Genomic DNA, 111,384 nt, shown 5'->3' with positions numbered 1-111,384 from the left:
TCGGCTGCCTCCTGTACTCCTTCTACTGAGGATCAAGCCCCACAACCTGGGCACGTGTCCTGATCAGAAATGGAACCAGAGACCTCTGGGTACATGGTACAATGCTCAACCAACTGAGCTACACTGGCCAGGACAGTGTATGTTTAACTTTTGAAGAAACTGCCAAATTCCTTTCTGAGGTGGTTGTATCATTACGCATTCCCACCAGCAGTGTATGAGAGTTCCAGTTGTTTCACATTCTTGTCACACTTGGTATGGTCACTCTTTTTAGCTTCAGCCATTCTAATAGGTGCGGAGTATTGTCTCATTGTAGTTTTCATTTGCATTTCTATAAGGACTAATTTTCATGTGCTTATTTACCACGGTATATCTTCATTCAAACCTTTAAAAAAATTTTAAAAATATTTTATTATTTAGCCCGGCCGATGTGACTCAGTGGTTGAGCATTGACCTAATAAACTAGGAAGTCATGGTTCAGTTCTTGATCAGGGCACATGCCTGGGATGCAGACTCTATCCCCAGTAGGGGGTATGCAGGAGGCAGGCAGCCAATCAATGATTCTCTCTCATCATTGATGTTCATTGATGTTTCTCTCTCTCTCTCTCTCTCTCTCTCTCTCTCTCTCTCTCTCTCTCCCCCCCCCCCCTCTGAAATGAATAAAATATATATATATATTTTAAAATGAAAGCTGAGGTCATTTGAGACCTTTTTTTCTTTTATAATATAGATATAGGCACTGTTTTAAGTGCTTCCCACAAATTTTTATTTTCATTAAGTTCAAAATACTTTGCAGTTTTACTTTTAGTTTCTTCTTTGGCCTGTAGGTGGTTTAGAAGTATGTTGTTTAGCTTCCAAATATTTGGGTGATTTTCACGACATTTTTCTGTTATGGATTTCTAATTTAAACCATTTTGGTCAGAGAATATACTTTGTATGATTTGAATCGTTGTAAATTTACTGAGCCCAGAATGTGAGCTATCCTGTAAATGCTTACTGTGTACTCAAAAAGAATGTGTATCCAGTGGTTCTCAACCTGTGGGTCGCGACACCTTGGGGGGTCAAATGACCCTTTCACAGGGGTCGCCTAAGACCATCGGAAAACACATATATAAATACATATTGTTTTTGTGATTAATCACTATGCTTTAATTATGTTCAATTTGTAACAATGAAATTGGGGGTCACCACAACATGAGGAACTGTATTAAAGGGTCGCGGCATTAGGAAGGTTGAGAACCACTGGCTGTATTCTGTTGTTTTGGGTAGAGTGTTCTATAAATATTAGTTAGGTGAAGTTGTTTGATAGTATTGTTCAATCTTCTATGTCCTTACTGACTTTCTATTGTTCTATCAATGATTGAAAGGGAGGTGATGACCTAATTGTGGGTTTTTCTATTTGCCTTTAGTTTCACATATTTTTGAAGTTCTTTTTTATGTACATAAACATTTAGGGTTATGTCCTCTTAATGAATTGACCTCTTTACCATGAAGCAGCCCCCTTTATTCCTTGTAGGATACTTTGTTTTGAAATCTACAAGGAGGTCTGATATTAATATAGCCACTTCATTTTTCTTTGATTAGTGGTAGCATCCTATAGCTTCTTCAATTGTTTTATTTTTAACCTGTATGTCTTTTTTTAAAATATACCTGTATTAATTTTTAGAGGGAGGTGAAGGGAGAGAGAAAAGCATCAATGTGAGGATGACACATCGGAGGGTTGCCTCCTGCACGGCCCTTACCAGGGATTGAGTCTGCAACCCAGGTATGTGTCATGTATCCTGACCAGGAATCAAACCAACAACCTTCTGTTGCACAGGATGACACCCAACCAACTGAGCCACACTGGCCAGGGTTATCTATATAATAAAAGCCTAGCCGAAACCGGTTTGGCTCAGTGGATAGAGTGTCGGCCTGCGGACTGAAGGGTCCCAGGTTTGATTCTGGTCAAGGGCATGTACCTGGGTTGCGGGCACATCCCCAATAGATGTGCAGGAGGCAGCTGATCTATGTTTCTAACTCTCTCTCTCCCTTCCTCTCTGTAAAAAATCAATAAAATATATTTAAAAAAAAAAAAAGCCTAAGTGACCATTATGGTGGAATGACTGGTTGATATGATACGCACTGACCACCAGGGGGCAGACGCTCAATGAAGGAGCTGCCCCCTGGTGGTCAGTGCACTCCCACAGGGGGAGCATCACTCAGCCAGAAGCCAGACTCACGGCTGGTGAGCGCAGCGGTGAAGGCGGGAGCCTCCCCCACCTCCACAGCAGTGCTAAGGAGCAGCAAGCTGAGCATAAGGAGCAGCGAGCAGGTGGGCAGTAAGGAGCAAGGGGTCCTGGATCATGAAAGGGCGCAGGCCAGGCTGAGGGACCTGCCCCCAATGCAAGAATTTTGTGCACCAGGCCTCTAGTGTCTTTATATATATAAACTAGAGACCCAGTGCATGAAATTTGTGCAGGGGCGGGGGGAGTCCCTCCGCCGGCCTGCACCCTCTCACAATCTGGGACCCCTCAGGGGATGTCCGACTGCGGCGCAGAGGTGGGTCCCGCGGCTCTGCATGGCAAGGTTGGGGGTCCCGTGACTCCGGCCTACCCCTTTGGGGCAATCCATCAAGGAGCCCTGGATGGGTGGGCAGGGCCTACCTCTTTGGGGCAATTGATTGCTCCTGCACTGTGAGAGGGCACAGGCCAGGCTGGGGAACCACCCCCCCCCCCAGTGCATGAATTTTGTGCACCGGGCCTCTAGTCCTTTATATTTTCAAATATCTTTCTTTTGCACTGACAGGCAAATGCTGCCTCAACTGGGTGTGAGATTCCTGGGTAGCCATTCTTCTCTCTCAGTGCTCCCACTTTTAGCTTTCAGTGCTGCAGATGAAAAGTCCTGTGCCAACTTGATTCTTTTCCCTTTTAGATAACTTGTTCTTTCTATGAATTTGAATTTTTTTTCTTTAATCTGGAACTCAGGAGTTTTATGCTTAGGTATATATATTTTCTTTTTGTATCTTCCTGTGGCCTTTCATTCTGCAAACTGAGATCCTTCTTCAGGTCGGCAACATATTCTTCTATTTTTAAATTACCGCCTCTCCTCCATCGAAGCCTTTTCTTTTCTTTGGAACTAATATATTTGACTGTTAGGAATACTGGATCTATTCTCCAAGTCTCATATTTTCCTCACTATTTCCATCTCTCATATTATTTTCTCTGTGCTTTGAAATATTTTTTCCACGTGTTCTTCCAAGCCACTAATTTGAGTCTCGGCAGTAACCAGACCTCTCTTTCAATACGTATATTGATTTTGTTGTTGAAAACAATGACTTAGTTCCAGAAAATATTTTTTGATATATGACTTGAATTTCTTTAAGTGTTCCTAATATTTTTTTAAGTTGCCATATACCTCTTTAGTGTTTCTATTCCTGTGGTGTCTGGTAGGCAGGGAAATCTATAATGACCTCATGCCTGTAGAGCCAAGGCTCTCTGAGTCATACTCTTCCAGGATCCCCATGGTCCTGACCTCTGCTCAGGAGCTCTCCAAAGCTGGTCTCCAAGCTCCTATGTGGTGAGAATGAGGAAGCTCCCTACCAGGTCTCCACACCAGGCCTTCCCCTTACTCACCCCCAGTTTGTGCCTTTACTTGCACATCCTGACTCCTGAACTCAGCAGCAATATGGCTAAGGAGAGGCCGATGTGTGAAGATGGAGTGGAAATTCCTTTAGAACAGTGGTTCTCACCCAGCCAGTGTGGCCCACTGGTTGAGCATCAACCTATGAACCAGGAGGTCATAGTTCGATTCCCAGTGAACAGCCCAGGTTGTGGCTCGAACCCCAGTAAGGAGCACGCAGGAGATGGCCATTCAATGATTCTCACCCATCACTGATGTTTATATGTCTCTCCCTCTCCCTTCCTATCTGAAATCAACAAAAATATATTTAAAATGAAATAAAATAAAAAAGAACAGTGGTTCTCAAACTTGAGTGTTCATGAGAATCACATGCAGGCCAGGTTCATATAGATGGTTGAACCCCACCCCAGGAGTTTCTGACTCATTAGGTCCAGGGTGGGGCCTGAGAATTGCATTGCTAACAGTTCCCAAGGAATGCTGATGCTGTGATCTAGGAACCAGACATTGGAATACACCTAATCAAGCCCTCCTCCTTTAAAAGTATACCTTTCTCAAGTTAAGGAAATTAATCTCGTCAGGAAGCTATCGTCTCCTCATTTTACATTGGATTTTTCAACTTGTTCATTGCACTGAGGCTTCTACAGAACTGGGCTCCATCCAGGCCCCTCTTCCACCAAAGCCCTCATGCGCTTTGCTTCCCTGACTCCTGGTCTGAGAAGAGGGTGCTGGCAGAGGCCAAAGGTGCCCAGAGCAGGATGCTCTTAGGTGGAGCTAGAGTAGAAATCAGTCAGACTAGACTCCTTTGCACATGCTCAAGACCCCTTTCACCTTGTGGTCCCCTGGTTTTACCCTTGTACCCACAGGGCAGCAGAGGGACTGCCCAGCCTTCCCTCTAGGACCCGCTGGGATCAGTGGGGATGGGAGGTGGAAAGTGCCTGGAATGGGGTGTGCATGCAAGGCAGGGACTGCTCTGGGGCTGCCCTCTTCACAGCTGGGCTCTCCTTGGCCAAGAACCACCTTGTCTTCCTGTGGGGTTTCTTCATTGCTGCCTCTCCTGTGGCCCCCAAACTCTGCACCCACGCTCCTGCTTCAAACACCTTCCTTTCACCCCTTTGATTTTGTCCAGTTTTCTCTACAAAACTCTTGCCTGTCCTGGGACTCCTCCACCCCATATAATACCCACTCCCCTTCCTTGTTGTTTTTTTGTTTTGTGTGTGTGTGTGTTTTAATTTTTATTTTTATGAGTTTATTTGAGTCAAACTAACGACAATTTGTGGGAAGCAAAATCTCAATGGACTGAGAAAACGCTCCCCGGGGGACCCTTCCTAATCTGCATGGCCAATGGTCTGTGATGTCCATAGCATTTCCTACTCCACTATTTGGAGCTCTGCCCTTCCATATCGCTCCTCCCTTGCTCTACTCTTTGGAGGTCCCCTGCCATACATAACACACACTCCACTGTTCTGGAACACAGACCTCAAATGGGCATTTCAGCCGTGTCCCATGATCCTGCTACTCTCCTGTCCCACTCTCCAAAAAACTATTTCATTTCTCTGTTCTCCTCCCATCATCCATCTCCAAGTCTACAAATCACCCCCTAACACACATCCCCTCAGTTGTCCTCTACTACCATTTCCTCTTGTCAACTGGAAGAATTAGTTAGACCTCTTCACACCAAAGGCCACTTTCTGTCCTCTCTCCTTCTTAAATGCTTAGCCCCTTCAATAGCCACCACCCCTCCTAGTGCCTCCCTACCAAGTCGCTCCCATCAGCATTCGGTATGCTTCTCTAGTGTCGCCCCCTTTAACTCTCCCTCTCTTCACCCCACATCTTCCTCAAGCTGTCCCACTTCTCAGCTTCCCATCATAGCCAAACTTCTGGAAAGAGGTCTGTCCTGCCCTGGCCGGATGAGTCAGTTGATTGGAGTGTTGTCCCTTACACCAAAAGATTTCTGGTTAGCCCGCCAGCGTGGCCAGTGGTTGAGTGTCCTGGTGTATTTTTGTTGTGCCAGGAAGAAAGGCAGTACTTAAATTTTTTTTTTTTTTATCCCAGTGATTGACCCGTGAACCAGGAAGTCACGGTTCGATCCTGGTCAGGGCACATGCCCGGATTGCAGGCTTGATCCCACATAGGGGACATGCAGGAGGCAGCCAATCAATGATTCTCTCTCATCATTGATGTTTCTTTTTTTTTTTTTTTTAAATACATATATTTTATTGATTTTTCACAGAGAGGAAGGGAGAGGGATAGAGAGTTAGAAACATTGATGAGAGAGAAACATCAACCAGTTGCCTCCTGCACACCCCCTACTGGAGATGTGCCGCAACCAAGGTACATGCCCTTGACCGGAATCGAACCTGGGACCCCTCAGTCCACAGGCCAACGCTCTATCCACTGAGCCAAACCGGTTAGGGCTCATCATTGATGTTTCTCTCTCTCCCTCTCCCTTCTTCTCTGAAATTAATAAAAATAAATTTTTTTTAAAATTCTTTTTAAAGTCATGTCAAAAGGACATGGATGGAAGCCAGATTAAAGGGGCTTCTTATGGTCAAAACTGGAACAATTTGAGCATTAATATAAGTAAAGATAGAAATGTATGATAACTTTTTGAATAAAACGTATCGATAATCAATGGAGGAATGAATGAATAAGGAGAAGGGAGGGCTCTTCTTTATAGCCAAATGCCAAATAATAAAAGTGGAGGGATCAGTGGAGTTAGCAATTGCCACTTAGGAACCATTATGATAAAAGTTGGCTGGGCCAGAATCATGAGTGGATACTAAATCTAGGTGGGGATAGTATGAAGAGGAGCAGGATATTTGCATAATCTCGAAATGTCTCCTCACAGATTGTTTATTAGTTGCAAAGGGCGAAATAGTAACTATATTGAGGAGAAACCAGACATCTTGACCAATGTTGACCTTCATCAAAATTACATCACCAATAAGGAGCAGATGGACACCGTGGACCTTCGATGTGCTTCTCTGAAAAGGGCAAACATGATTCATGTCAGATTACAGCTCAGAATGGACCCCTTGAATCTAGTCATGAGGAAACATCAGGAAAAAGCAAATTGAAGAACATTCTATGAAATAACTGACCTGTATTTTTTCTAAGTGTCAATACCACTAATGACAAAGAATAGCTGAGAAATTATTTTAATTAAAGGAGACAACAAGACATGGCAACAAAATGCAATACATGATCCTGAGCTGGGATCTGGAACTGAAGGGGGAAATGCCACAAAGGGCATTATTGAGACAATTGACCAATTTTAGGGTATGGAATTTAAAGTGTAGTGTCTAGCCCTGGCCGGTTTGGCTCGGTGGATGGAGCATCAGCCTGCGGACTCAGGGGTCCCAGGTTCAATTCTGGTCCAGGGCATGTATCTTGGTTGCAGGCACATACCCAGTAGAGAGTGTGCAGGAGGTGACTGATCAATGTTTCTCTCATCAATGTTTCTAACTCTCTATCCTACTCCCTTCCTCTCTGTAAAAAAATCAATAAAATATATTTTTAAAAAAGTATAGTGTCTATGTTAATTTCCTGAATTTGGCCATTGTGCTGTTGTTATTTAAGATAATATTCTGGTTCTTAGGTAATACACACTAGAACATTAAGAAATAAAGGGGCATAATGTATGCAATCGACTCAAATGGTTCAGAAAAAAATAAATTATAGCACAAATATCATGATAAAGTTTGTCAAAATGTGAAAAACCTATCAACTTACATAAAGAGTATGGAAGTTCTCTGCAACTATTCTTGCAACTTTTTATAAGTTTCTAAATAAAAAGATTTTTTAAAGGTACATAAACAGAAGAGAAGTAGCCAAATGAGGACCTAGGGTACACAAGAGCAAGTATCCAGTCAAATTCGGACTTTGCTGTTGCTTGCTCCCTTTCATCCACTTTCTGAGAGCTGCCCCGCACAGGCGCCCCACCCAGCTTTTAACTTCCTACCTGCTGGCCTACTTCCCTACGAAGGCACCGTCTTTCTTGTCAGACAGGCGGGGAGGCTAGCCTCTTGAACACTTTGACCGCTTTAAAAAAAACCAAAAAACAAAACACAACAACAACACTCCAACATTGCACCCAGCCCAGGTGTTCCCAATGGCCCTGTTTCCTGTGTGATGGAGATAGTTTCCCCCGGCCGAGGGCAAGATGGGTGGGTAAAGCCGCTTCATCCTTCCCATAAGCAGTAAATCCACAGCATATGATTAGTAAAATGACCCTAACACTCACACCAATGAATTAGATACACCTGTCAAAGAAGCAGGCGAGGTCATGGGTAAGAGCCAGAGGAAGACAGTCTGAGCTCGGCTTTGACCCCACCACTTTAAGGTTGTGTGACTGAGAGCAAGTCAACAGTACCTGCATTCATTAAGCGTTCACTCAACTTTACCTGCCAATTAAGTACTAGACTCTATTTTAGGAGGCAGTGATACAAAGTCTCTGCTCCCAGAGCTTACATTTTAGTTGGGTGAGACAGAAAATAACTGAAATATAGAGAATGCCAGATGCTTATCCATGCCATGGAGAAAAAACAGACAGGTAAGGGAATTGGTAAGTGCAAAAATAGAGGGTGAAATGTAATTTTAAGTAGAATATTCGGGGGAGGTTTCATTAAGGATGTGATGTCAGAACAAAAACCTAAAGGCAATGAGGGAGCAAGCCACGCAGATGAGTGAACGCCGAGGCAAAGGAGGATGGACGACAGGCGCAAGGCCCTCGAGCAGGGATGGGCCCCGGTTGAGGGATGAGGCAGAGGACAGAACTACACAGAGCAGGAGCTCAGTAAATACCCGCGGGAGACAGGACGCAAAGAGGGACTAACATCGCAGCAAAAATTCTGAGGTTGAGTTTTGGGAAGAGAAAAAGAAGCATCAGTTTTATAAAGCTGGAGAAAAATAGGTGACTAGCTGATTTTATGTCCTGTCTTTCCAGTCTTCCTTCTCTTAAAAATATTTCTCAAATGGAGATGATTCAAGAAATTTGAAGATTTTGTTTTTATTTTTGCTTTCTGGCTTTGCTTTGAGTTGAAAATAATGAAATAATGATTTCTTTACTTTTTTAGTTTTTTTAAAAAACTATATTTAAGATATTTTGTAGATAGACCATTTTTTTTTAATCCTCACCCAAGAATATTTTTCCATTGATATTAGAGAGAGTGGAAGAGAGAGGGAAAGACAGAAACATCGATGTGAGAGAAACACATCGATTGGTTGCCTCCTGTACTGACCAGGGCCCAGGCCGGGAGAAGCCTGCAACCAAGGTACATGTCCTTGACCAGAATCGAACCCGGGACCCTTTGGTCCACAGGCCAACTCTCTATCCACTGAGCCAAACCGGCTAGGACTACAGACCTCTAAGATTAGAGCTTGGAGTTCAAATTATTAATACTCCCAAAATGATTTTATTACTTGGAAGGTATTAAAATACCATTTGTAACAATAACAAGTTTATAGGGGAATTATTAATTTATTAATAGAAATGTTCTCCTACCCCCCCAAAATGGTCAAGAGAATTGGGCCTGCGATTCAGATGTTCTTTTGCTATGGTTTGGACAGTTTCTATTTGCCTTTGAAAATAACTTTGGATGCCTTTTACATGACCATGTTATTGTTTTCATAAAAGGTATTTTTAGGAATTGGAAATAACAGAAAGTTCTGGTAGACTTGCCACTTGTCCTTAGTAACTTGTGTAACTGAACGCCTTTCCCAAAAAGTGACTGAGCAACACCAGCCCGGAACTGTAAGTGTAAAATGAGTGTTTTTACGTAAGACAGTAGCAATAACAGGAGACGTAACCGTGGTTTGGTTGCTGTCTTTTAACTTGGTTTTCTGGGGTGTGTTTTTCTTTTTAATTTCTGTTTAAATTACAGAAGAAAATTTTTTCTTTTTTTGTTAGCAAGGATTTTTAAAAAATATATTATTATTGATTTCAGAGATAAAAACATCAATGATGAGAATCATGGACTGGCTGCCTGGGGATCAAACCCACAACCCAGGCATGTGCCCTGACCGGGAATCCAATCATGACCTCCTGGTTCATAGGTCGATGCTCAACCACTGAGCCACCCCAGCCAAGCTGGTGAGAATTTTTAAGTGTAAGTGGATAAGGCTCTGGTCTCAAGACACCGTCAGTGCCCATTTTGTTTCGATGTCACTAAAGTACAATTAATTTTAGAGTGCCTCCACTTTTGGCCTTTCCCCTCCCACTAAAGATTTTTGGGATCTTTCACTGCCTTAAAAAAAATTTAATTTGTATTCTCCATTACTTGCTTGAAAGGTAACAAACTCCTAATCATACCAAAATAATATAGTTGAAATTTTAACTTTATCATTTTTCTATTGTAAGAGTAATGCATATTCATTTTATGATAAAAGGAGGGAGCACAAAAGGCATGAAAAGTTAAATTTATTTTTACTTTTTAGAGAGGGAGAGAGAGAGAAACATTCATGTGAGAGCATAACATCAATTGGCTGCCTCCTGCACACCCCCTACCAGGAATCAAACCTGCAACCTTTTGGTACATGGGACAATGCCCAACCAACTCATACCGGCCAGAATAAGAAGTTAATTTCTAAAGTGCCTGTAATACCATTTGAGGTAAAACTATTAACGTTTTGGCATATTTCATCAGTCTTTTTCTATGTATGTTTTAATATAGCTCAGATATTATAATATATAAAGTACTATATCCAGATTTTTCAACATTATATTAAAATTATTTTTCTCATATCAATAAACACCCTTTTTGTAAACATAATTCTAAAGGCAGCCTAACATTCTATCATAAGAATATACTGTAGTTTATTAAACATTCTCCTAATATCACATATTTAAGAGGAGAGTTAGTAGGTCAAAGGATATAAACGTTATTACAGCCACTCTGTTTCCTAAAAAGACTGGTCTGGGAGCACGGGGAGGGGGATACGCAGAGCCAGAGGGGAGGAAGGAGGGGCCAAGGCCAGCAGGGAAAGGAGGACTCAGAGGTCCTGGCCTAGCCGTTCCAGCTCGTTGAGGAGGAAGTCCATGTCGGCCTGGGTCAGCGCGGGGTTGGCCACGATCAAGCGGAAAAAATTGCCCCGGGTCCCATGGGGCTGGTAGCCGATCATCATGGAGCCCTCCTTCACCATGCGCTCCTTGAGTACTGGGGCCACCTGTGAAGGATACAGAGAGTGTCTCGCTGCAGCCTGGGGTCAGGTGAGGGCTGGGCCAGGTAACTTCCTGGCCAGTGAGTTACCCAAGGTGCATTTCCCTCCGCCCCAGACACCTTCCGGAGGCAGCTCATTGCTGTGATCCTGACCTCGGCCCCAGTTTACCTTTTCCACCATGTCCAACCTGCTTGTCCTTCTCTACCATCTGCTTTATTCCTTACCTCACTTATCTCCAGGTTGTCACATTTTCTGTCAAATCCTAACTTTTCCCTGACTCCCAACACTGCTTTAGTCTAACTTCAAGCCTCTGTCATCCTTAACACCTTCTCCCCTCTCTGAATTCCTGTAATATTTTTGCTCTGTACTCTGTGACCTAACATGCATATTTACAGGATTTCCGTGAACATACTGGTTTCAAATAGGTAACTCTTATTTTCCTAATATTATTCCTTAAGGGCAAGAACAATCTTGTCCTTTCAGGTCATCTGCAGCACCTACCACCAACCTATCAGAGGGATGTAGGACATATCTTCTCAGCTCCAGGAGGCAGGTCTGGACTGGCCTTACTGGTTGTTTTTCCCCAGTGTCAGTGAGTAAAGCTCTCTGTCCCAGACCTGAGCTCCCAGTACAACTCCCAGCACAGGGGTCTATGCACTGGCAACTTATCTGTAATGCCCTCTCTATCTTCTGCTTACTTTCCAGAAACAGTCCCGATTCTCCATCCATATCCCTGAGAAATGAGGACAAGTTGGTGTTTTCCAGTTCAGTCCCCAGCTCAGGAGCAAGAAACCAGCCAAAGGACCTGCCATGCCACCCACAGCCAGCAGGGGGCAGAAACACATCAGCTGCATCCATTTGCTCAACTAGGTTAACCAGAGCCCCAGGGAGGAGAAAGCCTACCTTAGACAGCCTTTCACTGTAATCCAGACTCTCCTGCTTGCCCCGCAGGCTGGGAGGCACAAACCAGAAACACACATTGACAAACTCTGGCTGGAAGGAATGAGGAAGAGAAAGGTGTGAGCTGAGAAAGTGTCCCCTCTCACTGCTCCTCTGCGTCCAGCAGGGCTTTGCTTGGAGGAGGACAGACTACGAGGACATAGGAACAAAGAGAACAGGGTAGGTCAGTGACGGCGAACCTTTTGAGCTCGGCGTGTCAGCATTCTGAAAAACCCTAACTCTGGTGCCGTGTCACATATAGAAATGTTTTGATCTTTGCAACCATAGTAAAACAAAGATTTATATTTTTGATATTTATTTTATATATTTAAATGCCATTTAACAAAGAAAAATCAACCAAAAAATGAGTTCGCGTGTCACCTCTGACACGCGTGTCACAGGTTCGCCATCACTGGGGGAGGCCATACCTCCATGACCAACTCAAATCCTTCCCGCTTCTTCATCTCCTCCGCCAGGTATCTTCAAACGGAGAGTGAGCAATCACAGGAGGAGGGGGAAGAAAACAAAAGACCCAGAAAATGACTGGAGAGGCACTGACAGCAGCAAAAGGCTTTGGGGAAGGGACCTGGGGAGGAGAACTGGAACCACCCTTCACTCCTACCGGGCAAGGGCAAAGGCCTGGTTGACACGCCGCTCCAGCCCTTGCCCGCCCTGTGCCTTCCACATGAGCCACAACTTCAGACAGTCCACCCGGCGGCCACACTGCACCACCTTGTCTCCCGTGTCCAGGGCCACGTCGTAGAACTTGTCCTGCTGGAAGAGGTAGCTGGCCTGGGACCCGTGGCAGCGCTTGAGCAGATTCTATGGGTGGGGTGAGAGACTGTCAGACCCCACGCTCCCCACCCAGGTTTCCTCTAGCGCTTTCTTAGCTCAGTCTACCCATTCCTTTCCCTGGACCGGGCAGTACTGATGGGATAGCTGCCCGCTGACTCAGACCCCTTTCTCTGGGTTTTCTCCTAACACCCAGAGTTCTTCCCAAACTCAACCCAGGATCCCTTCAATTGCAACCAACTTCAAGCTGGAAACTTTTCCTTTGCCTGAAGATAGGCCACGGGGGAGTGAGAATCCACTACAGGGAGTTAGGGTGGCCACAGATTTGCAGCTTCAGATGGGATGGTAAGTAGAACACAGCAAGTCCAGGACCCCTCTAAGGTTGGATAGAAAAGAAGACAAGGTCTAAGGTGAGAGCAGGGACCAGGCCAGGGCTGGGGAAGGCTCACCGTAGTGTCACGGAGAAGGAGAGCTGAGCACTGCAGGCCTGCTGTGAGGAGCTTGTGGGGGTTCCAGGCCACGGAGTCAGCCCTGGGGTGGGCACAGCAAAGCTGGGTGAGCTGGCTCTTCCTCAAGCTGCCCAGCCAAGCTGCCTTCCCTTTCCAGACCTCAGTAAAAGGAGCTTCAGCCTCACCCCCGCCCAGCAGCCAGGGAGAATTGCTATGTCTGCCCCCTGAACTCCAGCCCCAGTCAGCCATCTTGCCAAACCCCTCCCACCAGCCTCCTTGCCCAATGCCATTGAAAGCTCCCTGACCATGACTATTCTCTGGATCAAGCATTTGAAAAGTGGGATGCAGGGAACAGGGGCTGTAGGCACCTCTGGATCCCATCCAGGAGATGTCTGTGTGTCTGTGACAGCAGGACGCTTCCACCCCAGGCGGCCTGTGTAGCAGAAGGAACAGCACGGGTTTGGCCTCAGCTCAGCCCACCCCACCCTCAGGCCCAAGTCCTACTCACGTCCACGTGCAGCCACAGTCCACGACGCTGGCACACGTCAGCAATTGCTTCCAGGGGATCAAAGGCCCCCAGAACAGTAGTCCCAGAGGTGGCACTGACCAGGAACGGCACAGCACCCTAATGCAAAAATGCAGAGAGAGAAAGAGGCTGTGCATCCAAAAAGCAACCCAGAGCCTGGTTGCTAGCGCCCAGCTCTGAATTCTCCACATGCCTGACCTGGGTCCTTTCAACCTAACAAAGTACTGCCGTCGCCTTTCATTTGCAGGTGAGGACACTGAGATTCAGAGATGTGAAGAAACCTGCCCCCAAGCTGAAGCTCCAGAGATGGAACCCAAACCTAGATCTGTCTGGTGGTCGACCTCCAAAACTCATACTCTTTCAAAAAATTTTAATGCCTTACTGGAAAATCAAATGATATTTTATAATTTCTAGTAGTACAAAAGTTTATAAAGAAATTGAACCCAGCAGGTGTGGCTCAGTGGTTGAGCGTCTACCTATGAACCAGGAGGTCACAGTTTGATTCCCAGTCAGGTCACATGGCCGAGTTGTGGGGCAATCCCCAGTGTGGGGCATGCAGGAGGCAGCTGGTCTATGATTCTCTCTCATCACTGATGTTTCTATCTCTCTTTCCCTCTCCCTTCCTCTCTGAAATCAATAAAAATATCTTTTTTTAAAAAATAAATTGAGTTAATAGTTTAAAAAAAAATGTCACAAAGAAAAACCCAGGCCCAAATGGCCTCACTTGTCAATTCTACCAAACATTTAAAAAAGAAGCGATATCAGTTCTTCACTGACTTCTAAAAAAAAAGAGAGGAGGAAACACTCCTGAATTCATCCTATGAGGCAAGTATTAACCTGCTACTTCAACCAGACAAAACATCACAAGAAAACTACAGATAACATCTTCTATGAATACAGATATAAAATCTGAAAGACACTAGCAAACTGAAGTAACAACATAAAGAGAACAAGACACCATGGCAAAATGGGATTTGTTCCAGGAGTGCAAGCTGGGGTTAATACCCAAAATTCAATTAGAATAATACACCCAAATATACCCTATCAATAGGAAAAGGGAGGAAAACACATCCCAATGTGGTCTATCGATCATCTCAATAGAAACAGAAAAACATCTGAGAAAATTCCAACACTCCTTTATGATAAAAATACTCAACAATCTAGAAATTGAAGGGAACCTTCTCACCCTGATAAAGAGCAACGACAGAAACCACAGCTAGCCCAGCTGGCTCACTTGTTGGAGTGTTATCCGTATACCAAAATGATGTGGGTTCGATTCCAGGTCAGGCACATACCTAGGTTGTGGGTTCGATCCCTAGTTGGGGTGCATACAGGAGGCAACTGGTCAATGCTTCTCTCACATCGATGTTTCTCTCTCTCTCCCTTCCTCTGTCTCTAAAATAAAAAACACAAAACATACAAAAAAAGAAAAATACAAACCACAGCTAACATTATACTCAATGGTGAAAGACTAAAAGCCTTCACCCTAAGATCAGAAACAAGACAAGGATACCCACTCTCCTCACTTTTATTCAACATGGTACTGAGGTTCTGGCAGGGCCACTAGGTAAGAAAATAAAATAAGAGGCATCCAGATTGAAAAGGAAAAAAAAAGATCTCTGTTTACAGATAACATGATATTGTATCTATAAAATCCTAAGGAATCCGCTAAAACAACTATTGGAATTAGCCTTAGCCAGTGTGGCTTGGTGGTGAGAACATAGGGCCATGCACGGAAAGGGTTGCCTGTTTGATTCCCGGTCAAGTCTCTCTGTCTCTCCCCTCCTTCCCTCCATCCCTTCCACTCTCTAAAAATCAATGGAAAAAATATCCTCAGGTGAGGATCAACAACAACAAACACATTAGAATTAATAAATGAGTTCAGCAAGTTTGCAGGGTGTAAGAGCATATTAAAAGTTCAATTAGAGCCCAGCTGCAGCGGCTCACTGGTTGAGTGTTGACCTACGACCTATGAACCAGGAGGTCACGGTTCGATTCCCAGTCAGGGCACGTGCCCGGGTTGCAGGCTTGATTCCCAATTGAGCAGAAGGCAGCTGATCAGTGATTCTCTCTCATCATTGATGTTTCTCTCTCTCTCTCTCCCTCTCCTTTCCTCTCTGAAATCAATTTAAAAAACAACACAAGCAACCAAAGAAAAAATAAATTGGACCTCATCAAATATAAAACTTTCGTGCGTCAAAGGACACCTTCAAGAATGTGAATAAACAATGTAGACACTGGAAGAAGATATTTGCAAATCATGTATCTGATAAGAGATTTATATCTAGAATGGAAAAGAATAAGCACATGACAGGATGCTCAACATCATTAGTCATAAGGGAAATACTAATCAAAACCACAGCAAGACACCACTTCACACCCACTGAGATAGCTATAATCAGAAAGAGAAGTAACAGGTGCCAATGAGGATGTGGAGAAATTGGAACCCTTCTATACAGTGCTGGTGGGATTATACACTGGAGCAGTCACTCTGAAAAACAGTCTGGTGGTTCCTCAAAGGTTAAATATAGCAGTGGGACTCTGAATCAGTGGACAGATACATTTACAATTTATAGATGGTGCCAAAATGCCCTCCAAGATGGGTGCAGCCGTCCAACAGCCCCCGCGTGGAGGCCTCCACCCTTCCCACTTCGCACAGCCTGCACTCCTCACACCGGCCCACACATCCTCCCAAGGCTCTCTGCACCGACCCTCAGCTCACAGGAACCTTCCCCCTACACCTCAGGCTGCCAGCACCCTCTCTGTGGTGCCGCCTTGGAGTTCCACTCAGTAACGCGATCCTGCTCCTGCCTGTGGGTCTCGGCAGGTTCCCGAGAGGACCGCAGAGTGTCCTTGGCCCTCAGGCTCTCTCAGTGCAGGCAGGCACCGAGATCAAGGAGAGGGATGAGGGTGCCTTGATCAGGGAGAGCCCAAAGAATCCTCCAAGAAAAAAACACGCCCAGCTCCACCTCCACCACACCCCGGTAGCCCTCACTCACTCACCTCAGCTTCGGCCAGACTGATCTGCCTCTCCAGATCCTCAGGGATCATCTTCCCTCTGGAAAAGAAAACCGAGTGGGTAAAGGAGTGATTGCTCTCTAGGCTAGGAAGTGTTGAGAGCAGGGTACTGTGGGGTTCGCAATACAGAGGCCACCGTGTTGATCTTTTCCCTAAGACATCTCAGGGCACAGGGCAGGAGACTCTAGCACTGAGAGACAGAAGCAACTATTGTGTAGAAACAGAGTGAAGAGAAGTCCACCAGAGGCGTGGGCCTGCGGCCAGAGCTTCTCACAGCAGGAAGGCATGCTGCACCAAGCCGGTCAGGGCCACAAGGACAGGACCGTCACCTCTCATCTGCCTTGACCACTCGGACACTGTCGGTGCCAAGTCCCAGGAAAGCAGCTCCTTTGTTGATGGAGTAGTGACACTGTGGAGAAAGGCAGAGAGCATGTCAGGCTAGGGCAGCCGTGGGCAAACTACGGCCCGCGGGCCGGATCCGGCCCGTTTGAAATGAATAAAACTAAAAAAAAAAAAAAAAAAAAAAAGACCGTACCCTTTTATGTAATGATGTTTACTTTGAATTTATATTAGTTCACACAAACACTCCATCCATGCTTTTGTTCCGGCCCTCCGGTCCAGTTTAAGAACCCATTGTGGCCCTCGAGTCAAAAAGTTTGCCCACCCCTGGGCTAGAGTGGGAGGCAGAGAGGATGGGGAGGAGAGAGAGACTAATAGAAGTCAAGTGTAAGATGTAATAGGTGAGATCCTGTAGACCTGGGCTTCTCAAGCATTCATGAGCCTTCAAATTGCCAGGGTCTTTGATTAAACGCAGAGTCAGATACTCTGGGGTGAGTCCTGAGATTCTGCATTTCTAACAAACGCCCCGTGATACTGATGCTGCTGGTCCAAGGACCACCCTGTAGGTAGAAAGGGTGTGGACTGTGTCCACCTCACTAGCTGCCCCTTCCCATTCCCTCCCCTACAACTGAAGGCAAGGTGGATGGGAGCCCCTGACTCGAAGGAAGCACATACATTGGGGGCAGGCTGACCTTGGAAGAGAGGGGACTGGGCAGCAGAGACCCTGACAGATCTTGGACTCACTGGCTAGAGGTTAGAATCAGGAGCCCAGGGGAGGCCTGTGCCTCTTCCCCACCTCCTTCGTTGTGAAGAGGGCCAGGGGTGGCAGTGCCCGGAGGCCCTTCTGCTTGCAATCGGGAAAGCGCTGATAGCGGGCCAGGTTCACCGCATACATGTTGGAGATAGAGCCACCTGTCATAGGGAGGGGATGGCGGCAAGAGGGACAGACAGTGGGTCAAAACTGGAGCTTGCCCCTCTTGACCTCTCTACCCAGAAGAACTGATAAAAAACACACACGAAGGATTGGCTCCCAGGTCTCTACAAATGCCACGATAGCCCAGAACAGCCCAGGGATCTAGATCCCCTGACTACCCCCTACACATCCTGGGCTGTCCCCAAGACAGCCCCCACCCGGAGAGAGCAGGCACTGGAGCACTGATCCCATGGACTGTTTGGCAAACAGGGGGAGGCAGGGTATTGGGCAGCCTCTTTCTGGTGTGGCCAGAGCTTAGCTGGAGGGGAAACAAAGAGCTCTAAGCCCTGCCAGCTTAGAGCAAGAGAATGGTGAGAAAGGAAGAACCCTTTAAAAGGCCAAAGAAAGACATCCCCTCCAACTCACATACCAGGGCAGAAGACCCCATCCCCAGAGCTCCAGCCCACCAACGCCCGGAGTTTTTTCAGCACCTCTTCTTCCATGAGTACAAACACGGGGGCGATTTCATAAGTGTACCTGCCAGGAGAAGGGACAATGAGAAAGGGGAGCGGACAGGGAAGGAGGCCAGGTGAGACTCTCAGAGGAGTCAGAGAGAGCAGGGGGTGAAAAGGAGTGAGGGAAGGGCCCAAAGAGAGGAAGGAGTTGGTGACAAAGAACCAAGGAAGCAAGAATGAGAACAGGCCCTGGTTGGGTAGCTCAGCTGATTAGAGCGTCATCCAACACACCAAGGTTGCAAATTTGATACTCAGTTAGGCACATACAAGAATCACCAATGGCCCTGGCCAATGTTTCTCAGTGGTTAGAGCATTGGGGGGGTTCAATTCCCAGTCAAGAGCACGTACTGGTCAGGGTGGGTACAGGAGGGAGTCAATCAATGTGTCTCCCTCACATCGATGTGTCTCTCTCTCTCCCCCTTCCTTCCACTCTCTTGAAAAAAATCAATGAAAAAATATCCTCAGGTGAGGATTGACAATAACAACAAAAAAATCAACCAATGAATACAGGAATGGAACAAATCAATGTTTCTCTCTCTCACTTTCTCCTTCTCTAAAAACCAATTAATAGATTTTTTTTTTTTTTAAAGAATGAGAACAAACTAGGGTGAGGCAGGAGAAAGCTTAGAGAAAGGGAGCCTGAAGGGCACAAAGGGGAAGACTCTGCCAGCAGAGACTTCCAGAAAACAGGGACGGGGAAAAATCATTTTCCTCCCCTCGCCCCAGGCATGTGCAAACCCATGTCCTCCGAGGGGTGGTGGGAGGGGCCCTGGGCATGTCTCACTGGCTGGTGTTGAGGCTCTCGGTGACAATACGCCCGGCCAGGGCGTGGGGGTCCAACCCTGAGAAGAGCTGGTTGAAGAAGCGAGGGTGACCTGGAGGAGGGGACGGGGCTCAGAGTCGAGCTGGGTGCCAACTCCAGGCACTCTCCCCACCAGAACCCGGGACCCACAGGTCTTCACGCTGTAGCGGATCACAGCCTGGCACCGCTCCAGGATTTGCTCCTTTGACTCCCCCTGGCTCCGCAGCTCCAAATCCAGCAGCTGCTTCAGCTCCTCCGGCTCCTTCCACTCGCAGACCTAGGGGGAGAAGTGGGAAATTCTGGGGGCCCTTAGACACTCTACTGACTGCTGCCCAAACCATATCTCAGTATACACAAGACACCACCGACATGCACTTAAAGCAACAAGTCAGGAATATTTTTAAAGCAACACACGAACAAGGGTAAATAAACACAGTAAGACCCAGTATATAATCCCTGAGGCACACAGTGGGAGAAGCCTGCGGAAAAGTCTTGTTGGGGGAGCAAAGTTCTGAGCCGCATTGATGGGCATAAAGAACAGGGAGAAAGGACCCACCTTCTCGGAAGCACTGGTCCCTTTCCAAATGACTTCATCCACAACAACCCCAAACACGTCCCGAAGCAAGGCTTCTGCAGCCACGGGGTCCCAGCCAAGGGAGGGGAGTGGTTTAGAGTCAGCCATCAGGATGAAATCTGTGAGCAGAGCAGGAGTTATTCCCTGCTCAGCCTGCATACCCCACCTGGACCTAACCAAGAACCCCAACCCCTTAAGGAGCCTAAGGCCCCAGTCCTGCAGCTCAGTCCTGGCCTTCACTGTATAGATAAGGGCAGATGAGAGCATCCAGGGAGAAAGCCAGTAGAAACAGGGGAGAGGGAAAAAGGCAGTTAGCACAGATCAGGTGAAATCTAGTGGCCACTGCCCACCTAACGCAGCAACAAGAGGCTTACGTTTCTGCTCAGGTCTCTGTTCCGGTGAGCTGGAGGCAGGTTACACAATTTGCTTTTCGGAATGTTAGTACCAGGGAAGCAGAGGGAATGAGTACAGGCAGCAGTCACATGACCATGACATCACTCCCATGACCTTGCCCTAAAGAAAATGGACACCGATTTGGGATAGGGACACTAGGTTAAGTCCTCTGAATAATCATTAGCTGACATGAAGGGGGAGACGAGATAAAAGGCACAAACACGTGCCACATTAACATCAGGGTTAAGAGGAGCAGAGAGCCAGCAGAAGGAGTGGCTTTCCACCTGAACCAAAGGGCCCTGGATAGGGTTCCTGGAACATGTTTGGCAGGGAGACAAGAGCAAGGGGAGGGGAGAGACTGAGGTGGGGGGAGCCTGACGGAGACCAGTGGTTCAGGCAGGTCTCAGAGGCCAATCTCTGCATCCCGCCACCCACAGTCTTTTCAGAACTGTCCCGATTTCTAAAGCCCTCTCCCAGAGCAGGAAGGAAAGGAGGTTACATGGAGGAAGCACTTTGTTAAACACGTGTAACCCTGTGCCATGCAGCCTGAGAGTGCTCAATAAACAGGGAGTGGCTGTTTGAAGCGAACACCAGCTGTGTTCATGACAGGGTGCTGGGGACTGAGAAAGCCTTTCTGTCCCAGTGGGAAGACACAGATGCACACGCAACAGTTGTACCCGGGGCATGGCTGGGTGCTGACCCCAAGCATTATTCAGGAAAAGAGAAGGCTGAAGACTGGGGAAGATCCGAGTAGGACTGGAGCTGAATCTTGAAAGTGGGGAGGAGAAATGAAATTGGCAAAAAGGAGGAAGAGAGGCATGCAGGAATGCCAGGAGCTTACATCAGGAAGGAGTATGGCTTGTTCTAAGGTCAGCGAAAGGGCCCAACTGGCTGGAGGAAGGGTCTGCAAGAGTGATACAGGAGCACAGCTGCACAAGATTATGGGGAGCCTGGAATGCCAGCCAGGCCAAAGAATCTAAATTTTTTCCTGCAGAAAATGGGAAGTCACTGAAAGATTCCGTGTCAAGAAAAATGTGATGAAATTGATGTTCTCCAAAGACCAGTGTTAAGCAGCAGGATGCAGAAGTAATAGGCTGTTGCCATAAGCCAGACAAGAGGTGGTCCACACTGGAATAGGATGGTGTCCGTGGGAAAGGACAGATACAGGAAGCTGCAGGCGTGGCCACTCACTAGATTACACTGAATTCAACACATACGGAATCTACGTTGGAGAAGGAAGAGTCAAAGATAACCTTGGGGTTTCAAGCCTGGGTGACTGGAAAAATAATCATCCCCCGAAAGAAATTAGGGTGCAGAAAGGGGAAGCTGGAGGGAAAGTAAATGCCTATTTCTTGGAAACACTCATCCACGTGGAGGTGTCCTGGGGCTACAGATACTCATACGGGAGGTGGTCAGGCCGAGCTCTGATGAGATGCTAGAATAGAAAGCAAATTTGAGAGTCAGGGTGCAGCTAAAGCCTTGTGACCAGCTCCTTCAGATTACCACTTGTTCTGATCGATGGCACACGCACTTTCTGAGCAGCACTTCAAAACATACGAAGAAGTGGAAAATTGGGTCTCTGAATGGTTTGCCTCAAAACAAGAAAAGTTCTATTGGGACGGTATCCACAAATTACCTAAAAGATGGGGCAAATTTGTAGCTAGCGATGGACATTACTTTGAATAAAGCACTTTTGATGTTTCTCTTGAAATTATCATGTTTTCTTTGATTACAAAATCTGCATTTTTAACCGGTATCGACATTTTTAACCGGTTAAGAGCCAATCCGCATTTGGGAACATTGGTGCAATTTCATGTGGTTGTGGATTTCAGTGTGACTCACCTTATGAATTCGGATTTTGTAATCACAACCAAGGCATGTGCCCTGACCTGGAATCAAACCAGCAACCTTTTGGTGCATGGGACGACACCCAACCAACTGAGCTACACGGGCCAGGGCTAAAAGAACATTCTTTTGTTTGTTTGTTTGTTTGTTTGTTAATCCTCACCCAAAGATATTTTTCCATTGATTTTTAGAAAGAGTAGAAAGGAGGGGGAGAGACAGAGAGACACATCGATTGGTTGCCTCCCACATGCGCTCTGACCAGGGTCAGGATGAAGCCTGCAACTTGACAGGAATCAAACCGGAGACCCTTCCTCTGCAGGCCAATGCTCTATCCACTGAGTCAAACCAGCTAGGCTAAGAGAACATTCTTATTCTTAGAAAACATGCTGAAACACACAGCAATAAAGGAGCAAAAATACTGTAAATTTCAGTTCAGAAAAAGACAATACTGTGTGCATGTATCTACAAACATTTTTAGAAAAATAAAAGCTCATAAAGTTCACCCTTTTAAAGAATACAACTCATTCCCAATAAACAATGTTTGTTAACAATGAAAACAAAAAAAAGAATACAACTCAGTGGTTTTGAAAAATTTATTCACAAGTTGTGCACTGATTACGTTATTTAATTCCAGACCATTTTCATCATCCCCAAAAGAAACCCCATAGCTACTAGCAGTCACTCTCTATATAAAAAGACTGAAAAAGATGGGGAAAGTCTTCAAAATATTAACTGTGGTTATTTTGGGGTATTGGAATTATAATTTTTATTTTCTTATTAATATGCCTCTATATTTTTATAATTTTATATGATAATTTCAATTACTTATATAATTAGAATAAAGGTTATTTTTAAACAACAAAAAAAAGATTAAGAAGGAATTAAGGGGCAACAAGAATTCCAAAATAGCCGAAGCCAGTTTGGCTCAGTGGATGGAGCGTCGGCCTGCGGACTGAGGGGTCCCAGGTTCGATTCCGGTCAAGGGCATGTACCTGGGTTGCGGGCACATCCCCAGTGGGAGATGTGCAGGAGGCAGCTGATCGATGTTTCTCTCTCATCAATGTTTCTAACTCTCTATCTCTCTCCCTTCCTCTCTGTAAAAAATCAATAAAATATATTAAAAAAAAAAGAATTCCAAAATGCACAAAGCTCCAGGCTCAAGGAATGACCCTAGTACAGTGGTCGGCAAAATGCAGCTCGTGAGCCAAATGCGGCTCTTTGGTCCCTTGAGTGTGGCTCTTCCTAAGCCATAGGAGTACCCTAATTAAATTAATAACAATGTACCTATCTATACAGTTTAAGTTAAAAAAATTTGGCTCTCAAAAGAAATTTCAATCGTTGTACTGTTGGCATTTGGCTCTGTTGACTAATGAGTTTGCCGACCACTGCCCTAGTACATCATGTGCTTTCCCAATTCCTCAACCCACTATCATCCCAAAGATTTGAGTGACAAAGGTAGCCATATACTGCTCATTTCTATCACAGAGACCAGCTGGCTCTCAGAGAAAGGACTGGGTTTAGCTAGTTCAGCAAACATGGCTGAGTATTTACTAGTTGTCAGCTAAAAGGCCAGAAGGAAGGCTGGCAGGTAAAATGAAGGCATGCTCACCACAATAGATTTGAAGTTTATGATGGATAGGCAGGGCTAACGAACTCTGTTCAACTGGCCCAGAGTAGCCTTCAGAAAGGAAAAAACACTTGGGCTCTCCTTAAAGCTATAGAGCTGGTGCAGGAAAACACTAATTGGTATTCATTACAATACCATTTGAATAAATGATGGAGTGGTCCTGAGAGAAGTGTGTACCAAGGAAGTCTGGGAAGGTCACACAGGAGGGGGCCTGCCTGTGGGCAAATGGATTAGGGAAGGAGCCTCTTAAAGCCCTTTCAGCCAGGCTTGTTAGAAAATGAAAACACTGCTTCTATGGTATCTACTGACTCAACACCCACATTCATAGAGAGGCACCTATTCTCTTTAAGTACCCATTGTGAGGGAGAGGACTAATTCTTAGCCTTCTTTAAGAAAAGCACCAAAACCGTAGATGGTTTGGCTCAGTGGATAGAGTGTCAGCCTGCAGGCTGAAGGGTTTCGGATTAAATTCCAGGCAAGGGCACATGCCTGGTTGTGGTCTTGATCCTCAGGGGGGGTCATGCAGGAGACAGCCGATCAATGACTCTCTCTCAGCATTGATGTTTCTATCTCTCTCTCCCCCTTCCTTCTTCTCTGAAATCAATAAAAAATATATATTCTTTTTTTAAAAAAGAAAAGCACTAAATACAGCCAGGCCAGAGGTCACAGGTCAATTCCTAGTCAGGGCGCATGTCCAGGTTGCAGGCTAGATCCCAAGTGGGGGACATGCAAAAGGCAGTCAATCAATGATTCTCTCTCATCACTGATGTTTCTCTCTTCTCCTCCCCTCCCCTCCCCTCCCCTCCCCTCCCCTCCCCTCCCCTCCCCTCCCCTCTTCTCTCTCTCTCTCTCTCTCTTTCTCCCTTCCTCTCTGAAATAAATTTTAAAAGGCACCAAATACAAAATAGGCACTCAAAAAAAAAAAGTTAAGTTTTCATCTTCCCCACTCTCCCCTCCCTTCCCCCAGGTCTTGCACAAAGGCACTCAATAAACACTTGGTGAATCAATAATTTTCAAGTACAGAAAAATAATACTGCATTCCACTAACATTTGATTTGCATAAACCAAAAAAATTTATACTAATAACTTAGAAGATTTGCAAAATATTTTTTTCTTCTCAAAGCCTTCTCATCTATAATCTCATTATTTCCTCACATTAGTGCTAGAAATTAGTCTGGAAAGGTATTTATTTATTTACTTATTTATCTTCATTTTCAAGATGAGGTCTCTTGGGCCAGATAGAATTAACTTGTCTAAGATTACAAAGGTAATATGGGAGCAAGCCTAGATTGCTGATTTCTGACTTCTAGGCTAGTACCTATTGGTCCCTTTTAAGTATGGTATTTCTAACTACCTCTCACCATACACAAAAATAAACTGCAGCTGAAACAAAGATATAAACTAAAAATATACAAGTATAAGAATACCAAAAGGAAATATTTTTATAATCTTGAAGCAGCATGTCATAAAAACCCAAAAGCCACAGGCAGATGTGACTAGGTAAAATTTTTTTAAGAGTCTGTGTAAAGACAAACACCATTAAATTGGTTAAAGATCACTGATGGCTTTATTTTCCCCCAACTCAGTGTATTCCAAAATGGTTTTTCCTCGCCTTACAATTATTGCTTTCCATGTAAATTTTAAAATAAGTTTAGCCCTGGCCAGTTTTCTCAGTGGTTAGAGCGTTGGCCTGCAGACCTAAGGGTCTTAAGTTCACTTGACTAGGTTGCAGGTTTGATCCCCAGTTTGGGAGGCAACCAGTTAAATCTCTCTCTTTCTCTTTCACACCCCTCCTCCCTCCCTTCCTCTCTCTCTAAAGATCAATGGAAAAAAATATCCTCAGATGAGGATTAAGAAAAACACAAAACAAAATAAGTTGCCCTAATCGGTTTGGCTCAATGGATAGAGCCTGCAGACTCAAGGGTCCCAGGTTCGATTCCGGTCAAGGGCATGTACCTTGGTTGCAGGCACATCCCCAGTAGGGAGTGTGCAGGAGGCAGCTGATCGATGTTTCTCTCTCTCATCGGTGTTTCTAACTCTTTATCCCTCTCCCCTCCTCTCTGTAGAAAATCAATAAAATATATATTTTTTTAAAAAGTAAGTTTAAGTTCCTTGAAAAGTCCTGTTTTAATTATAATTTAACTTAACATATAACAAAAACCTAGGTCTCTATGATATTAAGTCTTCCTACTAATGGACATGGTAAAACTCTTCATTTAATCAAGCCCTTGGCCCTTTTTGTCTTTCTCTAAAATAGTATGATTTTTTAAAATACTATATGACTTGAAGTTTCCTGTTAAATTTATTTCTAGAAATGTCAAAACTTTTATTGTGAATGAGATTATGACATTTTTATGGTTGGTTATTGTTGTTATATTATATAATTTGTTAATCTTACATCTGGCCATGCTACTAAACTCATTAGTTTTACTATTTTGTCAATTAAGTCTCTTTGTAGATGAATATATGAAAATGACGAGATTTTTTTGAGTAGTATAATCATTTTGATAGTAAACATTCTTGTTTTGTGCCTATATAGGAATGTTACAAGTGTTTTCCATAAAGCATAACTTTTGCTCTGGAAAAAAAAGTTGAAAGATAAATGAAAATCCAAGAGAAAATATTTTAAATGCATCTGATAAATAAAAAGTTAATATAACATAGAGAAGATTTCTACCAGTCAATAGGAAATAGAGAAATGACTACTTTTCTTAAGGGGTAAAAGATGAACGGGCAGTGAAACAATGAAATGGTAAAAAACAAAACAAAAACAAAAAACAAGAGATGCTCTTATGCTAAGCAAAATAAGCCAGTCAGAGAAAGATAAATATCACGTGATCTCACTCATTTATGGAATATAATGAACAACATAAACTGATGAACAAAAATAGAACCAGAGACATCGAAGCATCAAACAGATGGTCCAACCTATGAGGGAAGGCAGGCGGTAAGAGGTTAAGAGATCAACAAAAGGACTTGTATGCATGCATATGATCATAACCAATGGACAAAGACAGTAGGGGGATAAGGGTATGTGCTGGGGGGTGGGAGCAGCCAGGGAGAGGTCAATGGGGGTAAAAGGAGACTCATGTAATACTTTAAACAATAAAGAATTTAAATTAAGGAGAAACCAAGATGGTAGCATAGGTAAACAACTGAAATTGCTGACTCGCACAACCACTTTAAAAATACAAATAAAAGACAAAACGGACATTATCCAGAACCACAGGAAGGCTGGCTGAGTGGAAATTCTACAACCAGAAGGAAAGAGAAAAGCACACTGAGACCCAGAGGAGGTGTGGAAGTAAAGTGCAGAGGTACGGAGGCGCATGCGGAAAGGGCTGGCAACTGAGGACGCGGTTGTCTTTTTCAATCGGGAGGGAGTCACAAGTTCCCGACAGCCCTGAACTCCAGTTCCGGGCGAGTCTCTGGGGACCCAGACTCATATGGGGAGAAACTGGACTGTCTGGCATCGGGTGGTACTCGAGGGCAGCTTGAAAGATAAATGAAAATCCAAGAGAAAATATTTTAAAATATTTAAAAAATCATACTATTCTCAGAGGTGCTTGCAGTGATTACCGTGGGACACTGAGACCCGGGGCCTCTTAGGGCAGGGCTGAGGATCAGCCATAGCTGTTTGCTCCACCCTATTGATTCCCTGAGACCCCGCCCCACCAAAGCTGTGAGCAGAGGCTTTTGCATATGAATGGGCTGGCCCTTTGAGATCTAAAATTACCTAACAAATTGCAGCTGGGTCAGAGAGACCCAGAACATCCAAAAGAAGGCCCAAGGCCCCAGAGCAGCTTGCATTGCTTCACAGCTGGGCCTCATCTGGGCACCTCCAAACCCCAAACAAAGAAGAGGAATCTGCAGATCTCTCCATAGCTCCTGCTGGGTAGCCTCAGGAAGAGGCTAAATTAGCACCTCCTTAGAGATCCAAGTGCCAGTGTACCCAGTGGTCAGAGTGGGACCATCCAGATTACAACTCCTCAGATCCAGAAGAGACACACTCAGGGAGCAGACTCAGTGAGCACCAGAGCCCCACTGAAGAAAGTCTTGCCCCACAAGGGTGTCTCCAGCACAGAAGTTTTCCCACCGTAGACACAGCTGATTCTCACAGCTAACTGGCCTGGAGGTCAATTCCTCCCAGTGATACCAACAACAATCAAGGCATAACTACAACAAGACTGTGCACACAGCCCACAAAGGGGTGCACCAAGAGTGTCCACCTCAGGTAATTGGGGAGGCTGAGCCACTGGGCCCTATAGGACACCTAGCACAGAAAGCCACTCTATCAACACAGGGAAGCATAAAAAATGCGGAGACAAAGAAACAGGTCACAAATGACAGAAATGGAGGAAAGCAAACTACTGGATATAGAGTTCAAAACCACGGTTATAAGGTTTTTCAAGAATTTTCTAGAAACCGCCAATAAATTTAGTGAGACCCTCCATAAATCTAGTGAGGCCCTCGAGGATATGAAAAAGGACCAACTAGAAATTAAGCATACACTGACTGAAATAAAGAATATTATGGAGAGTTCCAACAGCAGACTAGAGGATCGCAAGAATCATGTCAAAGATTTGAAATACGAAGAAGCAAAAAACACCCAACCGGAAAAGCAAAATGAAAAAAGAATCCAAAAATATGAAGATAGTGTAAGGAGCCTCTGGGACAACTTCAAGCGTACCAACATCCAAATTATGAGGGTGTCAGAAGAAGAAGAGAGAGCAAGATATTGAAAACCTATTTGAAGAAATAATGACTGAAAACTTCCCCTTCCTGGTGAAAGAAATAGACTTACAAGTCCAGGAAGCACAGAGAATCCCAAACAAGAGGAATCCAAAGAGGACCACACCAAGACACATCATAATTAAAATGCCAAGAGCAAAAGACAAAGAGAGAATCTTAAAAGCAGCAAAAGAAAAAAAGAAGAAAAAAAGCAGCAAAAGAAAAACAGTTAGTTACCTACAAGGGAGTACCCATACGACTGTCAGCTGATTTCTCAACAGAAACTATGTAGGCCAGAAGGGAGTGGCAAGAAATATTCAAAGTGATGAATAGCAAGAACCTACAACCAAGATTACTCTACCCAGCAAAGCTATCATTCAGAATTGAAGGCCAGATAAGAAAAAGCTAAAGGAATTCATCACCACCAAACCAGTATTATATGAAATGCTGAAAGGTATTCTTAAGAAGAAGAAGAAGAAAAAGGTAAAGATAAAAATTATGGCCCTAGCTGGTTTGGCTCAGCGGATAGAGCGTCGGCCTGCAGACTCAATGGTCCCAGGTTCGATTCCAGTCAAGGGCATGTACCTGGGTTGCGGGCACATCCCCAGTAGGGGGCGTGCAAGAGGCAGCTGAATCGATGTTTCTCTCTCATTAATGTTTCTAACTTGCTATCCCTCTCCCTCTCCCTTCCTCTCTGTAAAAAAATCAATAAAATATATTTTTTAAAAAATTATGAACAACAAATACATATCTATCAAGTGATTCTAAAAATCAAGTGAATAAAAAATCTGATGAACAGAATAAACTGGTAAATATAATAGAATCAGGGGCATAGAAAGGGAGTGGACTGACAATTCTCGGAGGGAAAAGGGTGTGGGGGATGCAGGAAGAGACTGGACAAAAATCGTACACCTATGGATGAGGACAGTGGCGGGGGTAAGGGCAGAGGGTGGGGTGGGAACCAGGTGGAGGGGAGCTATGGGGGAAAAAAGAGGAACAACTGTAATAATCTGAACAATAAAGATTTAATAATTTTTAAAAAAAGAATTTAAATTTAAAAATAAAATAAAATGGGGATAAAAATAGGGGGGTAGCCTGGCCGGTATGGTTCAGTGGTTGAACATACATTTATGAACCAGGTCACAGTTCAATTCCCAGTCAGGGCACATGTCAGGCTGTGGGCTCAATCCCCAGTGGTGTTGTGCAGGAGGCAGCTGATCGATGATTCCATCCTATCACTGATATTTCTGTCTCTCTCTCACTCTCCCTTTCCCTCTGAAATCAATAAAAATTAAAAAAACAACAAGAGATGCTCAATTCCACTATTAATGCCAAACGAAACAATGAAATTACTATTTTTCACCTATCGAATTACCAACCGTATAAAAAATTCATAGCATCCAGTATAGCCAAGGTTGTACGAAATGGAGATACTCACACATGGTTCTGAGTAAATGCACAAATTCTTACAAACTTTTGAAATGCAATTTCACAGAATTTGTTAAAATTTATAATGCACATATCCTTTCTACAAATCTATCTAATGGAAAAGGCTAACTATATAAGGATGTTCATTATGGCATTGTTTATAAAACAGACAAAAATTGGAACTAAGCTAAATGTTCATCAGGATGGGTCTGGAAAACTAAAGTACAGACATAAGTTGGAATACTATGCAACAATTCTAAACTGAGCCTGGCTGGTGTGGTTCAGTAGTTGAGCATTGACTGGAACACAAGGTCACAGCTCATTTCTAGTTGGGTTGTGGGCTCAATTCCCAATGGGGTGTGCAGGAGGCAGCCAATTAATGATTCTCTCTCATCATTGATGTTTCTCTTTTGCTCTTTCTCCCTTCCTCTCTGAAATCAACTATATATATATATATATATATATATATATATAGATATATATATATATATAGATATATAGATATATATATATATAGATATATATATATATATATATATTTTAATGTGAACTCACTTAGATGTCTAAAATACACCGAATGGCATACTGTACGTGCCCAAAAAATGTTCTAAATGGAAAAAAAATTTTTTTGTATGAATAGAAAAAGCCTGGGAATATATGTACCAAATTGACAAAAATGACTACCTTCAGGAGCATGGGGCAGTAAGAGAGGGAAACTAAACATTTTTTACCTTTTATCCTTTTGTTGCATAAATTGTTAAAATAAATGAGCTAATTTGTAAAAACTTATTGCTGACAGTTTCACTCAATTTTATCTCAATTTTATGATGATCCTAAGAGCGAAAAAACTCAACTAATGGACTGCCCAAGGAAATGAAACCTGTGTGCAAAAAGTGGCTGGGAGCCCTGACTGGTTTGGCTCAGTGGATAGAGCATTGGCCTGCGGACTCAACGGTCCCAGGTTCGATTCCAGTCAAGGGCATGTACCTTGGATGTGGGCACATCCTCAGTGGGGAGTGTGCAGGAGGCAGCTGATCCATGTTTCTCTCTCATCGATGTTTCTAACTCTATCCCTCTCCCTTCCTCTCTGTAAAAGATCAATAAAATATATATTTTTTTAAAAAAGTGGCTGGGAATTATCTTCTTTCATAAGTAAAGTTTTTTTTCTTTTTTTTTTCTTTAAATATATTTTATTGATTTTTTTTTTTTAGAGAGAGGAAGGGAGAGGGATAGAGTTAGAAACATCGATGAGAGAGAAACCTCCTGCACACCCCCTACTGGGGACGTGCCCAAAACCAAGGTACATGCCCTTGACCGGAATCGAACCTGGGACCCTTCAGTCTGCAGGCCAACGCTCTATCCACTGAGCCAAACCAGTTAGGGCGTTTTTTTTCTTTTACTATCTCTACTGATTCTTCAAAACTCACAACCTGACAGTACCTACCACAGAAGCTGGGGCCTAAATGGAATGGATATTGCCTTCCATCAAGTGCACTTCGAATAGTCCACCTTAAGCAGGACCACTTCCTAATAGCTAAAATTGGGAGAATTTGAAGAAAGGATCGTTTCCTTTTTCCTAATGCGGCCAGGCCCAAGCACCATCCTGCATCGCCTTCTCCAATGAAAGGAGTTTCCTACTGAGGGAAGTCCTAAAGTTTTTCCCAAGTGAGCCCAATGTCAGACGCTGGAGGGTCTGGAATAAAGGGGGAAGCGGTATAAGGTGACCAGCCTGGCCGGGGATGCACCGCGGGGCACCCATTTTCAGATTGGAGTTGAGTGTACACATCAGGCGCGTGCACAGAAAGCTGACTCGCCCTGGCAGGGTGGCTCAATTGGTTGAAGCGTCATCCTGTACACAAAAGGTGGCGAGTTCTAATCCCTATTTGGGCACATAGTTAGGTTGCGGTTGGATCCCGGTGGGGGCATGTGATGTTTCTCTCTCTCCCTTACTTTATCTAAAATATGTAAACTTAACCCTGACCAGTTTGGCTCAGTGGATAGAGCATTGGCCTGCGGCCTGAAGGGTCCCAGGTTCCATTCCGGTCAAGGGCATGTACCTTGGTTGCGGGCACATCCCCAGTGGGGAGTGTGCAGGAGGCAGCTGATCGATGTTTCTCTCTCATCCATGTTTCTAACTCTCTATCCCTCTCCCTTCCTCTCTGTAAAAAATCAATAAAATATAGTTTTAAAAAAATTTATAAAACTTAATTCCTCTCCCAGCTGACTGGGCCTGATGGAAACCTCAAGTAATGACAACCTCGGCCGAGTTACGTGAAATGGTGGGGTTACGAACTATTCTGGCTCTGTTTGGGGCACCAGGTTCAAAAGCGACCGAGAGAACGTCCACGAAGAACGTAGGTAGAGTGATGGCGCTTTTTTGAGGAGTCTCTGGCAAAACCTTTAAAAAGCACCCAGCCGTTCCGTCATTTCTGGGCCTCCGTTCCTGCCCTCAGTCAAGATGGCCGCGTGGGACTCGCCCGCACCACGGCGCATGCGCCGTACCACCAGCCTCCTTTCTGTGCGAAGGCACCGCCCATTCACGCACCAGCTACACCCCATTCCCTGCGTCCTCGGCAGCACCCCTTTGCTAGCTGTCCCCGCCCGGCCAGGCTCCCCAGCCCGGAAGTGGATGTAGCTGTGTAGCGGAGAGGACGAGGGGGAGGGGAAAGTGCTTCCGGGGAAGCAGGCCCGGGGTTGGTGTTTGTAAACTTGCCTCGGTCCCGGCGGGGGCAGCGGCGGCCACGGGGTTGGCACAGGGTACTGGGCCTGGAGGAGGCGTCGCGCAGTGGGTGAGCCCGCTGGAGGCCGCGCCTGGCAGGTAGGAGCACGCCCCGGGGAGCGCAGCGTCGTCCGAGCAGACGGCAGCGCTTCAGCAGCTCGCAGGCCGTGGGGCGCTGCGCGGGCAGGGGGAGGGGAAGGGAGGAGGGGCGCGTGGAGAAGGGAGGGGGCTCCCCGGGGAGTGGAAGAGGCCGCGCGCGCGCACCGCCCCCCGCCCACGCTCCCGCCCGCCGCCCGCCGCGTGACCGACCCAAGAAAGGGGGGCTCGCTTGGAGGGAACGCGGGCGCGAGCACGCACCTTGCACGCACCTTCCTCGGCGCTCTGCGTCTCTGTCCCGTCGCTAGGCTCCCCGGCTCGCTGGCTGGAGGGAGGGAGGGAGGGGGAAAGCGCAGCGCGAGTCCTCGCATGCCTGCCTTCCACCTCCGCAGTGAGTTTCTGCACCTTCGGGCGGATTCGGAGAAGGCGCGCGCGTGGCCCGGCCGGGGTGCACGCTGCCAGTCTGGTTTCTGCCTCCTGCACCCAAGTGCCCAGTGGTAGCCCCTGAGTTTCTCTCCACCGCAGTTCTGGCCACCTTAACAGAGCTTCGCGGATGGCCCACTCCGCACGAAAGCCCCTTCAGGGCCTCCGCTCCCTTCTTCCGTTCCTCAGGTCGCAAATGCAAGCGTTTGGCCAGTTGCGGTTCCTCCACAAGGGACCCCGGTTACTTTTGCTCGTCTTGGCTGTCCCCTCCCCCCTTCCCCAAGAGACCAGTTTCTTCTCGGCCTAGAAAGGTAACTCTGGCACACACACACACACACACACACACAGTTCAGGTCACTACAGGTTGGATAGCCTGAGGATGTTGCACCTAACAGCCCCATCTCCCTTTCTAGTTTCAGGTTTCTGAAACAGATCGCGAACTTCGTCGAGAAAATTCAGTTGGAACGTCAAGACGGGCACACTCTTTTTCCTCAGACAGTAGGCAGGAGCCAGGCAGAGCCCAGGAATTCTTGAAACACCTCTCTTCCATTTGGAGGACACTAAGTTTTATTTGACGACAAAGGCAGTTCAATATGGCAGCAGGACTGAAGGGACACGAAGGAGTTGTTACAGTGATTTGGTGACAGTTCTTCCAACAACAGTGTCTTAAGGGAAGGTGGATCAAGAAAACCCAGAACTTTGGGGTTGCATTGAGAACTCGGCATGGCTCAGGTAAAAAGCTCTAGAGTCCTCCTCCTTCAAGATAACTGGGAAGCGTGTTTGCAGTTTCACTCTTAAATGCTGCCTTAGTCAACATACTGACCAACCCAGTGAGCCAAGCTCTGTATTAAGCACCAGGGGGAGATCTAGAGGAAGGAAAGGAGACAGGCCACAGCCCCTGCCTTCAGGGAGTTTCCAGTCAAATGAAGGAGGTAGGCTATACTGCATCACAGGCACTGATGGGACCTTTGCAAAGCAACAGGTACTCAGTTTACACTTGGTACATTAAGTGCTGAGGGGCGCGAGGGAGTAAACAGTCTTGTGAATGCTTCCTTTGTGTGTTGTTTGTGTGTTTTTTTTCAACAGGAATTTTATTGAGCTCTTGTTATATGCAAGGCATTGTGCTGGGGATACAAAAATGAATAAGCCGTCCCAGTCCCCAGCAAGCTTCTAGGCTAGGTGTGCTTGGGGGGTGGCGGGTGGGGGGTGAGATGGAGAGACAGTCTGTTACCAATCTTTATGTTCACACTACCTTGCATAGTGGCTAACTGTAGAGATTCAGTGAATCTGCTGATTGAAGGAATGTGCAATAATTGAGATATGTGTACTGCAGAAGAGAGAATGATACCTCTGCCTGGATGGAAACAGAAGATGAATCTTGAAGGATGCATAGGATTTTGCTAAATAATCAGAACAGGGCATTCAGACAAGGAGAACTTCATGGGCAGGGACTTAGAGGTCTGGGATGATGTGATGAGGTTGGGGGTATGGAGATAGCTTGCTGCGTTGAGGAAAGGATTCAAATGGGGGGGGGGTGGTTGGGGGTTAGGCTAGAGAGAAATGGGAAAATTGGGGTAAGGGAGTTGTTTCCTGGAGAATTAAGCAGAGTGTAACCCAAGGGTCTTTTATGCCTTGCTAAGGAATTAGACTTTATAAAGAGTGGGAACTCTGAAGAATGTTAACTAGAGTGACATCAGTGTATTTAGAAGGTAATTGCCATTGTGGGGATACAGGGCGGATTGGAGAGAGAGGATGACCTGATAGGCTATTGTTGGTATATTTTCATCATCTGGGTAGGAAAGTGATGTGCAGGGATCTCTAGAGCCTCTCTCAGCTTTCTTCCAGGGACCCTCCCCTACCAGTCTCACCAGGATGACAGCCTGATTGCAGTGTAATTGGCTTTCCTCCAGCTGCAGGCACAGCTTCCTCCTCTCCATGCAGAATAGGAGCCCTTTAGTTTCCTCCTTTGTCTGTTTGCAGCCCCTTTCACGGCGTCGTGTTCACTCTTGTTCTGAGAAGACTGCCGTTCACTAACTTTCTACGGGGCACAGCTGAGCATTTTACATCCTAGTTTAATTCTTAACCCTGTGAAGGTAGATACTATGATAAATATTTTCCATTTAAGGAAACTTAGGCTTAAAGAGGTGGAGTAATTTGCCCAAGATTATATAATGCAAACAGCAAGGCTAAGTTGTTGCTTTTTTTTTTTTTTTTTAACCTCCAGATCCTTTAGTCCAAAGTCTTTGAAGGTGAAGGAAGGGGTTCCAGGATATACTGACCATCTAAAAGGAATTTCTTTATAAATCACTTGTGGAAGTTTGCTGACCAACTACTACTTAAAAGTTCCTTCAGTAAGAAAAGTATAGTCTCTAGTGCTGGCTAAACAGTCAATTTAAAGAATGTAACAGTGGAAAGAGGACATTTTCTTAAACATTCCTTATGTAATTTTAAACTATATGTCGAGCAAGGAATGTGAGAAAATACAGGTATGCACACATATAAATGGCCAGGTAATGTGTGAACAGAAATTGTATATTCAGCTCCCAGATCCTTCCAAGTTGTTTAATTTTTATGTCTGTTATAATTGATACACTTAGAGGATTTAAAATCTAAAGAGAGCCGAACCGGTTTGGCTCAGTGGATAGAGCGTCGGCCTGCGGACTGAAGGGTCCCAGGTTCGATTCCGGTCAAGGGCATGTACCTTCGTTGCGGGCACATCCCCAGTAGGGGGCGTGCAGGAGGCAGCTGATCGATCTCATTGATGTTTCTAACTCTATCCCTCTCCCTTCTTCTCTGTAAAAAAAATCAATAAAATATATATAAAAATGAGCAAACTGTACTTTCTAAAAAAAAAAATAAAATCTAAAGAGAGAAATAACCTAATTTTACCGATAAACATTTGTGGAACCTGATAGAATATATACTTGGCGCTAGTGGGGTCTGTAAAGCTGAGTGCTATTGAGAGAAGGAGGAAGTTCCTCTAGAAATCTCCCATTTCAGTGGGTCAGCAGGACAGACTCATGCCCACTCCCAAGACCTAGAAACACTTCAAAGTAACATGTAGACCCACACTGTACCTAGCACAGCGCTAATGATAAAAGTGTCAATAATACTTGATTATTATAGCTAAATGATGGATGACAAAATAAGTAATTCCTGGTGAGATGAGTTAGGGAGGACTCTTGAAGGAAGCAGAGTTTTGTCTGTAGAGCGGTTTGTTCATAGGCAGGAGTAAAAGGTAGTTCTGTGGAGGATGGCAGCCTGTTTCTGCCCTGCCAGGTGACCTGATACCTCATCTCCTTTCAACTTAGGCAAGTCTCCTGGCTTGTGAAGGCCTAGCAGGTGTGAGTTTGGTTCCCACTGCAGCCAGCAAGAAGATGATGCTGAGCCAGATTGCCAGCAAGCAGGCCGAGAACGGAGAGCGGGCAGGTAGCCCTGATGTGCTGAGGTGCTCCAGTCAGGTACAGAGCTGGACTCCATTGTGGCACCTGGGGGTCGGGTGGCCCAAGCTCTCTGCCAGGAGATGCCAAGCTTTGATTCCTCAGTGCTTCTGTTTAAGGAAGTGGGGTAAGGGGATCCAATTGGGGAATGAATGAATATGGGTTTTTTAGAGAACAAAGAAGGGTCTTTTCTATACCTACATCCCCTTAAAACCAGAGTACTTGGGGAAGAAATGGATGAGTACTTTCTCTTAACCTTTGGGCAGGTGGTTTACTCTTATTTACAAGTTGCCTAAAAGTAGCATTTGGTCTTCTGTCTTGGGTTCTGAGATGGACTTTGAGTTTAGATTTGATTTGTATTCTAAGGGCCACCGAAAAGACAGCGATAAGTCCCGGAGCCGCAAAGATGAAGACAGCTTGGCTGAGGCCTCTCATTCAAAAAAGACTGTTAAAAAGGCAGGTAATGGGGTTACCCACAAACTGGTAGTTTGGTAATGGGGTAATCTTTCTTCTATGGCTCAAGCTGGAGCTTTCCCTAGGTGTTTTGGTCCCTCATAGCCAATGATTGTGTCACCCTAATTTCATCCAGAGACCACTTTGGTAGTTCATCTCTACCTTCTGCAGAACATCCTTGGTAAGGGAAGGAAGGTTAGAGAAGCATGAGATCCTGTGTCAGAGGACAGGCAGACTACGCCTCAGGTCCCATTAAAAATACTGAGTTTGCCTAGCTGGTTTGGCTCAGCAGATAGAGCGACCAGGTTCGATTCCAGTCAAGGGCACATACCTCAGTTGCAGGCTCCTCCCCAGCCTGGGCCCTGGTCAGGGCTCGTGCAGGAGGCAACCAATCGATGTATTTCTTTCACGTCGATATTTCTCTCTCTCTTCCACTCTCTCTAAAAATCAGTGGAGCCCTAGCTGGTTTGGCTCAGTGAATAGAGTGTTGACGTGCGGACTGAGGGGTCCCGGGTTCAATTCTGGTTGGGAGCGCATGCCCGAGTTGTGGGCTCAATCCCCAGCAGGGGGTGTGCAGGAGACAGCCGATCAATGACTCTCTCTCATAATTGATGTTTCTATTTCTCTTTCCCTCTCCCTTCCTCTCTGAAATCAATAAAGATATATTTTTTTTAAAAAAAATCAATGGAAAGCCCTAACTGGTTTGGCTCAGTGGATAGAGTGTCAGCCTGCGGACTGAAAGGTCCCAGGTTCGATTCCGGTCAAGGGCGTGTACCTGGGTTGCGGGCACATCCCCAGTGGCGGGTATGCAGAAGGCAGCTGATCGATGTTTCTCTCTCATCGATGTTTCTAACTCTCTATCCCTCTCTCTTCCTCTCTGTAAAAAACCAATAAAATATATTTTTTTAAAAATCAATGGAAAAATATCCTCAGGTGAGGATTTAAAAATATATATATATTGAGTTTGACAAGGCAGGCAGCTTAGCCACCCCCCTCCTTTCTTGGAGGATCTCTGAACTCTAGGGCAGTGGTCGGCAAACTCATTAGTCAACAGAGCCAAGTATCAACAGTACAACGATTGAAATTTCTTTTGAGAGCCAAATTTTTTAAACTTAAACTACATAGGTAGGTAATTGTTATTAACTTAATTAGGGCACTCCTAAGGCTTAGGAAGAGCCACACTCAAGGGGCCAAAGAGCCGCATGTGGCTTGCGAGCCACAGTTTGCCAACCACGGCTCTAGGCAATACGGGAGATGGTAGCATCGGAGGGTTTGCTTTGTCCATCTGCTGGAAATAGACCCTGAGTAGAATGGGGGCAAGAAGGGGACAGAGAGAGAGCCTCATGACGTGCCTGATTGTTGCCCACAGGTTGTAGTAGTGGAACAAAATGGTTCTTTTCAAGTAAAGATTCCCAAAAATTTTGTTTGTGAACACTGCTTTGGAGCCTTTCGGAGCAGTTACCACCTCAAGAGGCACATCCTTATTCATACCGGTAAGTCTTTTGCTCAAATTCAAGGAGGGGAGAATAGTCGATGGTTTGGGGTGTGTGTGTGTGTGTGTGTGTGTGTGTGTGTGTGTGTGTGTTAGGTTTATTTTATGTTATTTTTTTTGTTGGGTTTACTTTAAAGGGTATTAGAAGTAACGGAAGAAGGTAAATGAATGAGATAGAGATTGCATGGCTCTGTATCAAGTGTCACTGAGACCAACAGCTTTGTCGACCCTTCCCCGTTAGGTGTCTGCACATTGCTAAAAGTTAAAATTTCTGGGAAAATAACCTAGAACGAGGTCCCTGCCATGCATACCTCCTGATATTAACTTCTCTCTCCATCTGGGCCAGGTGAGAAGCCATTTGAGTGTGATGTATGTGATATGCGCTTCATTCAGAAGTACCACTTGGAGCGTCACAAGCGTGTGCACAGTGGTGAAAAGCCCTACCAGTGTGAACGGTGTCATCAGGTAAGCTCACATGTCATCCATCCACCCTCCACAGAAACTTTTCCTTCCCAAAGAACGGGGGCCCGCCCCACTCCCAGCCCGACAAAGGGCCATGATCAAGTCAGTACCTCAGGGTGAGGTGTATTTCTCTGGCCTTACGTAACTGCTCATGGGGAGGGGCCATTAGAATAATTGTAATAAAAATTTATAATAATAGTAACATTTCTTAAGGTCTTAATCTCTGCCAGGCACTATGAGAGCATCCTTCACATAGATTATTCTTAACATTCATTCCGTAATGTGTTGTCCTCATTTCACATGGGGGAAAATGGAGACTGAAAGAGGTTAAGCTTCCCAAGGACACAGCAGGTCAAGGGCAGAGTCAGAATTCAGTCAAACTTCAGAGCTGGAAGAAGAAAGGTAATCTCCGCTCTGAGAGTCAGTATCTGATCTGATGAGAATGTAAGAGCCAGGATCAAAACAAAGGACAAGAGATAAGAAATGATGACAACACCTCCTGGATGCTTCACTATGTCTCAAGCTTTGCTCCGTGCTCTTACATTGAGTCTTCAGAACACTAGAAGAAAGCTCCATGAGGCTGAGATTTTGTCCCTCTGGTTCTCCACTCGATTCTGCAGCCCCAAGAACTGTACCTGCCTTGAGATTGAGACTCAATAAAACTTTGATGAATGAAGGAGCCACAGTCTGAGTAGGTACATTTAGCCCCATTTTTCAGATAGATGTGCAGATGGAAAACTGTTAGGTAACGTGCCACACAGCTACTTGGTGGCAGAGCCAAGATTCAGACGTCTCAGTTTATTTGTTCTTAACCACTATGCATTCATGCCATCTGTGTACGTTCTGAGGCAACATAAAATTGGTTATATGCCTCCTGTGTGGGGAAGACAGGTCTAGCCAACAGGTATCTGAGTTCCTCCTCTCAGGCACTTAACCCTCCCTTTCTTCTCAGTGTTTTTCTCGGACAGATCGATTACTCAGACACAAACGGATGTGCCAAGGGTGCCAGTCCAAGACTTCCGACGGGCAGTTTTCTCTATAGGCGCAAGGGGCCCTGGGTGGTGGGAGTGATGAGAAGACTCTACCGAAGAACGCACCCTCCTCTGGTCTGACGGTCCCACCACCACCCCGTGTGTACCTGTCCCCTCCTGGAGGAGTGGACCTAGGAGACCAGAAGAGTGCATCAGGGGACAACAGCCCCAGAGCCTCAGCTCTGTAAATAATCTGAGACTATGAGTATCTCGGGGAAGTTCCTACAGCATTCCTGGGCAGGAAAGCTAGTCCCTGGACCCTTGGCTGAGTTCATAGGTGGGGGACTCAAGGTACAGGACCAAGACTGAAATGTGGCTCCCACAACCTTGGACTCCAACTGGCAGCTGAAATGAAAAAGGTTGGGAGAGGGATTTGTTTATTTGTTTGTCCTGTTCTTATTTTTGTTTATCCAAAAGCAATTTCAGCAGGTACACTGTGGATACAGGTAATCTGGAGGCATAGAACCATAGCCCCAGGGACGATGGGTGGTCCAGCCCTCCAGAATTGAGTTTTTAGTTGCAATTGATCCTCAGTGTCCCACAGCCCTGCCCCTTACCTCCTGCTTGAAGGAGAATAGGCCCAGGGATGGCAGCTGAGCTTACTTTGGCTTCCTTATACACTAGGGACAAAAGGAAGAACAGTAGGAGGAGCAGACGAGGGCTGGATCCAAGAAGAGTGGACAGGTACCTGTTATTTCCTCTGGGGAAGAGTAAGAGTTGTGCCCATGGATGTTGTCATGAACCATGCCACACTGGTACCTGACGGGGTCAGCCTAAGTGCCTTTTGGGGGAAACTTGGGTGACAGTGGCTCATGAAGCCCTTTCCTTCTCTCTTAGGGCAGTTGACCTTGGAAATAGTTTGTGGCTACCTCGCTGCCATTGATTCCTAAGCCAAACGGGGGTGTTGAGCAGGGAGTCATAGATATCAAAGTAGTTCTTCCTCCTTGTGCCCTCTTTGGAACCACCCAAGACTAGTCCTAAGTTGAGTAACAGCTGTTCGGGAAACAGGAATTAGGTGTCCCTTGACATGACAGCTGAGCGGTGTGAGCTGTTCTCTCTGCCCAAGTCCTATCACTGTATTCAGGTAGAGGAGATAGGGGTCTGGCCTTTGGTCCCAAAGAACAAGATCTTGGCTTCCTTCTTGACGGCCATCCCTACCCAACAAAGAACTGGGGGGAGTAGAAGAGCTGCAGAGAAAGGACTGAGGATGAAACCTAATGTAGGATTTATTCTTAACCATACTCTTTGCTTCTCTCTGCTCCCAACACCATCATCCTATCCACCCTCAAAAAAATGATCTGGGGTGTGTGTGTGAGTGTCCGTGTTTGCGTGCTTGGAGACGGCATATTATTGAGCCAAGCTCCTCTGTGGCCTCTGCGCAGGGGAGGGCGAGCATGAAACAGCCTCCCCCGCCCCAAACCTGAGGGTGTGTAAGGTCCCAGCAGGACCTGAGAAACTCAATTTAGGCCAGGGGAGGGCTTTGTTTTGGAGGTGTTTTTGTTTTTGTTTTTAGACTGATTCAACAGAGTGGGGGTTAGATGTTTCTAACTTATGCCAGGGGCTTGTGAACATTATTTTCTAAAGTGAAATGAAAAGCCCTCTTCCTGCTAAGGAAAGGATCCTTATGGAAGGCCTGGGGTTTGTGGCCTGCGTTCTGTGGCCTGCCCTGACCTGTGGAATGAGGAGTAATCATGGAGACTTGATGAACCTGACCAAGCTGTCTGTGGGGATCCTATGGCCTCTAGGAAATGTGAGTTCTTTCCCAGAAAGTGTAGGGAACAGCAGCAACATACTCCTGGTGTTCCCTATTCTGGAAGAGAGCATGGGGGAATGGGGCAGTCCTCTGTGCCTCTGAGGTGTGAGGCTCTCAGGGAAAGAGGAAAGGGGCATGACACCCTTTAGGTTTTTCCTGAGAGCATCTGAGATCCTTTGGGGAGACCTTGGGGATGTGTGTGCCGCCCTGTGCTTTAGGCTGGCACTCCCAGGGGTTGTGTCAGAATCGCTCTGTGGCCCCTGTTAGGGCATTTTTCTGCATGTGAGCCAGCCCCTTCCTGGGAGAGTGCTCTGCTCAGGCTGGAATTTGTCTGTTGTTCACCTCTGGGAATATCTTCTGAGAAGAAGGATACATTTAGAAAATTGTCCTCCCAAGAGCGCTTTTGAAAATGGGAGGCTCACTCCCTGCCTCTGGGTTGTGGGTTGGGGTGGGTGGGTGTGGAGAGAAGCACGCGAGTGATCAATGCCCCTATGTGTGTGAATGTGTGTTTAGGTCAGGATGTGCCCTGGCCCCAGCAGGCCTCAGCTTCCTGCCTGAGGGGTGGGAGAGGGGAAATTAAGTGGATATGTAGAGCCATACCAGAACCACCCCTGCCAACGCCTGGGTGTGGGGGAGACCCAGGAGCAGGGGATTAGTTTGGTTGTCCAGGTGCTGATGTTCTGGGGTCATGGATATATAAGGAGAGGGAAGCAAAGAGGTGAAAGGAGTGATTTAGCGTCCATGGGGGGGGGGGGGGCAGGAGCCCCACTTATACCCCAGGGAAACCATAGACTAAGACTGCAGCAAAGGCTCCTGGGCCCAACACCCCACCCTTTATTTGCTGGGATGGGGTCTAGCACTGGAAAGATGCCTCAGGTGTGTTTGGAGTGAAGGGAAAGGGAGATAGGGCAGGCTCTCAGAGACCAGGCTGTGGAATTGGACCCGGGAAAGAGTAGCCCCAGTTCCTGGGTGAACTGCTATACCAGGCCCTACCAGCCCTGCCCTTCCCAGCACCCCAAGTCTTTTCCGTCCACCCCCAACAGCCTCTTGTCATCACTTAGCTACTGACTGTGCCCCACGGCTTGACATCGGAGGGTTAAGAGACACAGAGTCCTGCCACGACTTTTACTATAACCCTCTCCTCAGACTCTCTGCCTCTGCTGTAGCTCTGGGGCTTTTATCTTAATCCCTCCTACCTGCCTCTCCACCCACCCTCTCTCTCTTTTTTTTTTTTTTTAATATACTTATTTTGCTATGGGGGGTGGGGAATATCAAATGAACAAGATCACTTTTAAATGGTAGTTTTTATAAGATGTTATAAACTTGTATCTTTTTACCATTAAAGTGCAGTGTATGTTCCTTCGTGATATATTTAGGATATTTAAATAAAAAGAAAATGGGGCTTTTTTACATACTATCTCATCTTTGAAAAGAATATCTTGTGGGGAATTTTTTTCACTGGGGCCAACATGATCTCCCTTTTCCCCCCAAATATCACCATCCTGCAATTTCTAGTACCCTCTAAACTGCCACTTTAAAACGCCCCTTCTCACAGGCAGGCAACAAGCAGAACTGAAACCGAGGCATCTAAAATACATATATGTGTATTAATTCTGATGAAGAGAAAAAAACCCTGCTGGACAAGACAGAATGAGGTTGGATACCAGCATACACAGTGTTTGTTAAAGTGATCTGTAATCTGAAGATTCTTTATTGTATTTGTGGATGGGGCAACCCCCACTTCTTGAGGGGTGGGGAAGCAAGGGTGCGGCAGGAGGCCGGCCCTCTGGGGTGTCCAAGTACCGTAGGTGGTGATTAGTCCCCCAGCAGGCTGCTGCCTGATAGACCCAGAGCCCTAATTCCCACCATCCCCCCAGGAAGAAGAACCCTGGAGTGAGTAGCCCTACCCTCTTCAGAGAGGACTTTCTGGAGCTTGAAAGCGGGGGTTAATAATGGTCGTGACGGCGCTTTTGTAGAGAGGATTTCTGTCCTGGGGGAAGAAGTTGGAAATGATGAGGAAAAGTCCCAGGACTTCTCCTTTAGCTAATCCTAAGGGCCAACCTAGAACTTGAGCCAGACCCTAAAAGCCTGTGGACAGGCCACAAACACCTAGGTGACGGCGGCTGGGGCGGGGGGGGGGGGGGGGGAGGTGTTGGGGGTCAGGGCTGAGGGTGGGATGAGACAGCTGGGGCAGAGGACCTAACCCAGGAAAGCAAGTGAAAACCAGCCCAGCGGGCTAGGAGGCAGTCTCACCTGCTTCCAGTTGGGCTGCTGCCGCTCCTTCTCAAAGCGCTTGTATTCTCGGCGGTCATAGATTTCCACGGAGAGCCGATAAGCCAGGACCAGCCCCAGTCCCACTGCCACAATGCCCCCCACACAGCCTAGCACAATGGCCTGGGTGTGGTCTGCTCCCTCTATGGGGGTGAAACAGAAAGACTTCTGGGCGGGTGGGACACAGAGATTGAGCACCAGTTGCCCAATGTGTGTGCAACCCCATCCAACCTCCCCGGCAGCCCCTGTCATTGAAAACAAAGGGACTCAGCAGGTTTATGTTCAGTGCCCAGTTTTTTAGCCTCCGCTGGATCCATTACCGCCACTTTTGCCTGGATTCTCAGCTCTGCTTCAATCCCTAGTCTGGGTCCTCTGTCTTTACCTCCCCAATCTGAGTTCTGAGGCCCCACCCATCAACCTTCATGGCTCCATTTGGCATGTCCAAGGCATCCCTGTCCACTTACTCTCTTGGGGTCGCACTCTCAGCGTGACCCTGCCTCCGGCTTCCTCCTCCACCAGGAAGAAGAACAGCTGGTTATCCAGGGTCCTCTCTTTGCACCAGCCGTCATCCAGCATAGGGGCCAGAGCCAGAGTCACGTTGGTATGGGCACACGCCATGCTGCAGTTGGTGGCCAGGACACCAGTCCCAAAGGCCCCACACTCTGCACAGTCCCTGTCCAATAGACACCAGTAAGTTACTGCCTGGGCAGTTGTCACCCACACCACATGGAGGAAAGCAGGCAGGGGCCCCAAATGCCAGGCCTGAGGCCTCACCTGTGTCTCTCGCATGGCGTCTTGCAGCCTGGGCACTGATCACATAGGGCACCGTAGTAGCCGTCCAAGCACTGGCAGCGGTTGCATTTGCAATGTCCATGCCCACTGCAGAGCCTTCCCTCAGGACCGACGCAGCCATCCACGTCCCCACTGCACTCACACGCTCTGCCCGTGCGGTTGGTGTGACAGTGACACACTCCACATTGGCAGAGGCCAAAGCCTGGAGCAGAGTCACGCACAGGGTGACAAACATGTTCCACACACGCAATGGACAGCACAGCCTAGAGCTGACCTGTTCCCGTGCATCCAGTCCCCGCTCAGGATGCCACTTGTGTGCCCCAGCTCCTACACCAGAATCTCCGTACTTGCCCTTAGTGCCTTAAAGGTCCCAGACCCTAAATACCCTTCAGAGCCACTCTGAACCCTTCCTTCTCCCACAGGCCCCCAGGTACCTCCACAGAGGATGCCCTCGTGTCGCTCACAGCTGGCATCGTCACACTCGCACAGGCGCCCAGAGCTCTGTCCGCTGCAGCTGCAGCGTCCACACTGACATCGTCCCTTCCCGCTGCACAGGGGCCCTGTCCCATTGGGGCCCCGGCACCCAGATTCCAGATCTGGGGAGGACATCTCAGACTCAGAGCACTCACAGAGTCGACCCAGGCGGCCTGGGTCACAGCTGGGAGGGGAAAGAAAGGGAGAGAGGTGGGTCCGAGAGTTGGGTCATTCCTTTACCTGTCTTTCCCAGGATACTCTAAACCCAAGGTCTCACAAGAGTTTAGATGGTGGCTGAAGGGATGTGGAATATAGTAAAGTACCAAGGAGTGGAGGAGCAGAGTGAGTCCTGGTGGAGGGGCGGGTCTCAGCATTCTGGGAAGCTTCAGGAGATAAAAATCAGGGTGCAGTGTAGGGATGTGTAGGAAAAACTTGTCTAGAGATGCCAGTGGAAGAATAGAAGGCAAGGGAGGAGGAATACAGGGGCTGTATTTGTGGGGGGCTGCATAGGTGGAGGAAAGCTAGCGGCCCTCACCTGCACACCCCGCATTGTAGGTGCCCGTGGTCACTGCAGTGGGGCGCTGGGAGCTGGGTGTCATGGCAGTTGCAATCGCAGAGTGTGTGCAACTCCACAGTCAGCTCCTCTGAGAAGCCAAGAGCTCGGAACTTCAGAAAATGGGGCCCTGGGAGGCAGCGGGTAGCTTGGAAAGTAACCAAAAAATTCACCTGAGGGCAGAATGGGCAGAAATCAGACTAAACTCATACATGCACCCCTGTGCACAGGGCTCACACCCCAAACCTATGGGTCATCCAGAACCCTACTCCTTAGTAAATTAAGGGACAGTCAATGCTAACACCCATCTCCTAGCAACATGCTGGAAGCTAATCATTAAACCCCTTCAGAAAGGGTGGATGGGGAACTACCTCAAATTCTTGCATTGTTCTCTGTGCCTGCCCCCATCTTTTCCTTCCTGCCTCAATATCCCACCCCCACCCCCACTTCCTTCATTCTGCCTATTTTTTTAAGTTGATTTTAGAGAAACATTGGTTTGTTCCACTTATTTATGCATTCACTGGTTGATTCTTGTATGAGCCCTGACCAGGGATCAAACCCGCAACCTTGGCATATTGGGGACGATGCTGTAACCAACTGAGCTACCTGGCCAGGGCCCCTTCTGCCTATTGCAACTGGCTCTCACCGTCTGGTTGATTCGGACATGGTTGCACTGGCCCCGGTCCCCAGGCTCACCAGCCCTCTTCTCATGACCCCCACACTGAGATTCGTAAGAGATGTGGACCCCCGGAGGGAGTGGAGAGTGCTCGAGGGTCACAGTGGATGACAGGCTCTGTGGGAAGAGAATGAGTGACCACATGAAGGTGGACTCTGATCCCACCTCATGCCCTCTCCAACCATTCCAGATTCTGCCAGAACCCTGCCCTCAGCCCACCTCAAGGCTCCTTCCATTCTGCCTAGTCTGGAGGCATCTCTGGAGGAGGGACCTGCGAGAACCTCGAGGGGAGTACAGGGGGATCCAGGGCCTCTACTAGCACTTCACTGCAGCTGCAGCCAGCGAGCCAGGGCTTGCTGGGGCTCAGGGGCTGGCCAGGCACCATAAACATGCAGCAGCTGTGTTCTCAAATCCCAAATCGGGACATACAACCTGTGTACATACAAGGTCTAAAGGGCAATTCTCCCAGACTTTGTCCTGGAAAATTTGATACCGGCTCAGGTTTTCTCACTGTGGTTTTAGGAAATGGTTCCTGTCATCAAGAAGCCTACAGTCTAGTTACAAAAATAAGACCTAAACCAAGAAACACTTAAGAATTTTTATGGTTCCTCCTACCTGTAAAACTCTGTTTCCTGTGAAGAATATCTGGATTGTTTATAAGATTAATGAAAGCAGGTTCTGGATATTACATCATTTATGTACAGACTGACTAGAGGACAAATCCCAGCCCTTCTCTCTTTTATCTGAGTGACCTTGGGTAAGTCACTGAGCTTCCTTGTGTCTGTACCCCATCTATAAAATAGGGATGGTAATAGTTACCCAGCAGCAGGTTTTGTGAGGTTAAATGGGATAGCAATCGAAGTATGTGCACTTGGCATATAATAAAAGCTCAATGAATATTACTTTCCTTCCTTGCTCAGAGCTGGGCTCCATTCTCTACACAAATCAGACGCTTAAGATTTGTGAATGTAAGACTGATTGAGTGAATGAACTATTAAGACAACCCTATGCAAGCTGCAGGTAGGAGCTGTGGTGGGTTACCCAAAAAGCAATTATCCCCTCTTAGTTCTGCCACCCCTCTTGAGGGCCCTTTCTCACTTTGCCCCAGTGTCTGCCCTCACCATCCCCCCCCCGCCCCCTACCCTCCCCCCCTCCCCGTCTCCGTCCCCTTCAGCTCCTCACATTATACGCGTCCATGATGAGCTGTACCACATTGCTGGAGTTCTCACTCAGCTCCCCCACTGCGGACTTAGGGATCAGTTTACTCAGCTCCTGAATTATGAGGAGTTGAGGGAAAGGGTGGGTCACAACTCCAGAGAAATGGGCTTCAGGGGGTTTGGAAGGAGGGCATATGGGGGAGAGAAGAATGGGACTTTGAGAGACTTAAGGAAGGTTCAGGGTGGGAGGGCTCTCACCTGGTAGACAGGCAGTGTGGCACTGGTGACAGCAAAAATGGGCTGGATGTTTGCTGCAGAGAGAGCCTGGGCTACCTGACCCACAGAGGGGTAGTCCTGGAGCAGGGAATGGGGACAAGGTGAGCACCGCAGGTCCTTCAAGCACTCCAGGTACCCTCAGCCCAGGAAATCCAGGAACTGGGGTTCCACCAGCTACAGGAGCCCTGGGGACTTGGCAAGGGAGGGAGGGGCTAGGGAGTCTGAGCAGCGGGGGTGGAGCTGCTGGGGAAAACAGCTGGGTGGTTACCAGCGAGGAGAATGAAGCTGGGGGGATGGGGGTCCTGGGAAGAGAGAAGGTGGGGCTCAGACGGGGAGGGACATGGGACTAAGATGGACTCACAAACTCTGGGCTGCGACTATAGAGGCCATTGCTGTCCAAGTGGCAATGCCCATCACTGGGCATGAAAATGCCACCCAACTTTCCATCCCCAGCTGTGTGGAACGTGTCATCTGAAGTGAACACCAGCAGCCGAGACACATTTCTCCAGCCAATCTGCTCCTAGGGTCGGGTAGGGGGTAGGCTGTGCACCTGGGCAGGGCCTGTGAGCCACCCCAGCCAGCAATGTGAGCCAGGGATTTGGCCAGCTTCATTCTGAGTCAGTTTGTCTGTACCCCCGCCCCCAGCTCCCTGCTTCTTTTCCCTAGACCCTAAGGCAGGGTTGCTGCTAGTGGAAGCATTCTTGTGAGTTAGAAAACGTGCCTCTTCCTCAAGATATTTTACTTCAGTTTACTAGGAAATTGTCAAAATAAATATGCAAACTACGGTGAGGATACAAATGCTACCCTGTGGAACTGTGTCCTGCACAACTGTAGGTGGCAGTCTTGGCCCCCAACAGCCCTTCAGATTCAGACCCCTGCCCCACCTTCTTACCTGGCAGAGTGCAGCCTGTAGAATGGCATCGAAGCCACCTTCAGGTGAGTCCAGGTTGCCAGACACACTCTGGCGCCCCACCTCCCGCTCGAAGGCCTTGGCATCCCCCGTCAGGGATAGCACGTGGTGAAAGCTGAAGGGGGGCTGGCAGCGCTCCAGTCGGGTGGGGCAGGGATGGCGAAGCTTGGAGGGCACTGTGCTCACGAAGGGCAGTACCGTCTTGTCCACGAAGGAGCCAAAGCCTAGGGGAGGGAGGAGGGATGAAAGCTGTGCCCGAAGTCTCTGGGCCGCGGCAGCAGGATGGGAGGGCCCCTGCTGAGGACTAGGAAGGGAGGAGTCCGTGGGGGTGGGGGGCCCTCGAGGAGCCAGGTGTTCCAAAAGGGCAGGGACCCGGTACCTGGCCGGGTAAAAGGCTGAATCCACCAGCTCAGGGAAGTGGGGGGAGGGAGGAGATGAAGAGGACACAATGGGGGTTCAGGCAAGGGTTTCCGAAAGCTGAGCAAGAAGGTGGAGTGTAAGGTGTAGCAGCAGCATGAGGCAAAGGAGACTGCGAACGGAGAAGAGGTGAGCACAGATGTGCAACCAGGGACAGTGGCATTTAGAGACACGGCTGAGACGGAGGCATCAGGGCAGTAGCTGAGTTGGTAGGTCCAGGGCACTGCCTGAGCCCTGGGAGCTGCCTGCACACACATCTCTCCAGACTCGGGGCCTCAGTTACACTCCCTGTAAAATCATTGGTTCCACTGGGCAGTCACTTAAGTCCCCTCCAGCTCAGACCTAGAAGATGCGTGTCTTTGGGGGAAGATGTCAGCCTGTTAACCCTGGGAGAGGGCAGGTGGGGTCCTTGTGTGTCCAGGACGTTGGCAGAGGCTAAGGCAGCGGTTGAAGTTCGAGGCAGAGGCTGGCAGGTGGTGGGGCTGCGCTGCGCTCACCAATGCGCACGGACTGGGTGACCTCCTGCAGCCGCACAAGCAGGGCGTGCCCGAGCTGGCGCACGAACTCCAGGTCGTCCTTCATGGAGTAGCTCAGGTCCATAAGGTAGTACAGGTCCACAGGGTACCCCTCGGCACGGAGGAAGCGGACCTGCAGCTGCTGGGGCTCCCCTGGGGACAGGGCAGTGGGGGTCAGCGGGGCACGTTCAGATCCACACCCAGACTTCTGCCCCAGCACTGCCCCAGCTCACTCACCGGGGCGCAGCGTGACCCGCACCCGCTGCGGTGCCAGCTGAGTGGCCCCCTCACCGCCCCGGGAGCCCTGGCTGAGCGGCTGGTCCTGCAGCACCTCCTGCTGGCCGTGGGGCTCTTCCAGCTCCCCTGGGGGGCAACCCCGAGCCAGCAGCTCCTCACGCGAGGCGCAGCGCCGCTCCTCCGCCTCCCCTGACGCTGTGAAGTTCTGTACCGCAAGGGTAGATGGGTCAGGACCCTAATCCTCTCCGCCACTCCCCCATCACCCCCAGTCCTGCTCCCAGCCCGAAATACTGCCACTTCTAACCCCTCCTCTCTCAGTCAACTCCTTGAGCCCCTCTGATTCCCTCCCCTCCCCTCCCCTCCCTTCCACAGCTGTCCTTGAACCCTGGGCCTTTCTTCCTTGTCAGAGCCCACTTCCTCCCTTATCTCGACTCCCCCCTTCCCCAGCCAACTACCCTTCCCCTCCCCCTAGGGCCGCAGACTTCCTGTTGAGAATCTCTGGGGCCTCACTTCCACAAGAAAAGGAGGAGCCCTGCCTGCTAATCCTGCCTCCCCTGCTTGCTCAGGCGGAAATGGGAAGGGGATCAGGCTAAGACTCACAGTTCCTGGGAAGGGGAAAGGATAGGGGCAGAAGAGGAGGCCCCGTCGCCCCAATATGTCTGGTACCCCTGGGACTGGCTGGGAAGCCACAGAGGAAGGAAATGGTTAAAGTGGCTTCTCAGCTGGCCTGGGTGCCAGTCTCTGATCTGGGGATTGGAGGAGGCAGGCATACACAGCTGTCCCAAGAGCCGCCACCTGGCACCTCTGCTCTGCCACCTGCAGACTGAGTCTTCCGGTCATCTCGTTTTCACTGTGTGCCTTTCTCCTGGGCCTGCGCAGCCTCTTGTAGCTCTGTCTCCTAGTGAGTTTGCCTTCAATTCTCATCTTTCTGAAAAATTCCATTTTTCTGTGAGTGTTCTGCCTCACCCCTGTCTCAGGCACTGCTACTCCATGGGCCCTGCCTCTTTAAGGCGTAAACAAAGAACAGCCTAGCCCAGCCAGCGTGGCTCATGGTTGAGTGTAGTCCTGTGAACCAGGAGGTCACAGTTCAGTTCCCAGTCAGGGCACATAACCGGGTTGTGGGCTTGATCCCCAGTGTGTGGGGCATGCAGGAGGCAGCGGATCAATGATTCTTTCTCATCATTGACGTTTCCATCTCTCTTTCACCCTTCCTCTCCGAAATCAATAAAAAAATAGATATTTTAAAAAAACAAAGAACAGCCTTGTTTTTGACCAGCCAGAGAGACACCCACTCCTCGGCATCCTTCTTGGCCACTGAGGTAATTCACTGAAACCCACAGGTTTCCAACTCCTTCCCTCTACTTCCCCAGTCACAGGCTAATGCATACCTAGGAACACACCCCTGGCACCCCCAACACCAACTCAGGGACCTAATCATACACTTTCTGCCATGGATTGCCCCCCATTGTGATAGTATTAGAGATAGGGTCTCTGGGAAGAAATCAGGGTTAGGTGAGGTTATGAGGGTAGAACACTCATGATGGGATTAGTGCCCTTATAAGAAGAATCATAAGAGCTTGATCTGCGGCCCATCTGAAAGCCAGGAAGGGAGCTCTCACCAGGAACCAAAGCTGCTGGCACCTAGGCCTTGGACTTCCCAGCCTCCAGAACTGAGAAATAAATTCCTGTGTTTAAGCCAACCAGTCAATGATACTTTGTTATGGCGGCCTGAGCTGACACTTCTCACGTGTGTACATGCACAATAGGTCCCTCTACCTATACACAAGCATGAGTCCCAACAGAATATACTTCCTCCAGATTCACAGTCACAAGTCTTGTCCATACACACACACACACACACACACACACACACACACAATAGATATAAACTTGCATGCACAGGAATCTTGCATGTGTGATTGTGCACACACAAACACAATCACACACAAAAGTCCTATGTGCACAGACTCAGTCACACACAGGACTGCAGAGTGCACCCAGAAAAATCACACATGTGCCCACACATTCATGCACACATATCCAGACTGCATATACACCTATACATGGCTCAAAGGCCACAGGCCCATTTTTACCAGTTGCTTGCACCATGCACAGCTTGGATGTGAGAGGATGCACTTCTTGCAGGATGGGGCTGGCTTGCAGGATCCCAGCAGGGACAGATCAGGATCACCCCATTCTGTGGCCTCCCCTGGGGATGAGATCTTGGCGTCCAGTTCACTCTCACTTCTGCTCAGAACCAGCAGGAAAACAAGAACCATTGACAAAGCCACCATGGCCTGAAATTGGATATGAAGGGAGACATGTCGATCATTAGGGAGGACCCATCTAAGTTCTCAGTCCTCTAAACTTAACCTGTGGTTGTCACTCTCAAAGCTCTACCCCAGCTCTTTATCTCCCCTCATAGTTTCACTTCCCTGTGTGGATTCAGCAGCTTCTTCAAAATGGCAAGAAGGGGCAAGTACTGGGTCATGACCCATCTCTCCTATGTGCAGACTTGAAGAGCCCAAGGTGGGCCCTAGCCAGTTTGGCTCAGTGGATAGAGCGTCACCCTGCAGACTGAAGGGTCCCAGGTTTGACTCCGGTCAAGGGCATATGCCCGGGCTCGATACCCAATAGAGGGCATGCAGGAGACAGCCAATCAATGATTCTCTCTCATCACTGATGTTTCTCTCTCTCTCTCTCTCTCTCTCTCTCTCTCTCTCTCTCTCTCTCTCTTCCTCTCTCCCTCTCCTTTCCTCTCTGAAATCAATAAAAAATATATTTAAAAAAAGAAAAAAGAGGCCAGGGTGAGCAAAATGGCCTAGCCAAGAGTCTGGGGACGGCCTGGAGGCACCATGGTCTACACACAGGTAGATTGGAATCAACAAGATTCCAAGTCATAGTGGAAATAGAACCACAAGGGAAACAGACCAGATTCTGGTCCTGCCTCAGTCACTCATTGGCTGTGTGGCAGGTCAGACTTTCTCTCTGGGCCTCATTCCACATCTGTAAAGTGAGGGTATTGAATAATCTGACAGCTCTTATAGCTTTTATAATCTTGGATTTTATATAAGGGAAGAGTGTTAGAGGCTGTAAATAAGGGGGCGGGAGTCTGAGTAGAATGATAAGAAATAAAGCTGGAGCAGATGAGGGACTGCGTGAAAGGCACGAAGATTAGCTGTATTTGTTTAACGTGGTAGCAAGAGAAATAAAGATTAGATCATAAGAACTTTCTGAAGGTCTGGAATAGCACAGGAAGGAAGGGCAAGGGGTGATAAAATTTTTTCTGTGCTTTGCACAAAGGGAATCTAGAGTGGAGAAAAAGCCTGAAGGCCTGGCCAGCATGGCTCAGTGGTTGAGCATTGACCTATGAACCAGGAAGTCAGGGTACATGCCTGGGTAGAGGGCTCAATCCCCAATTGGGGGTATGCAGGAGGGGGTATGCAATGATTCTTTCTCATCATTGATGTTTCTAGCTCTCTCTCCCTCTCCCTTCTCCGATTTAATAAAGATATTTAAGAGAGAGAGGGGGGGGGAGGGAGGGAGAGAGAGAGAAATATCAATATGAGAGAGCCTGAAGGCAGGGTAATTCCTGGAATGACCTCTAGGGACTACCAGGTAAATTTCTGATTTTAAAAAACATATTAATGAAAATTTTGAATGGGCAACCCATTACCATGCTTCAAAAATAAAATTTAAAAAAGCCTTAGCTGGTTTGGCTCAGTGGATAGAGCATCAGCCTGCGGACTGAAGGGTCCGGGGTTTGATTCCGGCAATGGCACATGCCCAGGTTGCTGGCTCAATCCCCAGTAGGGGGCATGCAGGAGGCAGCCAATCAATGCTTCTTTCTCATCATTGATGTTTCTATCTCTCCCTCTCCCTCTCTGAAATTAATAAAAATATATTTAAATAAAGATTTAAAAATCCTATTGGCCTTCTTTTTTTTTACGTAAACGGAAAAGCTGATTCTAAAATTCATATGGAATTGCATGAATAGCCAGAACAATCTTGAAAAAGAACCAAGTAGGAGGTCTCACACTTCCCAACTTGTCACAGGTCAGTGTGGTGCTGACATAAGGACAGGCATATAGATTCATGGAGTAGAATTGAGAGTCCAGAAGTAAATCTATCCACTTATGGCCAATTGATTTTCAACAAAGGTGCCAAACCATTCAATAAAGAGAAAATAATATTCAACAAATGGTGCTGGGATGACTGGATATCCACATGTAAAATAATGAAGTTGGGTAAGAGATCAACTGAAGGACTTGTATGCATGCATATAAGCATAACCAATGGGCACAAGACACTGGGGGGTAGGGGAGGCTCGGGGAATGTCAAGGGGAGGGGGGAAGAGGAGTCATATGTAATACTCTTTGTAATACTTTAAGCAATAAAACAAAATTAAAAACAAACAAACAAAAATAATGAAGTTGGGTTCCTACCTCACAACATACACAAAAATTAACTGAAAATGAATCAAAGGCCTTTTAAAAAGTGCTTCAACTATAAATCCTTAGGAAAAACATAGGGGTAAATCTTCATGATTTTGGACTTGACAATTGACTCTTAGCTGTAACATCAAAAGCACAAGCTACAATTTTTTTTTAAAAAGCACAAGCAACACAAGAAAAAAGATAAATTGCACTTCATCAAAATTTAAAACTTGTGCATCAAAGGACACTTTCAAGAGAGTAAAATGATGGGTCTCAGAATGGGAGGAAATATTTACAAACTATATGTCTGATTAATATCCAGAATATATAAAGAACTCTTACAGCTCAACAACAAAAAGACAACTCTATTTTAAAATGAGCAAAGGATCTGTAATACTTTCAACAATAAAGATAAATTTTTAAAAATAGCAAGCAGGCCAAAACCGGTTTGGCTCACTGGATAGAGCATCAGCCTGCGGACTCAAGGGTCCCAGGTTCGATTCCGGTCAAGGGCATGTACCTGGGTTGCGGGCACATCCCCAGTGGGAGATGTGCAGGAGGCACCTGATCGATGTTTCTCTCTCATCGATGTTTCTAACTCTCTATCTCTCTCCCTTCTTCTCTGTAAAAAAATCAATAAAATATATTTAAAAAAAAAAAAATAGCAAGCAGGACCATGGAAGAGGGTATCCTGATAACTTTGAAAGAAAAGAAAAGAAAAAAATGGGCAAAGGATTTAAATAGTTGTTTCGATAAAGGAGATAGACAAATGGCCAACAAGCACATAAAATGATGCTCAACACCAGTTGTCCGGAAAATTCAAACCAAAACCACAATGAGGCATCGCTTCATACTCTCTAGAATGGCTATCATTAAAAAATGGAAAATAAGTGTTGATGAGGATGTAGAGAAAATGGGACTCTCATTGTTAGTGGTGAGAACACTGTGGGAAACAGTTTGGTGATTCTTCGATAAGTTAAAACATAGAATTACCCTATGACAGTGGTTCTCAACCTTCTGGCCCTTTAAATACAGTTCCTCATGTTGTGACCCAACCATAAAATTATTTTTGTTGCTACTTCATAACTGTAATGTTGCTACTGTTATGAATCGTAATGTAAATATCTGATATGCAGGATGGTCTTAGGCGACCCCTGTGAAAGGGTCATTCCACCGCCAAAGGGGTTGCGACCCACAAGTTGAGAACCGCTGCCCTATGACCTGACAATTTCACTCTTGGTGTATTCCTAAAGAATTGAAAACAGGCGTTCAAACAAAAACTTGTACACACACACACACACACACAAAAAAGATGGAGAAAAAAAACTTGTACACGAATATTCATAGCAGTACTACTCACAATAGCTGAAAGGTAGAAACAACCCAATGTCCATCAACTGATGAATAGGTAAACAAAATAGGTATATCCATACAATGAAATATTTGGCCATAAAAAGGAATGAAGTACTGACCATGCTGCAACACCAATGAACCTTGAAAACATTATGCTGAGTGAACAAAACCAGTCACAAAAAAACCACATAGTGTGTGACTCCACTTATGTGAGACAGCCTGAGTATGCCCAGTTGGCATGGCTCAGCGATTGAGCATCGACCTATGAACCAGGAGGTCATGGTTCGATGCCCAGTCAGGGCACGTGCTGCGTTGTGGGCTCAATCTCCAGTGTAGTGTGTGCAAGAGGCAGCTGATCAATGGCTCTCTCTCATCATTGACATTTCTAGCTCTCTCTCCCTCTCCCTTCTTCTCTGAAATCAATAAAAAATATTTTAAAAAGAAAAAGTAGATTAGAGGTTCCCAGGTGTTGGGGAGGAGGGAAGAATGGAGAGTGACTGCTGAATAGACAGTTTCCCTTTGAGGTGAAGAAAAAGTTCTGGAAGTAGATAGTGTTCATGGTTGCACATCATTGTGAATGTCATTAATGCCATTGAGTCATATACACTTAAAAACTGTTAAAATGATAGATTTGATGTGTATTTTACCACCATAAAAAAAAGATCAGAGTTAAATAAGATACTGGGAAATCCCCCATCCACCCACTTCCACACCCACTTTAAATAAATAACCATCATTTATTATCATTTGTTGCTTGTAGTCTTTCTAGAGATTGTTTTATGCATATACAAACTAATGTAAACATATGTAGGGTGTCCCTAAAAATGTATACACACTGAATAATTATAAAGGCAATGTTTATTAAAATACATTTCATTTTCGTAATTCAGCTATCAGCTGATAAAGTATGTATACATTCTTTGGGGACATTCTGTATATATATTCTTCAAATGGTAGAATCAAATGATAGAATTCTAAAAATGATAGAATACACAGTTTGGCATCTTACTTTTTTTTCTCCTTTACTTTTCTTAGAGATCCTGCTACCCAAGAAAATAAAGAACTTCCTTGTTTATTTTTACAGGCATATAGTTTTTTATTGCATAGATTTATCATATTGTAGTTAGTCTCTTGTGGTGGGGTTTTTAAATTGCTTCTAATTGTTCACTATTGTAAATAATATTGCAGTGAAAATTCATATATTTTCATTTCACATGTGTGCAAGGGAATCTGTAGGATAAATCCCTGGAAGAGAATTTGTGAGGTCAGTAAATAGGCACCATTTGTAATATTGCTGAGTATTGCCAACATAACTGCCTTAAAGAATGTGCCAGTTTACATCCCCATCAGTGGTCTATGAGGAAGGCCAGCTAACTCTTTGTCATGAAGCATCTGCCTCCTCCTCAGCCTGGACCTAGACTCAAATCCTGATGCTCTGCAGAGTGTGGGAAAGGGTGGGGTGCCAAGTCTTTGACCACCGTGTCCTGCTCCCCTCCACCTGTGACCTCAGGCGTAGAATCTATGTGTAATGGAGGCTCCACCCTCCGAGACAGACCAGCCCAGTGTAACCTCAGCCTTGTTTGCTCTGCACGCCTGTGGTCGGGGGAGACTGGAGATGCTGCAGTACAAAGCCCACTTTTGAATCATCTCTCATAGGTGGGGCCCCCATGGTACACTGGTTCCCCGGATAGGACAACCCCAGAAACCTCAAGCCCCACTCATCTCCCCTAAAGGGGGCCCAGGGACTCCCTGGACAGCCCACTCCAATCCCCTTCTCTTAATTCCCCCTCCACCTGGTTCTCCCCTCCTTATGAATACATGACCTGCCACTTCTCTTGATCTGCCTCACTCTCCCATTTCTATTCAAAAATTTTATTACATTTCTGCTGCTTTTCTCTTCTCCACTTCTTCACAGTTCTTTGTTTTGCTTCTTTTTCTCTCTGATCCTAACCATAGGATGGCAGAAGCTTCTAGTTCAACCCCCCTCTTTATACAAATGGAAACCTGAATCCCAGAGTGGTGAGCGACTCACCCAAGGTCACACAGCGCACCAGAGGCAGAACGGGGACTGAGACAGGTGCTTTCTTTCCCTCCAACCCAGGCACCATCCGTGTGGAAGTGAGTGCCCTCTCCCCAAGTAGCCCCAATGGACTCTACCTAATCCCCTTTCTCTTTCCACGGGGGAGGGGGACCTCTTTAGTCTTCCCTTCTCTCCCTCCGTGGTTGTCTCATTTTCCTGGACTCAATTCTGACTCCAGTACACACCCTACTGTTCCCTGAGCAGCTGAGAACCAGCGGCTTCCCAATCCATCCAGATCTTCCCAAGTCAGGCAGAACCCTGTGCTGTCCACTCGGGAGTCACCTGGAGGAAAGAGAACTGAGCCCCTGGGTACAGTCGCCCAGGAGTGGGGGATCTGTGGCCAAGGTGCCACCGAGGGGGCCTGAGCTGAGCACCCCCTTACCCCCTCCCACCCCCTCCCACCCCCACTGCGAGCTCATAAAGCAGCAGGGATGGCAGCTGGGGAGTAATATTGGGAGAACCTACCTTGGCATAATCCTTGGCACATGGCAGGCATTCAAATTTATAGCACCTACACATTCCCTCACCTCCTTTTCCTCCCTCCAGCCCCATTCTTGGGAAACTGATGCAAGAGAGAGAGGTGGGGAGAAGGAGGGCTTGTGAAATGGGAGGAAGGAACAAGACAGGGGATCTTAGGAATGCAGAAGGGTTCAGAGCCTTGCTCAAGTTTCAGTGAATCCTGGGAGTCTTCAGGTCAGAACCCCTTCCAGGGAGGTTGGAACCAGGTGGGGCCTGGACCAGTACAGAGGCAGGAGGGCTGATGCCCTGGTACTCACAGGTGCGAACAGGGCAGCCTTTCCTTCAGCGGCAGCGGCAGTCTTTGTGTACTGATCTGGGAGGCTACAGAGGAGGAAGTGACACGCCCGGGGTGGGGAAGACTTGGGGGTGGTGGGGGTGACTGATCTAGAAAGTGGAGCAGATAGGGTGGAACTGGGCCAAGAGAGTTGATGATACAGGGATCTGGAAGATCATCTATTGAGCACCTAGTCGTGCTGGGTGTATTCTGATGTTATAACTAATCCTCACAGGAGCCTCATGACATCAGTGTTAATGTCCCCCCAGCCCCCCTAGTTTCACAGATGTAGAGGCTTAGAGGTAAAAAGTAAAAGCTACCCAAGATCACGTCGCTAGTAACTGGATGATCTAGGATTGCCTCCAGAGTTGATGATGTCTTCACTTCCTTGTATATATAGGAACATGATAGGAAGAAATATGGAGGCAGTAAGTACTGGGGGAAATTGGTGACTATTACTCAGTTTGAAAACCCCGTGTCCACTGTATCCTTGCGGGTGCTTGACTATACCAGCTCTGGAGCCAAACTGCCCCACCTCAGATCCTGGGTCTGCTTCCCTTACTAGTCTTGGGACCTTAGGTAAGTTATTGACTCTTCCTGTGGCTATTTTCTCATCTGTCAAGTGGAACTCATAGGGTTGGTGGTTGAGAATTAAATGAGATTAATTCATATCAGTTGTTTAGAAGAGAACCTGGCACATACTAAGGGCTTGATGAGAGAATCAGTGAATGAGAAGTAATGGGGTGAAAAGTGGAGAGGCTTTGAGAAATTCAAGGTCCAGACAGCTGGGAAGTTGCGAGAGAGGCACAGGGCCAGGCTTAGAAAATGAGACTGGGCCAAGGAGCCCAGACAGTAGTGGAGCCTGGAAAGGGGTGGAAGGGCCACCTAGGAGAAGCATACCAAGCAGGAATGGCAGCTGCAGCGAGGGCAAGGATGAAGCCTACAGTCTGGCCAGTGTGGCCCTGTGGTTGAGCATCGACCTGTGAACCAGTTTCAATTCCTGGTTGACTCTGGGTTGCTGGCTCGAACCCCTGTGGGGGGCATGTAGAAGGCAGCCGCGCCGATCAGTGATTCTCTCTCATTACTGATGTTTCTCTCTCTCTCTCCCTCTCCCTTCCTCTCTGAAATCAATTTTAAAAAATTGTTTTTAAGAATGAAGCCTATAGAAAGACAGGGTTGTGGAAATACTCGCCCTGGCCCACACTTGACCAGAGGGAGCTTTGAGAAGGAACTGATGCGAGGTCTGTGTTCACAGGTCTGTCTCCTGTGTCAGGCGCACTCCTTTGGGACAGGACTAACCGAAGACACACACCTAGCAAAGTGCCCATCTCATAGCAGGTGCTCAGTAAATGGCAGCTGGATTGTAGGCGCATAGCTGCTGGGAAGAGCAACTGGGGGGAAGGGGTTTCTCCTTTGGGTGGCCTCAGGCTATGGGACCTTTTACCCTTCCCCCACAACCAGAGGTTACCATGGCAACCACCTCCCCTACCCCACAGGCCCTGTGGTTTCCTCTAGAGCTTCTTTCACTTTCTTCTTCTGCTTTTCCCCAGCGTTCTCTCTTCCCCTACTCCCATATCCTCAACCTCTCTCCATATGCACAGGTCATTGGTGAAGAAAGCCAGGAAAACCAGGTGGGCGAGGCAGGGTCCCAGGGAAGAAGGCGGCCCTTGGGGGTGCAGAGAGGTGATGCTGAGGGAGGGCAGGGTGCAGTGGAAGGGGCCAGAGGCAGGGGGCAGGTGGGGCAAGGAGAGAGATTAGGACAGAAGAGAGCAGTGCGGCCATGGAAGCCGCGTGGAGGCCATGGGGTGGGGAATGGGGTCAGAAGGGACAGAGAGTGGTCATAAAGGGTGGGAGAGCTCATGGAGTGAGAGGCTGGTACAAACAAACACTTCACTTAGATACAGGCTGTGGGTCTTTTCTTCTGAGGCCAGAGACCCTCATGAGAACCAAATGAAAGGTCAGTGAACCCCCTCCCCAGAGAAGAGCAGAGATACACATATATATGACCATGGGTGGGGACAGCTTAAAGACCTCTGAGGCCCATTCCTGCCTTCCCAGAGGTCCCTAGGGTCTGATCTCAGAATCCCCCCGGGTGGTTGTGGGAGGCCCAGAAACTCAGGGTGGACCCTGAAGGCTGCCTTTCTCCCCCTCCCCACCCCTCCCCTCCCCTCCCCTCCAGGCACATTACATTCCATTTCCTTGGTTCCCCTGAGAGAGCCGCAAAACCCAGTAGATTAGGAGCGCTCCCTCTTCACCCAATCCCCCTTCAGGTCAGCTGGTCCTTTCCCCCACCGACACCTCCTCGAGGGAGCCACATCCCATGAGTTTCTATCACTTTATTTTGCAAAAATAGAAAACTCAGCAATATGCGATACAGCGGGGTGGAGGGGAGATGTAAACAGAGGGGAAGGGACAGCACCCTGACCCCCCAGGAAAAAGGGGAGCCAGTGGGAATCTTATTTGGCAGCTAAATACAAACTGGGGATTGGAGGAAGAAGGGGAGAGTCACAGGGGCCCTGGGCTCCCCCTCCCAAGACCCCTAGAGGAAGGGGTCAATTCCAGGGTGTAAACAAAAGCTAATAAATAAATAGAGGCTTCCTCTGGGTCAGGGCAGGATCAGCTAAGCAGCACCCACCCCCCCTCTCCCTGGGCCAAGCTGCTCTGGGGGTCAGGGAGGAAGGCACTAGGGGCAGAGGGGTCCCCTGGCCCCTCTGTAGTGTAGGAGGGTCCCTGCCCCATGGCTGAGATGGGGGGCAGAGAGAGCCCAAGGCACATGACAGGACTGGGGAGGGGCTTATAACAGAGGGCACAAAGGTAAACTCTGGGCCCAAGCAAAGAGGTGCAGAATGGGCCTGCATCTGTAGCTTTCACCCTCTGGACCCCCACAGAAATGCAGGGCCTGGCATGAGGATGGGGCATAGAGGGTAGCATGCACCCAGTGGGTGCATTTACGCAGCATTAGGCACCAAGGGCAAGAGGGTGGGCTCAGCCCTCCCCCTTCACCCCTCTTTTGGTCTCTAGTGTTCCTGTTTGCTCCCAGAGGCCTAAGCACCGGGCAGAGGAAGGGACTGTGGAATGGCAGGGTCTTCCTCCTGCCCTGGGGAGATTGGGACCCTGGTGTCCTAGGGCAGTGTTGAGATTTTAGAGTCCAAACCCAGGCTCAGCCCTCTGCCCTCTTTCCTGGAGGGAGCAGGGCAGGCTCCCAAGACTGGAAAGGGAGCCGGTTAGAGCAGGAAGGGAATGAACACACAGGTACCCCCCTGGAAACTTTGGCAAAAACAAGGAGCTCATTGGAAGGGGTGGGGAGAGGGCAGAGCAGGTCCTCCCCCAGGCACTGGTGGTGTCTGGGAGATGGTCAGTCTGCTGCCTGGAGCCCCAGCCCCCATGGCAGGGGAAGTCAGGGGCCCTGGTCAGGCTGAGGGCTTCGGCCCCCTTTGCCCTGGCCCCCCGGAACCTCATCCTTGCTAGAGGCCTTGGGTTGGGGACCGGTCTGCGAGGAATCGTCCTCAAACATTTCAGGGTTCTCCAGCATCTCTCGAATCAGGGGAGGCATCGGACCTGGAATCTCCATCTTCAGGGTAATGGCCCTTTCTGCTCCTGCAATGGAGGGGCAAAGAGTTTCAGGGGACAATGGCACATGCCCCTTGAGGCTACCTTTCTTAACTATCCTATGACTCCCCTCTTGGGGCACCCAGCACGGGCCTGCCCTCTCCCCCTCTCCCTAATTTAGGGCTCTGGGGGCCACTCCTCTGCCTGCAGTCTCTACCTGTTTTCTCTGCCAAGCTGTTGCCCATTCATCCTATTCTTTCAGGCTGTCTTCTCAAAGATCACACCGTGCCCAACTTCCAGCCCCATTCCCCAGGGACCCCACCCTCCAACATCCACAGCTCACCAGTTGTTCCTACGCCTGTTTTTAATAACATATAATCATGCTTATTATTTAGCAAATGCTTACTGTCTGCCAGGCATCCTTCTAAACCAGCACTGTCCAACAGAACTTAAAGCGATGATGGAATATCTACTCCATCCACCATAGTAAGTGTAGCCATGTGGCTGCTGCCACTGAGGAACTGAAGTTTTCATTCAGCACAGTTCGAAGCCTGTTGTGTGCTAACTCATTGAGACTCACAGTGACTTACGAGGTAGGTATAAGGATAGTCCGGTTTACAAACAGGAGAACAAGGCACACAAAGTAAAGGGATTTGCCCAAAGTCTTCCCCGCCAGCAGGCGGCAGACCTAGATTCCGCGGTAGGCCCTGGTTCTCACCGACGCAGTCCTTGCCTCATCTGTCCACCTGACTGGCCTGGAGGACCACACCTCTGGGAGGGAGGGGAGGGGAGGCTCGCTCTGACTAACCCTTGGTGCTGATGCCCCGCAGGTCAGTGATTTTCATGAGCATCCGTGGGAACATGTAGGGCTGGCTGGGCCGCCGCCGCCGGGCATACAGCCGCAGGGCTTCCAGCAGTGGCTCCTGTAGCTTGTCCACTTTTTCAGGTTCCTCCAGGTCCATGCGGTCTATGAGGACAAGCACAGTGTAGAATGGAAGAGGTGGGGAGGGCAGCGACAAGGGGCTGATCCTCAATCGGCCTGCCTTATGGGCCTCCAGGCCTCAAATGTTGTCCCATCAGCCCTTGCCTATTATCCCTAAGCCCCATCCAGGCCATCTCCCCCGCTCCAGGCTCTGTACCTTCTCCCCTTTAGTAGGAGGCTTGCTCTGATAAGTCACTCCTGCCCAGACCCCTCTCTCAGCACCAGTATCTGGGGTCTCTCCAGCTCCCCCCAGCTCTGGCCTTTTTGTCCTATGTCCAGGCTCAGGAAGCTGGCGCTGGATCTAAGAAGTCTGTGGATGAGGCCAAATACAACAATCCCACGGGTACAGACCAAGGGTTCCAGCCTGGTGAGGGATCAGGTATGATGTGTGGTGGGAAAGGAACCTGAAAAAACACCAGGGGGCGCCCCCACACCTCCGCAGATGAGGCAGATGGCACTGAGCAGACCCGTCTCGGTGTCATCCATCTCCAGTGGCAGGAGCTGCCCAGCAAAGGCAAAGACGAGGTCAGTGAGGGGTCCAAAGCCAGCGTTGTGCATCTGAGTCCGGTTCAGGGTCAGCCCGTCAGAGAAGGTCATGGTGTCCTGCTCGGGGGTGTACCTTGTGCAGATCCGAAGCATCTAGAGGTGGGTGAGGGGAGGGTTAACGCTATCTCTGGAGAGGGGCACATGTGGGCGTAGGGCGAAGAGGGAATGAGGTGCACATGGAAAGTGAGGTGGTGAGGTCCAAAATGAGGGCAATCTGAAGCAGGCCAGCGGGGAAGACAGACAGGTGTGTAAGATCTGAAGCTTGGGGAGGCGGGAGAAGTCAAAAGGAGGGAGGACATCCAGAAGTCCAGGATCAATCTTAGGGACGGGCATTAAGATAAAAAGGGTGGTGCTGAGAAGAGATCTGGGGATCCCGGGATCTCAGTAGTTAGAGTCAGCCCACGAACCGAAGGGTTAATGGTTCAGTTCCCAGTCAAGGACATGTACCTGGATTGCAGGTTTGATCTGGCCCTGACTGGGGCATGTGAGGGAGGCAACCCAATTGATGTGTCTCTCACACATGGATGTTTCATTCTCTCTCCCGTCCCCTCCCCCCCCCCCCTCTCCTTTCCACTCTCTCTAAAAATCAATGGAAAATATATCCTTGCATGAGAATTAACAACAACAAAAAACAGAGATATGGGGAATCCCAGATTGAAGGCAGGAAGGAGAAATAATAAAAATCTTTGAATGGACCAACTCCTTGGTCTCATATGAGGGTCAGGCTGTGGTGGAAGACAGGCCACAGGGTTATAACTCACCAGGATGTCCAGGCAGGCAGCCTTGAGCAGAGTAATCTGGTCAGCAATGCTGAGCCCTGTGAAGCCGGGCAGCCGCTTGGCAAACTCCACAATCTTGATGATGCACTTGGTGGCCAGCTCACTGAACTTGTCCCACAGTCCCAGATCCAGCTGCACCCGGTGGTCTGCACTGGAGTTCTACAGGGAGGGCAGGTGAGAATGCAAGCTGAGACCTGCCCTGCAAGCTGTTTTCTTTCTGCCAGTACCTCAAGCTCGCCTCTCTGCATTCTGATGCCTTCCTTGTCCTCAGCACCAGACCACAGCCTCCAACACACCCTACCCATGCCCCCAAACCAACAGTCCCCTGCCCCTCCTCACCGTGGTGTATTTTCCCAGCTGGCAGAGAGAAGGGAAGGTCTCCTGATGGGCTTTGCTGACCTTGGTGATGAGCTCTTCTAACTGGGGGCTCAGCTCATAGCTGTCAAGCGAACCTTCTTCCTTCACCTCTTTCTTTTTCTTGTTCCGGTCATTCCGCACAGCTTGGGGGTGGAGGTGCAAAGAGAGGGTCAGGACCCTCAGAATCTCCCTCTGGATATCCCCCTACACCCTGATTTAATGTGCTCCATCCTGATCGTGAACATCTATTCACACTGGGACCCTAGTCAGTGCCTCAGTTACTCTGTCTCCTACATTAGCTCCCATTTCCAGGCTGGCTCTCCCCTGCCCCACCCAGGGCCTACAGCCCCTGCTCCCTCCCCAGGCCATTCAGCTCCATCCTGCCCTTCCTGTCACCCTGCAGGAGCTGAGGTGGGGGGGCAGGATATGCAGGCGGCAGGATATCCACTTATAGCCTTGGCAGCACAATGGCGCAGGGGGGGGGGCACCCCAGATCCACCTCAGGCTCAGTCCTGGGAGCAGGGTAGGGGACTGGCAAACCCCCCTCACCCCTCCATGTAACAGGAGAATGTGCGATGATAGCCCCCATTTCCTCAAGGGTTAATTAAGCCCTGAGAGGGGAGGATGGGCAGGGCTTCCTGGGTGAATGCTGCTAATCAAATAGAACTGGCTAGGAAGGAGGCAACGCCGCAGGGCAAGCTGCATCTCAGATGTCCGGGAAGTAGAAAGAGCCAGCAAACACAGGCTAGGTTAGGGGCGCTCCTGCCCAGGCCAGGGCTAGGGGCCTACCTTCCTTGGACATGCCCACTTCAAAGCACTTCTGTAGCCGACAGTACTGGCAGCGATTCCGGGTCACCTTGTTGATGATACAGTTTTTGTCTCGGTGACATGTGTACACCATGTTCTTCTGGATGCTGCGTCGGAAGAAGCCCTGGAGTTGGGGGTGGGGAATGTGAAGCAGGATGCTGGGAGCACCAGCCTCTCATAGGCCTCGCAGGTTCCCCCAGGCCTGACCCAATCTATTTACCGCCTCCCTGCAAAGCAGCCCCCTCTCACCCGAGGGATGCCCACTCACACACACTGTCTCACCCCTCTGCTCGGGTCCCTGGTCTCTGATCTCACCAGGTGATGTGTCCACCCAATGCGTCCACCCCCAGCGTCCCCACTGCGTACACACCTTGCAGCCTTCACAAGAGCTGACCCCATAGTGGTAGCCAGAGGACTTGTCATTGCACACGAAGCATGGCTTGTAGACCCGAGGAGGTGGAGGGGGCGAGGGTGAGCTGGGCACCATCTCCTCAGAGCTAGTGCTCTGTGTCTCCACCGCTGGGGGGAGGGGAGGAGTAGTATATGAGGGTTGGGAGAGAACCCCTCAGACCTCCAGGTATCCTCATCATGCACACATACCCATTCCCGCTTCCCCTGCTCAGCAGAGACACCACCATCACCACCATAGTGATTTGAAGTCCCAACAACTGTGTGCAGTCCCATAGTAAACACTTCCAGAAAACCCCAAATAACCACTATTCCTGCCCCTCCCCCAATCTGGCCATCTCCCCCCACAATAATGCCAGCCAGAGACTTATATAACACTGTTCCATTCTCTAAATTCCAGGCCAAGGCCATCCTGGAAGTTAACTTCTATGGGTCTCTGTTTCCCTAGCTATAAGGTGGGTAGGTGGAGGGGTTATGGCCCATGGCTCTGAACTCTTCAGTCACTCCCTGTCACATCAATTGATCCTTCTCAGGTAATCTACCTCTCACCATCCTCCTCCTCACGAGGCAACAGATCTGGGGGTGGTAGGCAATTACAAGTCACCTAGAACAGCACCTGGCTAAATGACCTGTTAGGATACTCAGTAGGAAGAATAGGACTTAATTTCCTGTCAAGCAGTACAAGGCAGATAATTCTGAAGCTTTTCCCTCTCATACTGCCCACCCAGCACTTGCCAATGTCCTTTTCACCAGAAACCACTGAGACAGTGGAGCAAATGAGACACCGGTTTTAGGAAAGTAGGTTAGAGGCTATGCAGTAATAACCTTATGTTACACCTGAAGGAACTGAGGCCAACAGAGCGAAGTGACCGGCCCAGCGCCGCACTGCCAGTGGACAGTGGGGCCAAGGTTCTCGGGTCTTCTGACAAGCCCTGAGTGGCCTGGCTGAGAGTCAGAGGCTGGAAGGAGAGACTGAGGTATTTGCTTAGATTCTCAGGTCTAGAAGCTGCTGGGAATGTAGCAAACTAGAGAAGTCAGGTGACACTGGGTAAACAGGGCTGATGGGGGAGGGGAGCTATATCTGGATCCTCTCTGAGCCTCTGTTCTCACTCCTAAACTTCCCCACAGATGCCCAATCGCAGCTCAAAAGGGGTCTCAGCCCGCACCACACACAGTGTGTGGGGAGAACGAACACCCTCTGTTCAGCAGGCTGCTAAGTAAACCTTTTTTTGGGGTGTGTGGTTGATATTCAGAGACTGGAAAAATCTATAAGTTATTCATTCTGTAGGACTTGTTGCCCAAAGCTGGAGGGCTCAAGCGATGCCAGAAAACCCTAAGACCCTCCCTAAGGAGTATTCCATGCACCCACCTCATGAGCACCTTCCTTCTTCTGACCCGATGCAGCCCACCTGGTCAGATGTCCACCCCATGCCCCAGAAGGGCAAAAAGGAATGCCCAGGATGCTGGTCTGGGTAGCTCCACCCACCCCACAGGAGGGAAGCCCTTCCGCCCCCCAACACACAGACACTCAATTAACATAAGAATCCTGCTGGAGGGAGAGTCCCCAAAGAAAAAGGAGAGAGAGGAGGGGAGGAAAGAAGGGTGATTGGAGTCTATTCAGATTGGGGGGCGGGAGACTCCAGGAGGGGTTGGGCTGAGAGATGTGGGATGGGCTGGAATGCCCCTCAGGACCCCTCTGTTGTCCTCTGTGGGTACCGGTGCTGCCACAGGCCACTGTGTGGAGTGGTGCTGACTGCCGACACCCTCCCAGCCCACAGAGCGCTGCCTCATTTCCTCTCTTGTGAAAGGGCCTGGGTGTGGTCAGACTGGCACGGGGCAGTGCCAGCCAATTATAAGACTGGGGGCTCCAGGGAGACACCCAGGGGCAGCTTTTCCTGTCTATGTGGCACTGTCAACGCTTTTTGGCACCCCTCTGGCACCGAACACCCCCTAAAACCTAAAGTGGGCGAAGAGCACAGAAAAGTGAATTGGGTCAACTCTGCTCAGATCCCCTACCCAGCCAGGGCTGAGCCCCCACGACCGGGATGCAGCTCCTTGGCTAGGCTGGGGCCCCTGCTGGGGAGGAGGGGGGTGGGCTCTGGGTTTTTCTCCTTTTAAAGCCCAAATTGCTGAAATTGAGGAAATTCCTGGCCAGGCTGAGCAGAGCTTCAAACAAACTCTTTATAACCGGCTGTAAACGCTCCCAGCTGCGAGGCCCAGGGCTGAGAAGCCCGAACTCACAATCTGCCACATGCCTCCTTGGAGACACACACACACACACACACACTCACACGTCAACAACACACGGGGCACTGAAGCAGGCATATTGCCAGTGGGCTCCTCCACCACCACTGGACACAGAACACAGGCGGCACTAGGGCACACTGGCTCCGGCGACCCTGTGGCGGTGGACGTACAAGTCACAGAGCGGACACACAACTCCCAGCGCTCCACTGCACATTTGCAAGGGAGAAGCTCTGCTACCAGACAAACACCCGGGCCTGCCAACGCAGCACCAGGACACTGCAGCTACCAAACATGCACAAACAGACCACGCGGCCCTCCCCTCAAAGGACCTCTTTCCTTCCCTGGTTTAGACACCCAGGTTTAAATGACTTTCTCTCTGAAAGTGTCTGGATCAGGCATGAAGCCCACCAGGATGCTAGGGGCCAAAATTATTGGTCCAAATTGAAATGCAAAAACATACTGCCAGCCTCCGTGGGCCTGAAAAGAACCGGGGTTCCCGCCGGGCCTCCACAAAAACCCTTCCTAGATTTTCTCAACCTCAACACCCCTCCCAACATGTCCCAAACCTGCATCCCACAGGGCAACAAGAAGAAGGTAAGAATTCACAAGGATTTGGTGCAAAGCACTAGTTTCATGCTTTCTCCGCACCCTTTAAATGCCACACTTTTCATTCTTGCCCCTCCCCACCCCAAAGTAGTCAGTCTCCTGTTTGCCACCTCCCTCTTCCAGTCTCCCGGTTGTTAAATCTGAGCAGCTCTGCCCTGAAACCAAAAGACCAAAAAAAAAAAAAAAGAAAAAAAAAAAAAGCCGAACTCGTAAACAGCGCTGCGGAGTGCCAAGCAGCGAGGCGTGTTGGCGGGGCTCGGTGACCCCGCGGGCGCACTCCCCCAGCGCCCGCCGACCGCCCCTTCCCAGCGTGCCCCAAAGCCTCGTCCCCCAGCGTCCGCACCCGGCTACAAGCGCGGTCCCAGCCCCGGGTACATTTGGGGGGAGGGGGTTCCAGGCTCCCCTCCCGGCTCCTCCCCACACCCCACCCCCGCCAGGCACTTGGGCCCAAGCTTCAAAGCCGCCTCTCATCTGGACTTCATTTTTACTGCCTCTCAGTCCCCAGCTTTTTATTACCGCTCTGGAAGGGGGTTCCAGGGCCCCAGGCCTGGCATCTCCCATTTCACAGAGAAGGAAAATGGGTATTTGGGGACCCAATAGTCGCACTCCACCCCCCACCTCGGCCTTTGCCACCTCCAGTCCAGCCCCGACCCCCATACACAGACTTTGCTTTAAACTTTTCGCTTCCTACTGAAGTTGTGTGTGTGTTGTAGCCAAAGGAAAAAGTCATCTCTCTGCACACAACCCTAGACACATTTCCAAACATGTCTTTTTAAAATGGGGGAGGGGAGCGCCAGCGCCCCGCCTGCCTTCGCCTGGTTGTGTGCACCACCCCTTCCACCCTGCACCGAGAACACACAGGATGCACACTCGAACACAGCGCTTTCCAAAGCCGCCCTCGCAGCCACGCCATGGCACACGCCCTCCCGGTCTCACGCCACAAACATCCCCAGACAGGGCCATGCGGACCTGCCAACGCTGTCGGAGGGCGACGCTGCGTGGAGACTCTCTCACCCACACCTACACCGCCTAGGCAAGGAGCTGCACACTTTGGAGATTCGCACGCTCTGCAAATAATTTTTTTTTACGCCCAACTTTCCAAATGGACTTTACAAACGCGACCCACGGTCCTGAGTGCCATATCCCTCCAGAGCCACGGACCTGCGGGCACAAACTACCAACACACCTCGGTCTCTCCCTACCCCCGGGAGCTGTGGAGTGACATCAACCACAGGTCCTAGCTAAACACCCACCGTAAAAACCACGCACATTCAAATACGACAGCACACACCCAACGGAGTCGCGGAGGCCCCCACGTTTAAAGGGCCAGTGCCTCTCTTTCCTGCACACCCACCCGCCTCAGAGTCTCCGCTTGCACCCCAGTTCCACCTTTTACACATGGAAAGAGTCAGCCGCTCTCTCTCCTGCACTCCACCCCCCAGCCCCGGGCTCGGGTACCTACATTGCAGACTGGCGGGTTGCGGCCAGGCAAAGGACTCGAGTCCGGCGAAACAGGAGCTGCCCGTGGCTCTGCGCAGCAAGCCGGCCCCGGGCCCGACAGCCCCGTACAGCCGTCGCGGACCCGGGGCAAATGTTTCCAGGCAGTCGTACATCGCGACCCGGCTTGGGGGGAAGCTGGGTGATAGGAACACCAAGGACTCGCAGCCGATTCCCCCTCCTCCCCCAGCGGCGCCCAGCTCCTGGAGGGGGGGAGGGGGAGGGCTAGCATAGGGCGCCGGGCTGCATGGGGGGTATGGGGTGGGCGGGGAGGAGGGGGATCCCCAGCTGGGGAAAGGGACTGGGCGGGGCGCAACGCCGAGGCTGCCGCTAGAGCAGCGGTCCGGCTCACTCTGAGCGTCCGGGCGGCTAGCGCTGGGGAGACCTTTTGTAAAAGCGAAGCCTGGAGGGGTGGGAGGTGGGGCTTGGAGAGCGAAGGGGGCCGGGCACTAAGATGAGCAGAACTGAGAGTGGAGCGCACACACGTATAACACACCCGCACCGCGGCGCCCTAGCTTGCTTAGACATACAGCTGTGCATGCATTTATCTTGGCAGGCACCACGATTTGCAAATATGCAAGAGTGCACATTCATATCTGCCGGCACATAAGATCATCGTTGCACACACGTTTGTGCAAGCACACCTGGCTTGCAAGCATTCTTTACACGGGGAGGCTTTGCACGCCTTTGCATTTAGGCGCGTGCCCTGGTCGTGGGTAGGGGAAGGAGTGGAGGAACCAAGCATACGCAGTTCCTTTCGAGCTTCCCCCCTCCCCCAACACTCCCTTTTTCACACAAGTCAATACAGGCAGGAGTGTCAAGAATGACTGGGAAGTCTGGAACATGGAGGCTCCCGGCGCCCGGCAATTCTCCGGAGCCCGGGGACCTGCACTACCTCCACCCTCTGGTTCCCAGGCCTGGCTCCACCCTCTCCCCCCCCCGTGCGCGCGCGCGCGCGCGCTGCAGGGCCCAACAGTACATTCCTGCGGCTCAGCTTGCACGGCCGCCTCCTTCCTTCCCATCCTCCCCGCCCCCGGTCGAAGGGCCGGAGCGCGCTCCCGCCGTGAACTCTCCGGGAACCCCCCTCGGGGCGGGTGGCCGGGCGCGCTCACCTCCTCCTGACCCGGCCCCGCCCCGCCCCGCCCAGGCAGTCGCCTGCGCCGCAGCGGAATCCCCCGCCCCCTCCAACGCAGCCTGGAGTCTACCCCTCCTCGCCCGGGCTGTCCGCCCTCCAAGTCCCCGAAACCCCATCCCGCGACGGACACTCCTTACGCGCCTCCACTGCCTCTCTCAATGCCTCGTCCTCGACCCCAACTTCACTTTTAGAGCAAAAACTACCCCAAACTGTTCCTACGGAGCCCGCTGCGCCTCAGACGCAAGTGCCCTCCTGAGTACCAGCGCCCCCTCCCTCGGGGTTTCTAGTGTGCCAACTGCCCCAAAATGCCAAGTGCCACTCTTGGCAATAACTACGGGTCTGGCCATTAACTGTTCTCAGAGCCATTAAATTTCCCCGCCATTGGCAACAACCGCCCCCTCTCCCCTCAGCGCCACTTCATGCTCTTCGGCTCTCCAAGGGCCGCCTCCCTGTTCCCTCGGCTGCCCCTGCCGGGCACTGAGCGCCCTCGCCCGGCGGAGAAGCGGGCGAGGAGGCGGGGACTTGGCCACGTCAAGAGTTTGCCCTCTCCCGGACGGGCCGAATGGGAACCCTGGCCCCGGGACAGCGCCAGCCGCGGCGACTCCCGGAAACCGCCCCCTCCTTCGCGCCCCGCCCGCGGCCCGCCCGGCCAGCCGGCTCTGTCCGCTCCGCGCACACGGGGAGCGCCGGGGAAGCGGGAGCGGCGCCTGACCCGACCCCTTCCCCGCCTGGCGGCTGTGGTTGGGCCAGGGCGGGGCGCACTTTTCTAAGAATCTGTTGTACTGGGTGGGGGGCGCACTGGGGTGCTGCAGGAGTGGGGCGCCAGTGTGTAAGAATAAAGAGCAGGAAGGGGTGCCAGAGAGGCGAGGGCAGACCGGCGCGGAGGAGGGGCCGAGCGGCTGCGGGACTGAAGGGGTGGGGGGCAGGGCCGGGAGGGAGGGCCTGGCTTGCGGATGGGGGCGCTAGGTGGCAGGGCTGACGGGGGGGGCTGGAAGCAGGGATGAAGAGGCTTGCAGTGCTCTTTCCAACCCAGCGTGAGCTCCCTACTCTTGCCCCCAACCCCAAATACCCCATTTCTAATCCGGCAATCCCCGCGCCGAAAACTAAAACAGGGAGTGATCGATTTCTGAACCAGAATCTGGCCAGTGGCAAAAACAAAAACAAAAACCAATTAAGTGCAAACTGAGGAATACTACCTCAAAGACAAGGGAAAAGAGCCCTGATTAGTCCAACTCCAGGCTGTCAGTCCCCACCCAACCACCCACCCACCCTTCCCCCTCCAAAATCTGAAAGGTCCCAATTAAGTCAGGCCTGCCTGGTTGGTAATTAGAACCAGAAGTGGCCAGGCCACAGGGAGGAGGGTGAGAGTGGGGCACAGGAGGAGTGGGGGGAGGGCTCCAGGAAGTCATGAGTCCTGAGTAACCCCCCTGGCTCTTCACCAGATGCACCCCACTCCTCATCGCCCCATCCATGTGTACTTCCCAGGCATTGCAGGGAGAGGGGGCCTTTTAAGGGACCAGGCATTAGGGTGTCAGACCCATCCTTCCCATCAACCCCAACCCCCCATTCTAGATAGTCTTAGTATGACCTTGAAGAGAAGGTAAGAGAATGGGGGGATCTAGTGCCCCCTCTTTTCCCCAAAGTCTCCCCAGCCCTTATTGCAGCAATTAGACCCATTAGCCTTCTAGCATTTCATGGGAAACAGATGTTCTCCACCAGCCTGGTGGGAGTATAAGGGGGGCTGCTGCCTGACTCACCCCCTTCCCTGTGATCCCCACCACCACAGTGGCGCACTCCTCCCAGCTAGAGCCCCACAAAGGCAAGGCCCCAGAGGCAAAGAGAAGGGCACCCCCTCCCCCACTAACCAGGCCATTAGCACTCGGAGTCTTGCATGGTCACCCCTCAGAGGCTCTACCACTCTGGCAAGTATGAGTTTAGCCAAGGAGGGACTGTGGAGGGCGGGACAGCTAACTCCTTACGCACCCCTCCTTTTCCCCCTCCTGCCACCTTCTGGATGGGGCTGGAAGATAACTGGTTCTAAATTCCTGGTGCTAAATTCGCCTTTTTCTTCCAAAACCTTCCCTCAAAAAGAACTGAAGAGGTGGCATCTCAAAGCAAAGAAGTCCCAGCCCCAAGGGTTAAGTCCTAACTTAGGAGTCCCAACTAAAAGGCAGTGGAGGTGCGAATGAGGGACGCAGCCCAAAGCAGGGATGTGAGGAGCGCTGGCAGGATGGGGGCTGGGACTGGGTAGGGGGCCAGGAGAGGGGGGTGCAGCCTAGGCCCCAGCGGCGGCTTGCCCAGCTCCCCCCGCCAGAGAGGTTTCCTGTTGCAATCAAAGCCCCGTTTGTGTCGGCCTGGAGCTGGAGCCGGAGCCCGAGCCTGAGCAGGAGAGACTGGGGGGGGGGGGGGGGGGGCGGGGAAGGAGGCAGTTGGCTGGGGTTTTTTTCCTGAAGGAGGCCTCCCTGCCTCCTGCTTGCCACCGGTACCCGCCTGCTTAGTCTCCTTGCCACTCCCAGTGTCTGGGTTCTCTCTGTGACTGTGCCTTCTGGCCTGTGCAGTTCTCTCTCATCTTGCTTAGGTCTCTGAGCCTCTTTTTCAGTTTATTTTAAGTAGAACTCCATTACGTCCTGTGCCAACCTGCCCTCAGTTTCTCCAGGTAACTTAGTGTGGTACAGTAAGCTCCTTGTCCCAGGGATACTGTCACCAAATTCAGAGGACAAACAGGGCTAGGTCTTCAGAACCACAGGTATCACCTCAAGAGGAGGAAGAGGGGCCTAGCCGGTTTGGCTCAGTGGATAGAGCGTCGGCCTGCGGACTGAAGGGTCCCAGGTTCGATTCCGGTCAAGGGCATGTGCCTTGGTTGCGGGCATATCCCCAGTGGGGGGTGTGCAGGAGGCAGCTGATCGGTGTTTCTCTCTCATCAATGTTTCTAACTCTCTATCCCTCTCCTTTCCTCTCTGTAAAAAAAATCAATAAAATATATATATATATATATATATATTAAAAAAATAAAGGAGGAGGAAGAGGGCACGGCTTCCCTTCCCTCCTATCACACTGCTCCCTGTAGTCTTGATAAAGCAAACATACAACACACCAGTGGGGACATAGACACCAGGGTTTCATGCACATTTGTGAGCAAGCACACCCACCTCTGCTTTCCCATGCACACAGGCCTGTGCTTGCCTTGGCAGCACGTGCTCCCCTTCCCTCTCTCCTCCTGCACCACAGGGTGCTAAGATGCTTGCCTCACCCACTCAGGCCTCTGGAGAACCCCAAGAGGTGGAGCAAAGACTTCCCCTATAAACAAGATGCCTCTTAGGTGTTAGGGACTCAGCATAGGATCTAGGACCCAGCCCCAGGGAGAAGGTCCAGACTCCTTCATGGACGACCCTTCCTCCCATAGACTAACAGACAGAGAGTGAGGGGAAAGACACAAACTCAAGATGAGTGTAACTCTGAACTCAGACTTTGGCCTCTAACCCTCTCCATTAGATGCCCCAGCCAAAAAGGGACAGACGAAGGGTCAGAGAAATGACACACCACACTCTTTCACACTTTGGCTGATCTCCCACTGCGGGAGATCTCCCAGATTCCAGAATCCCCTCCCCTCCCCTCTGCCACCCTCTCATTTACTCTCGGTGCTGCCTGCTCCACTCCCATGCAAGTTGTCTGAACCCAAACCTTCACCTCCTCCCCACCCCAACCCTGCCTCTCTGCCCAGGCCTGTCCCCTGCTGCCAGCCACACCCTCCCCAGCTACCTGCCCTGGTTCTGGCTCCTCCCTTGGATTTTTCCTTTCAGTCCCCCTCCTTAGGGCCGCCTTTGGGGATAGAGCCCAGTCTGACCCTTCCCACTACCTTGACCTCACTTTGAACCTTGACCTTGATCTCAGTGTATCCAGGAGAACTTCACTGGGGACTGGCTATGACTCTCAGCATTCTCCGCACTACCAACCTATTTCTCCTCTCCCTCCTGATTCCTGCTTCTTCAGTTGCCTCTCCCAGAACCTGAGGAAATCCAATCCCAAGGGATTGAGCTGTATGGTTCTCTATAAGAAGTACATTCATGTGGGAAGGGTGGTTCCTTCCCACCTCCCCAGGCCCTGGGATAGATTCATGGGCTGTAAATGAGGTAGAGGAAGCCCAGCTGAGGTTTTCAAAAAGGGGAGCTTTGTGCTCTCTTAATTCACCTGCACACCACCCAAATAACCCCTGTTGGACTGCAGACTTACCACCAGCAGGCCTCACCAAACACCAGACACGCCGTCAGCAGCCCTATTAAATCCCGCCTCACTCCTCACACTGACTCTTTGTTGCACACATTGGAATTCTGTATCTAAGCAAAGTCTAAGGGACATGCTGTGCACACACAACTACATATGGTCTTCACACACACACACACACACACACCTTCTCCAGATGAGCACACTCTTTCCAGTAGAGCTGCCAGCCCTGTCTAGTCACCCCTTTACACATACATATAACCCTCCAATTGCCCCTCCTGAAGGCACGGCCCCCTCTCTCCCACCTCTCTTTCTGTCTCTCTCTTTCTCTCTCTCTTCCCAAGCTTGTGGAGCTATAAAGGATGTCTTTATCTTTATGTCTTTTCCTCTTGTCTCTATTTCTGACTCTCTGGAACTGCTCCTCTCCCTGTCTCTCCTTCCATCACCTCCCCTTCCTCGCAGGTGAGGCCTTCTCTACAGCAGCACACACGCGGACCCTTTCACCCACAGAGTTCAGCGTCCCACCTGTGCAGTGCACGGGCACCCACTCCTATAATGACCTGGGCAGGAGGAACAGCTATCAAGTGGGAGGAGAGGGGATCCAGAGGAAAATGGAGAGGCCTCAGGCTTTCCAGCTGTCAGGACTCAAAGGCTTAACCCAAAGAGGGCAAGCCTGAGGGACAAGCAGGGATCTGCACAGCCCGTGGGCACTAAGCCAGGCCTAGAGGGGGGAGGAGTCCAGAACCGTGCTTCTGGAGCACCCCCACCACCCTGGATCACTTCTGGGGAAGAAGCACCTTGTTCGTGACTATTTCTACCCTTTCCAGACCCAACAGGAGGGTTCCCTGACCCCACACATCTCCGGGCATTTGGCACTAGAGGCCACTCCTCTTTCTGCAGCCTTCCCTAATTCAGAACAATTTCATCTCTTGATCGCAGGGTCAGCTGACTCGCCTCCCAGACTCCTCTACTTCCCAGCCTGGCTCCCCACACTCCCCACTACATGCTGGTAGTAGCTTCAAACTTCAGCAGAAACCCCCTCGGCTGTTCACCGCTGTTAGTTGATTCTCTCAGGAGGTAATGTTAGACCCCCCCCCCCAAATTTAGGCATGCTACTTTCCCATACCGTTTGGGCAGAAGGACTCTCATTTGCAAACACTTCCATTTGTTCCATATCCAAAGCCCCTCAGAGCCGCCCCTGTCAGCTATTCCATTAGACCAAACCCCTATCCCTGCCTGCCTTCCTAATTAGGATGCCAGTTCTCTGTGCCACCCACCCTCCACATGTCCTTCTGTTTCTGCTTTCCCTCATCCCCCATGTCCATGCGACTCACACAGAGAGGCCATCTCCTTGGGGAGGTCAGGCTGGCCCAGGCCCCGGAAGCTCGGGCTCAGCATCTCAAAAGGTGGAGACCCCCTGAGTGCCCCTGGGAAGGCAAAGGGGAAACCAGCGCCAGGGTAGCCAGATCCAGGCCCCAGGGCACCAGCGGCAAAGAGTCGTTCCTTATTGGTGGCCATGGCAGCTGCAATGTGGGAGGCCGAATCCCTTGGGGTCTGCAATGGGCGCGGGAGGTCTTCAGCCACAGCCCCAGCCCATGCCCACTGCCTAAATGGCCTGGGAGGCTCCGTGCCGCCCTTCCTGGCCTGCCCACTGGGTCTCCAAGAATCCTAGGGAGAAAGAGAAGAAAAGGAGGGATGAGAGAATGATCACTCTGATGTTCCAAGTCCAGGTCCCTCTCAGTTGAAGTCCCTTCCCTCTGTTCTGCTAGGGTTTGTACTGTCCGGGCTCAGGGCCCACGGAGGAGGCAGGGCAGGTGCTTAGGCAGGCTCAGAGAAACTCTGCAGGGAAGGATAAACTGACTTTCCAAGGTAAATGGGGGAGTCTTAGGACTCCTGGCAGAGAAGACTCCTAGGCTGAGAAGTGACCATTAAGCACCACAACTGGGCTAGACACTTAACTGAACCCTCACATCAGCCCTGTGAAGTAGGAATTATGATTCCCATTTCACAGATGAGGAAACTGAGGGAAAATGACTGGCGTAAGTTCATATGGCTATAAGTGGTACAGCCAAGACTCACTCTCTGCCATTCTGGAGAAAGCAAACATCTCTATTGTAACTTTGGGGCCCTATACCTCTCTGGAGCCAGACAACCTGGAATTGACCCCCATGGCTTGCTAGCTTGAGCTTCGGGACCTTGGATGTGTTACTTTACTCTCTCTATACCTCAGTTTCCTCATTTGTCAATTGGGAATAAAAATAGGGCCCATTTTGTAAGGTTGTGAGGGTTAAACAATGTGACATATGTAAAGTGTTTAGCATAACGTAGGGCATATACTAAATGCTATATGTGTCTCATGTTATTTCTCTTTTCAACTTCTTTTCCTTCATACCTCTCTTTTAATTAGCATTTCGTTCTCTATCTTCCTCAGTACTCCCTCTTCCAGTTTCCCCACCCGATTCTTTCTCTGTCTCCAATTGTCCTTCACGCCCTAACCGTTCTCGCACCCTCTCCTTCAGATCCACAGATGTTGATAGAAGCCCCACAGTGGACCAGTTATGGTGCCAGGGAGCGCCTTTCCTTGTTCTCAGCTTACTTTGCTTCTCCACCTCCTTTTCTCTCTCTTCTCTGAGCCCTCGGCTGCAAGAAAGCCCTCCCTGCATCCTCTCCTCCTCAAATGTAGCCTGCCCCTACCCTGAGATTTTAAACCTGAGACCACAGGAGGGGAAGGAGAAGGGAGAGAGGAAATGGGAATCCTAAGGCTAGGCAGGTAGTTCCTCTCCTGATGCTCTGACAAGGGAAAGACTGGCTTTCCCAGGAGCAACCAAGCTACCTACTTCTGTAGGGAGTTAGGTGCTGAGGAAGGAAAGCCTCCCCAGCCTGGGCACCTCCTTACCAGCCAGAACCATATTGGACTGAGGTGGGAAAGAGAGAAGGACCAAGAGAAAGTTAAACACAGAAACCACAGGGCAGGCAGGCCCCAGAGGTAGGTGATGAATATTTCTGCATCTCTTTCCTTCGAAGATCAATATCTCTTTTCTTTCTTTCTTTCTTTCTTTCTTTCTTTCTTTCTTTCTTTCTTTCTTCCTTCCTTCCTTCCTTTGTTTCCTATCTCTCATCTCCCTAAGCCTTCAAGCTCCTGAGAGGAAATTGTCATGAAGGTTACAGAAACTCAGACCCCAACACCACCGCACTTCACGCATCCCAAAGCATGGAGCAGCACCTGCCCCTCACTAGGCCCGCCCATATCCCCAGCAGCTTCAGTCTCTTCAGCCCAGTATCTTCCCAGGCTCTACAGTATGAACTTAGAGCCCCCAGGGCCCCTCTCTTCTTCCTTCCCCTATTCCCAGAAATCCTCGTCCCTGGTTAAGCCCAGATAGAACCAGGAGTCCGGGGCCCCTGAGGCCCCTGGGCCATAGCTCAACAGGCTGGGCCACATTCCAGGTGGATTAACCTCTCTAATGCCAAGGGTGAGAAGCTACTAGAGGGCCCCCCCCCCCCAAATCTTCACTCAGACTGGCTTAGACTGGGGACATGGACATGCTCAGTGCTCCAGGCCTTCCTGCTTGCTTCTCCCTATAGATGGTAAACAGAGACCTGAGGGTGGGGCTGGAGGAGTGTGTGTGTGTGTGTGTGTGTGTGTGTGTGTGTGAAGGGGCGGGGCGTCCAGAGATGCCTCTGCCTCCTGGTCCTTACTGAGGAATGAAGCTATGAGCAGTGAAGAGCAGCCCAGCTCTACCTGACCTTCCCTCCATTTTTCCTCATAGAAGGGACGTGAGGGTTGAGTGAAGACAAGAAGGGACAGTGATTCATCCCACTGCTGAGTCTCAGTTGATCTGCCATGGCTGGGAAGGGAAGGGGAGGGTCTTAAGTCCGGGGTGGAGGAAGGGACCAAGGAATGGAAGAAGGTGGTACAGTGAGTAAAAGGACATCCTAAACTAGGGACCCAGATGCTTGGTTCTTTGGGGGACCTGCGGGAGGGAGAGAACACTTCTCCTCCCCAAGTGCCACCTCAGACAGAGGTGGGGCTGACTAGGGGAAAGGGGCCTATACAAAGCTGCTTCTCTTAGAGCTGAGGTGGAGTTGAGGGGAGGGCATGGATGAAGGGGGCTGCCGGATGGAGGGGGGGAGCGTCTCCCTGCTGCCCTACCGGCTCCAGAGCCTGGAACAAAGCTGCTCTTGTCGGCTGCTCTCCACCCGCTGCCCCCCTCCCCTCTGTATAAACACGACCACCTTTTTCCATGACCCCATCCCCAGCCTGGGCGGAGAACCCGGGCATCCTTTGCTCCAGCCTGGGCCCCCAGCCTGCTCCCAGGAGGCAGCAGTGGGCTGGGTTTCCCTGGCTTTGCGCCACCCTTGGGGGAGTCCAGACCCTTGAGTCTCCACCTCTCATCCCCAGGTGCCCTCCCTCCACCCCACTGGCCCGAGGGAGGGGCAGTGCCCAGGAGGCAGGCAGGCAATGCCAGTGGAATGTGTGTGGGCACGGAGGGCATGGACAGGGTGGGGCAGGGGGGGAACTGGAGGTGCCAGTTAGGTGGCTTTCTGAGCCAGGGGTGGGGGTGTGCCGGGTGGGGGTGTGTGCCTGTGCTGCCTACTAAGCTGTAGGCCTGTGTGTGTGTGTGTGTGTGTGTGTGTGTGTGATTGGGATACCCAAGCTCCCAGCACACCGCCCTCTGCCCCCTCTCCTGTCCTCTCTCTTCCTGCCTTAAGGATATGGGACACTGACTGTGGTCCTCATCCCCAACTCAGCATCTGAGCAGTGACAGTGAAGGCTGGAGCCTCAGACTGGGGTTGCCACTGCCTGGACATGGGCCCGGAAGGGGCACCGTCATCTCAGCTTCTTGCCCTACAGACCTCTGTTCAGGCTCCCCGGTCCCCCTGCTTCTCCACACGCACACAACCATGCACATGCTTACCCTCTGGCCACCTGCAGAAACTCCCTCTCACATACTGGGTCAGGTTGAGGGGACTGGGCTGCTGCTGCTACAGACAGAGAGGCAGCGTCAGTGGGGCTCCCGGTCCTCGCTCCCGGTCCCGTCCCGGTCTCCCCGTGCTTCCTTTGTTCCGTTTGGGCTCCCCTCAAGAATACACCCAAGAAGCCCCTCACCTTAGCTGGAGGGAGCCAAGACTCACGCCCCTGGCTGGGGGTATGAGGAAGGGACTCCTGAATTTGGGTTCAAGGAGCTTCACAGACCCCATCCACTTGCAGTCTCTCCAAACTCCTGGGCCCGGAGTGCCAGGACCATTCTGGCGGGGACCCTTTCCTTGCCCTGCTGATGCCCAAGGCGTGCCATTCCACTGGGGAGGGAGCAACTTGGACCAGCCTGGACCCAACATCCACCCCTCAGGCTCCCCAGGGAAGCCTGGGGGAGGGCGGGCAGTGGTCTTGAACTCTGACTTCCCTCCCGCTCCGAGCGCAGAAGTAGGCTGGGAGCCCGGCTGAAGACTTCCCCAAAGGCTCCCGCAGCTACTCACCGAGGTGAAGGGGCGATGACGCCCAGCCCAGCCCCAGCCGGTCTCACATCTTCCCCATTCCCTGCCCACATCAGGGCTGACCCCCAGGTCGGGGCAGGGCGCTCCCCTCCAGCCCTTCTGACCGCCGGACCAGCCCTGGAAGGGACGGAGCCCGCATCGCGTCGCGGCGCCCCCGCCCCCAGCCCACCGCACTGGAGGAGCCCGGCGTCCTGGGCGGGCGAGCCTGTTCCCCCACTGACTCACCTGGAAGGGAAGGGAGGAGGCAGGAGGCCGCGGAGCCCCGAGGTCCCGGCGTCGGGCGGTCGCGGGTTTGGAGCGTCGCAGCGTCAGAGGCTCACAGTAACGGGGGGCATTTGAGGGGGGGGGGCACCGGCTCTAGGCTGGGACTGTCCCGGGGCCTCTCGGAGCCCGCCCGCCCACGTGACCGCCCCAAAATATCCGACACATTTTCTCCCAAACCGCACACTGACTCTGCAGGCGGGGACACGGAAAATATTTTCTTTCTTTTTCTCCCTCCCCACCCCCCCACCTCCCTCCCAGCCTGGCTCCCTCCTCCCCCTCCCGCCCTCGCTCCTCCCTCCCCTGCCGCCTGCCCCTGCCCAACTCCCTCCTCGGTGCCCTGGGGCTGGGGGGCGGAGGGTGGGTGGGAGGGGGGCTGGGCGAGGCGGCCCGGACGCCTGGGTCTCTGCCCCTCCCATTTGCTGAACTTCCAGAGCCATCCCCCGGAGGCCGGGCAAGGCTGGCAGAAGAGACCAGCGTCCTGGGCCCATGATGCCACCCTTTCTCCTGGCACTTTCCCCCTTCCTGCCATCTGGGGGGACTGGTTGAGTTTTGTGGCCAGGCTGTGATTCAGTCTCTGTCACTTCCCCAGGGCAGGCGATGGGAGCTGTAGCCCCGTGCGCCCAGGGGTGGAGTGATGGGGCAGGAGTATGCCAGAGCAGATGCCAGTCTTGGCCCTTTGCTTAGCCTTCTCCTGCCGGTCAAAGTACCCTCTCCTGCCCCTTGCCTCCCCCAGTGGTCCTTTGGATCCAGGAGCAAACAGATTTAATTAGTGGGAAGGGGGGGCAGTGCTGAGTCCTGGGCTCCAAGACCTCCTCCCTCTCGTCCTGCCTTCAGTAAGCTCGGGAGTGAGGGCTGCCAATCCCCACCTTTAGGCTTGGATCTGGAGTGGGAGAGGCTGGGGAGGAAGGCAGGAGGAACTGTGCTGGGAGTGGGAGGAGCCTTGGGCTGGGTGTGAGGGAGAAAGCCCAAGCAGAGGGCGTGTGTGTCTGCCTTAACCAGCGCCTGCCTGCCTGGTAGATGCTGCACGAACGTGGTTGATTGTGTGTGTGCGTGTGTGTGCGTGCGCGCGCGCGCTCACCCAGAGTCAGTGTCAGTGTCTGATGGAGACATTCTCTGACTTCATCGTGACCACCACAGACTCTGCCCAGAGTATCAGTTTCCATTCTACTGAGGACAGACAGAGCAAGAGAAAAGAAGGGATCTGAAGTCCAATCTCTGCGTGAACCCCAAGCACTCCCACAAGGATTAAGGGTGAGAGTGAGAAAGTGTAGAAGGAGAACAGTAGCAGGGGCTGGGCGAGTCTGGAGAGATGCACCCAGAGGACCTTTCCAACAACAAACCCAGAGTGGCCAGCGCTGGGGACATGGGCACTTGGTCACGTCACATTTTCCTTACTGGCATTACTCTGCTCTGTCCTCGCTGCCACCCTGGGGGCCAGCTTTCCTCCCTCCCGGGAGAGGCCACTTTTATAGCCCGGGGCAGATGAAAGAGAGAGGAAAAGAAGGGGCATGCTGTGGTTATCTCTGGAGAACGGGATACGTCAATGGGGGTGCAGACAAGGCCCTCCCTTTTACTCCAGAGGTGGGAAGGGCTGGGAATAGGTACTCCAGGGTCCCGTCCCCAGGTGGCCTGGCTGCTGTTGACTGTGCTTGGTTACCCTGGGAGAAGCTCCTGGCAGTGTGGGAGGGATGGGTGTCAGGGAGTTGGACATAGGCATCCTGGCTGGGGTGGGATGGTGTCCCACCAGCGCGGCCCCGCTGGGATCTTGCCTGGAGGCTGCAGAGTTAACCCCTCCAGCCCAGGGGGTGGCGGCTGGGGGAAAGAGGGCAGACCCAGCTGTGGTTTGTGAATGTGGCCCTGATTCCCCCGCCCCCTCCCGGCACATCTGTACTTGGTTTACAGTGAATGAGTCTCCTGTCCTCATGAACTGGGCAAGGGCACCACTCCCTCCTGGGCCCCTGGCCTGGCATCCTGACACAGAACCAGGCGCCACCCCATGACGCTCTCCCTGCTGGCTCTCCCTCTCTCAAGTCTTCCACTTCTGCTTCTTAGAGGGCCAACTGCTCTGAGGCTGTGCAGTTGGGGGAGCAGATGGAGACAGGGAAGCTAAAACGGGACCCTAAATGCTTGGAGGAGCCTGGACAGAGAGAGTAGGTCAGGAATTCCATGTCTTCACTCTCCTCTTTGTCCTGGTTGTCAGTCTGCCCCTGTCCTTGTCTCTGCTGAGTGTTTGTCCATCTTGGTAACTGTGACTCCACCCTTCTGACAGCCTCCTGGGTCCCCAGCCAAGGACCGCAGCCAGGGGGCGATGCCCAAGAAGACCCGCCCTATGATGACCCCGCCCCTCGGGATTGCCACAACTCGCCAGTTCCTCCCCAGGACCCAGGGACTGGGATCTGTTTGGTGGCTGTAGGGGTTTGGAAGTCAAACCAAAAACTCTAGACAGGATTAGGGAACAAGGAAGAAGGGCATTGTGATGAGTTCAGATTCTTCTGTCTTGCAATGGAGCCAGTCTTCCATCCGGGGATTCCAGGAGGAGGAGTGGGAAGAGGGCAGCCCACTCTGGAAACCGGGGGAGAGAGCTCCCTTATTCCTCTTTCTCTTGGGTCATCTCTATTTCTAGACTTTGTTCTGTTTGTGGTGGCTCTCCTTAGTCACCCTGGCAATTTAGAGAAATGCTATCTTGGGGACCCTAGAACCGGGTTTCCTTTGCCCCTCATCCCAAAAACCAGAAGGAGAGATGGTAAGAAGGAAAGGATCCAGACATCCGTCCCACCTGCCCTGCCTTTGCTATTATTGCCCCACCCCAAATTTTCACCCTCACCCCCTCCTTAGCAGCATCAGGACACTGAACAGGTAATTTCCCCATGCTCAGTATGGTACTGGGAGGATGTCCTATGCCATGCTCAGAGGTGGCTAGCAGGTGTCTGCAGGAGGTTGGGGGAGCTCTGTTACAACCCCCAAGGACATCATTAAGGAATGAAAGTGCCACTGGGGCTTGGAGACCAGGGCACTCGGGGAGAGTGTGTTGCAAACATGTTTTGTACAACACATATCTTCTACTTTCCCTTCCTTCCCTCCTCTCCCACCTCCTCCCCTAGGCCTGCTCTGTGCCACTGTCTGGCCGGTGTGGCTAGATGGTTGAGTGTTGACATATGAACCAGGAGGTCACGGTTCGATTCCAGGTCAGGGCACATGCCTGGGTTGCAGGTTTGATCCTGGGTGTGGGCTGTGCAGGAGGCAGTTGATTCTCTCTCATCATTGATGTTTCTACACTTGTGATGTTTCCCCTGCATTTGCTCAGTTCCACCCCTTGTACCAGGCCTGTTCTGCTTGCCAGTTTCTTGGATCTCCTGGTGAATGAGTTTGTGTGTGGATAGCCCTTACCAGCCTCACTTCTGCCCAGATCCCACATAGAATAAGGCCTTCATTTTTTAAACACAAAATTTTAAAACTAGCCTAAATAATTCTAGAGATTTCTTCCCTAAACTCGCACCTTTTATGAACTCAACAAATCTTTATTAAGCATCCACTGTATGCCAAGCACTGTACTAGGCCCTTGCAAAACCCTAGTCTGGGAGAGGAGTCAGACATTAACCAATAAATTTGCAAAATTGCAAGTGATAACCAGCATGGAGAGGCATAAGGTACATGAGAATGGATAGGAGCAGGGTTTTCCCCCAGCCAAAGACATCAGGAAAGGCTTCTGGGAAAGAGTGAGGAGTAGAGTGAAGAGAAGGGAGGGCAGCAGAAGAGTATGTGCAAAGGCCCTGGAATTGGAATCCTGGCTCCCAGCCATCCTGCTCCCCCAGAAAGAAGAGGGACCCTCCATTCCTGTTCCCCACGTAGCTTTGGATATGCTACAAATGGGGGGTGGCCAAAGCACCTCAAAAGGCCAAAGCAGGACCCTGGGGCACCCTGCCCTGGTATGATTCCACCCATTCCTTCATCTCCTCCTCCAGAAAGGGAAACAAAGGCTCAGATAGGGAAGAGGAATCCATAGACTTAGACCTAAGATTATACACAGAAAACAAAACCCCGAGTTGTTGGCAAAGCCCTCGGGGTGAGAATGCCTCTGTTTGCCCAGTTGGAGTCTCACCAGAGACTCATCTGAGCTGTTCTCCCATGCACCCTCCCCGCCTCTGCGCCTCTGCATCCAGCCCTGACCTGTCTTACTCCTGGAAGGAGGAGCATGTCTGCCTCCACAGTTGCCTGGAGTGCGTGTGAGGTGAGTGCTCCAGGTGTCTGCCGGTCACCATGGGGGTGGATTTAAGAGTCTGTTTTGTACAGAACCTGCATCTGGGGGCTGGGGGTTACCTCTCCTCTCTCCACAGGGGGCTTCTAGTTCCTCCTGCTCAGACCCCAAGGTTCCAATGTACTTCCTTTCTGAGGAAAAGGAGGAGGGAGCAGGCTTCTCTGAGGCTGTGCCTCCTCCATAACTGGTAAAGAGGTCATGGGACCAACGGGGTTAAGTCCCAGCTTTGCTCTGACCCACTTTCCTCCTTGTGCCCACATCCCCTGGGGCCAGTGTGTTGGGTGAGGCCATTTTGGCACCCCTTCACCCACACCTGGGACTTCCCCTAGATGGAAATTCCCAGACCCTGTCTTACTAACCTTGCCAGCTCCCACCAACTGCCTGGGATCTGTTCAGCTTCAATCAGCTCTTTCTATCTGCTAGCTCTGGACCAGAGTACATCTCCACTTTAACCTCAAGGGGCCCAAGGATGTGGGCCACACTCTGGTGCCATCTTTGACGTTTGGCTGCCCCTTTCTAGTGGACTCCTTTGAAGAAAAGATGCTGGGGGCGGGGGGGGGGGGGACGTTGGGATGCTATCCTTTGTTGAGCACCTAAATGTTCCAGACATTGTGCTAGGCATATACATTACTCACTTAATCCATGCCGAAGTCCAGAGAGTTAGCAGTTATCATACCCATTTTACATCACATTCATTTCACAGAAGACGGAGCTGAGAACCAGAGAGAACCACCCCTTGTACCAGGCCTGTTCTGCTTGCCAGTTTCTTGGCTCTCCTGGTGAATGAGTTTGTGTGTGAATGGCCCTTACCAGCCTCGATTCCTCTTTACATTAATTGACTTACCCTATACCACACAACTAAGAAGTGGCAGAGCTATGATGAGAACCCAGGTCTTAGGGATCCTCTTCACCACAGCAGGCTTCCTCCTCTTCCTTTGTTTTAAATATGTTTTTATTTATTTCAGAGAGAGGAAGGGAGGAGAGAGGGATAGAAACATCAGTGCTGAGAATCACTGATCAGCTGCCTCCTGCACGCCCCCTACTGGGGATCGAGCCCACAGCGTGGGCACGTGCCCTGACTGGGCATCAAACTGTGACATCCTGGTTCATAGGTTGGTGCTCAACCACTGAGCCACACCGGGGCGGGCAGTCTTCCTCCTCTTCTGCAGCTGCTCATCTCTACGTGGGATGAGAGACTTGGGGAAATTCCATTCAATCCCATCAGCAAATAGTTATCGAGCATCTGCTACATACCAGGCAATGAGAGGCGCCAGAAATATAGGAAAGGTGTCTGGCCAGTGTAGCTAGGTGGTTGAGTGTTGACCCATGAACCAGGAGGTCACGGTTCGATTTCCAGTCAGGGCACATGCCCGGGTTGCAGGCTCGATCCCCCATGTGGGCTGTGCAGGAAGCAATCGATTCGCTCTCATCATTGATGTTTCTATCTCTCTCTTCCTCTCTGAAATCAATAAACAAAATATTTTTTTAAAAAGGAAATATTGGAAAGGTTGCTGTCCGCAAGGTTGGGTGGGAAAGATAGGTGTATGGACTAGGAATATCTAACTTCAGCCACAATGATTTGAATGAGATGGCGTGCAGCAGAAAAAGAAGAGGTACTTTTATTTTCTCTTTCTTTTTTTTTTTTAAATATATTTTATTGATTTTTTTACAGAGAGGAAGGGAGAGAGATAGTTAGAAACATCGATGAGAGAGAAACATCGATCAGCTGCCTCCTGCACATCTCCTACTGGGGATATGCCCGCAACCCAGGTATATGCCCTTGACCGGAATCGAACCTGGGACCCTTCAGTCCGCAGGCCGACGCTCTGTCCACTGAGCCAAACCAGTTTTGGCTATTTTCTCTTTCTGAAAGAGTATATAAATATATTATGAACAGTGTTCAAAACAAATTGGAATAAAATAAATACCTATTCAACTGCTACCCAAGAAAGAGTATTCCCTACACCTCAGGTGTCCCTTCCATAATTCCTTCCATACCCTAAGAAATAACCACCATCCTGACCTTTGAGATCATTTCCTTGTTTCTCTTTATAGTTTTAGCACCTCTGTGTGCATCTGTAAACAACAGAGCTCAACTTTGCCTATTTTTGAGGTTTATATAAATGGAATGATATTATATTACTTTTTTGTCTTTATTTTATTTGTGAGATATACCCAAGTTGTTGCATATAACTGTCTCTTTCACCATTGGGTAATATTCAGTTGTGTGAATATCACAATCTACTTGTTTATTTTTTAAATTTTTATTACAATTGACATTTAATATACTAATTTCAGGTATACTGCACAGTGATTAGGCATTTATATAACTTAGGAAGCGATCCCCTCGATAAGCTAGTACCACCTGGCACCACACATAGTTATTACAATATTATTGACTATATTTCCTACGCTGTACTTTACATCCCGTGACTATTTTGTAACTGCGAAACTGTACTTCTTAATCCCTTCATTTCACCCAGTCTCCTAACCCCGCTCCCATCTGGCAACCTTCAGTTTGTTCTCTGTATCTATGAGTTTGTTTCTGTTTTATTTATTTTGTTTTTTACATTTCACATATAAAGGAAATAATATGGTATTTATCTTTCTCTGATTATTTCACTTAGCATAATACCTTCTAAGTTCATCCATGTTTTCACAAATGGTAAAATTTCATTCTTTTTTATGACTGAGTAATAGTCCATTGTATATATGTACCAAATTCTTTTTATCCAATCATTTATCAATGGGCACATAGGTTGCTTCCATATCTTGGCTATAGCTATGAAAATAGGAGTGCATATATCTTTCCAAATTACTGTTTTGGATTTCTTTGGGTAAATACCTAGAAGTGGGATGGCTGGGTCATATGGTGGTTCTATTTTTAATTTTTAGAGGAACCTCCATACTGTTTTCCATAGCAGCACAATTTATTTTTTTACTCTATTGTTGGTGGATGTTTGAGTTGTTTTCAGTTTGGGCTATCATAGAGCTGCTAAAAATATTTTTGTACATGTTTCCCAGTCAATACATGCAAGAGATCGCCAGTTTGATTCCTGGTCATGGCAACATGGGGTGCATACAAGAGGCAATCAATCAATATTTCTCCTTCACATCACTGTATCTCTCTCTCTCCCTCTTCCTCTCCCTTCCTCTCTCTCTAAGAAATCAATAAAAATATATTTTTAAATAAAGGATTTTTGAGGCTACAAATCTAAGAGTCGAAGTGTATATAGAGGTAATCTCAGCTTTATCAGATAAAGCCAACTTTTTCCCAGCATGGTTGTACCAGTTTCTCAGGAAGCAGAACATTCTAACCAGGGGCAGGCATAGAGTCAAGAAAACCCATATACTTTCTTGCCTAAAACCCTCAGTAGTTTTCCCTTCTTCTTGGAATAAGATCCACGTCCCTACCGTGACTCCCATGGCCTCTGCCTTGCTCTACCTCTGCCATTATAACTCCTCTCTGCTCTTTGCACTTGCTGTCCCCCCTCTCTGGGATTCTCCATGACTTGCTCCCTCACTTTATGTAGGTCTTTGCTAAAATGTCATTTCTCAGTAGCACTTTCCCTGACCATCGGATTTCAGATTGCAATCTCCAGCAACCCTTATCCCCTTCTCAGCTTTGTATTTCTCCTGGGTTCCATTCAGCCGCAGGCAGCTCTCCCATGGTTGGCCAGGGCTTGACAGATTTTATCTCCCCCAAACCCTTAAGGGCTGTCATACCTGACTATTTGGGAGCTGTCTAGCTGCCCCTTGTGATGAATCCATCTCTCTGAGTCACGTTTTATCACATCACCCTGGGTGTTTTTTTTTCATCGCCATTTGTGTGCTCTGAAAAAAAAGCTAATGTATTTGTTCATTTATCTATTTGGTTTTTTAAAAAAATAGCCATTTATTTATTAAAATATCTTTTTATTGATTTCAGACAGGAAGGGAGAGGGGGAGAGTGATAGAAACCTTAATGCTGAATCACTGATCAGCTGCCTCCTGCACGCTCCCCGCTGAGGATCCAGCCCACAACCTGGGCATGTGCCCTGACCGGGAATGGAACCACCACCTTCTGGTGTCCTGGAGGACACGCCAACCAAGTGAGCCCCACCAGCCAGGGCTACCTGTTTGGTTTTAATATCCATCCAGCGCCACCCCTCGCTTTTTTGTTTTAATAATTTTTATTTCTTGAAGTATTACAAAGAGTACTACATATGTCTCCTTTTTTCCCCCCCTTGACATTCCCCCGGCCCCTACCCCCCAGTGTCTGTGTCCATTATTCTTATATGCATGCATATAAGTCCTTCGGTTGATCTCTTAACCCCCCTCTCCAAACCCTCCCCAGGCTTCCCACTGTAGTTTGACAGTCTGTTCAATGCTGCTCTGCCTCTGCATCTATCCCTGTTCATCAGTCTATACTGGTCCCCATTATCTGTCCCAACCTCACTGGAGCCGTCCCAGCCTCACCCTGGCTGTCTCGGCTTCACCGCACCCCTCACTTTTATGGGAGCTCAATGAAAGAGGAAACTTAGCTGTCTTTCCAGGCTGGTTGTCAGTCTCCCAGAGAGAGCCAGGCATGCCCCTTCTGGAAACACCTAGAACCCAGGCATCCCCCCTCTGCTGCCAGCTCCCACCAATATCCCTGGCTCAGTCTCAGAGCACTGTTGCTGCTGCTGCTGCTGCTGCTTCCCTAGGTCACTTCTGGGGACAGTTTGGGATCCTGAAGCATCTCTTCAGGGCTGGAGAGTAATGGGCTGGGGTCTTTACCCAAGCAGTTGTCAGGTGCCTGGAGCTCAAGAAATACTTTTTTCTTTTCTTTTTTTTCTTTTTTTAATTAAATCTTTATTGTTCAGATTATTACATTTGTTCCTCTTTTTTCCCCCCCATAGCTCCCCTCCTCCCAGTTCCCGCCCCACCCTCCGCCCTCACTCCCCACCCACTGTCCTCATCCATAGGTGCACGATTTTTGTCCAGTCTCTTCCCGCATCTCCCACACCCCTTCCCCCCCCCCCCAAGAATAGTCAGTCCATTCCCTTTCTATGTCCCTGATTCTATTATAATCACCAGTTCATTCTGTTCATCAGATTATTTATTCACTTGATTCTTAGATTCACTTGTTGATAGATGCATATTTGTTGTTCATAATTTGTATCTTTACCTTTTTCTTCCTCTTCCTCTTCTTAAAGGATACCTTTCAGCATTTCATATAATCCTGGTTTGGTGGTGATGAACTCCTTTAGCTTTTCCTTATCTGTGAAGCTCTTTATCTGACCTTCAATTCTGAATGATAGCTTTGCTGGATAAAGTAATCTTGGTTGTAGGTTCTGGGTATTCATCACTTTGAATATTTCTTGCCACTCCCTTCTGGCCTGCAAAGTTTCTGTTGAGAAATCAGCTGACAGTCGTATGGGTATTCCCTTGTAGGTAACTGAGTTTCTTTCTCTTGCTGTTTTTAAGATTCTCTCTTTATCTTTTGCTCTTGGCATTTTAATTATGATGTGTCTTGGTGTGGTCCTCTTTGGATTCCTTTTGTTTGGGGTTCTCCGCGCTTCTTGGACCTGTAAGTCCATTTCTTTCACCAGGTGGGGGAAGTTTTCTGTCATTATTTCTTCAAATAGGTTTTCAATATCTTGCTCTCTCTCATCTTCTGGCACCCGTATAATTCTGATGTTGGTACGCTTGAAGCTGTCCCAGAGGCTCCTTACACTATCCTCGCATTTTTGGATTCTTTTTTCATTTTGCTTTTCCGGTTGGGTGTTTTTTGCTTCCTCGCATTTCAAATCATTGACTTGATTCTTGCGCTCCTCTGGTCTGCTGTCGGGAGTCTGTATAATATTCGTTATTTCAGTCCGTGTATGCTTAATTTCTAGTTGGTTCCCCAATATAACATCAAGGGTCTCATTAGTTTTCTTGTAGATCTCATTAAGTTTATCGGCGGCTTCTAAACAGTTCTTGAGAGACCTTAAAAGTGTGGTTCTGAACTCTATATCTTCCATTGACAATTTTGTCCTGTTTCTTTGTCTCCGCATTTTGTTATGCTTCCTTGGTGCACCCCCTAGTGGTCTTTGTGCACAGTCTTATAGTTAAACCTTGATTGTTGTAGCTAATACCAGGGAGGGTTTGACCTCCAGGCCAAGTGGCTATGAGAATCAGCTGTGTCTGCAGTGAGAGAACTTCTGTCCTCTAGGGAGGTGCTAATCTGGCGTTTGCCTGAGGCTATCCAGCAAATGCCTCTGTGCAGGGCTTGGGCGGGTCAGGTCGCACAGGATCAACAGGGTGGGCCGGAGAGAGCAGTTATGGCGGCTCTCAGTCCTGTCCCCAGGGGCTCTGCCTCTCTGAGTCCCAGCACCCGCTGCAAACCTCGGAGAGAGAAAGCTGCACTCGCTCTGACCGAAGCCAGACAGTCCCGCTTCACCCGTTTGAGTCTGGGTCCCTAAAGACTCCCCTGTATCTGGAGCTCAGAGTCTGCGACTCCCTCCCGATTGAAAATGCCAACCGCACCCTCCACCGCCAGCCCGCTCCATGCACTCCGCACCTCAGAATTTGACTTCAGCACTGGGCCTCCTCTGAGTGTCCGTATGTGTTTCTCTTTCCTCCTGGTTGTAGGACTTCCACTCAGCCAGCGTTCCTGTGGTTCTGGGTGATGTCCGTTTCGTTTTTTAGTTTCACTTTTGAAGTAGTTGTTCAAGGCAGCAAACTCCGGCGTTAACCTATGCCGCCATCTTGGTTCTCCTCCTTTTTTCTTTTTTTTAAAAATATATTTCTTTATTGATTTCAGAGAGAAAGGAAGAGGGGGAGAGAGAGAGAAACATCAATGATGAAGATCATTGATCGGCTGCCTCCAGCAGGTCCTCTACTGGGGATCGAGCCTGCAACCCAGGCATGTGCCCTTGGCCGGAATCGAACCTGGGACCCTTCAGTCCACAGGCCAATGCTCTAGCCACTGAGCCAAGCCAGCTAGGGCTCAAGAAATACTTTTTGATTAAATAAAAGGAAAGAGTTCAGAGACTATAGGACAGTGGTTGCCAACCTTCCTAATGCCGCAACCCTTTAATACAGTTCCTCATGCTGTGGTGACCCCCAACCATAAAATTATTTTCGTTGCTACTTCATAACTGTAATTTTGCTACTGTTATGAATCGTAATGTAAATATCTGATATGCAGGATGTATTTTCATTGTTACAAATTGAACATAATTAAAGCATAGTGATTAATCACAAAAACAATATGTAATTATATACGTGTTTTCCGATGGTCTTAGGCGACCCCTGTGAAAGGGTCATTCGACCCTCAAAGGGGTCGCCACCCACAGGTTGAGAACCGCTGCTATAGGACCTTGCCAGGTGAAGAAAAGAGAAAAGGCACTCCAAGCTGAAGGAACAGTGTGAGCAAGGACTGAAGGCATGCAAGTGCACGTCCGAGGTGAAGGGCGTGTTCTGGTCTGGTGCAGACAGAGGTTTCCAGTGGAGAGGAGCACCACGGGAGAGCATTGCTGGGCAGGCCTGGAAGAAGAGGGCTGATTGGAGAGGTCTGAGCTCCCTGAAGGATCAGCAAGGATCAGCAGTGTCTTAGGTTTAATCCTGTACCCCTCCCCCCACACACCGCCACCCGCCCCCACTTCAGTCCGCCCCTCCTACTCTACCCCTGCCCCCCCTTCACTCAACCCCCAAGCCTGGCAGATTCTGCAGCTGAATGGACTTCTCTCTGGGGCTACGTTTGGGGCCACGAAACAAGAAGGCCACCCACCAACAACCTCCTGCACCCTCTGGGCATGTCCCACCAGCTGCCTCTCCTTGTCTATCCTGTCCTCCCTCTGCCTGTGCCTGCCCCTGCCCTGCCTGTCCTCATCCCACCTGCAACTGCACTGCCTACCCCTCTTATGCAGCTACCTGTCCCTCCTGTCCCAGCCTCCCTGGCCCACCCTGCACCTGCTCCTGCCCTGCCTGTCCTCCCTCAACTTGTCACCATAGTTCTGGTGTCCCATGCTCTGATCCTCACTTGACCTACTGCCATCCCTCACCTTGCCCCATTTACCCTAGTGCCAAGGGCCGATGCGCCTGTCCCAGCTCCTGTTTGGCCTATAGTAACAACTGTGGCTGTGGCAGAGGGCCTGCCTGGGGGCCTCCAGGCTCCATTGGCCACTGCAGCTGCTGCTTCAGGGGACAACGCACCTCTCGCACCTCTCGGTGGCACTGTCTGATAGTCTAGGCGGGCTATCGCCCCCTAAAGAGACTGTCAGTCTTCTGGAGCCCTTCTGGAGCTGCTTCCTCAGGAGGCAGAAGCTCTGGGTGGAGTAAGAGGGGTCACCTGGACCCCTCACCCAGAAGGTAAAGGCAGCACACCGCTTAGAGCCCCTGGCCTCCCTCCCCCTCAGTCCTGGGGGTGGGAACAGGCATCTGCTTTGAAGTTAGTTTCTGGGCATGTTCCTGCTGGTTCCAGAAACTCTTCTTCTGCAACCTTTGGAATGGAAACTGTTCTCAGAGCCTCCTGCAAGGCCTCTGAAGGTAAGCAAGTTGGCCATCCCCCACCCCCCCACACTCCCCCACCCCCCGGCTCGTCACCCTCCTTGGGGACTCTTCTTGGCTCCTCTGAGTTCACATAGATAAATTCTTCTTCTAGAGGTGGTAGGGGACCCTCTGCCCAGGGGCCATTTTTTGGCCCTTGAACCTCCACCCATATCCCTAACTGACACAAGAGTCTCTGGACCCCTTACCTCTCATCTTGAGTCAGGCAAAGATGATAGATCAGTGGCTCTTGGACCAGAAGAGGAGGCTGAGCAGCGGGGTTTTAGCTCCTTCCTCCCCTTGGATGTCATGACATCATACATGGTCCTTTGCTTTTAGGAATCTGGTGCTCTCTGCCTGGACGTCTTGTCTTGCAAATCTCTGAGTGCTAGCCCAGCCTCATGACCTCAATCTTCCAGGATTAGTCCCATCTGAAACATCTCTGCTCATCCGGTATGGGGTGAGGGAAGCTGGGAACCCTTGACTCAGTTCCCATCAATCCCATCCACACATGGCCAGTCACGAGTCCCCTGTCCCTGGGGAGTCGGAATAGGGGGATGAAGAAACCACCACGAGGAAGCTGTGAGTGAGAGACTGGGTATCTGCCCAGGACTGGACCCTAAGCTGAGAGCCCCTGAGCCTCCACATTTCTGAAGTTCTCGGACACTAGCCTTTTTCAGTCTTCTCTTTCTCAGTCTCCTTCTCTGGAACCCTTTGTTTTTTTCCTTTACATCTCTGTTTATCCTTCCATTTACCTTTCCTTCTATCTTTCCACATCACTCTCTCCATTTCTGCTTCCTTCTTTCTCTCTATCACTGGGTCATTCTGCCTTCACCTAACTTGTGTCTTGATATGTGTTTTCCCTACTCTCTAGTGCTCTAATTCTCCCTCCTTCTATTTACCCTTTCAATTTTAAATCTACTTAACATATACGTCTTTTTCTTTCCCCCTTCCTGGCTCAATCTTTATCTTCATGTCTATTTTCTTCCTTGGTCTTTCAATCCACCTCACATCGCTCTGCTTGTCTGTCCTATTCTGCTATTGGGTACATTTCATTTGTGATCTCTCATTTCTGTTTCCCTTTCTGTCTTTATCTCTCTTCCTGTGTTCTGTGTCTAGCTGTTTCTCTCTCTCTCTCTCTCTCTCTCTCTCTCTCTCCATCCTGCAGCTGCCAAATCAGTCACATGCCCACCTCATTGCTGTCCAAGGACCAGGACACTAAGCCCTCTAGTATCTGTCTGTCCCCCACACACTCCATGCCCTGAGGTGAGTGAGGGTTAGACACAAGTGCCCCACCCACTATCTAGGCCATCTATCCCTATTCAGCTCTAAGATGAAATTTTTTAAAATATATTTTATTGATTTTTTTACAGAGAGGAAGGGAGAGGGATAGAGAGCTAGAAACATCGATGAGAGAGAAACATCGACCAGCTGCCTCCTGCACACCCGCCACCGGGGATGCACCCGCAACCAAGGCACATGCCCCTGACCGGAACCAAACCTGGGACCCCTCAGTCTGCAGGCCAACGCTCCATCTACTGAGCCAAACCAGCTAGGGCGAATTTTTTTTTAAATGATGCTCCTCCCAACTTCTTTTTCTGAAAATTGGCAATTAAAAAGAAAAAGAATTAAACATTTATGCTGTCTGTCCTGTAGAAACTATATTTCAGGGTAGCCAAATAACTGTAAGTGTGGAGAAAACTTCTTATTTATGGAAGAATTTCAGCTAATATGGAAGGAATATGGAATCGGAAAAATCAGCATTTGTAACCCTTAATGTAATAATTGATTAAAGCAAGAATCTTCAATGGATAAAACCAAGTATGATGGTTGATGGAGAAATTTACAAAGAAGGAATCAAGCTGTCACCACCTGAGCCCCTGGTGAATCTTAGCGTTACTAAAAGGGGCACAGCCACACACTGTGCACCCCTGGTGTAATGCAGTCTGAAGTACTCAGCTCCGTCTATGAAGGACTCTTGCCAAACAAAACACTGAACATGATTTTAACCAAAACTCCATTTAACAGGAAATACTAGGGATAGAAGAACAAATTAAATAACACAATGAGGAAGTCAGAAGACACATCCTGAATGGAGGACATTCTAAAGGATATCTGACCCAGTTTCTTCAACTAGTCAATGACTGGGGGAAGAAGGTGAGAGGTGACATTACAAGACAATTGCCACATGGAACATGAGGACCTTGTTTGGTTCCTGATTTGGACAACCCAATGTAAAAAGACAGTCTCCGGCAGTTGAGGACAGTTAATTATGGACCGGATGTTTATGATGCCAAGGAATCAGTGCTGATTTTGTTAGATGTAAAAATGGCTTTGGGGTCACGTAAAAAAAAGGGGGGGTTCTTATTTCCTAGAGCTGCATATGGAAGTATGGACTGAAGTGACATTTAATTTTAAATATTTTGGCAAATAAAAAATGACAGAAACAAAGGAGTAGAAGGAACAAAGTGACAAAATCAACATTGTTGAATTAAGTATATAAAGGCTCACAGAATTATGCTCTCTACCTTTGTGTATGTTTGAGCATTTTTGTAATAAAAGTTTTTAATGATGCTCCTCTGGTAAGCATGTTTCCTAGTAACTCCCAGAGCATCCTCCCCACCTGCCCTGAAAGACTTCCCCTGTGTGACTTCCCACACAGACCCCAGCCCTCCCTGCCTTCTACTGGAAGCGTGCACTAGAGATGGGTTGTGCTCACAGGCTGCCCTTCATCCCCTCCAGTCCTCTGCTGGCACATTCCTCATGTTTAGGACTTTTCCAGCTGTGCTTCACAGCTCTGCAGGGCCAGGAGAACCTTAAAGAACAAACATATTTTGAATAGTTCTTAATATAAACAAAAATAATCCCAAATAATGGAATCTTGCTTTAAGTCTCTCTCTGTCACGTGCTCTGAACAAAATGGCCTCAGTCCTGGAACACAGAAGACAAGAAATGTAAGCCCATCCTGTTCCACTCCCTGCCTTCATTCAGGATGACCTCCGCCCTCAAAGAAAGGACTACCAACAACTGGGAAGCTGGGTATCATGAGTTCAAGGAGCGTCAGTCCAGGACTGTGCTGGAGGGCATGTGGGTCAGTCATGCCCTCAGTCACTGAATGACCTTAGAGAAATCATGATTTTTTTCACTTATATAACTTGTTTCATACTACAGATTAGAAATTTACACAAAAGTAATACTTTTCTTCTCTTAAATATATATATATATCCTATATAGTAAAAGCATAGGTGATGTCACACCCTTGCGTGATGCCCTCACGTCATCACAAGATGGCCGCCACAAATCATCACAAGATGGCCGGCAGGGGAGGGCCGTTGGGGGTGACCAGGCCAGCAGGGGAGGGCAATTAGGGGTAACCAGGCTGGCAGGGGAGGGCAGTTGGGGGCAACCAGGCCTGCAGGGGAGGGCAGTTGGGGGCAATCAGGCCAGCAGGGGAGCAGTTAGGAGGCGATCAGGCTGGCAGGCATAAGTGGTTAGGGGCAATCAGGCAGACAGGCAGGCGAATGGTTAGGAGCCAGCAGTCCCAGATTGTGAGAGGGATGTCTGACTGCCGATGCGGGATCAGGCCTAAACTGGCAGTTGGAAATCCCCCAAGGGGTCCCAGATTGGAGGGGGCGCAGGCTGGGCTGAGGGACACCCCCCACCCCAGTGCACAAATTTTGTGCACCGGGCCTCTAGTATATATATATATATATATATATATGATAGTGACATTGGCTTTCAGTAATAACAATTTTAGTCTAATCTCTATCCCAGCCATGGGCAAACTATGGCCCGCGGGCTGGATCCGGCCCGTTTGAAATGAATAAAACTAAAAAAAAAAAAAAAGACCGTACCCTTTTATGTAATGATGTTTACTTTGAATTTATATTAGTTCACACAAACACTCCATCCATGCTTTTGTTCCAGCCCTCCGGTCCAGTTTAAGAACCCATTGTGGCCCTCAAGTCAAAAAGTTTGCCCACCCCTATTTTTTATAGTCTATCCCTATAAAAAATCAAATTTTCTTACACTATCACCAGTATCATATTAAAAATTCCCATAAAAGAGGGCGTTTCTACCAACCTTTAGTTTTTGGTTCTGAGCTTCATGAAGCTGATTTTCCTATTCATAAATTTTTAGCAGTCTCACATCTGTTATTCCAAACAACAGAAAAATTGACCTATTAAATCTTACTGAAATGGAAAATTTTGTGCTGTTGAACAATAAGATTCTGAACACTCACCAGTGGTGTTGGTTGTACCCAATGCGATAATATTGTAGTATAATAAGGGAATTGGGACACCTCCTGAAGGACTTCGTAAGGGCTTTGTGTCATGTAAGAACCTTTATACAGGCCTCTTCCCTCAGTGCTTTGCCTGCTCCGTGAGAAAAATGATTTTTTGAGTCTTAGTGTTTCTAGATGAACGCATGGAAACCACTACCCCTTCCTACTCTCTAGAAGTTTGCCAGTTAGGGATGCAGGAACTTTGGAGCTTGGATACAAATCTCAACTGTTTCCTTTATTATATGAATTTCTGAGATGTAATCTCAGACCCTCCCACCCACTATGCTCCAAACTTAATTTTTTATATTTTTTAAGAGAAATTGAGATCAATTTGTTGCTCCACTTTTTAATGCATTCATTGGTTGATTCTTTTTTTAGAATATATTTTTATTGAATTCAGAGAGGAAGGAAGAGGGAGAGAGAAACATCAATGATGAGAGAGAATCATTGATCGGCTGCCTCCTGCACACACCCCACTGGGGATGGAGCTCACAACCCAGGCATGTGCCCTTGACCAGGACCCCAGTCCACAGGCCAACACTCTATCCCAGGGGTGGGCAAACTTTTTGACTCGAGGGCTACAATGGGTTCTTAAACTGGACCGGAGGGCCGGAACAAAAGCACGGATGGAGTGTTTGTGTGAACTAATATAAATTCAAAGTAAACATCATTACATAAAAGGGTACGGTCTTTTTTTTCAATAGTTTTATTCATTTCAAACAGGCCGGATCTGGCCCACGGGCCGTAGTTTGCCCACGGCTGCTCTATCCACTGAGCCAAACTGGCTAAGGCCATTGGTTGATTCTTGTATGTGCCCTGACTGGGAATGAAACTGGCCACCTTTTGGTACATGGGATGATACACCAACCTGGCCACACCAGCTAGGGTAGGCCAGCACTTTTTAGAGTAATTACATGGATTAACGTATTCATTTATTCATCAAATATTTATTAAATTTTGAAAAATGTACCAGTAACTGTTTTAAGTACTGGAAATACAAGTGAACAAAGCAGATAAAAATCAGCTGGGCAGAGATAGTCCTATCTAATAAAAGAGAAACATGGTAATTAGCCGTACATCCGCTACCCTTCCCATTGGCTAATCAAGGCGATATGCAAATTAACTGCCAGCCAAGATGGCAGCGGGCAGCCAGGCAGCTTGAAACTAACATGAGGCTTGCTTGCTTTAGTGACGGAGGAAACCAACGTTCTCCGCCTTCCTTGCCGGCCTCTGAGCTTGCAGTTTGAAACATTGTTACAAATATAGAAGCTAAACAAAACCCCAGAAACCTGCTTTCAGCCAGCTGGGATCTCAGAGCTGGAGTTGATACAGTGTTTCGATTATAGAACCCAAACAAACCAGATACCTGCTTTCAGCAGCAGAGGCCTCAGAGCTGGAGCCAGAGCTAAAGCTGGCCCAGAATAAAAAGAAAAAAAGAAAAAAAGGAGCAGTTGGGAGCTTTAGTCACCCGCCAGCCTGAAAACAGCCCTCAGCCCCTCACCCAGACTGGCCAGGCACCCCAGTGGGGACCCCCACCCTGAAGGGTGTGTGACCAGCTGCAAACAGCCATCATCCCCTCACCCAGGCTGGCTAGGCACCCCAGTGGGGACCCCCACCCTGATCCAGGACACCCTTCAGGGCAAACCAGCTGGCCCCCACCCATGCACCAGGCCTCTATCCTATATAGTAAAAGGGTAATATGCCTCCCAGCACCGGGATCAGCAGAGCCGAGAGGCCTCCCGGAACTGGGATCAGCATGACAGGGGGCAGTGCCCAAACCCCCTGATCGCCCTGTGGCTCTGTGTGTGACAGGGGGCGGGGCCACAACCTCCCTATCCACCCTGCTCTGTTCGTGACAGGGGAAGGCGCCCCAACCCCCTGATCAGCCCTGCTCTGTGCCTGATAGGGGGGAGCTCCCCAACCCCCTGATTGCCCTGCGGCTGTGTGTGTGACAGGGTGCGGAGCCCCAACCCCCTGATCAGCCCTGCTCTGTGTGTGACAGGGTGCGGTGCCCCCCCTCCCCCCCCCCGGCCCTGGGCCCTGCTCTGTGTGACGGGGTAGAGCCATAACTTCCCCATCGGCCCTGCCCTGAGTGTGAGAGTGGTGGCGCCCCAACCCCCTGATTGGCCCTGCTCTGTGGGTGATAGAAGGCGGCGCCCCAACCCCCTGATCTGCCCTGCTCTGTGTGTGACAGCGGGCGGTGCCCCAACTCCGCTATCAGCCCTACTCTGTGAGTGACAGGGGGGAGCTCCCCAACCCCCTGATTGACCCTGCTCTGTGCGTGACAGGATATGGAGCCCCAACCCCACTGATGGGCCCTGCTTTGTGCGTGACAGGGGGTGGCGCCGCAATCTCCCCATTGACCCTGCCTTGAGTGTGACAGGGGGCGGTGCCCCAACCCCCCAGTCGGCCCTACCCTGAGCGTGACTGAGGGTGGCATCGCAACCTCCCAATCTGCCCTGCTCTGTGCATGACAGGGGGCGGCGCCCCAACTCCCCAATTGGCCCTGCTCTGAGCCTGACCAGGGGCTACACCTAGGGATTGGGCCTGCCCTCTGCCACCCGGGAGCAGGCCTAAGCCAGCAGGTCGTTATCTCCCGAGGGGTCCCAGACTGCGAGAGGGCATAGGCCGGGCTGAGGGACTCTCCCCCGTCCCCCCAAGTGCACAAATTTTTGTGCACCAGGCCTCTAGTAAATAAATAAACAACTAAAAATATATGGTATGCCAAATGGTAAGTGCAATGGAGAAAATGCAGCAAAGGAGAATAGTGTTAGCAGGAAAGCAGGTAGATTTCGGTGGTGGAGGTGTTGTTGTTGCTGTTTTAAACAGGATGGCAAGAAAGGCCCCTCTGATAAAGTGACATCTGTACAGAGAACTGGAGCACTGAGGGAGGGAACCATGTGGCTATCTGGAGAACCAGAACCTTACAGGGCCTAATGTGCAAAGGCCCTGGTGACAGCCAGTGCAGACAGAGTAGGAGTAGAGTGGAGAACGGTAGGCGATGAGGTCAGAGAAGTAGCAGCCAACAGGACAGAGGGGTTTGCAGGCCATTGTAAAGATTCTGGCTTTTTGTGCTTGGTGAAATGGGAAACTATTGGAGGGCCTTGAGATCAAATTAAAGCCGAAGAGACGTTAAGTAACTTTTCCAAGGTAACACAGTTTGTTTGTTTGTTTGTTTAAAAATATTTCTTAACTTAAAAAATAATATATTTTTAAATTGATTTCAGAGAAGCAGGGAGAGGGAGAGGGAGATAGAAACCTCAATGATGAGAGAGAATCATTGACCGGCTGCCTCGCCCCGACTGCTGTTCGATCCCGCAACTGGGCACGTGCCCTCGCCCAGAATGGAACCCGGGACCCTTCCTTCCGCAGGACCACTCGGTATCCACGGAGCCAGCGGTGGGCAAGGTGACAGGGTTTGCAAGTGACAGGAGGTTAGCGCGCTCCGGGCGCTAACCCTATGCTGCTGCTGACCTTCGGCCTTTTTACTTGGGCACCGCTCTGCTCTGACTTCAGATGAAGAAACTGGGACACCGAGGAGTTAGGTGGCTTGCCCGAGGCCAGGCAGCTGGTAAGGGACGGACGGGGTGGGATCTGAGCCTCGTCCGTCCGCGGCCGGGAGTCCAAGTCCTTTACACCACACTGCCTCCCGCAGGTGTCTGCCAGACCGACTCCTGGCCTGGACGCCACGACAGCTGGCTTCTGGCCTGGACGCCACCACGATGAGAGAAAGGACAGAAGACCGGTCCCGGCTTAGGGTGGCCGTGTTCCTTGGGCAGCTCCAGCCGCGGGTTCGCGGGCATTTTCCCGGGCACAGCCGTGCCCTCTGGCCTACGGCGCGGAGAAAGAGAGAGTAAATAGGCCTTTACTTCGGGGTGGCCCGCAGGTATCCGGGAGTTTAGGAAGCGGGTTCGGGGAGGAGGCAGTGGGCAAGGCGGGACGAAATCGGCGACTTTTCCTGCCTCCCGTCGTCCCCCCAAAGGCGCCCGGGGTTCCGCGGCGCGCGGGGCGGGGAGGGGCGAGAGGGCGGGGCGGGGCCAGGGGCGGGGCTCGCGCTCGACGTCCCCGTCACGTGACGGGACCATCATGGCGGCGACCGGAGGCCTGCCAGGCTCCCGGAAGCAGGCTGTGAGGGGCGGGCGCGCCGCTGGAACCCGAGCCGGAGCCGGAGCCGGAGGTGGAGCGGGCCGGGCGGCCGGGCGGCCTGGAGCCGGACGTGTCCGGAGCGTCCCCGCAGACCGGGGCAGCAGGTGAGACGGCGTCCGTGTGAGGCGCGAGCGGGGGTGGCGGCGCGGCGGCGCCGGGCGGGGGCCAGGGGGCGCCAGGGGATTCCCGTGACCTCGAGGAGGGGGAATCGGAGATGCACGCTGCTGACCCGGCCGCAACCCTAGGGGCCCGCGCCCGCGGCAGGGATGCCCGGGGCCGGAGACGCGGCATGGAGGGCAAACACGGGCTCCCCGGAGAGGATGGGAGGTGATGGACGGAAGCAGGCGGGAGCTGTGGGGAAGCGGGCAGGAGCCCCTTCACTGAAGGGGCGAGCGGGGATTATTGAAGGGACTTCCTTGCTCTAGCAGGCCAGGGTGGGGCGAATCGTCAGTCTTCTCCCCTCTCCTCCTGCCCCTCCCTGCCCCTCCCTGCCCCTCCGTGTCCTAGGAGACCGCGCTGGCGGGCCACTCCTCCCACCCACCCGACTGGTCCCTCCGGTCTGCGCTCCGGGGAGTGGAGCGGAGGGGCGGGGGAGTGCCCTCGGCCGGCGGGAGGGTACAGCCGCCTTCTGCGCAGACACCCAGCCCCTTGACCGCGCTGCCCGGGCCATGGATGTGACTCTGAAACCCCCTTGTTTCCCCAGGTCGTCCGGGGGCCCGCCATGCTGGTGACGGCCTACCTTGTCTTTGTGGTCCTCCTGACCTCCTGCCTGGGGTTGGAGCTGTCAAGATGCCGGGCTAAGCCCCCGGGAAGGGCCTGCAGCAACCCCTCCTTCGTGCGGTTTCAACTGGACTTTTATCAGGTCTACTTCCTGGCCCTGGCCGCCGACTGGCTTCAGGCCCCCTACCTCTATAAACTCTATCAGCATTACCACTTCCTGGAGGGTCAGATTGCCATCCTCTATGTCTGCGGCCTCGCCTCCACGGTCCTCTTTGGACTGGTGGCCTCCTCCCTGGTGGATTGGCTGGGTCGAAAGAAGTCCTGTGTCCTCTTCTCCCTCACGTACTCCCTGTGCTGCCTAACCAAACTCTCTCGGGACTACTTTGTGTTGCTGGTAGGCCGGGCACTTGGTGGGCTGTCCACCGCCCTGCTCTTCTCTGCCTTCGAGGCCTGGTACATCCATGAGCACTTGGAGCGGCATGACTTCCCTGCGGAGTGGATCCCAGCCACCTTTGCCCGTGCTGCCTTCTGGAACCATGTGCTGGCTGTCGTGGCAGGTGTGGCCGCTGAGGCTGTGGCCTGCTGGATGGGACTAGGGCCTGTCGCGCCCTTTGTGGCTGCCATCCCTCTCTTGGCTCTGGCGGGGGCCTTGGCCCTTCACACCTGGGGAGAGAACTATGATCGGCAGCGTGCCTTCTCAAGGACCTGTGCTGGGGGCCTGCGCTGCCTCCTGTCGGACCGCCGTGTGCTGCTGCTAGGCACCATACAAGCCCTGTTTGAGAGTGTCATCTTCATCTTTGTCTTCCTCTGGACACCGGTGCTGGACCCACACGGGGCCCCACTGGGCATCATCTTCTCCAGCTTCATGGCAGCCAGCCTGCTCGGCTCTTCCTTGTATCGCATCGCTACCTCCAAGAGGTACCACCTTCAGCCTATGCATCTGCTCTCCCTTGCTGTCCTCATCGTTGTCTTCTCCCTCTTCATGCTGACTTTCTCCACCAGTCCAGGCCAGGAGAGTCCAGTGGAGTCCTTCATAGCCTTCCTACTTATCGAATTGGCCTGTGGCCTATACTTTCCCAGCATGAGCTTCCTGCGGAGGAAGGTGATCCCCGAGACAGAGCAAGCTGGTGTCCTCAACTGGTTCCGGGTGCCCCTGCACTTGCTGGCCTGCCTGGGGCTCCTAGTCCTTCATGATAGTGATCGCAAAACAGGCACGCGGAACATGTTCAGCATCTGCTCTGCTGTCATGGTGATGGCTCTGCTGGCAGTGGTGGGGCTCTTCACCGTGGTAAGGCATGATGCTGAGTTGCGGGTGTCCTCGCCCAATGGGGAGCCCTATGCCCCTGAGCTCTAACTCTGTTTCAAGACAGGGGGGCTGGGGCAGACTCTTGACTTCCACCTCTCCAGGGTTGTACAGATCTCTCGTTGACTGACTTTGGGACTATCTGGCCCCTCAGCCTGTCCTTGGGGACCCTCCTGCCAGTGCTTTGGGTTGGGGAGTACATGGGGGTGATATCCTGAAAAGAAGATGCCAAAAGTTGCCTCTGTGTTACTCCCTTTCCCTTTTCAATTTAAAAATAAACACTTTTCACTGATCATTGATTTGATTTACTCATCCTGACCTGTACCCACCTTAGTAGTTTCTGGTGGGGAGAAGATAAAGGTGGAGTTATCAGCAGAATGTTTGTATTTGTAGCCTAAGACTGTATCCAGCTTAAACTGAGTTTTGAAATTTTCTGTAAGCAGAAATGGGTGGGAAATGCCTGAGGCTACTAGGTCCTCCATATCTTTTTTAAAAAATATATTTTTATTGATTTCAGAAAGGAAGGGAGAGGAAGAGAGAGAGAAACATCAATGATGAGAGAGAATCATTGATTGGCTGCCTCCTGCACACCCCCAACTGAGGGTCAAGCCCGCAACCCAGGCATGTGCCCTTGACCGGAATTGAACCTGGGACCCTTTAGTCCGCAAGCCAACGCTCTATCCACTGAGCCAAACCAGGTAGGACAGTCCTCCATATCTTGTTACCCTGGGGACAGGCATCCTCTCCAGTTGCCAAGCAAAACCCTTGCTCCACAGCCAGGGTGAGACAATCTCTGGAGCATGTGGGGTGGATGCCACTGAGCAAAGATTCCAGGGGCTTGGGCTGCTTCTATATCCACCCCTTGGGGCAAATTCAGGGCCTTCCTACAGGAAGAAGCTTGCAGCTCCCCACAGGCATGTTACCTGTCTTCTGCCTCTGGGGGCTGTGAAGATGCTATTTGTCCAGCATCACTGGGCCCACTAGGTCCTGTATCTTTGCATGAAATCTAAGTGAAGGGCTGCCAAGGTGAGAGAGTAGTGAATGGCTGAGGGACTGGGACATCTTGTCACTACCTGACTCTTCCCCACCCAGACTGAGTGAGGGCGAGGGAGCCATCAGGGCAGGAAACAGTACCAGTGGGAACACCAGTTTTGTGGGCCCCTCCCTGCCTCACCTCAGATGGTATCTGCCTTTACTCCTCCCACCAACACCTGGGCTTCTCAGGGGAAGCAGAGCCAACTTTAAGAAGGGTGGGGGTGGAGGGAGGGCAAGCTCAAGGGTGTGTCCTGGAATGTGCTTGAGTTGGGCATGGGGGACCCACCTGTTCTGGAAAGGAATTGACAACCTTTCCCTGGGTCCCAGACTAATTCCCAGACAGGAAGATGCAAGATGCTCCAAGACCTGCAAGTTATAACCTGTGTGGAGAGATAACATCAGCTGGTGCTAGAAGAATGCAGCATAGATGGTCTTCTGCATGGTAAGGCTGAGGGGGAGGAATGGGTGGTGGTCTCAGGTCCCTGCTTAGAGCAGAAAAAAACAACACGTGTTCCCCCACCCAGGCTGCAGGGAATACAAGTTGAGGTTAAGTACAGAAAAACATACCTTTGCCTTCCCCCACCTTGAAGCTAAGACGGAATCTGTTGGAATAACTCCACATCCTCTTTCTAGCCCTGAGCTGGACCTAGATATATTTTATTGTTATTTGTAGACTTTCTGTTTCTCTTTACCATGCTATGATCTCCTCAAGGATAAGAGGAAATGGTATGTTATTTGCCTTTGTCTGCCTGTATATGCACACAAGTGCGTGCTTTGTCCATAGCTGTGCTCAGTAAATGTCTGGAAAGGAGATGGGCTAGTTCATACCTGGCTTTTCAAGAGCTGCCCTTTTGGCAGCTATTAGACTAGAATTTAGAGCCTAGTTAATGATTTGTTGTTTTGGATAACAGTAGTTATTTACTGATATAGGTATGAGGGGGCCCAACATTGCTAAGTGGTAAGGAAATTGGAGGGTAGACAGACCAGTGTGCCTTTAACTTTGTCTCTGCTGAGTTTTCTTCAAAGGGGCTGGTGACATGGAGTTGGGAGGTTTTCTGTGAGATTCAACAGGGTATTAAAAACTCAAAGGCGCCCTAGCCAGTTTGGCTCAGTGGATAGAGCGTTGGCCTGCGGACTGAGGGGTCCCAGGTTCGATTCCGGCCAAGGGCATGTACCTTGGTTGCAGGCACATCCCCAGTAGGAGGTGTGCAGGAGGCAGCTGATCGATGTTTCTCTTTCATCTATGTTTCTAACTATCTTTCTCCCTCCTCTCTGTGAAAAGTCAATAAAATATATTTTTAAAAAAAACCTCAAAGACATCTTAAAAAAAAAATATATATATATATATATATATATATATATATATATATATATATATATGTTTTTATTGATTTTAGAGAGAGAGGAAGGGAGAGGGAGAGATAGAAACATCCATGAGAGAGAAACATCATTCATCGGCTGCCTCTTGCACACCCCGCACTGGGGATCAGAGCCTGCAACCTGGACATATCCCCTGACAGAATCAAACCTCGAACCGTGACCTCCTGGTTCATAGGTCAATGCTCAACCACTCAGTCATGCGGGCTGAGCCACAAATATATTTTTTATTGAGTATCTACTATATGCCATCCATGGTATTACTAGGTGGTAGTGACTTTTTTTTTTTCACCCAAGAGGAAAATCCCCCTAAAGAAAGGATATGGCCTTGGCTGATGTGGCTCAATTGGTTGAGCATTGTCCTATCCACCGAAGAGTCATTGGTTCAATTCCTAGTCAGGACACATGCCAGAGTTGTGGGTTTGGGCATGGTCGGGGCACGTGCTGGAGGCAACAGATCAATGTTTCTCATATCTCTCCTTCCTCTCTCTCTAAAATCAATAACTTTTTTTATTTTAAAAAAGAAAGGATATAGCCCTAACTGGTTTGGCTCAGTGGATAGAGCGTCAGCCTGCAGACTGAAGGGTCCCAGGTTCAATTCCAGTCAAGGGCATGTACCTTGGTTGTGGGCACATCCCCAGTAGGAGGTGTGCAGGAGGCAGCTGATCAGTGTTTCTAACACTCTATCCCTCTCCCTTCCTCTCTGCAAATAATCAATAAAATATATATATTTTTAAAAAGGATATAGCAGGGGGGATAAATGGTAATGGGAAAAAATAAAAAACGAGAGGATCTGTAGCAAGTAAATTACAAAGCTAAAGCTAAACCTTGCCTTTTTTTAAAATATATTTTTATTGATTTCAGGGAGGGAGAGGGAAAGATAGAACCATCAATGATGAGAGAGAATCACTGATTGGCTGTCTCTTGCACGCCCCCTACTGGGGATCGAGCCCACAACCTGGACATGTGCCCTTGACCGAAATCGAACCCAGGACCTTTCAGTCCCCAGGCTGATGCTCTATCCACTGAGCCAAACCACCTAGGGCTAAACCTTGCCTTTTGCTGCCCCCCAGTCCCCCTTCTGTGACATGTACTGCCTGTGTCCCCTGGGCCTTTTCCTACCTGCCTTTTGCCCTCTAGTCTTGCTCCTTCATCCCAAACCCTGTCTCTGGAGAAGGCAAGAGAATGGGAGCATTTAGCCTTGGCTGTCGGGTCCACTTTTGGGTATATGCCCATGTGTCAAACGAAGGATTGGTTTAGCAGATGCACACTGCCCGAAAAATGCTGCTCATAACACTCTGCTAAGAGGCAGCATAGGGAAAACTAGTTAATAGCATGGAGATAGAGCTCAACTACCTGGGTTCAAATTTGAGCCTGTTTCCTCATCTGTAAGATGGGGATGACAGTATCATTTCTACCCTATAACGAATGCTCTTATGATAGTAAATGCATTAGTGTATTTAAGTGCTTAGAATAGTACTTAGTCCACAATGTAAGCACTACGTAAGTGTTTGTTTTTATGTTTTATTTTTCAACTTTTTCAACCCAGCTAAGCCCACCCGGATTTGGGTGTGAGAATGAGTGGGTGGGGCTATAATACTGGGTGTAGAACTTTCCAACGCATCCCAGTGGTTGGGTGATTCCTAGCAGTGTTTATCCTTGATCCTGGCCCAGACAGAAGTATCTGGCTATCTGAAAGGCCTTCTACTTTGGGGCACATGAGCAGCTGAGTAGAATGTTAGTATGTTCCACTTGAACTCATTTCCTCTTCAAGTGGGAAGGTCATTTTGGTGTCAGATTTGATACACACCACCATCTTTTACTAAGAGGCTCCTGATTTTCTGACTTTCCATTCAGCTGGACACATGATTATTTGATTTGGAGCTTTTAAGTGATCCTGAGGAGAGCAGAAACATCACAAGGAACCAGGAGCCAATGGATGAGAGACAGGAGGATTGGGGCTTGAGGACCAACTGTACTGGGTTCTGAAGCTTGGAGGATGACCTCTTCCTGGAAATTCAGTCCTTGCTCAGGGAGGGGAGGGGGTTTCCCCAGCTAATGGCCATGGCCCTGAGGCTAGGTCCAGGTTTCATTCCCCATCTCTCTTCTCCTTGACCCCCAACCCTGTGGTTCTCCCTGTCCCTTTTATTATTTTTTGCTCTACTTCCCCATAGAACTACAGAACAGAATTATAAAACAAGTTTGTTATGCTTGGGATCAGATCTAATGTTATAAAAATTATTTCACATTTGCTTTAAGGTGTTTATTTTTGCAATACATTTATATGGGCTCATTGTAAAACAGTCTAATGCAAATACAGAAGAAAACACAATATGAATATGTGAATGTAAATCTGTAAATATGAATATGTGAATGTAAATCTATATACCACATATATAATGGTATATTAAAATACATATATTGACAAATATATTACAAATACATACAGAAATATAAAATATTAAAAATGACAGGCTCTGCTCCATTAATCCCTCTATTCATACCATTGTTAAATGTTCTGGTTTAATGTTAGTGTTTTTTTTTTAATAAAAATGGAATTATATCACTCATGCTATTCCATAACTTGTTTTTTTTTGTTTGTTTGATTGTTCTTTGTACATAAAGTATATCTTATTTTTCTTTTTAAAACAAAATCCACAGGAAGACTATAACAATCATTCATTTATCTCTGGTATCTTTATATGTCAGTACATATAAGACATTTTTTAATGGCTGCAAAACATTGTTAGGGCTTTTGAAAAGCATTTCAAGGCTATTCTACTTCAGACTAGCAAAACCCTTGGGAGGTAATGAGGCTTGATGTTACTATCCCCACTTCACAGATTAGTAATAAACTGAGCTGGGACTAAAACCCAGCTCCTCTGTCCAGGCTCAAGTTCAAAGCTCTTTCCACAATCCTGTGCTGTCTCTTTATAAACTTGTGATTCAAGTGAGGGATTGAATTATGTGACTCAAGTTCAAATTGGTCAGCATTTATTGATCTCTTGATACTTACAGAATTTCCTACTTCTTGTAAGTAGAAAAGAGTAATAAAAAAGGATAAGTTCTCTGCCCTTGAGGCATTTAGAATAAAATATAGTACATTTAAAAAAGTCCTGGAACACTTGCTATACAACATGTAAATAAATATTGATTGCTAAGGTATAGGCAAGAGGAACTGAGTATTGAGAGAATTGATATTTCATTGATCATTTATGAACTCTCTGCTGGGTCCCTAACCATAAAAGAGATATGTGTGTCATGTACACACAGCACCTGCATTAATTTTACCATCCCAATGTTGAGAATCCTTGGAGAAGTTGTAGTTCTTGTTTGTTTGTTTTAGTCTTCCCTACTAGATTCTCAGCTCCTAAAAGAAGTTGATGGTGATGAAGAAAAATGATAATAGAGAATGGTTTATTCCAGAGGTCCTCAAACTTTTTAAACAGAGGGCCAGTTCATTGTCCCTCAGACATTCCACACATGCGCACTGTGGGCCCCGGACGAGTCAGCTGCTAAGCAGGACAGGCAGCGGCAGCAAAAATACCTGGTGGGCCGCATGTGGCCCGCGGGCCGTAGTTTGAGGACCTCTGGTATTCGATAGAATTCATCAGGAAAAATCTAACTGCCAAAGACTAGAGTTTTGAATTGAATTCTTTGGTGGAGGAAGGAAAGAAAAGCAGAGCCAATTGAATCTGTATGTTTGGAGAAGTAGTATTTACCAAACATGTCATTAAAAACTAAGAAATATTCTGGTGAATGAATTTTCCTAGTTCTTCCCGACACTCACAACCCCCATTCCACCACCCTATACTCAAGAGAGCTATATCCTCATTAAGGAGAGCTAGATCCTCTGTCTTCCACATACAATCCAACTGATGGAAGGAGCAAGGCTGGTAGGTAGAGAGAGTGCTGGAAGTCTCCATGGTACTCATGTTAGTGCCCCCACAAACTATATTTTTAAAGAACTCCAGCCCAGTTTGGCTCGGTGGATACAGCGTCGGCCTGCAGACTGAAGGGGTCCCGGGTTCAATTCTGGTCAAGAGCACATGCTTTTGGGTTGTGGGCTCCATCCCCAGTGGGGGGCGTGCAGGAGGCAGCCGATCAATGATTCACTCTCATCATTTTGATGTTTCTGTCTCTCACTCCCTTCCTCTCTGAAATCAATAAAAGATATATTTAAAAGAAAGAATTCCAGCCCTAGCCGGTTTCGCTCAGTGGATAGAGTGTCTGCCTACTGAGTGAAGGTTCCCAGGTTCAATTCTGGTCAAGGGCACATGTCCTGGTTGTGAGATCAATCCCCAATAGGGGGCGTGCAGGAGGCAGCCATCTCATTCTTGATGTTTCTATCCCTCTCTTCCTCTCTGGAAAATAAAAGTTTTATATATATATATATATAT

General features: G+C 49.5%; 6 protein-coding genes across 18 annotated transcripts; 3 read left to right on the top strand and 3 right to left on the bottom strand.

The window, feature by feature from the left end:
• Positions 1-10,019: 10,019 nt before the first annotated feature.
• On the bottom strand, positions 10,020-32,875 carry CSAD (cysteine sulfinic acid decarboxylase). 7 transcript variants are annotated; one of them, XM_081084878.1, is made up of 17 exons: positions 32,744-32,875; positions 32,381-32,433; positions 20,018-20,156; positions 19,626-19,762; positions 19,220-19,346; positions 19,052-19,142; positions 18,183-18,289; positions 17,636-17,751; positions 16,830-16,909; positions 16,486-16,540; positions 13,465-13,581; positions 13,325-13,389; positions 12,957-13,038; positions 12,338-12,537; positions 12,144-12,195; positions 11,680-11,769; positions 10,020-10,782 (listed from the first exon to the last, which is right to left on the bottom strand). In XM_081084878.1, exons 4-17 carry the CDS (start codon positions 19,749-19,751, stop codon positions 10,609-10,611), a joined length of 1,482 nt encoding a protein of 493 aa, XP_080941004.1. In that variant the 5' UTR covers positions 19,752-19,762; positions 20,018-20,156; positions 32,381-32,433; positions 32,744-32,875; the 3' UTR covers positions 10,020-10,608. The 7 variants fall into 7 exon arrangements, with proteins under 7 accessions (XP_080941004.1, XP_080941005.1, XP_080941003.1 ...); XM_081084879.1 differs by having other exon boundaries at positions 32,381-32,561; positions 32,744-32,776; XM_081084877.1 differs by lacking the exon at positions 20,018-20,156 and having other exon boundaries at positions 32,744-32,869.
• Positions 32,307-43,238, top strand: ZNF740 (zinc finger protein 740). 6 transcript variants are annotated; one of them, XM_081084889.1, is made up of 8 exons: positions 32,345-32,485; positions 33,319-33,637; positions 36,217-36,366; positions 36,712-36,801; positions 38,168-38,291; positions 38,637-38,755; positions 40,408-40,467; positions 43,092-43,238. In XM_081084889.1, the coding sequence occupies exons 2-7, from the start codon at positions 33,629-33,631 to the stop codon at positions 40,426-40,428; spliced, it is 513 nt and encodes a 170-aa protein (XP_080941015.1). In that variant the 5' UTR covers positions 32,345-32,485; positions 33,319-33,628; the 3' UTR covers positions 40,429-40,467; positions 43,092-43,238. The 6 variants fall into 6 exon arrangements, with proteins under 6 accessions (XP_080941010.1, XP_080941012.1, XP_080941014.1 ...); XM_081084886.1 differs by lacking the exons at positions 40,408-40,467; positions 43,092-43,238 and adding an exon at positions 39,705-40,162 and having other exon boundaries at positions 32,315-32,485; XM_081084888.1 differs by lacking the exons at positions 40,408-40,467; positions 43,092-43,238 and adding an exon at positions 33,095-33,216 and having other exon boundaries at positions 32,344-32,485; positions 33,319-33,887; positions 38,637-39,433.
• Positions 43,124-52,541, bottom strand: ITGB7 (integrin subunit beta 7). The gene is made up of 14 exons (XM_081084876.1): positions 51,908-52,541; positions 49,815-50,019; positions 49,560-49,730; positions 48,628-48,869; positions 48,097-48,255; positions 47,718-47,813; positions 47,485-47,574; positions 46,273-46,419; positions 45,609-45,799; positions 45,034-45,257; positions 44,582-44,801; positions 44,272-44,480; positions 43,790-43,950; positions 43,124-43,526 (listed from the first exon to the last, which is right to left on the bottom strand). The coding sequence occupies exons 1-14, from the start codon at positions 52,106-52,108 to the stop codon at positions 43,449-43,451; spliced, it is 2,394 nt and encodes a 797-aa protein (XP_080941002.1). The 5' UTR covers positions 52,109-52,541; the 3' UTR covers positions 43,124-43,448.
• Positions 52,542-60,798: 8,257 nt separating this feature from the next.
• Positions 60,799-77,128, bottom strand: RARG (retinoic acid receptor gamma; the record flags this gene model as incomplete). Of its 2 annotated transcripts, none has more annotated exons than XM_081084622.1 (8): positions 60,799-62,073; positions 62,834-62,992; positions 63,442-63,646; positions 64,315-64,491; positions 64,672-64,832; positions 65,479-65,620; positions 65,867-66,015; positions 76,945-77,128. In XM_081084622.1, the coding sequence occupies 8 exons, from the start codon at positions 77,126-77,128 to the stop codon at positions 61,874-61,876; spliced, it is 1,377 nt and encodes a 458-aa protein (XP_080940748.1). In that variant the 3' UTR covers positions 60,799-61,873. The 2 variants fall into 2 exon arrangements, with proteins under 2 accessions (XP_080940748.1, XP_080940747.1); XM_081084621.1 differs by lacking the exon at positions 76,945-77,128 and adding an exon at positions 70,220-70,385.
• A 16,178-nt stretch (positions 77,129-93,306) lies between these two features.
• On the top strand, positions 93,307-93,822 carry LOC308513922 (uncharacterized protein; the record flags this gene model as incomplete). The annotated part of the gene is made up of 1 exon (XM_081083988.1): positions 93,307-93,822. The coding sequence occupies one exon, from the start codon at positions 93,307-93,309 to the stop codon at positions 93,820-93,822; it is 516 nt and encodes a 171-aa protein (XP_080940114.1).
• An 8,721-nt stretch (positions 93,823-102,543) lies between these two features.
• Positions 102,544-104,865, top strand: MFSD5 (major facilitator superfamily domain containing 5). Its single transcript, XM_081084360.1, has 2 exons — positions 102,544-102,653; positions 103,253-104,865. The coding sequence occupies exon 2, from the start codon at positions 103,271-103,273 to the stop codon at positions 104,621-104,623; it is 1,353 nt and encodes a 450-aa protein (XP_080940486.1). The 5' UTR covers positions 102,544-102,653; positions 103,253-103,270; the 3' UTR covers positions 104,624-104,865.
• The last annotated feature ends 6,519 nt before the right edge of the window (positions 104,866-111,384 follow it).

The sequence above is a fragment of the Myotis nattereri genome (assembly GCF_964212035.1).
Source record: "Myotis nattereri genome assembly, chromosome: 2".
Lineage (NCBI taxonomy): Eukaryota > Metazoa > Chordata > Mammalia > Chiroptera > Vespertilionidae > Myotis > Myotis nattereri.
The sequence above is the reverse complement of the archived record's forward strand: the minus strand, read 5'-3'. Positions and strand labels throughout refer to the sequence as shown.

Bases quoted from the DNA above. Each gene is read 5' to 3' on its own strand.
- ITGB7 (XM_081084876.1), bottom strand. From the start codon at position 52,108: ATGGTGGCTTTGTCAATGGTTCTTGTTTTCCTGCTGGTTCTGAGCAGA. The intron at 48,870-49,559 runs GTGAGCGCAGCG...TCCCTCCCCTAG, and splicing joins CACCCAGTCCGTGCGCATTG to GCTTTGGCTCCTTCGTGGAC. The intron at 44,802-45,033 runs GTACCTGGGGGC...ACTCTGCTCCAG, and splicing joins CGAGGGCATCCTCTGTGGAG to GCTTTGGCCTCTGCCAATGT.
- ZNF740 (XM_081084884.1), top strand. The intron at 36,367-36,711 runs GTACAGAGCTGG...TTGTATTCTAAG, and splicing joins TGCTGAGGTGCTCCAGTCAG to GGCCACCGAAAAGACAGCGA. The intron at 38,292-38,636 runs GTAAGTCTTTTG...CATCTGGGCCAG, and splicing joins GCACATCCTTATTCATACCG to GTGAGAAGCCATTTGAGTGT.
- CSAD (XM_081084877.1), bottom strand. From the start codon at position 32,853: ATGCGAGGACTCGCGCTGCGCTTTCCCCCTCCCTCCCTCCCTCCAGCC. The intron at 19,347-19,625 runs GTGGGTCCTTTC...TTCTCCCCCTAG, and splicing joins GGACCAGTGCTTCCGAGAAG to GTCTGCGAGTGGAAGGAGCC. The intron at 13,039-13,324 runs GTGCCTACAGCC...TGCCCACCCCAG, and splicing joins CTCCTGGATGGGATCCAGAG to GGCTGACTCCGTGGCCTGGA.
- MFSD5 (XM_081084360.1), top strand. From the start codon at position 103,271: ATGCTGGTGACGGCCTACCTTGTCTTTGTGGTCCTCCTGACCTCCTGC.